At 42.7% G+C, this 144,179-nt stretch overlaps 1 protein-coding gene across 1 annotated transcript; it reads left to right on the top strand.

Annotated features, from left to right (window-relative positions):
* The first annotated feature begins 28,330 nt into the window (after positions 1-28,330).
* BARX2 (BARX homeobox 2) lies at positions 28,331-92,433 on the top strand. The gene is made up of 4 exons (XM_012751534.3): positions 28,331-28,830; positions 81,246-81,552; positions 85,678-85,762; positions 91,433-92,433. The coding sequence occupies exons 1-4, from the start codon at positions 28,644-28,646 to the stop codon at positions 91,703-91,705; spliced, it is 852 nt and encodes a 283-aa protein (XP_012606988.2). The 5' UTR covers positions 28,331-28,643; the 3' UTR covers positions 91,706-92,433.
* The last annotated feature ends 51,746 nt before the right edge of the window (positions 92,434-144,179 follow it).

The following is a 144,179-nucleotide window of genomic DNA, read 5'->3' as shown; positions in this document are numbered from 1 at the left end:
TGTCCAGGTTTGTGGCCTAGGAGGGACAGGCTACACCGTAAAGCCTCGGTGTGTGGTGGGACACACCTGAGGTTTGTGTGAGTGCACCCTGTGATGTCCACACAACCATGACATATCCTGAGGAGGCCTCCCTCAGAATGCTAAGCAACACGTAACTGTGTGTGTTGTGTGTGTGTGGTTGTGTGTATAGAGAAAGGTGAGGGAAGGGAGGCAGGGAGGGAGCTGAAGGAATGAGTTTGTGTGCCTCTGGGCTGACAAGTCAGCAGGCTGTGGGCCAGGCCAGCAGGGTGGCAGGCTGGGAACTCAGGCAGGAGCTGAAGCTGCAGTCTCGAGGCAGAATTTCTATTTCTGGAAACCTCAATTTTTGTGCTTAAAGTCTTCAGATATTTGGATGGGCCTACCTTCAATTACCAAGGGCAATCTACTTTACTTAAAGTCAACTGATTGTAGATATTGGCCACATCTACAAGATACCCCCCAGAAAGACACAGATTACTGTGATTAATACCTGTGTTTGTAGCCCAGCCAAACTGACTCGTAGCACTAGCCATCACAACTCACCCCTGTCAACCGGGCACCCATGCACACCTACTCAAACCAATAAAATAAAGACAATCGCAAAGCCACACTTGCAACCTGACATGATACAACTAGCCGGTGCACAACCAACACCGCTGTAGTCTTTCCCCAAAAGAAGAGGCAGATCTTTGGGTGATGCTTACCCTTCTTCTTGATATCCTGTAACTTAAATGCTGTCATATAAAGTTAACTATTATTAGGCCTTATTAACTAAGGCATTCTGTAAGCTCATGATGGTCATTTGTACAGAAGCAATGTGTGCGGGGACGGCAAATTTGAATCCAGAGTGAGTGTCTGTTCAGTAAGAACAAAGCGCTAACCCTTCTACCATAGAAGTGGTCTGGCGTAATCAGCCTTCCTGGTCAGCCAGATGATCGCCCTGGAGGATGGTGCCACACTAGGGACACAGTGTTGCTCTCTGCTTCTGGCAGATGCGGCACTCAGTCGTGGCTGTAGCCAGATCGGCACTGGCGAGTAAAAGTCGATCTTGCTGAGCCCGTGCATGACCTCCACCCCTGCCACCGTGCCACTTTGTTCATGATCCCATTGGGCAATGACAGAGGTGTCTGGGAAACAGGCTGACTGGTATCCACAGAACAGGTTGTTATTAATAAAATGCTTCTCATCTTAGGTCATCCTTTGCTGACATACGGGACACATGTTCACATGGGACACAAATATCTTCTTTTTTTTTTGCCCATTAAGAGAGAGCTATACACATACCTCTTTCCTAGACCTCCTTGTCACCAATTTTCCAATCATGTCCCTTCTAACCATCAGCCAAACCACTGGCCAAGGCCCATGAATCAGGGTACACTCATACCTCTGGCCATTTCTCCTTCCAAGCAAGATAAACAACCATGTTCAGTGCTCAAAGTTCTGCCCTCTAGAATTTCCCTTCCCACTGTCATTCAGGGATGTCCCAGAAAGGGACCATAATGCTGCAGCTGTCCACCTTTGGTGGGACTTGCATATTGTGCAGAATTATCCAGTCAAGCTTGATTTCATACACACCATTTTCATCTGATGAGAGAGTGCTGCTGTGCATGCCCAACTTTATGGCTTGAAGACAACATCCAGGTCATGATGGGCAGCTCAGGTCACATGGTAACTTGGTATCTGTGGTTAAGCATTCAACCTGTCCTAGGCCCGGCAGAAGGCCCAAAGCTATTTCTCAAAGGGCGAGTGGTTATCCATAGAGGATGGCAGGGCTTTGCTCCAAAATCCTAAGGGTCTGTTCTGTGATTGATTTATAGGGTCTGCCAAAGGCTCCAGACAGCATGCCCATGAGCCGCTGACACTCCAAGCACCGTTGTGTCTGCTGGACCACACAGCCCATGTGGCAGGGCAGTCTGCATGGCAGCCTGGACCTGCTGCAGAGCTGCTCTTGTTCCGAACTCCACTCAAATCTAGCAGCTTCCAGGCCGGCCCATAAAGGGGCCAGAGTAGCAAACCTGAACAAGGAATATGTTGTCTTTAAACTCTAAAGAGGCTCACTGAGCATTGTGCCTCCTTTTTGGTTATGGGTGCGGGGGTTAGATACAATAATCCCTTCACCTTAGAGGGGTTTTTTGAGGTTCCCCCACAGCAAAGGACTCTTAAAAGTTTCACTGATGCCGGAGCCCCTGAGTTTTTGTCAGCTTTATCCCCACTCTGACATGCCAATGCCTTAACAGTAAGTGCAGAGAGGCTGCTATGTACTGCTCACTTGGGCCATCAGCATGAGGTGGTCACTGTAATGGATCAGTGTGACAGCTCATGGAAGGGAAAAATGATCAGGGTTCCTGCAAACTAAATTATGACTTAGGGCTGGGGGTTGCTGTGCCCAGGGGAGTGAAGGTGCATTGCCGGCCTTGCCACTGCTTCTCGTGGTCTTTACTAATAGGCATTGAAGAAAGAGCATTTGCCCAACTAACACTGCATACCACGCACCAGGAATGTGTTAATCTGCTCAAGCAATGAAACCACATCTGGAATAGCCACTGAATTGGAGTCACCAACTGGTTAATCCTAGATCCCTCCGTCTTCGCAGAGGCCAACTAGGCAGGTTAAATGAGGTTGTGGTGGGCACCACCACCTCTGTATCTTTCAAGTGCTTGATAGTGGCACTAATCTCTGCAATCCCCCCCGGAATGTGGCATTGCTTTTGGTTTACTATATTCCAAGCTAGAGGCAGTTCTAGTGGTTTGGCTTGCTTTTTACTACCATAACAGCCCTCACCGTAGGACAGGGAATCAGTATGGGGATTCTTCCAGCTGCTGAGTATGTCTGTTCTGATTATGCACTCTGGGTCAGGGACATAACCACAGGGTGGGTCCTTGGCCCACTGTGAGGCAGACCTGAAACTCCTTTACTCACCTGACCTCCATGAGATCCTACTCCTCCCAGTGGACAATAGGAATATTTTGGGTCTCTTGGAATTAATGTCAGTTAATGTCCTGTAATCCTTGAAAAATATGATTATTTCCTTTTCCCCAATGTATAGTCACCCTGGTTACAGGCCACAAGTCCCTTTATGGAATGACAGGAGAAAGATTAACAGTATGAATTTTTGGCAGTGTGACAGGTCCTTCCTCATTCAAGGGTCTGTAAACTGGCTCAAACCTGGAAATTGATTGAAGGGCTATGACTCTCTGTTTTGATGATTAAAGTTAGACTTGCTATCACTTGACCCAGAACCCTTCAGATTACACACACCAAGTAAGAACGTAAAAGATTGCCTATCAATTTCTCTTCTAGGGACACCAATGCCACAGGCCTCTGTGAGCCAGCACTTGGCCCCCGCCACGCTGGGAACCGATGTCCCCTTTGTATTTGAGGGTTCCAGTTCAGTGGCCGCAGCTCCCTCTGTGATCTCTGACCCACAGGGAAAAGCAACCACAGAGCTCCTCCCGGATGCTGGGGTTTCCCCACAAATTTATTTCTCACATTCGTGGTGGAAGGTGTGTCCTCTGGGCCCTGCCCACATTCCAGTTTTCAGGATCACACTTCTTCCTGGTCCATAGCTTCACTGTGGTGCAGATGCCCTGGAAGGCTGGGAATTCAGTTTGCGTTGTGATTTAGCCACTCACAGGGTGAGACGCAGTTTGCTTTCCAGCGAGCTCAGCTCTCAGCTGTGGGAAAAGCTGGTTTCTTTCAGGGAAGATACAGAAACTTCCGTGTCATTTTTATGAAGCTTGAGGGAGAAATTAGAATCCCTGAGCTCATCACGCTCATTCCTTACTTTCTCTAGAGCAGTTAGGCACATATACCCACCTGTATTATATTCACTTGTTTGACAAAAATGTTCTAAGGTGTCAAATATGTGGTAAACAAGGGTAAGGTTTATTACACAGATTTAATTCAGTGCCTTTCCAGTGATAAGGATTTCTAGTGATTAAGAGTTAGCCTCCTCTTCCTGGTGCAGAAAGAGGGACACCCTTACAAATGGAGATTTCCTTTGTGGATATGAATGACCCTTACAAAAAGATAACTTCTATTCAGTTTTCAGAGCTTCTCCTACGGCTGCTGGCTCTCAGAATCACTCTCCTGTTAAAGAGGCATATTTTGAGGCGGCGCATGCTGGCCTCTCAGCGCTGCACCTGGGGCCGCCAGTCCTCCTCCCGGCCCGGACCTGCCGCCTTTGGCTCCAGGCCGGTGAGGACTGGATCCCAGCACTGCTACCCGGGGTACAGCACATATGAGAAGGCAGGGCAAATTTTTTATTCCTTTCTTTTATTATATTTACCAGTTTTCAGGATAATGAATTTGTTCTTTAATATCCTCCAAAGTTAACCCATTGGTTTTTTTAAAATATCATATTGAATTTATTGACTTAAACATACTTGAGGAGTATGTGTAAGTAACACTTGTAATTATGTATTTTTCTTTTTGAAGCTCAGATTGTACCTTCTTTGGCCAATGAAAGCTTTTTCAGTTTGATCTCTGGTTCCTTTTTGGCAAGATCCTAGTAGTATTTTAAAGCTTCTTTGCTATGTAGAAAGACAAGATTTAGGCTTCTCTTGTACATTTCCTTCCCCAGACCTGACATTCAGCTCTTTGTCCAAGAATCTCTGATTTCTTTTAGTGGGGAATAATGTTTCAAATTGAAATTTGATACGAGGAATGCTCATTGCTGCAGGCTTGTTGATGGTTTCTTTAATAGATAGGGCTAACTAGACCTTAACTCACATTATACACTTGACAGTCTCAGAATTACAACACTGAAATTACTACCGCATGTATAGTTACTGAAAAAAATTTGAAAACTTTTCCATGTGCTTTCCTCATATAGCCGTACTGTATTTTCATTCAGACGTGATGGTGAATCTTACGTGTCAACTTGACTGGATTAGGGGATACCCAGGTAGCTGGTAAAGCATTATGTTCGGGTGTGACCATGAGGGTGTCTGTGGAAGAGATCAGCACTTGAATTAGAAGACTGAGGGAAGATCTGCCCTCACCGATGTGAGGGACCATTGCCCAGTTCATTTGAGGTCTGAGCCAGAACAAAAAGGTAGAGGAAGGGCAGATTTTCTGTCTCTTCTGGAGCTGGAACATGCACCTGCCAGCTTTCCTGCCTTTGGACATCAGAGCTTCAGGTTTCCAGGCTTTTCCACCTTGGTTGGAGAGTTACACCACCAGCGTCCCTGGTTCTCAGGCCTTCGGACTTGGACTGAATCACACCACTGCTTTCCTGGTTCTCCAAGGAAGCATAACATGGGACTTTTCAGCTTCCATGACCACACGAGCTGATTCTCATGATAAAATTGCCTCTTAAATATGTATCTACTTAGACTGTTAATTCTGTTTCTCTAGAGAACCTAATACAGCACATAACCATTCCTTAACTGTCCTCTTTCTTTTAGTCTTCATTTAGCCCTCATTCTACAAGTAAGCATGTGTTTGATGCTCACCATGAGTCCTTACATCAATGTTTCTCTAGTCATCATCATTGCCTGAAACGAATTTTCTTGCAGGGTCCTCAAGGAGTGCTCATGAGAACGACATTCCCTGTGTTCTTGAATGTTAATATCAGGAACATTGCAAACGTGATGCTGTGCTCCTCTGACTGCATTCCACCAGGTAGCACATGGTGTTGATTTGTTCTATCTCGGGTGATGTCACTTTGATCATTTTTTGAGACAAGGTCTTGCTCTGTCACCCAAGCTAAAGGTCAGTGATGTCATTACAGCTCACAGAAACCTCAAACTCCTGGGCTCAAGCGATCCTCCTGTCTTGGCCTCTTAGTGTGCTAGGATTACAGGCTCATTATTTATTTTGATTCGCAATTTGACCCAGATTTTTTCAGTGGAAGCCCCATTGTGCTAGTTTCTGTGTCCTTTTGATATGTTTAATCATTTTTTAATTCCCTTACTTTTGATCACAACAGGATGTTCTGGACTCATGTGTACTTTCCCTGCCCTAGCCCTAGAATTAGCCATGTCTCCTTTTAGTGGAGAATGATGTTTGGAAACCAAGGTCTGGGTGTGCTCATTGCAGTTGGACTGTTGCTGCTCTCAAGCTGTCCCAGTAAATAGGGATAGGAATTAAAGTTATAGCTGCACACACCCCTCTGTATTTACTTATTCTCTATGTATGGGGAACCAGCAATTCACACCAATTCTTCCAGTTCCAGTCCAGCTCCCAATTCCAGTGCAACAAGAGTGTTCCTTCTAGCTTTCCCTGGCTTCAAATTCACAACTCCCTTCTCTGATCATAAGAAACCTAATTCCCACTGTTCTTTGTATTTCTACTTATTTGCTCACCCAGTTACCAATCTTTTACCCCATTGGGTCTTACTTGGCCATCTTCCCCGAGCCCTGCCATGCAGTCTCTCTGCTCAATCTCCTTTGCTTGGGCCTAATGGCTCTTTGACTCAATTATTTAGGAAGGAAAGAAACTTGTATTATTTTTTAAATGTCTTTTAAATTATTCTGAAATAGAAGTTTACAGCTTTGCCCTAATCTGTGGATAAGATTTTCGCATGTTTTATTGTCTGTTGGGGTGTCATTCTGGTCCTTAGTCTTTTTTTTTTCTTGTAAGAATTTCCATGGGATTTGATCTCGATGTCTCTCTGTTGCTAATTTTTATGTGAAATTCATTTTTCTGAGTTTTTAGAAGGAGGCGTAGTTCAGAGTGGCTCTTCTAACGTCACAGCAGTGTTCCAGTACACAGTGGCTTGCTTTTTGAGATTTCTTTTCTCTATTCCTTTGCCTCTACTTTTTCTGAGCCTTTTCTTCCTTAGTCTTTATTGTCCCTGTCCTGTGGAATTCTGGTTTTGGTCTTTGAACTTTCTCCTCAGTATGGGTCCTCTTCCGGGAGGGAGACGTGGAGAGTCAGCTTCAAGAGTGGCAGACGCTAGGCTGCTCCCGTCCTTTTGGTCTTCGCCTTGGACTCCTCAAACTCACCTACCGCTGGGCCAGGCAAGACTGCTGCTTTAGCTGCTGTTCTCAAGTTAGCTCACCACACTTTCCAGGGAGTATCAGGTACTATTTTGGGGTCCACCGGTTCTCAACGTGTCAGATACCCTGTCGCTTCCATCTGCACTTTCTCACACCTGGGCCGACATCATGCCTGTCCTGTGCTGCTGCTGAGCTGCCTCACTGAGTGCATTTTGTAGTTCATGAGGATGCCTTGTCACTCAGCTTCCCTGTAAATGCTGTCCATGGGTTTTTGGTTTTTCTATTAGTTTCTCTTTCTGTTTGTACCAAAGGACTCAGAAAGAATAAAAAGGTACACTGTCACTACATGTAATCTTTCCAGGGTTTCTGTATCCTTTTCAAACTTTCCTGTTTGGTTCATGCGAAAGCCAGATAAGTGGTTGAGAATGATTACAGGGTAGGGCAAACTTAATCAGGCAGTGATACCAGTCACAACTGTTTCTGGATACGGCCTCTTTGCTCTAGTAAGTCAACATAGGCTTTGGCTCCTGGTACGCAACTACTGACTGGACACGTTTCCCCCTTCCACTCCTGTCAGAAAAGATAATCAGCAGCACTTTTCTTTTACATAGCAGCAACAATAGTGTTACTTTTACTGTCTTAGAGCCATGTCAAGTCTTCTGTTCTCTGGGATAATATTGTCTGGAGGAGTTTGATCATCCTACTATCACACAGAATATCATGCTAGCCCTGGAAATCGATGACATATTTTTTTAGTTGCACCTGGAATGTTGCAACTGGATGACCAAACTTTGAAGGGTGGCAGATGATGGTCAAGTTGCAGAAGGAATGAGCAACATGTGGGGTGGGGTGCCTTAGTAAGGAGCATGCATGCTGGAGGGCAGGAGCTCAAAGTGCTTGCTACGTGAATGAAATCACTAGGGGTCTAGTGGTCTGGGGCATACTGGGACATCCACTTTCAAGTGAGACTTAAGTTGCTGCACCTTGTGCTACTTACCACAAAGAAAGGGCACACAGTCTGTGGGCCTCTTTGGATTATGGAGTATCATATCTGGCATTTGGGTGTGCTGCCCTGACTTGTGCACTGGGTGACCTATATGGTTGCCAGTTTTAGACGGGACCCAGTGCAAGAAATATCTTGGCAGAGATCTAGGCTTTGTTTCAAACTGCCTTACCAATTTCACTATAAAATCCAACACACCTAGAATTATTTTAAGTATCTCTGGCAGAAAAAGATGCTATATGCATCTGACAAGTTCTGATAGGAGACCCCAAGGCAAGGCCATGCCTATTCTGTGGACAATTGTTTTCTCTATTTGAAAACAGCACTTGACTTGCTCTTGGACCCTGGCAGAAACTGAATGTCTGGCTATGGGACACCATGTGACTATGCAACCTGAACTACTCACCTTGAATGGAGTCTTACCTGTTTAGCTAAACTGTAACATTAGACTGTGATAGTAGGATGGAAATAGTATCTGGGAGGCCAAACCTAAACAGTCCAGAAGGGGCAAGTGTTTCAGTTATCTATTACTGTGTAACAAACAACCCCTGAACTTAATGGTTTAAACCATCAGTGACTTATTTTTCCGCATGATTCCATGGGTCTGGAATTCAGGCAGGACTTGGCTGGGCAGTTCTCCTGCTCCTTGTCCTGTCTCCATGCTGTGAGGTCACTAGTTGGCTAGCTGGATGGTCCTGGGGGGTTTCACTCATGTGCCTGGTGCTCCTCCATGCAGCGGTTCTCTTGCCACAAAGCTGGCGTGGGTCTCCTCCCAGCGCAGCAGTCTTGCAAGGTAGCTGGACTCCTACATGTCTGCCGCTGGCTTCCAAGAGAGAAAAACTGGACCTGCCAGTTCCCTCATGTGCTAGGCCCAGAGCTGCCAGTGTCACCTCTGCTGCATTCTGCTGGTCAAAGTGAGTCAAAAGGCTGACTCAGATTCATAGGAGGAAGAACACATCCACTTTGTGATGAAAGAAACAGCTCAGGATTTGTGGCCACAACAAGTAAATTATGTGAGTGGGTGGTTCAAATCTCCATGATTCTTTTATCATCAGCTGTTGCCACAACTTGCTTCCCAAAACGGAGTGGCTTAAAACAGTAATCGTTTGCACATATGGATTTGCAGGTTGGCTGAGAGGTGACTGATTGTGGTTGAGCTTTGCTGAGTAAGTTGGTTCTTCCCTGTGGGTCCCTCTCCTCCTTCTGGGGGCAGTGACTTAGCCAGCCATGTTCTTCTCGTGGTGACAGCAGAAGTAAAAGGTCTGATCAGAAACAGGAAAGGTCTCTTGGGTCTAGACAGACATAGAACAGTTACACCATCACTTCTGCTTTATTCTATTGGCCAAACAAGTGATGTTGCTGAGTGGAAAGGCAGCAAATCACCATAAACTTAACTGCCTGAACAACAGCCATGTGTTAATTAGCGTACAGAATTCCAGCATGCTAGGCTGGACACTCTATCACAATGCTGAAATCAAGGTGGCAACTGAGTTGTTGTCTGGAAACTCTGGTGAAGAATCTGCTTCCAAGTTCAACCGAGTTGTTGCTAGAACTCAGTTCCTTGCAGTTGTAGGACTGATGTCTCAGGTTCCTTGATGGTGGTCAGGCAGGGGTACTCTCAGCCTGTGCAGGCTGCCTGCATCCTTGCCCCTTGGGCCTCTCAATCTTCAAGCCAGCAACATGCATTGAACTCTTCTTGTGCTTCACAACTCTGTCTCTGACTCCTAGGTTCCAATTTAAAGGCTCAGGTGATTAAGCCAGGCCCACTCAGATTATCTCTTTATTTTAAGGTCAACTGATTGGGAACTTAATTAGTCTTGCAAAATCCCTTTTGCCATATAATAACAGCCCATCGTGAACACAATGCCAGGCATGCTTCAGGGGCTATATACCAGAGGGCAGGAATCTTGGGGACATCTTAGAATTCTGTCTACCACACTTGCCAAGAATTATCTTACTTTTTTGTGTCACCCTGTGAATATTCACATGTTTATACAATATGGGTCATTGGTTCTTTCATTTTTGCCATGCTGTTTTTAGACTTCTCTCAGTTGAGAACCTAACACTATTTATGGTGAACATCAGTAAGGCCAACAGTAGACAAAACTGAAGCTGGCTCTCCTTTCTAGGATATTTTGCAATTTGCTTAAATAAGCCAGTCATCAACTTTTAAGGGCATTTAAAATGATTTTTTTAAAAAAGTATAACACACACGAAGTACACAAATCTTAGGTGCATAGCTCCTTGAATTTTTATAACAGTATAAACTCATTTAACTCCCATCCAAGTCAGGGCGTTGGGCATTTCCAGTGTCTCGGAAGGCTGCCACATGCACTGCCGAGGCAACACCGCTGCCAAAGGTGAACAGTATTGTGATTTAGTTCAGCATAGATAATTCAGCTTGTTCTTAAAATTAATAGAAATGAAATCATACTTTATCAATCTATTGTGTTCAGCTTCTATCCTCAAAATTTTGTTCATGGAATTCATGAATGTTGCTGTGTCTAATGGTTGTTAATTATTTCTAATTGTTGTCTAGTGTTCATTGTATGAATGTAATACAATTTAAATATTCATTGTTTGAAAAATATTTGAGTTATTTCTACTTTTTTCCAATTATGAATGATGCTGCTATAAATAAGATTTTGTATCATCATATACTTTCAATTCTCTTGGGTATATACATCAAAGTGGAATTGCTGGATCATTTGGTGACTCTTACGTTTAACATTTTGAGGAACTGCTAAACTTTTCCACAGTGGCTGTGTCATTCATTTTACATTCCCACCAGCAATGTATCGTCTCAAATTCTTCACGTGCTCTGCAACACTTGTTATATTCTGCTTTTTTCTTTTACTATTATAGCCAACATAGTGACTGTGAAGTGGTAGATCATTGTTTCAATTTGCATTTCCCTCATGATTAACAACGTTGAACATTTCTCTATACCTTTTTTGGCCATTTGCATATTTTCTTTGAAGAAATGTCTGCTCAAATCTGTTGGTCATTTAAAAAATAGGGTTACCTGTCTTTCTCTTGTTGAAATTTATGATTAGATTAAAATATTTTTAATGCATTTCTCTCAGTGGTAGACTAAGAAGACAGAAAAAGTCGTAAGGAGACAGAAGATTTGAACAATACAACTAAAAGTGAAGTGTCTTGCTCTAGTTGACTAGATAGAATAGAGTTTGGCAAAGTTTTTCTGTAAAGGACCAGATAGTAAATATTTTATGCTTGGCAGATAACATATGGTTTCTGCCACATATTTTCCCCAATAAATACAAGAATCTTACAACTTGTAAGCCCACTTTTCTTTTTCTTTCTTATGTGTTACTGCTGTCCTACATTATTTTTACTTCTGCATATATTCCCAACCCAGAACACATTATTATTGTTTTAAGAACTTTATATTTATTTATATTTACCCTTTCCAGTGCTGTTCCATCTTTCTTGAACCTTTGTGTTTCTTCTTTCATCATTTACTTTCTCCTTGAAGAACTGACTTTAATATTTATTTTAATATAAATATATTAACAATGAAGCCTATTGGTTTTGTTTTTCAGAAAATGTCTTCATATTGCTCTCATTTCCAAAAACATTTTTAAAATTAATTTTTAAATTTTTATTTTACTTTTAATTAACAAATAATTGTATCTGCTTATGGGGTATAATGTAATATTTTGATGTACATATGCACTATGAAATGACTAAACCAAGCTAATTAGCATATACATCACCTCGCATATATTTTTTATGGGGCAAACATTTAAAATCTGCTCTCTTAACAATTTTGAAATATACATTATTATTAGCTATAGTCACCATGCTGTGCAATAGCTCTCAAAAATTTATTTCTCCTATCTAATGAAACTTTGTCCCCTTTGACCAACATCTCTACCACCCACCCTCCACCAATTAACCACTCCTCACCCCAACCTCTGGTAACCACCATTCTACTTCCTCCTTCTATGAGTTTGACTTTTTAAGATTGCACATATAAGTGAGATCGTTTGTCTTTCAGTATCTGGCTCATTTTACTTAGTATAATGCACTCCAGGTTCATCCATGTTGTTGCAAAGGGCCCATAGCAGGTCCTGAAATGTCTGAAGAATATTTTTCTAGGATAGATCTTAGGTTGATGTTTATTTTCTTCCAGCACTTTAAATATGTCATTCCATTGTCTTTTGCCTTCCATTGTTTCCAGTGAAAAGTCAGCCTTATTACATATTATTTGGAAATTAGCCTTCTCTTTTATTATTGTTTCTTTGAAAGAAATGTGTCTGTTTTAGACAAAAACATACACTGGGGAAAAGAATCCTTATTCAATAAATGGTGCTGGGAAAACTGGATAGCCATATGTAGAAGACTGAAACAGGACCCACACCTGTCACTTTTCACAAAAATCAACTCACGCTGGATAACAGACTTGAACCTTAGGTGTGAAACTGTTAGAATTCTAGAGGAAAACATTGGAAATACCCTTCTAGACATTGGCCTAGGGAAAGAATTTATGAAGAAGACCCCAAAGGCAATCACAGCAGAAACAAAAATAAATAAATGGGACCTGATCAAATTAAAAAGCTTCTGCACAGCCAAAGAAACTGTCAAGAGAGCAAACAGACAACCCATAGAATGGGAGAAAATTTTCGCAAGCTACACCTCTGATAAAGGGCTGATAACTAGACTCTATTTAGAACTCAGGAAAACCAGCAAGAAAAAAATCAAACAACCCTATCAAAAAGTGGGCAAAGGACATGAACAGATATTTTTCAAAAGAAGACAGAATAATGGCCAACAAACATATGAAAAAATGTTCAACATCTCTAATCATCAGGGAAATGCAAATCAAAACTGCAATGAGATATCACTCATCTTCAGTAAGAATGTCCTTTATCAAAAAGTCCCCAAACAATAAATGTTGGTGTGGATGCAGAGAGAGAGGAACACTCCTACACTGCTGGTGGGACTGTGGAGATACCTTAAAGCGATACAAGTAGGTCTACCATTTGATCCAGCAATTCCACTACTGGGCATTACCCAAAAGATCAAATGACACTCTATAAAAAAGACACCTGCAATTGAATGTTTATAGCAGCACCATTCACAATTGTAAAGTTGTGGAACAACTCAAATGCCCATCAATATGAGTGGAATAATAAAAATGTGGTATATGTATACCATGGAGTACTATTCAGCTTTAAGAAACAATGGTGATATAGCACCTCTTGTCTTTTCCTGGATAGAGCTGGCACCCCTTCTACTAAGTGAAGTATCTCAAGAATGGAAAAACAAGCACCACATGTACTCACCAGCAAATTGGTATTAACGGATCAACACCTCAGTGGACATATAGGAATAACATTTATTGGGTGTCAGGCAAGTGGGAGGGGGGTATATACAAACATAATGAGTGAGATGTGTAACATCTGGGGGATGGTCACACTTGAAGCTCTGAGTCGAGGTGGGGGCATGAGCAATATACATAAGTAACCCTAACATTTGTACTCCCATAATATGCTGAAATAATAATAAAAAAAAGAAATGTGTCTGTTTTATATGACTGCCTAAATGTTAAAACATTTTTCTTTACTTTTAGTATTTAGGATTTTACTGTGATGTACCTAGTTGTGGTTCTTTGTATTTATCTTTCTTTGAATTCACTGAGCTTCCTGAATCTGTGGTGTCATGCCTTTCATTAGTTTTGAAAAATTATTGTCCAGTATTTCTTCACATAATATGTCTCTTGATTTGAGTATTTGGTTTTAAAACCTTATTTTTAACTTTAAAAGTTATTTTATTTTCTGTTCTAGGGGTTTCAGCATCAAGGAGTAGAAAAGGAAAAGATTTTTAGATTAAAGAGCATTTTTTCCTTTTCCTTTAAGTTGCAACTAATAGTGACCTGCCTGCTTTTCTTCCCCACTGACTGTATGTTTCTTTCTCTCTCTCTCAATAAGCAAACTGGTTAGATTTGTTTGATATATATGGCAGAGTTTTTCTGAAGGTTTAAAAGTCAAGGTTTCTAATTTGAAACAACTCGGATTTTAGGTGTCAAGACAAAAAGAGGCATTAATGATTTTTCTTCTTATAAAACTTCTCTGCAATTTCTGCAACCTTTTCTTTTTTTTAAATAGAAAGGAAATAATTGTAAATACAATACAGTGGCAAGAGATGTGAAAAATGTCACACTTTCCCCACAGTGTGTTCTTTCTTAAAATGCTTTGCTTCCTATATTGGCCCTCAGACTTTTTGTGAATGTCTCTGCTTGGCTACCCCTTAAATATCAATAAACCTTGGGATTCTCTCCTTGGTTCTTTTATCTGTCCATTTGCATATTCCTTAACTAATTCCATTTACTCTCAGGGTTTGAATTCAAGTGTACATGCTGATGGCCTATGAATTTTACTGTTTTATTTTTAGAGACTATTCTTGCTATGTTGCCCAAGTTCATCTTGAACACCTGGCCTCAAGTGATCCTACTGCCTCAGCCTTCTAAGTTCCTGGGATTAAGGTGTGGGTTACCATTCCCAGCTTGAATTTTACCTCAAATTAAGATTTCTTTTCCAAATTTCAGACACATATAGTCAACTGTATACTGTACATCTCCATTTGTATGTCTGACGGACATCTCAAATTCAGCATACCCAAGTTGAACTTACTCCTCAAACTATATACTTTCCCCTTATCTTAGTGAGTAAGAGCCCTGTCAACTTATTTGCCAAGTCAGAAATCTGAGTGCCATTCTTTTCATTGTTGCTGTTTGTTGTCTTTATGGCTTAATATTGAGGTATAATTTGCATACCATACCATTCACCCATTGAAGGTGTACAATTTAATGTGAGATTTGTTTGGTCTGATACATTATTAATTTTTAAAAATTGTGCTAAAATATATGTAATATTTTACATATATTTGCCATTTAAGTTTGCCTTTAAACCATTTTTAAGTGTAATAGTTTAGCGCCATTAACTATACTCACAATGTTGTGCAATCATGACTGTTTATTTTCAAAACTTTTAACCACCCCAAATAGAAATTCTATAATAATTAAACAATAATTCCCCATTTCTCTCTCCTCCTGGCTCTTGGTAACCACTATTTTATTTTCTGTCTCTATGAATTTACCTATTCCAAGTATTTTATATAAGTTTAATCATACTTGTCCTTTTGTGTCTGTCTCATTTCACTTAGCACAATATTTACAACAGTCATCCATGTTGTAGCATCTAGCATAACTTTATTTCTTTTTATGGCTAAATAATATTCCATTGTATGTATACTCCACATCTTGTTTATCCAATTTGCGGTTGATAAACACTTAGGTTGTTTCTACTTTTTGGGTGTTGTAAATAATGCTGCAATGAGCATTTGCATACAAATATCTATTTAATTTCTTATTTTGAATTATTTTGTCTATATACCTAGGAGCATAATTGCTTGGTAATATGCTAAATCCGTGCTTAGCTTTTTGAGGAATTGCCAAACTGTTTTGCGCAGTGGCCGTATCATTTTACTTTCCTACTAGCAATGTACAAGGGTTCCAGTTTCTCCACATCCACGCCAACACTCATTTTCTGTCTCCTTTGATTGTAGCTATCCTAGTAGGTATGAAGTGCATCTCATTGTGGTTTTGATTTGCATTTCCCTAATGACTAATAACAGTGAGAGTCTTTCCACGTGCTTATCAGCCACTTGAATATCTTCTTTGGAGAAATGTCTGCTCAAGTTCTTTGCCTACTTTTTTATTTTTGTATTCCTTTTTCTTTTTGTTGTTAAGTTATAGGAGTTTTTATATTCAGGATATTAAATGAGATCATTCTTGACTTTGACTTCTTTATTTTCTGACCTCAAGATAATCCTTGAGTCTCATGGATTCTCTTTTCTTAAAACCACTTCAATCTTTCCTTTTTTCTTCATCCTTACTACTTTAGAAGACTACTACCTCTCACTTGGATTAACATAGTATTGTGGTAACTTATTAACTGCGTTCCCTGTCCCCAGTTTGCTCTCCTATCCATACTCTATAACCATTGCGGCCAGGGTGTTCAGACTTCACATCTGGTTATGTCACCCTCCTGCTATACACTCCTCAGTGCTTCTCACTGTTTTCAGAATAAAGTATAAATCAATACCATCGCATAGAAGATGATTTATGATCTGGCCTTTCTTTCTTTTCTCATTCTTTCCAGACACTATCCTCTCTAAACCTGTGCTCCAGACACACTCAACCTGCAGTAGCAGTCCCAGGACACGAGACACTTTCACTTGCCCGTAAGCCTTGGTTGTTTTCCTTATCTGCCTTGAATAGTCTTAACCTTTCTTTACCCCTTGCTAACTCATACTCTTCCTTTAGATTTGAGCTTAGATCACAGTTCTTTCTGTGCCTGATGCCTAAGACTGAGCCAGGTGTCCCTCCTTTGTCCTCTTGTAGTTCCCAGTACATGATCTTGGGGATTGCTGCCTGTTGATTTGTCTGTTTCCACTACATGTGTATTACTACGAGGAGAAACAAGTCTGCACTGTTCACCACCATATTTCTTTGGACCAGCACAATTCCTGGGACAAAGTAGATGCTCAATAAATATTTGTCATATTCAATTTGTCTACATTTATCTCTACCATATTTTTACAACATACTGCCACAGTTAAGAAAATACAATGCAATACAAAGAAGAAAATGCTACGATTCAAGAAGATGGTATTTAAATATCTTGAAACATAACAACATCCTCTTTCCAAACTGAGTTATCTGATTGGCTAAATACTCATTAGGAGTGCATCACCTCAGCCAACTTCTTAATCATTGCTCATAGTTTTGTGGTAGCTTTATCCCGTCACATGTATTGGAGTTTTGTTTTGAAATATTTTTAGGGGGGAGAATGTTTGTTGTAGTTATGCACAAACTTGTTTTCTTATACCTGGCAAGTGTGATTGGCTCTGATGTTCTATTGCAGGAAGGGGGAAATAAGGAAATAGGATTTTAATGGGAAAATAGCAAAGTCCCTGACAACGACTTTGTATTTGTAATTTATGGGGTCATGGCTTTCTCTCAATGGTAGGAAAAATTGAGTTCTTTGTATTTCTCTTATGTTCACCCTGTTTTTAACATTTTACCTCTCACATTCTTCTTTTTTTTAGCCAGACTGGCTACTCCTTTCTTTTCCCCAAGAGAGTTTACAACCTAAATTAAAAGAGACGAGGTGCCGTCTGTAAATTCAGGGTACAGTAAGTGCACCCAATCCAGAAAAACTGTATATATTAAAATATGGTCTGGAGTAAACAACATATACTGGAGTTAAAAAATGTAATGTACACACATATGGTTGATCATATGAGAGATCTACACCACAAACGAAGCTGATCTCTGAGGCAGACTGACTTGGGGAGGTGGGCTGTTACTTACCCCAGACTCGGTGGGACCTGAGCGGCCTTCCCCGTCAGCTGCGGTGTCGGAGCACAGTCTTGGGTCTTGGAGTTGCGTGCTGCAGACGTCCCGCTTGTATTATGCGCTGCTTCCAAATCCTCCCTTGTCAAATGCCCTTATTAAGTAGAAGTAGAGCTGACTTACATAAAATTATTTTAGATGGAGAATTCAAATCCTTGATGGTGAGAATTATCAGGACTCAAGTAAGTGTTTGGGACCAGCAAAGAGCCTTCTCCGTCAAACCTAGGGAGTGTCCCTTGATCTGCTGCGCAGCCGCAGCCAGAGAGCTTCTGGTAGCGCTGACTCAGCACCTCCGGGCGCGTCTTCCAGGACGCATTTCTTCCTGCCACTAGAGGGCGACGCGGCCCCACGGCGCAGACGCCGCGCTCCCCCTTCCTCGGTCGAGGCGGTGACGGCCACGCTGCGACGCCGGGACGGTGCGGCCATGCGGAGCCTTCCCGATTCCGGGCGTGGTCCAAAGCCAAGGCTGCTTGGCGGGAACTCCTTCAGACCCTGGCCCAGGTGGCTGGGAGGCGAAAACCTCAGGGCAACTCGGGCCGCCAGGTGACAGTCCACATTCTACACAATTATCAGCTCATTTTCCTTGCTTGTGAAATGTCTGTTAACTTTCAGCAGTCCTATATTTAGAGGATTACCTAGTAACCAAAGCTCACAACACATGAGATGGTTAAGGTTTCTAGCAGACCTAATTTTATTTCCCGACTTACGTATGTTTTCATCTCAACCTTTTAAATGTTTGATTTATCTCAGTTTTATCAAGTGCTTAGCTTTTTTTTAGTAAGTTGGGTGGATACATGAAAAATAGAAATTTGTAAAACTGGAATCCCATTTCTTTTGAAAAAATATGACCAGGATCAGTGAGGAAGCATCGTACAGTAGTAGAAGGTATGCCAATATTGGACTCAGAAAACTTGGGTTTGAGATTCGAATCTGCAAGTGTGGATTTAGCTGTATGTGGGTAACCTCAAGTATACCACTTTTCCTCAGTTGCCTCAGCTGTAAAATAAGAATAATAGGACATGTCCTTTCTCATATATAGGGCTGTATGAAGGTCACATGATAATACATGCGAACATTTTCTGTAAATGGAAGTTTTATGCAAATGTAATGTGAACTATATATTTTTGAACTTAGATATTAAATTTTGTAGGAAAAAGGATAACTGTTAATTGTAAAACAAGGAAAACAATATTCAAAATTGCAGAGAGGAGAATCTATCAAAATTCCACTATGAAGAAATTATCACTGTTAATATTTGAACATGCTTTCAGACATTTCTGCATGTACTTATATACATGTGCATATAAATAATATTTCAAAAATTGCATCATATTATACATCCTATTATTAAAATGACTTTTTCACTCAGTATTGCATTAACAATAGTGAGCATTTATTGGTCTTTAACTATGTGTCACTTGTCTAAGCCATTTATGTGTATCTTTTTATTTAATCTCACAATAGCATCATTGGGTATGTACTTTTTTTTTTTTTGAGATAGAGTCTCACTTCGTTGCCCAGGCTAGAGTGAGTGCCATGGTGTCAGCCTAGCTCACAGCAACCTCAATCTCCTGGGTGCAAGCAATCCTGTTGCCTCAGCCTCCCAAATAGCTGGGATTACAGGCATGCACCACCATGCCCGGCTAATTTTTTCTGTATATATTAGTTGGCCAATTAATTTCTTTCTATTTATAGTAGAGACGGGGTCTCGCTCTTGCTCAGGCTGGTTTCAAACTCCTGACCTTGAGCAATCCACCCGCCTCAGCCTCCCAGAGTGCTAGGATTACAGGCGTGAGCCACTGCGCCTGGCCTGTACTTTTATTGCAAACACAAGGAAACTGAGGTTCAAATAGGTGGAATGACAGATTTTCTAATTTCCTTCAATTTTAAGGACTCTTACAACTAAAACATTTTTTCTATTTATAGCCTTTACCTCTTTTATTATTATTATTATTATCTCTTTGACAACCTGTTTGTTAAACACTGTGAAAATCAAGAGGACTGCTTGTTTTAAAATGTCAATTGTTACATATTTCTGGGGGAAGAAACCTTGGAATCGGCAGATTTTAAAAAGCACTCCTAGGAGATTATGTGTGCAATCACATTTGTGAACCACAGCTTTGGTTTCAATTCCTGGATTGGGACTGCTGGATCGATTTAAGAGTTTGAGACATAATGCCAAACTGCCCTCCAGAAATGTCATACCGGTTTATATTCCCACAAACAGTGTGTGACTAATTTAGGCTTTTTTATGTGGGTCTTTGTGCTCCAAAATATTACCTTGTAAATGACTTCTTAGTTTGTCATCAGGACCGTAACCTACTTGTCGGCTCTTTAGCCTGTGCGTATGTGGGGTGTGGGTGCTCTGAACTTTGAATTCAATGTTGAGCACTTTTCTTTATGCATGTTAATAATTTTAAGGTTCTGAGAAGCCTGAGAATCTGCATATTCTGTTCAGTGACACGATCTCTTTTCTGCACCCTCCTTCATGGCCTGCTCCCTTTCTGTTCTCCGGGCCATTGTCTTCAGGGCTGTAAAACCTACTTTTCTAAAATTATACTGAATAATTAGTCTTACAGAAGGAAAGCAAATTCTAGTCCTGTCCACAGAAGTTAACTACCCTCCATCCTCCTGTTGATCACTCTAGTTTATCCTATTCTTAGGCCAGGTCGATATGCCTACTTCTCCAAAAAGTCGTGATCCTACCAACTTCCAATCTGCCCAGGTCCGAACTAAACTCCTCCCTCTAAACTATCTGAACATCATTCCTTCACTGGACTCCAGATTTTACCCTTTAGTTTAGTTGAGTAAAATTTCTTTTTTTTCATAAAAGAAGATTCTACTCATACTGAGATTCTAAATAAGCCTTTTTCTTTTTAAAAATATCATCTTCCTTCTGACTATGAAACTGAGTTTCTTTTAATGTCTTTGTTCTTGAAACAGAGATATTTTCTCTCTTAAAGGAGACAGAAAGACTTTTTTGCTAATTCATTAACAATTAACCCTTAACAATTAAGCTATAGCCATTTAACAAGTTATACATAGATATCAGCCTAAGAGAGCATGTTCTCTGGAATATTCAGTAGGAGGATGAGTCACCTCAGACCTTAATATAAAGTTTATATCATTTAGTTATGATAATAATTGTTCCTAATTATCTCCAGTCTTTTTTTGCCTTTAGTTATGATAATAATTGTTCCTAATTATCTCCAGTCTTTTTTTGCCTAAACTTCAAATCTGTGCAGAGAATACAGTCATATACAATTAGATATGGATAAGTTATCCGTACTTATTGTTGCAACAAATTAATATGAAAATGTTTTCTTCTTCTAGTACATTTATTCAAGTGAGAGCTTGTATTCTAATACAGATTTCTAAACCAATTTTTTTTAGAAAAAAAAAATTTCGGATCAGAGGATTTTTAATCCATGAACGGTATATCAATGTGAAAGGAAAATGGGGTGATAGGAGCAGAATGCTGGGCTCTTGAATCTCCCCCTCCTTCTCTGAGCATTTTTTTCTCTTTGGGGTTGTCACTGTGCAGTGCATAAAGATGATGATTTGAAACTCCAAATACCTATTGAAGATACTATACAATAGACTAAAGAAATAAAAGGACTATATTATTTTGATTTTGTAGACCAGCATTTTGTGCAAGGAGCTTCCAGTGAAAAGCTGTATCTTCATCTATATTTGGTGACTCAAATCATGTGTCAGATTTGAGTCAGATTTGAGGACAAATGCACACAGGAAACAAGTGGATTCCAGAGGAAAAAGCATTGTTCTGTGATTTCTAGTACTGCCACTTTTATTTTTCAACAGTTAGCAAACACCAATGTGGCTTAGTTCTGGCTTGGTCCCAGCCTTGAGAACATGGAACTCAAATGAACACGGAATTCTCTCAGGGATGTGGCCAAGTCATCTTCATACTCATTACATTTTGGACGGAAGATCTGTCAGAACACCTCCCAAACATTAACTGATAAAAATCATAACCCCTCAGGAACCATGAACTGTATTCTGGTTCAGAGGAGAAAACCAGAACCTTTTGAGCTATATCCACATTCTGTCTACCCAGAGAAAACAATCCACTGTTCTGCCTACACAAATGAGTAATTTGACTAATTTTTCTCCTGATTTGGCAAAATCTTTTATCGAACTGATTGAAATGACCAGATGTTTTGGCAGTTCTGTAGACATAATCTAAGAGTCTCAGGATGTGTGGGCTGGCAATGGAACCGGGGATTCTGTTCTGTGATGACTTCAATGCCATAGAAAAAGGCAGGCTGCTTGTACAATTGAAATGTGGAGAGATGAGCACCTCTCATTCATTTACTTTAGTAATTTATAACCTATTTAGATCTGAGTGTCCTTGTAACTTTTGAGAGTAATGAAGGAAAAGCCACAGAATTAGAGATCTATAAAAATTGTCTTTATGGCCATCTGCTTAAAGTGAAGTAAAATATTTCTCTGCATAAGAATCCCCAGATGAAAAAAACCTAAGCAAAAATTCATTTGACTCACATTATCCAGAAAACAGTACTTTTGCATTTTCTTAAGTTTTTGAGTGTTTTATATAAGAATGTTCAATGCTAGGATTTTCTGTATTTTTTTGTTTTTCTATTTTGTTTTGAGCACATTTGCTATGTTATAATCTCTGTTTATGATATTATTTCTTATAAATAGCTCATGGAAGTCAACTTTCTCTTAAAAGGTTATGATTGTAAGAAATATTTCAAATTGTGGAAGATTTCTTAGAAAAAGAAATAGTTTAAATTTCTTTGCATGCATAAAAGCCTTGTAATCTGGGCTGAGCATAGGACAGAAAGACACTACAAATGTGAAACCTTGGGTTGGACGGCTTGCTCAGCTTTTTCTTTTTCTCCCCTTATAAGATTGAGGATTCCTCTTGAATGTATTTAATAAACAAGATTTTCAAATGTATCTCCTTTCCCTTATTTTTATTCCCTTTCCCCTGTCCTCATTCAGGAAGGAAGGAAGGAAGGAAGGAAGGAAGGAAGGAAGGAAGGAAGGAAGGAAGGAAGGAAGGAAGGAAGGAAAGTTTCCAAAGTGTGGGTACAGACATGCGTGTTCGTACACACAGACACACAGACACACACTCCCTCTACACTTACGCCTAATAGGTGATTAGCACCTGTGTGCAGGAGTTTGTGCAAACTTCCTCTTTCTTAAGGACCTGGAGTGCAGAGGCCATTATGTTCTCTGATTGGCATATTGCGCCCAGTGTTCTAGTAAATATTGTTCTGTATTAGCATAGTAACAATCATGCCAGCAGATTTCCTTAATCATCCAAAGCTCTCTGTGAGTGTTGTGTGAGTGTTGTTTTCCCTTCACTGTTCAGAAGGCAGACTGGCTGCATAAGTTTTCCCCTGCATGAGCTGACACAGGAGCATGCTTGTCCTTGATTACAGGTGATGCTAATAATCGCTGACCATTGTTCTCTCTGAACTCCTGCCTCCTTGTGTTGGGGAAGATTGCAGAGAATTCACACGAAACCTAACCAGGGACTGCTTGAGGCCAAGGAGAAAATAAAAATGTTTTATGAGATGATTTGCGTGAGATGTCACCAGTGGGTACGGGATCATGGCATTTTTTGGCAGACAAAAAAAATTCAGAATTATCAATGACCCAGTGCCCTGTGATGTGCTGGTTAGCCTAATTGACGCCTGCAGTTGTGCTGAGTCTGTGGTTGAAGGGCCAGATGTTAAGTAGCACTTAGGGACTCTAGGTGGCCAGGGCCATTTCCTTTAGTTAATGACAGTCCTACCCTCCTACTCCTGCCCCTCCTGCTCTTTATTTTTTGGTTGATCCTGGGTTTTGAACATTGAGCAAAACCCAATCTCAAACACATAAGAAACAGCAGAGGTAGGCTCTGGTGTTTTTAAGTCACGGTTTTATTTTGTCAATTTTGATAGCAAATTGCCTATTTTATTGAAAAAGTAAAGGTGGTGTGGAGACTGGCACTTCATCCGTTAGTGCTGTGTACAGCATCTCCTGCCGGATTTGTGTATGCAATCCGCCTGCAAACTCTGAGTTGCTGCCACTACGCACATGTTATGGTTGAGGACCAGAAGGGTCAGGCAAGTTAATAAATGACTGGCTGGGACTGGAACCTGGGTTTGCCTGACTCCAAAGTTCTTTCCTCTTAACCCCAGAGAGCCAGGACACTGTTCTGTCACATTTTTAAAGCTACTGCTTCTTTCTGGTTGTTGCAGCCTTTTCATCAGTGAAGGATAGCCGGTGGGGAAAAAGCTGAAACCAGTGATGCCCCAAACTTCCCTGTTTTCACAATATTAGGGCAAAGTTAGGAGAGATTAAATTTTATTTTCCTGGCTACATCAGTTGAGATAACTGAGGCACATAGTGTATTTGCAGTAGTAATATGGCTCTTTGATGTCATGATATCACAATTTAAAAAGAAAAATAATTGGCAAATTTTAATCTGTATACTCAAGCTTCTAAAAATTACCCTGGGATAATAGTGCATTTTCACTCTTCATGTGAATGTTCAATACTCTGTAGATATTGCCATGGTCTTATTTTTTCGGAATTTAAACTTTTCCTCCAGAAAGATTCTTGAGGAAGGGTAGAAGAATCTATTCAGTTCTTTCCAAGCCCCTTTGTCAAATGAATTGCATTTGTGGCCTCTCTTAAAAAGATGCTTTATAGTGTATGAAAGTTTTTGTAAATTCATGTCATCATTAAAAATAAGCTACCTTCTACATGCAGCTCCTTTAACTTGTTATCTGAGGCTGCTGTGCGGTCTCCAAAGACAGCAGTTTGGGCACGGCCCTGGGCCCAAGGGAATATTAACTTACACAGCTCTCCCCATGTTGCTTCTACATGTCTGAAACTATTTCAAAACTTAGCGACTGAAATACAAGTTATTAAATACACTTTACAAGAACGCAAGAAGTGTTTTTGACCCCCTCTCTGTGCTTTGAAGAAAAGATGGCTGGGAAGTGGATTAGTGTATTTATATGACTTATATCGTGGCTGCTTCTGAATAGCCTCATCAACATATAGCCCAAGACTGTAAAAGGACAGTTAAACTAAACATCAAGCAGAGTCCATCTAGGGTTAGAGTCTAGATGCAATTTAAGTGTCACCTAGGATTTTTAAAAACCATTTTGCTTTATTAAATGTCAAGAGTTCTAGTTGAGTGGGGATACTAGGTGTGAGAGGAAATGGTACAGAGGAATTCTTTGGTTTCTAGCTGACAGAACCTCCAACTCTAACTTTGCAAAATGTCCTCGCTCTCTTCTCTCTGGTTGGGCTCTGCCCCCAGGATTAGGTGCCCGATGGGGGTGGGGAGCTGAACCCCTGCAGCCCTGGAGGGTGCGGATTTTCGTTCCCTTCTAGGCCTGCCTAAGTGCTGTGGCTCAGCGCACAACGCGCACCGCCTGCTCCTCTGTGTGTGTCCCCCCAGGGTGCAAGAGCAGACACTGCCTGGATACAGTCACAGGAGGCTGGGAAGTGTCTGTGGGTCTCTAGCAGCTGGAAAAGGTTTGAGTCCCATAGCAGATGTTTGCTGTTCTAGCCAGTTCATTAATGTTGGAAACAAAACCCCAGACTATTCTGACCAAAGCTCCAGTTTGTGATTGACAGCTGGGGTGTGCTTCCTCCGACAGAAGCACTGTATAGTCTGGGAGCAGGAGAGAGGGAGTGAAATAGGGGGAGATGGGAGCACAAAGGAATTTGGCTAGATGCCGTTGCTAAAAAACCCCAAATTATCAAGGAGAAGGGGAGAAACTCATTTAAAGAGAAAGACAAATTTAGCACAACTAATTAAGATTTGATATCCTATCTAACATATTATATAATCTGATTTCCCCAGCTTTCATGCATTCATTTACTCATGAATGAGTAAACAACCTACTCATGTCTGACAGCCTACAACGTGTCAGGTGCCATGTGGGTATTGGTGACAGAAGAGGAATAATACCGCATAGGGCGTTGGCCCACCAGCAGTTCATCGTCCAGTATATGAAATAAACATGCAAAAGACTATACAGGAAAGGAAATGCCACCACATGGAGGCAGGAAGAGCAGTAGCCTTGGGGAGTGGGGAAATGCTTCACTGAAGAGGTGACATTTGAGACGAGTCTAGAACTAGTTTTTCCAGCAGAGGAGGGAGGGATGGGGTGTGGAGGGCATTGCCATTGAAGGGAACAAACTTGTATAAAGGCGTGGATTATGAAAGCCCAACCTTATGCAGATTTTATGATTATTGTTTACAAATGGGAAAACTAGGCTCAGTTTAGGTTGTAAGCAACAGAGAATGCGAATCTCCAGACTGCAAGATCGGGAATCTCTCTCCCAGTACACGTGGTGTAGATCCCCTTTGAGGTTTCTGGATTCTGTAGCGGAAAATGGAAAATTCAAGGAACTGAATTGGAATGTGTCACTTCTTCAGCTGTTAAAACACACACATTTCAAATCAAAGGACTAGGCTTCCGGGAGGGTCTGGGCAAACGTGTGCCTGTGGCCGAGTGCAAGGGCGGAGAGCGCGGTGGGGTCTCGGCAGCCAAAGCCAGACGGGTCGCAGGGCGACTCCCGCAGGCCGGGCGGCTGGTCGCAGGGCGACTCCCGCAGGCTGGTCTCGCGCGCCGGCCGCCCGCAGCCCCCTGCGCCCGCACACAAGGAGGGAAGACAGAGAGGAGTAGGGAAGGCAAAAAGAGAAACAGGAAGAACAGTGGGAAGAAGAAAAGAGGGCAGAAGAGAGAAGAGGAGAGGAGAGGAGGCCAAAGTGCGGGGCACAAAGGGGAAGGGGGTGGGAGGGAAAGGGGAAGGGAGCTAGTGGCGGTGGAAGGAATGGGAAGAGCCAGGGAGCACAGAGGCTGAGGAAACGGAGGGCAGTGCACGGACGGGGCCCACGAGAGACCGGAGTGCGCGCGGCAGCACCGCCAGGCCCCTCGCGGCGCGGCGGAGGCCGTGCTGTCGCTCGGGCGCCGGGGCCCTGCCTCGCAGTCGCGCTGTCGGTGGTCACCCACGCCCTGCGCTCTCGGGTCCCGCCAAGCGCTGGGTTAGCCGGCGGCCGCCTTCAGCTGTGAGCTTTCCGGGGGCACACAGAGCTCCCGCCTAGGACTGCCCGGGAGGCGCCGCGGCCCCGGCCCCGGCCCGCTCCTGGCGCGGCTGGCCCTGCTCCGCCCGCGCCGGGTCAGCCGCGGGGGAGCCGCCGGGCGGCGCGTGCGGCGGGATGGCGGCAGCCCGGGTCCGGCGCCTCGACAGCCGGCGAGCGCGGAGGCCGCCGCGGAAGCAGGGGCGCGCCTGGTCACAGCCAGCGGCCTCAGGGCCCTGCGGCGGGACGCGCGCCGCCGGACACCGGGGCGCGGGTGTCGCGGGCCTAACGGAAACAGTTCTCAGCGGAGGGGGTCAGCTCACAGGCGCGCCGGGGTTCAAGTTCCTCCAAGACGCGTGGCGGGCCACGTCTAACGCTAGGCTGACTCGGCTGCTAACACCGATTTTCTCGAAGTCTAATCACCCGCCGTCCAGGTGTGGCCCTCCCTCCGGGTTTGACCGTCCGCTCGGGCGCGCGGCCGGGCCGGGCGAGCAGCCGGCGGAGGCGGCGGAGCCCGGGCCGCTGCCCGTCGCGAGCGGCCAGCACGTCACCGGCCGGAGCTGCGCCGGCGAAGGCCGCCCGCGGCCCAGTCCCCAGCGTGCCTGTGGCGCGTTCGCCTCTGAGCCCCGTGCCCGCCGAGTCTGCGAGAAGGCGGCGGGGCGGGCGCCCGGCTGTGCCCGCCGACCGGCAGGCAGCGGAGCGGCCGGGCGCGGAGGCGCGGAGGGGTCCCTGCCACCACGAAGACAGTATAAGCAGAGGTCCGTACAGATGTTGATGAGAGCAGACCGGGACTGCGCGCCCGGAGGAGCGAACCAGCCAACAGGGCTCCAGCCCTCCCGCGCCGCGAGGGGCCCGACGACGGAAGCCGCGTTCGCCGAGCGTCGGAGCGAAGAGCGGCCGGAGCGCCGGGAGCCCGAGGGCCCGCCCGGCCAGCACGGCACCCGCGCCCGCCCCGCGCCCGCCCGCGCCAGCACCGCATCCGCACCGCACCCGCCCCGCACTCGCCCGCCCCGCACCGCCCCTGCGCCCGCCCCGCACCCACCCCGCCCCGCACCCGCCCGCACCGCACCGCACCCGCGCCAGCACCGCACCCGCACCGCGCGGCGCCAGCCGTCCCGCCAGGAAGAACGTTTTATAAACAGTTTGAAATAAAGAAGGACGCGCGCTTTTGTTAGATTCTATTTTGTAGTTCTTATTGGGCTAACGGACGGGACCAGGGTCACGTATAGTCTGGGATCTTGGCGGGACAACCAAGTTTGCAACTTCGGCGCAAACCTCCCACGCTCGGAGCCGCGGGCGCGGCGCGGGCCACGCGGGAAGGAAACAGGCGCAGTGGTCCCGCGGGCGCCGGCCTGGGCCACGCGGGAAGGAGACAGGCGCAGTGGTCCCGCGGGCGCGGCGCGGGCCACGCGGGAAGGAGACAGGCGCAGTGGTCCCGCGGGCGCCGGCCTGGGCCACGCGGGAAGGAAACAGGCGCAGTGGTCCCGCGGGCGCCGGCCTGGGCCACGCGGGAAGGAGACAGGCGCAGTGGTCCCGCGGGCGCCGGCGCTGGGCCCGCAGCCCCAGGAGCCTCGGGAGGGCTGGACGTTTAGTGAGGGAGTTGGAGGTGCTCTCCCGCGGGGCCGCGGGCGCGGGGAGCGGAGCCGGAGGGTGGCAGGACGGGCGCCAGGGTGCGCGCGGGGACCCCGCGCCGACGAGCGGCAGCCCTGGCCCGGGCGGCGGGCGGCGGGCGGGGGCGGCGCGCTCCTGCACGCACACCTGGAGCTCGTCCCAGGAGAGGGGCGGGGAGGAGAGCAGAAGTGAGTGTCTTAAAATAGAGTCAGGCAGCGGGGCGCGGGACACCGACCGCGGGAGGCGGCAGGGCGAGCGGCGGGCGCGAGACGCGCAAGTCGGCGTCCGGGTGGCAGGGCGGGGCGGGGTGGGCGCCGACGCCCCTCCGCGCGCACTCCGCACCCTACCCTGCAGGAAGCGCGCGCTGATTGACAGCTGCCCTGTCCCAAAAAGGCCTGGCGAAGATGCTGGTGTGCGGGTGGGTCTAGTCGCGCGGCAGGCGCGCCCGCTGCCGCTGCCCTCCGCGCCGCCCCGAGCCCGCCGCCTCCCCGCCGGCGCCGGCCCCAGCCCCGCGCCCCGGCCGGCGGGCGCTCGCCGCTCGCCATGCACTGCCACGCCGAGCTGAGGCTGAGCTCGCCCGGCCAGCTCAAAGCAGCCAGGCGGCGCTACAAGACTTTCATGATCGACGAGATCCTCTCCAAGGAGACCTGCGACTACTTCGAGAAGCTCTCCCTGTACTCCGTGTGCCCGTCGCTGGTCGTGCGCCCCAAGCCGCTGCACTCCTGTACGGGTAAGGCGCCCTGCTGGGCAAGCGAGGCGCGCGGCTGTCGCTCCCGTCGGTCGGCCCTCTCTCGCACCCGAGGGCGAGAGGAAGGCGTTAGGGCGTTCTTACCCGCGCCCTGCGAGCGGCGGGCACTGCCAGGGCGCCTGCGGCCCGGCGGGGGCCGCTCGTGCGAGCCCGGTGGCCCTGCTCGGGGGAGAGCGCTTCCTCCTTTCCGCCGCCGCTGCGGTTTTCGGTCAGAAAGTCGGAACACTCGACCTGGCTCGGCGCCTACATCGTTGTTTCAGGAAGTGGTGGTGTGGGTCCCAGCTTGAGCGTGGCGGCCTCGAATCTCACATTGAATTAACTTGCCCAGCTCCCACTGTCTCCACTGGGAATTTTACAGGTAAATCAGTGTCCTGAGGTTCTCAACAAAATCCTGAGTTCACTGCACTTTATTTAAGATGATTTGATCCCCCTTTGGGAAAGTATTTCTGGAGTATGTTGTGTTTGTGGCACAAGCAGAAGAGGTCACTCCCGTTTGTCTTAAGTGACTAAAAACAGTTACTAAAAACATCGCTCAAGTCTGGTACCCTCTCTCCACAAGAGCTGACCGATAGGAAGATAAAGAGAAATTAATAAATATATTGAAAAAGTCATGTTTACATAGGAAATAAATCCAAAGGTATTTAAAATACTTTGCTTTAGAGAAGCTCCAAGTTTCAAAGTGCCTTGGCATTAATAGGATTTAGGTTATGGAAACGTGGGTATAGAAAAAGAAAAAGAAGTTGAGGCAATTTTTATCAAAAAGTTATTGACTATGCTTTCAACTAAAGGTAAAAATTTGGTTTGGAATGTTTTCCAAACAAAAAAAAAAACCTTCGAGGTTGTGTTTGTTGTATGGGCTGCATGAAATAAATTAAATTATACTTACATTTAAAAAAATGAAGTGAAGAGCCAGCAGTGGTTTTAAAAGACATTTTTGGAATATTCAGGCCGAAAGCTGTTAGTGCACAATGCTTGGAATCCTGGATTTTTCCTTGGTTTCATTGATAGGCCCTATAGGACAATCAGTAAATATATAATAAACACATGTGGTGAAGTCCTTTTAAAATCTAATTGTTCCTACAACTATTTGGTTATAAAGTGAACTATATTCAGTTACTCCTTTTTAAAGTTAATTTATCTGTAAGGTAGAATTAGGCCTGATATCCCGTAACAAGGGATATTGTAATACTGAATTTTAAAAGCTGAGAAATACATGAAATAAGAAACAAATGAGAAATTTTAGAAACAAGATAGATAGCCAGGATGTTGATATGTTTACATTTGTGTGTGGACTCTTGAATGAATAGTCTGCATACGTGTTGAATAGGAGAAGTGGTCTGAATTTTGTTTTGAGTACAAATTGTCATTTGCTATAGTAACTCCAATCCCTTTGAGGAAAAAAGAGAGGATCTGTCTGAGTCATGAGCGTTGCACATGGGAAGTTCCTAGGACAAACAGAACAACTTCTCCTAAGCACGTAGGTATAGTCTAGTGCTGGCAGAATTTTCTGTGACTTTGTGCTCTGCATTAACTTGAAGGCAGCTTTTCCTGGCTTATAGGAGTCACAGAATTGGAACATAGAAGAAAACATGCCAGAAAAGGAGTAATAAATAGCCTCAGAAAATAGTCATCCATTCAGTCAAGGCTGAGTAAGTTCTGTGTTTATTGAACTTTGTGTGAGAAATAAATGAGATGAAAATAAAATGATTCATATGTGGTTTTGTGAGTGTTAAAGTGAATTGCAACATATATCATGGACTAAAGTTGTGTTTGGTGTTGTGCTTTTAGAATGATGGTTTGTGGCAGAGGATAGTTGTTGGCAATGGTTTTCTTGCCTTTTTATTCCAGTGCTTTCTTCCTTCAGATTGTTCTTTTGAAAATGTGTCGTGATTTTGCTCTAGTTGAGAATTAAAATATAGAAACTGGGATTTTCTGGTGGAATTAAACCCATAAAAACTGGCTACAATAGTCCATACTTTCAGATCATAAGCCGTCAGTGGGTTTACAATTACAGTTAAAGCCTTACAAGTATTAGATCATGGGAATCCCATTAGTGACTTCTCAGGGGTTTTGCAAATACCATACTTGCAAAGCATTTTTGTTGCTTTTAACAGTTAAGTTCAGGATCAAAAATCTTAGATTGGATGAATATAATATTTTTTATTGATTAAAAAACATAATAAATTACTGACATCTATAATGAAATTATATATTTTTTTCTGGATAGAGCTAAATGCTTAGCAGTTTTGGTGGAGCCAATGCATAAAAAGTTCAAATCAAGTGAAAGGCGTAAATTGGAAGTAAAGTTACTGAACTTTCTCAGCTTTTTGTTTGATTATTTATGGTTTGAGTAACTGTAACAGAAGTGAACTGTGTCAGGTAAAATAATGAAAAGTAAGGTAAAATAATGAAAAGTAAGATAAAAAATGGGCTCAAAAATAAAAAAGTTACTGGCATGTACAATAAGTAGATAAAATTGAATTGGAAAGAAAGCAATAGTGGCTTTTTTTATTTATTTCTTTTTCTCTATTTTCAGTTGGCCAATTAATTTTTTTATTTTTATTTTTAGTAGAGACGAGGTCTTGCTTTTGCTCAGGCTGGTCTCGAACTCCTGAGCTCAAATGATCCACCCGCCTCGGCCTCTCAGAGAGAGCAATAGTGTTTTATTTTTTTTTATTTTTTTTTTTTTTAGCAATAGTGTTTTAAAAACTTCTACATATTGGAGTAGTCCATGTTGTTTATATTTATTAATCCAATGTCTATTTATAATACTAAATTTCCTCAGGCAGAAGAGTATATATTCAAGCAAACTGAGAAATGGAAGTATTTTTTATCAGGCAGATAATTACCTGACAGTAATTTATTATTAGACACTTTAACATTGATGGAATTCTCTCCATCAAAACATTATTATTTATTAACAGCCCCTTTCTTATTAAAAATGCAGTAATTTTAGTCCTAGAAAGCTGTTTCTAAATTTGTTTCCCAGTAGATCTTGTAAATCACCTTAATAGACATTGAGAAAGGATTCTAAATCCAACTATAGGAAAGTTTATCATTAAATTTAAAATAAAATTTAAGAAACTAAGCCCAAAGAAAGCCTCCATTTGAAAAAAATTTTGTTACTAAGGCCATTGGTAAGGGGTGGAGTATTTTTTAGAGTTAATTTAGTATATAACAAGTTGGTTTTATTTTTAAATTTGTTAACAGTAACCTTCATTCAGAGAAATGTATTGCCATTTAGAAATCAGTAACGATCTCTCATAAACATTGGAATGTTGACTGTGAGAAAAGGGCCACAAATGATGTTCACTTTAAGATTTCTTAAGTATCATCTAGCGTTAGGGTGCGTTGTTTTCCTTTTTCTCAGTTGTGAATAATGTTTCTAGGTGAAAAAGTCGCTTGAAGAAAGCTGACTTCTCAGGACCCAGTGGACCGCAGAGGCGGCCACTCGGTCGTGTTTGAAGGCGCTGCCTTTCAGTCAGCTCTTTAGAAACAGGCGCAGTTTCTAAATTTGAGGGGCGTTTGGAAAAAATGATAACTTGCTTCACAAAAACAAGGATGTAGCAATTTACCCTAAGGGATTTCAAATGAGGATACTGATAAGTGAACCTATAGTTCTAATTACTTATAATTTATTATACTTATTTATACTTAGAACTTAGAATTACCCTACATTTAATGCACATGCACACTTGGGAAGAGGCGAGTATAGATAGTTGGACATGTTACAACCTGTGACCAGTACTGGACTTTTATTTATTCCACTAAAACTCACAGTGTGTTTCTTTCCAGTTCTCTGGCAGAATGGTTGGGTCTCTCACCTCTGTCTGGCCTTCGGTGGTCAGCCTACAGAGCTGGCGGGCGAGTTAGAGCTGGAAGGGGTTGTAGAGATCGTGGATCAATCTCCCCAGTAGGAGATCCGTTTTGCAACGTGCCAGGGGCACATCAGTGTTCCACGTAGTTTCAGTCCATTCTCTCCGCCACCAACCCCCTTGTCAGGGTACTTAGAAATCAGGAAGACTTTTCCGCTTGGTTACACACCCGTGATAAACCGCAGTCACACCCAGGGACAATCAACCAACCAATTAAAAGGGGCATTTGGGGAAGGGTGTTTATCCTAGGAGACAGCATTGAGAACATTTTATCCTTCGGTGGGTCCAAGAGAAGCAAGTACTCTGGAGTGGTGTCCTTGAGTGCATTTTTATCACAAAGATTGGTTGTCATCTCAGTGAAAAATTAAATGCGGTGCAGACATGTGTACTGACTTGTTTGGGGTATGGGGGTGGCTACTGCTTCTTGGAGCTGGCACTTGCGATTCCTCAAATCTCAGCTCTGTCTTTGGTCTTTTAGTCAGAGACCCAAATCCGTAGGATCTTGGGAACCTGAGAGTTGGACACTGGAATGTTAATGGAGAAACATAAACCAGGGTCTGGGAAAATGATTATTATCAACAAGCATTTTTGTTTCTGCCAGGGGCACACAGGCTTTTATTAGCAATTACTCATGACTGCTGCTTCTGTTCCCATTCTAAGGGTAAGTGAATCAAGGCATGCATAGGATCTAGGACTCATCCAGGGTCAGAATATAGTTGGAACGGAGCTCTTCAGGGATCCTTAGCTGTTGTATCATTACACCTAAGTTTTTTAACTCGTTTGTTAAGTAGAGATGCCAAGAGGTTTCTTAGGAGTCAGCTTTTCTTTTTTTCTTTTCTTTCTTTCTTTTTTTTTTTTTTTTTTTGAGACAAAGTCTCACTTTGTTGCCCAGGCTAGAGTGAGTGCCATGGCGTCAGCCTAGCTCACAGCAACCTCAAACTCCTGGGCACAAACAATCCTTCTGCCTCAGCCTCCTGAGTAGCTGGGACTACAGGCATGCACCACCATGCCCAGCTAATTTTTTCTATATATATTAGTTGGCCAATTAATTTCTTTCTATTTATAGTAGAGACGGGGTCTTGCTCTTGCTCAGGCTGGTTTCGAACTCCTGACCTCAAGCAATCCACCTGCCTCAACCTCCCAGAGTGCTAGGATTACAGGTGTGAGCCACTGCACCCGGCCAGGAGTTCATTAGCAGCGTCTTCTGTGGCTCTGATTTTTTCTAATAACAAACAAGAAAATGATTGGAAATTTTGTTTATGTGTTGAATTGCCTCTCCAAATGTCTGTAAATTTCAATATCATTTAATTCAGTAATTTAACTCAACAAATATTAATATTGCTTTATGATGGCATTGTCATTGAGTTCATTATTTTTAAACTTATTCTAAATCTTGACTAGCAGTTAGGGTGTTTTTACAAATCCCTCTAAACTGCTTGCAGAACCACTGCCAAGCCTTTCTTTATTGTTCTCTACAGTATATGAAAGGCAGTCTGGAATTGGGATGGGGCACATTTTGACAATTTAATACTTTTGCTTAACCATGTGGAGTTTTCTCTTTGAACTCCACCTAAAGGGTGTTTTCACCAGCAAAGGTGTCAAATTAACTTTGTTAAAAACAACTCAAATGAAACAGTGTATGTATATATTAATATATGTAAACTCTTTTATGAACCTGATTTCCTACAGATATGCTGGTATTCTTGATGGTGTATTTCTGGATCGAAGACTGAATTTGTGATAGGAACATGGACAGTATAAAATTGTTAGTTTTAGCATACCCTAAGAATCAAAGTGAAAAGATAAAGTTTAACGTATCCCACGAATCTATAAAAACAGCAGCAAGGATTGTAAAACATTGTTTAAAATTATAAAGAGAAATTAAAAGGAAAAAAAAAAAGAGAATAGGGAATGAGAAAAAGAGTGGGCTTCTTTCAAATTCTTGAGGCCACTTAGATTCAGCCGTATAGCACAGTATCCCTCTGAATGGCTGTATAGGAAAAATAAAGGTGGCTTCTGAAATTCTTCCATCAGTCCATGGATAGTAAATGGCTAAAGGTGATTCTACTTAGACATATGCTAGGGCCTATTAAGGGGTAAGACTCACAGCCTGCTCTGCCCAGCATTTAGCATTCACAGTGGAGGACTGAGTGAATGTTAAACCAGAAGCATTTTTAGGTGTTACTTGCATTTTGTTTTAAGGTCTGGCAGGGGGAGCAGCAGAAATGAAAAGCTGGGTGGGTCACATGGTCTGAGGCTCTTTCATTTGTACTAAACGTGTGAACTTTTGTGGATGTCGTGGAGCTTAGTGCCACGCTTGCCACGTGTCCTGCCCCAGAGTGAAGTTAATGAATGTAAAGTTGGTGGGTCCCAAGGCTAAACCCCTTGGCCAACTCTTAACTAGAATATGGTTAGGCGGCTGCAAGGACTTGGATGGGATGCAGAGATTTAAGCCTCGTTTTGCATCCATTTTGGGGGAATGTGATACTCTTCAACACTCTAGTCTTGTGTAGCAGGCGATTCTAGTGCGGCGCTAAAGATAGACCACAGCCGGAGTGGCCGCCACCTTCTACCCGAGAACTGGCTCAGGCCTGCGGGCGCTCGCAGGACCTGCAGGAGCCGCTCCACTGCAGGCCACACACTTCTCTTGGAAGCAGCATGACAAAGAGAAAAAGAGAAGGACTGAGGGTATTCTCGCGAAGACTCCACACGTGGAGAGCCCGTCCCCTCGGACCTGCCTGGTGGGTGTCTGGCTCTGTTTTAGCTGCTTGACAGGTTGGAATGGTGGTTTCTTCCTCCACAACAAGGACGACAAAATTAGAATTAGCATTGGGATTTATTAATAATGGAGTTCAGACCATGACTTTGTTGGTGGCATTAACAAAATAAATATTCTCCAGGAAGAGAGGTGTTTTGTTTGTTTGTTTGTTTTTGAACCAGAAAACCTTTGCAAACCCTCGGGATTTAATTTATTTTTATTGCGGTTTAATAACAGAAATAGAAAAGTCTTGTAAAAATAAATGCTCTAAATAAAAACATAGTTAATTTTCCATTACAGTGTCTAATTACTCATCATCATCAGGGATTTTTATATGGCAATTTAACTTCTTGAAAGTGGAAACTTGGCTCATGTTTAAGGAAGAAGGCCGTGCAGCTAGATAGATATCAGACGATGGTCTAATTATATTTGGGCTCAAGTTGAATCTTCCATATGATCGCTCTGAAGAGAAGAGGAGAGAGGGCCTCTCTGTCCATGGTCAGTAAGGAGAGTCTCTGGTTTCTTTAGTGCCAGTTGAAATAGAATACGGAGGGACATAATTCTGAACGGCAAATGATGTTTGAGTACATGTGGAAAGGGCCCACCGGTAACCAGTTGAAGCTGATGTCAGGACTGCTTGACAGGGCCCGAGGGCGGCTGTGTGCTTCCCGACCCCGCTGGCAGGGTTCATAAAGACAAGCGCCACCGTCCTCCAGGCGAAGTCAAAAGGCCAATGAAAAGAAGCCAGTCTGGGAGGATATCAGCACCAAACTAAATGCGATAGCGTCCAAGCAGAGGTGCCTGTGGGACTGCCTCTCCAGTTTACAGCGTGTCCTTGGGAACATGTTCTTCTGGATATTGGGACTAGATAAGTAGTTTCACGGTGGGCATTGAATAGGATTGGCTGCCACTAGGTGATGTCAGTGTACTTTGGCCATTATTTTTTAAAAAACCCAACTTATGTGTTTGATAAATGATATAGTGATTGTTCTTTGGCATTTCTTATTCAAGGATCACTTATAATAACATGTGGGGAAATGGAGCAGTCTCTGGCCTGGCTTTATTTCCGTCTCAGGAGGTAGCTGGTAATGGCAGGTCCCTGATACTGATTAACCTGCCAGCCTCTACTGCCCATCTCTCTCTCTCCCAGAGTCCCTTTCACTGTGTGCCTTAACCATTGCTGAGACTCGGGATAATGGGCAGTTTATAAACGAGGTCACAGTCACATGTGGGTTGATGGAAGTGTAACTTTGATATTTAGTTTAAGCAATATCTCGGGGAGTTGACTGCACATTTCCCTAATGGTAATTTATAAACAGTGGAATACTGATATTATGTCTTCTTATCTTGGTGAAATATCTTGGGCAAGGAGAGTTGCTGAAACTCTCCTTTTTGGGTTCTACAGTATTTGTCTGAATGAGGCCAAAAACTTGGGAGAAATGCTAGAAATACTTTATACCCTGAATCTTATTCATATGCATAACGATAATAGTAATAGACTTCATTTTTGAATGCCTGACATGTAATAGGCACTGGGTTAAGTGCTTTTTGATCAGCTTTAAAACATCCCTAAGAGATAGATTTATAATCTCCACTTTGCCAGTGGGGAATCCCTGGAAGTTAAGTAACTTTCCTAAAGTCAAGGATGTAAAGAGGTCTCTTACAAAACAGTAATAAAAAAGGCAACTGGGAAAATGGGCCCAGGCTATAATGAGGAAGTTCATAGAAATGAAGGTCTAGGTGGCCAGTAAACATCTAAGAATGCTTGCTCGTTTTCACTGGTAGTCAGGAAAACCCAAATTACTGTGGGGTACTATTTAATAGTCATCAGATAGGCAAAAATGAAAGAATCTGACAATATCAGTTGATGATTGCAAGGATGTGGAGAAACAGACATTTTCAAATGCTGATGGTGGGAGTGTTATTTGGTACAATGACTTTGGAGCACAGTTTGGCACCACCTGGTAACGCTGCAGATGCACAAACCCTACAACTTGGCAGTTCCATTTTTGCGTATGTGCCGGGAGAAATCGTTTTATGTGTGGAAAATGACACACGTATAAGAATGTTCATTTCTGTGTGGTTTAGGTTAGTGAAAAATCAAAAACAATCTAACTGCTCTTTCAGAAGGAAAAAGTTTAAAATAATGTGTGCTATATTTATGTAGTCAAATTCTATGCAGTGATTGAAACAATTGAACCAGATATACTTGTAGTAATACAGATAAATTTTAGAAACACAATGCTCAGAGAAAAACAAGTTGTAGATTGATACATGCAGTCTGGAACCATTTATATAAATGACTGAAAACATGCAAACCAATACTACATATTGTTTAGGGAGGTAGGGGCATGGGATTAGGCAGTACTACCACAGGTTTTTATATTCCTATCTAACTATTTATTAAGAAAAAAAAGCCTAATGCAAATATGGTTAAGCATTATAATGTGACAAAACCTGGTTGTGGGTACACAGAGGTTCTTTGTACTTTTCTGTATATTTGAAATTTTTTATAACACAAACATTGAAAAATGATAGTGTATGAAACCACATGTATCCATGAAACTCTTAATCTTATGGAACTATTGATGGCTTCCTTAGTAGCTTTTCTATCCTGAAACAGCAGCCTTTAAATACAGAGCTTGTTGTACATAGACTCACAGTGGGGCGATGAGAACACTTTGTAATTAGACGCATGTACGACTCACTCTACCAGGACCACTGTGGCTGCTGAAATTGGGTTTTGGATCTTACAAAACTTCCCTGGCTGGTTGGGAGTGTTATTTGTCACCAAGATAACTACTGTTTCCTTAGTAATGCTTTTGGCATGTGAGTAAATAGTCTCTGAGCTAGGCACTTGTTCTTGAAGGAATTACTGGTAAAATGTTTGGTTTTCTCCCCAAATATCCATCAGTAATCATGTAAGAGAGAGTTGTTAAGGTTTTCTTTTGCTTTTTCTTAATGTTGTTTAAAGTCATAATAAATTGCTTTGATTGTGTCTTGCTGATATGGCAATATACTACCCTGAGCTTTTGGCCAGTGGTCCATTGGTATTGACAATTTCATTTACAAAAATTGTCTGGAAATGGCTGTACTTGAATACCAAAGAACTGAAAAATGTTAACATGTAGCTTCTTAGCGGGGAATCATAATGTTCACGTTGGCATATTATCTGTCTGAGTTGTCTTTGTATTCTGTGATCATGATTTGATTTAAAACCTTGTTCAATGTGTGGTGTCAGGGATTGTTGGAAGGGATGAATTGTTACCATAGTAATCCCACAGAGAGATGTCTGTTGACAGTAATAAATGGTTGTCCTGGTGTTTGGAAGACTTAACCTAGACCACATTACTCCCTAGTGGCCACTGTAGTGTCAGGTGCTTTATTTAGCCCACCTTAACAGCAGAGACATTTTTCTTTTCTCTGCAAGATAGTGCCAGTATAGAAGTGTTAGACATTTTGGCAGAAATGTGGCCTTTTGGTCTCTGTGTCCCTCCAGAGGGAAAGTACTCCCTTAGTGTGGAGGAAGCAGTTTGTACAGTCAGGAGTTTGCCAAAGCGTTTCCCCTCCAGTGACCACTCCTCTCTGCCTAGAAACACAGGCAGAGAGACAAGGCAGAGCACTGGGACGAGCTGGGCCAGTGGCCCTGCACCTGTGCTGAGCTGTGCAGCACAGCTGGCGGGGATGGATGGCCACATCTGGAGGATTGTAGCCAAATTGGTCATGACTGACGGGATGGTGGCTCTGTCAGATTCATTGCAGACTTTCATGGGTGGCTTATGGAAGGGCCTTGGCAGGGCCTTCTGTGTTTTATCTTACCCAGGTGGCCACACGTGATGCTTCGGGTCATTTGAACGACTGTGTCTTACTCTCTTGGCTGCCTGGATCTCTCCAGGGAAACTTTATTCCTCATGAAGTGGACTAACTAGGCTTGGGCCTGTGAATACAGGAAACATTATCAAGAAATCTATTCCAAAGAGCTGCCATGTGACTATGTAAGTCAGAAAAAAATGAGACCTTCCTCCTGCAACCCATGAAAGTCTGCTTATTGGTAACAGATCTGACAGATCCACTTCTTAATTTTTTAATTTATTTTAATTTTTTATTTCAGCACATTACAGGGGTGCAAATGTTTAGGTTACATATATTGCCTTTGCCCTACCCAAGTCAGAGCTTCAAGCGTGTCCATCCCCCAGACGATGCACGCCTCACCCATTAGGTGTGAATATACCCATCCCTTCCTTCCCCTCCCACCTGCCCGACACCTGATGGGTGTTATTACTATATGTGCATAGACAGATCCACTTTTGAATCCTCTCCCTAGAACTATGTGGGAAAAGACAAGCGAGGATTTAGGGTAGATTTCAAGTACATTTCAGAGAGAAAGGAAGGTATTTTAATACGGTTCCAATCCGAGTCCTTTCCTTTTCATGACTCAAAATTTTACTGAAATAATTGGTAAATCTCCCCAGAGGAGAGTTTTGGGGAGTGCGTTATTAATTTTGTTATCCCTGGATATCGTGGTGTGTTGTTAATGCTCTTGGCATGTTAGACGTCTGTGTGTATTGGAAACATGTTTTCGATCTTCAGTTTAGAAGGCAGCATAAAGGAACATGGAGTGCTAGCTTTTTGTTTTTCTACTGGGAGATTGGACCTTTGGCGGATAGAACAATGAGCTGCCTAAACAGAATGTGTTTCCGTTCTCAGAGAGCTGCAAAATAGAAATAACAACAATGATAAATGGTAACCATGTCCCAGGCACTGCACTGGGTGCTTGTGTATGTAAATGCATTTATAGTGAATGGAGACCCTATATGAAATAGTTACTATTGACATTATCACTGCTTTCAGGCAGGAAAGAGAAACTCAAGGAGGGTAAGAAATGGCAACAAGGTCACATGATTAAAACTCACATCTGTGTCTTTCAGTATAAAGTTCTGTACTTCGTATGATTATATGAAAGTGTGTGAATTAGAACTCAACTCTGTCCTTTTACATAGGGGCTCCACATTACATTGTGTGTGTGTATGTAAAACAAGGTCCAGTTAACGTGTCAGCTCCATAGGAATTTTATTTTGAACCTGTTAACTCTGTTACACGTATTTATAATCATTCACTGTGTGCCAGGCTGTGTTTCATTCTCTGTGATGCTTTGAGTCTCTGAGTGATCCCAGGGGATTCCCAGAGGCGGTGGGTTGTGGAGGCGGGCGGTTGGAGACTGCAGATCAGCTGCGTCCGGCCGGTGACTCTCAGCTCTCTGCAGGGCTGTGGGGTCACTGTCCTGTGCAGCACCGCTCTTCTGGTCGCTGCGCCTCCGTGAGCTGTGATTCTTTGAGTAAAGGCCTCCTAGGGAAGTCACATGTGGAATTCTCATTCATTCATTTGTTATAATGAATTAGAAAATGTTTAACTTCTAAAAGCCAACCAAGTGTGCGAGTTAACACTTGGCATAGTTTTCAGGGAATACTCAATATAAAATTCAATGAAAAAAAAGTCTGGCTATTTGTTTGGCATCACTTAAAAGAATAAGAGGTTAATTTTCCACATTATATCTGGCCAAGCTGCAGTGAGTTCTGGGAATCTCTGTTTTTAAAATGCTTTCTCTGTGATTACAATGAAAAGTCAAGTTTGGGCTTATGCCTGTAATCCTACCACTCTGGGAGGCCGAGACAGGAGGATTGCTTGAGCTCAGGCATTCAAGACCAGCCTAAGCAAGAGCAAGACTCTGTCTCTGCTAAAAACAGAAAAATTAGCCAGGTGTCATGAGCTGTGATGATGCTACTGCACTCTACCCAGAGCAACAGAGTGAGACTGTCTCAAAAACCAAAGTCGAGTTTGGGAACCTCTGGAAGTGTAGATAACAGCTTAAAGATGAGATTGATGTAATTTACACTTTATGACTCAAACATATGAAACTATTTAGTGGAGTGATCCTACCTTATGTGTTCTGAGTCAGATGGTCCTGGATTTGTCTGTATTTTATTGCCTGTGTGACCCTAGGCAAGTCACTTAACCTCTCTGATACTCAATTTCCTCATCTATAAAATGAAGACAATAATAACTGCATAATAGGTTTAGTTGTGTAAGTTAAATGAGATAATGTATATAGAAAGCTCTTAACATATTTCCTGGCAACAAAGTGCCATCAATAATTGATAGCATCAATTAAAAATAATTATCTTATAATAATAACCTCATCTTGGTTGACTGAGGCACAGCCCTTTAGGGAAAGATTATCATTATTGATGAATTAAACTCAAGAAAAATTAAACATCTTTAAAAAAATCACTTTGCTCCAGGGCATTCTCCCAGTTATGTGGCACACTTGCTGCTGGCTGGTCTGTGAGTTGTTTGAGTTTGAGTATTGATGAATAGGTATGTTTCATTCCTCCCACCTTTCTGTGTTATAATATGAATTCAGAATTTTGTAAATTCACAAATGAGTGGTGCAAACAGGTCAACACTGCAACATCACAAGATGTGCTTTGTTACTTTATTTTTTACAAGAGCTGCTCAGGATTAATTGCCTTAGGCAGTGTCTCATCGTGCAGCTGTAAGATTCTCAAGAACTGTCCCAGGAAAGTGGCAGAATTTTCCAACAAATTTGATTTTTTTTCTTCTTTGAAGAGTGGTTAGGGATAGTCTTTTATTTTAGAAGAGAATAAGAATTCTCTTATTTTTATTCTCTTCTAAATTCTCCTATTAAGAATCTTAAGTACTTTTATTTCAGATCACTGCAAAAGAAAAATAACCTCATTGAGACTTTCTTTTTTAATTAGTGGTGTGGGAAAAGGTGGCCGTCTGAGAGCCGGCCACTGTCCCGGCACTGGGTCTGTGTCAGTGTGAGCTGCAGAAGCCCCTGTGTCACGGCCTGGCGGCGCTGCAAGTGGCCGTGACGGGTGCGGTTGTGTGGACGGGCTGCCTGAGTGCGAGTTCTGCGCGGGTTTTCTGGAATTGTGTCTCCGTTGATCACTGGTGTCGTGTGGAATCTAGTGCCCACTGGTGGAACACTTTAGTCGGGGAATCCCCTCCATAGCTTGAGAAGAATTCTCTTGAGGAGGAGTTCTCGCCGCCTGTGAGTGAGGGAAGTCCCGGGGCCCACGGCCGTGCCTCTGCCCAGCCATTTATGCTGTTTGCTCCAAACCGGCTCCGGTGGCCTCATCCAGGTTTAGTGGGGCTGGAGGCAGGTGGAAGGAAGCAGGTGGGCGTCTCGTCATGGCCCTGGGGAGTGGGATGTGTTTGTGAAGAGTGAGAAGATGACTTAGGCCCTAAGGTCCTCAGAACCAGAGTCTGAATTTTCTGAACTGTTAACTTAGGATTCAGTTGGAGATACAGATCTTTGGCAGGTGGAGGAGATCTGCTAAACCTATGGATTCAGAAAAACAGTGTGGATGCTTGCGTTTTGGCAGGAGAGGTGTGGGCAGGAATGGGGTGGGGTGGACGAGGAATGTTGGCGAATGGGGAAGGAAGGGTCAGGGTAGGAAATGAGTCAGCTGAAACGTGGATCCTTAAATGCTTGGTCAGCATTTGTTATCCCCACGCGAAAAACAAATTGTCAAACGAGGATGGAAGATTTCATTTGGAAATGGCCTGTGAGTACGTGCTTACTTTCACAGGCGTTCCTCGTAACTGACAGCAGCTAATGACTTCTGATTGGGCAACGGCACCCCGATGCACGTGCAGCCCAGACATCATGTGTATAGTGATGCACTGAATTGCATCGTCCTGGGTCACAAAAGATTGTATGGTTGCATTATTGTACAGTACAGTAATGGTATTCACGCAGTACCACACAGGACATTGTATGCACTTGACGTGAAGAGGCAGTTTGGAAGCAGAGTTCAAAGTGGAAATTGTGAGGGAGGCTGTGTAGTCTCCTGAGAATTACGTGTATTACTGTGCTTTTGGAGATAATTGGACCGGGGGTCGGCTAAATCTATCCCATCACCAACTTTTCTGCTGCCATGAGCTCAGAATAGTTTTTAGCTGGTTTTGGAATGGTCATTGAATCATTTGTAAATGATTGAAAAAAAATCAAAAGAAGAATAATATTTCATGACCTGTAAAAATTATGTGAAATTCAGTTATTGGTGTCGGTACATAAAAGTGTTATTGGAGCACAGCCATGCACACTGGTTTTCGTACTGTCTGTGGCAGCGTTCGTGCTGTGACAGCAGAGGGGAGAAGTGACTGGGACAGTATGGCCCATAAAGCCTAAAATATTTACTCTCTGGCCCTGGACAGGAAAAGCCTGCCAACACTTGGACTAGACCATTGGAAGCAGGGTTCCTCAGTTATGAAACAAGGTTATTACTGATCCACAACCTATGATGTCATTCCAGGCCACAAAAATACCTCCTTTGATCCGTCACAGACCAGGGTTCTCTTGTCACCCTGTGATGTGTGAAAGGCTTGAAAGTGGGAGTTTAGTGGGGAATTTTGCAAGGACACTCTTAAATTGAGATCAGACTGTTGGCTCTAAGGGTATATTTCCAAGCCTTTCTAGAAATAACACAAGGATTTTCTGTAATGAGAGAGGGGTCAAAAATGTTTATGATAAAGTGATTGGAATTCAATAAAATGGTTTTGGGACTTTCTCTGCTATTCCAGCCCTCACTGGTTTTCCCAGAGGGAATCTGAGGATGAGGCTGGGAGTATCAAGATTACTGACACTTTTCAGTTTGCAATCTGGGTGACAGTTTATATGCTTCTTAATTGACTTTAACTCGTTGCCCATCCCTAGAAATAATAGCAATAGTAATAACAGTTACACAATCACATTAGCACAGCCCCACCTAGAAAGGTTTGCGGGGCTGGATAAGGCACTGCCTGGATCGTGGGTTCTGCTGTGGACGTGCAGGAGACTGTGTGCTTTGGATTTTCAGCCACTCAGGGGCGGGGGCTGCCAGACCTTTCAGGAAGGACGAAGCATGACTCTCTTGGTGCCGCGGTTGCTCTTATTTAAATTTAGGCACTTGGGCCAAGGTAGGGTTTTGTCTCCAAGGCAGCCTTCGAGCTAATGCAGCCACTGATTTGGCTGATTTGGCCAGATCATTGTAGCCAAATGATCTGATTTGGCTACAACTTCCCTAGCGCTGTTGGGTTACACAGCCAGTAGGCTGAGAACCCTTTAAAGTTAGCCCTTAATACTAGAAGGGAGTTGGGGAGGAGCGTGTGCAAGGAGAAGGTCCATTACCTTCAGAGGAAGAGGTGATTGATGTTGGTAGTTAAAATTCTACCTCAAAAAGAAGTACATGCTACACCTGATTTTCTTACTCTGAATCAAAGATGATGTCGGCAAAAAGACAATAATAACAATAATAAATGCAATAACAGCAAACGCTCATGTGACACTGTGTGCCAGGCACTGTTCTGAATGCCTTACGGGAATTAACTTATTTAATTCTACCACAATCATATGAGGAGATACTTTTGTTCTTCACATTTGATAGGCGAGGAGACGGACATGGGGCGGTAGAGAGGTGGACCTCTTCTTGGGAGGGAGAGGACGGGAGGAGAGGAGATAAGGTTCGTAAGGTTCGGGCTGTCTGGAGATTAGCTACACCAAGGGGCAATCTCCGGTTTCTGCAATGCTGCTGAAGAGAAAAACCCTACTCACCAAACATGGGTGGAGGAACCTTGTCGAGCTTAGGGAACTCTGTTGCTTACTGTGGAGCTTGGGCTCAAGAATTTGTTATTTTAAAAAGCATGGCACGGGGCACAGAGTCGATTCTCAGCAGTATTTTTTGAACAGTTTTGAATTTTCTTTTGTCATTACTGATTTTCTTACTTGGTTCTTTATTTCTAAGCCGTATGAAACTATCCCTAGAATGATTATAACATCTTTTGTTTTTTTTAACGGAGCGATAAACTTCTGACATAGCCGAAGCTCTAGGGAATGTATTCTTGTCCGAATTTGTGAAGCGAGTTAATGGCAAGGACACAGCTCAATATTTTCTCGATTATGTTTTACTGCCCTAGGTATTGTTCCAGGATGGATATGATTTAAATACCTTTTCTCTTATTGTTAATATTTTTAAAAATTAAATATTGAGTAGGAAAACTAAAATATATATAAGATATAAAGAATAACAATATGTGACTAGTTGTGTGTGCTCACTACCCAGTTTAAGAAAAAGGACATTTCTTTGGAGGTTGCTAGGGTCCCTCCCTGACGCTGTTCCCCACCTTCCCCCATTAGAGGTCCCCAGCATCTCGGTTCTCGGTTCTTCCTCTGCTTTTCTCTGCAGTGTTGCCATACATTTGTATCTCCAAATCATATGTTGGTTAGCTTTGCTCGTTTTTGAACTTTATATAAATGTTATCATGCTGCATATATATTTTTTGTGACTTGTTTTTTCACATAACATTATAGTTCCAAGATCCATATTTGCTGTTGTGTGTAGCTGTAGCCCACTCACTGTCATTGATATATGTGTAAATATACCACACCCCACCCATTCTGTTGGTGCACTTGGGTTGTTTTTGTTGATTTGAACATTCTTGTTAAATTCCTTTTTTTAAGCCAGTGGATGGGAGCACTCATTTAAATGAACTAGTTTTTCTATGAGAAGAATAGTTCTACAGTTTAATGCAAATTATAATATCTGTTCCTTGAACAAACAGATGTAGTTTTTATTTTGGGACACATACTACTTATTAAACAGGTTTATTTTTAGTTGCTGTTTTGGTTAATTTTTTTCACCAGAGTTGAACAATGATTTATTTATTGTATTTTCTAAAGCAAATCAAGAAATTTATTGTAAAACTCACTGGAAAATAACTCTTCCCAATTTATCAGTAAAGGTTTTGTAAATATTTTAAGAAAACAAATTTTAAAACATGAAATAATTTCAGTTAGAATACGAAGTGCTTTCTTCTCTAAATTAAACATTATTCATCCAGAACAACAAAAACAAAAAATATTATATAGGTAAGATGTTGTTTTCCCTAATCATGTTTATTTGTAGATGGGAAAAGAAATGTTTATTTCTAACATTTTTCAGCTTTAAAGGACCTTAAAAACCTTTTGAAATAATCTACAGAATTGTACAAAGGCACAGCGGTTTAGAGCAGTCAAGAATCTGTGGTCCACTCAGTTTTTATTTTTTAACTGGAAAGAAAACCAAAGCCCAGAGTAATTAAATTACTTGACCAAGATCACACTGAGTCCTGCTATGCCTTTTAAATACAACTTCTCTGAATTAGCTCTGTGAATCTGTAGGGTCATTTCTAAATTAGAAGCCAAACACTTCTTTTCATAATAATATTTTTTCCTTCAGTGCATCTTAATTCAACTTATTTAATATGGTTTTAAAAACAAAATCACTAAGGCAGGGCGCGGTGGCTCATGCCTGTAATCCTAGCACTCCGGGAGGCTGAGGCGGGAGGATTGCTTGAAAGCTCAAGAGTTCCAGACAAGCCTGAACAAGAGCGAGACTCCATCTCTACTAAAAATAGAAAGAAATTAATTGGCCAACTAAAAATACATAAAAAAAATTAGCTAGGCATGGTGGCGCATGTCTGTAGTCCCAGCTACTCAGGAGGCTGAGGCAGGAGGATCGCTTGAGCCCAGGAGTTTGAGGTTGCCGTGAGCTAGGCTGACGCCACGGCACTCTAGCCCCGGCAGCAGAGTTGAGACTCTGTCTCAAAAACAAAACAAAACAAAACAACCCAAAATCACTAATAAAATTTATAGTGACAGTTTGAGGTTTGACTTTTAAAAGTGCTTTTCTCCACGCTGTTGACCGTGCTGAGCCTAGAGAGATTTTATTTAGTCCCATAGCCTGGTTTCTGGCACTGATGGTATTTCCATTGTCTTACAACTCGGCTGCCGCCAGTGGTGTTCGAAGACCAGCACTAGCTTGAAGGATCCTGCTGTTGTGTCAACAAATAATGGCACAGGCTCTCTCTGACAGCTTGTGCACAAACTGTCCCAGGGCTTTCCCTCTTAAGGGAGCGGCAGCTTTGCAAGAGAGATCTTAATGAGGTCATTTGGATTAGACTGGGTTAGTGGGCAGTCAGTTCCATGCATTTAGGGTTGGGTGTGAGGCTTTTCATGTTTCGGAATCTCCCCTGCCCCTCCTGGTCACACCCCTCCAGTGCCACGTCCAGCCGGCTCCCTCTGTCCCCACCCTGAAATAGCCATGGTTCAGCCGGGACGAAATCTGCTCCTTAATCCCTGTGCGCTGCTCAGCTCTTCTTTTGCCTGGGGGTGGGTTTTGACTTCTACTTAAGGAGAATCTCTGAACACTTAAAATCTGGTTTAAGAACACAGCAGGGCTTGGAGCCTGACGGTGTGATTCCACTTCCAGCTCTGCTGTTTACTTGGTGACTTGGGCAAGCTGCTGAGCTTTTCTGTGCTCGACTGTGAAACAGGTAGAATAATACCTGCTCGCCGGGGGTTGCTGTGGAGAGTGAATGAGCTCAATCTCCTGGATCTTCTACGGACGAAAGATTTCACCTCTGAAGAAAGTGGAATCTTAGATGGTTCTACATCAGAAAGCCAGGGCACACGATCTGCAAGAAGCCGGAGGCACTGGGATCGCTGGAGTCACACCGCAGCCTCCCTCTTTCTCTTGTGCTCCAGTGGCTCCGGCTTGTTCAGGGCTCCTTTCTGACTGTCTCTCCTTTGGGACTCTTCAGGCAAGGATTGTGCCTTCCTGTCTTTGTGCCCTGGCACCAGCGTGTGTTTTGGCACTTAGTAGGTGCTAAAAATAGTGTGATTTTGAACCTTACTAAATTGCCTGGTGTTCCTTTATGTAATAGTACTTTTCTTGCTGTAGGCGTGTGTTTTCTCTTATTCAACATCTCCCCGCTCTCTCCACACAATTGAACTTTCCCGTCTGGGGATCATCCTGGCCTTACACCTGCAGTTTTCGGATGTTGTTGCTCCCCTCCCCACCCGCTTTTTTGGTGTGTGTAAGTATGTGTAATATGCAGCTTGTCACACTTAGCTAATAGACTGAATTATCTGGAATAATCTGCTCCAGCTTGAGAAAATATATGGCCTCATTTTTAGATAATAAAGTGTCTGCTATTTTGCTTTTTTAAAAAAATATTCTCTAAGTTCATGTGGATTGTACTTCATCGTGAGGATATGGGTTCATTTCAAGTTAATCTACAGGACTAAAGTGTAACTCATTTGGATGGGGGAGAGGGTGAGATGGCAGCTGTTAAACAGTACATAGCAACTCTTCACAGCAGCTTAAACATGAAAAAGGAATTGGAGTAATAGAATATGCTGGAATTTGGTGAGGACACTGAGAGCGACAGGCATGGGATTTGAACTTGCAGTTGTAGACAATGACTGTGTCTCCAAAGACCAGAACCCCTGAACCCTTAGCCCCAGGATGCCCGGAAGAAAGGCTGGTGTAATTACCAGCAAGGGTCCATCCAGCTCGTGGAGTTCACACCCTGTTTCTACACATAAATAAATTTCCCATGAAGAAGAAAAAGAGTAGTTCTTGGCATCTTAGTGTCCCATAAAGTTGATGATACAATTATAATACCCTTAAAACATTTCAGAGAAACAATGCTAAGAAACTGGAAGAATTAAGTCACTTAAAGCACATAACTGGTATTAAGCATCTTTTCATGAAAGAATCTGGCCTGTGCTAGCAGACATTGGAAAATGCCCCCAAAATGTTTATAGCATTTGAGAGTGTTGACCCATTTGGAAATAAAATTATTAATGAGCTCACGTGCCTCTTTTTATGCATGTTTTTATAAAACGAGATTATACAGATAACTGACTTTTTTGGATTTTGTGCAAAATTGGATTCTAAACAAATGTTTCAAAAACTTATAGTATCACCATTAAAAATCTTAGTGAATTAAATGTAACCTTTAAATGATGTGCCAATCCACACTGAACCTTCTGATTAAAACAAAGAAAGTCCCACAGTTGTTTCAACTAGAGCTCATTAAAAAAAATTATGTTGCATTACCCCCCAACCACTATAGTAAGGACTGAAGAGATGATGGTGATGTGAGTGTCAAAGTCCCTACACTCCCTCATTCTTGTGGAAGATACAGAAGAATAAATACATAGTTACCCATACAAAATCATATGACAAATTGCATGAAGGAAGGTGGGTGTGCTGAGGGGCACCTACCCTAGACTGAGTCTTCGGGTAGCCGTTAGGCCCAGAAAGGATGAATATGCAGGCTGAAAGAAATGATCTAGCAGAGGTAGAACATTTCTAAAAGGAGTTCCTCTTCCTGAATGCTATAATGAATACAAGGGAATAATTTTTGATGGTTAAGGATCTCATGACCTTCAGGGTAATTATTTTTTGTCACCAGTCTTGATATAATGTCATAGATGTTGTTGTATACGATGTAGTAGAATATTAATGACAATGCAACCTCAAATGCACCTTTAGAAGTTGTGTTTTTAAGATAAACCTGCGTAAACTCAACACTTGTATTATAGAAGTGCAGTGCAGACTATTATGGTGAATTATATGTTTTTGTAGCTTTGTAGTTTCTGACTTACTGTTGCTTTATAAGTTCATACTTGTTGTTTTCCTTCTCATTATTGCTGCCTTGGTAGGTGAGGGTGTTATTTCATGTATCTTGATGAAATTAGGGCTTTGTGTTTTACCAGGAATAGAGGCTCATTTGATATACTGAGTTTACTTTTGATTTTGTAATGAACCCCAGAGTGACAGGGGTTAGTTGTTTCCCTTCTTTTGAACTGTTTTTCTCTTTTTGGACAGAGATATTATGCTCATTGGTGAAGTACTTAGAGATTCTTAAATATCAAATAGGAAACCCAGGAAAATGTAAAATATGATTATGTATGAATGTTTGCCTGTTCCATTATGGGGTTCTAGTTCAATTCTAGGGATATTTTCAGAAAGGGAAAAAGCATAACCCCTCTCTCAATAGCTGTTCTAAGGAGCATCATAACAGACTACCCTGTATGATAGTCCCTTTGGTCAGCTCAGCGATGCCCAGGAGATTAGCCATCATTGGAGTATTGCATTTGTGACATACAGTGCATTAGCTCTGTGGGCTCTCCTGGAGTGTGGATATCTAGACAGCTTATTATTTGGCTTACTGTTCTCATGGGGAAGACCTTCAGATTGACCGAGGGCAAAGTGGGATGACGAGTGGTCTGGAGAGCAGAGAGAGCAAGTTTGACTTTCAGCTACTGCTGCATCTCTTGCATCAGAGAGCTGTTCTTTGATCAGAACCATAGACCTTCAGAGACAAAGCGGACTTACAACAACTCTGTAGTCAGCACCTTCATTCAGTAGAGGAGAAGTAGAGACTGAAGGCAGCTTCAAAAACATTCAGCGCGTACCTACTGTCTGCCAGGTCGCGGGAGCAGCTGTAACGGTGAATTATCCCCTCAAAGAGTTTAGGGCACCTCAAAGGAATACAGGCTGCTAGAAGTTAATTTAAATACTCCAGACAGAGCTGGGAAAGAGGTAATAAGCATGAAGGCACTGTGGGAGTGCAAAGGAAGGGATTTAGCCCAGTCTGTGGAGGAGGCAGCAGGAAGAGGCCAGAGATAAAGTGGCTTGAAACAGGTATATGCATCTGGGAGCTAGGAGCCAGCCAGTATTAATAGAATGTAAAGTGTCACAAAGCAAGGCTGGAGAGGAGGGGGCTCGTGCTGTCGAGAATCACTGAGCGGGGCTCGTGCTGAGGGGCTCGCACTGAGGGGGCTCGTGCTGTCGAGAATCACTGGGGAATCACTGAGCGGGTTTCAGTAAGGGAATAACTTAATGGGATTTGGGTTTGGGGAGAATCATTGTAGAGGGTGAGTTTGGGAGCGAAATAATGAAGGCAGGAGAACTTGTTGGGAGGCTCTTGCCATCATCCAGGCAAGAAATGATGAACCAGGACACAGGTAGGAGTGGGCTGAGAATGGAGCCTGGTGGGACCCGAGCATTTAATGGGCAGGAGAGAATTAGGCATCCAAGCAAAATCCTACTCAGAGAGATAAAAGGAAAATCAGAAAAGAGTGTCAAGAAGAGAAAATCAAAAAGAATGAGTGATCAGTGGTGCCAATGCAGCCGAGGGATCCAATTGGATAAGACTGAGAAGTGTTCAGTTCTGCTCAGAGTGTGGTCTGTGGGCCAGCAGCACCAGCGGTATCTGGGAGCTCGTGAGGAGTGCACACTCAGTGCTGCACACTTAGAGACATAGGCTGGGTGTGGAAATGGCTGTTGATGACTCTGTCATACTATTTCTGTTGGAATGGCTGAGATGGAATCAACACTGCAGTAAATTTAGGAGCCAATGAGAGGGAAATGAGAAAGTGCAGATTATATATATAGTCTTGCAAGAAACTTGGTGCTATAATTTGATATTGCCCCCCCTCCATCTTCGGTTGAAATTTGATTCTCAGTGTTGGAGGTGGGGTAGGTGGGAAGTATTTGGGTTGTGGGGGCAGATCCCTCCTGAATGGCCTGGTGCTGTCCTCATGATGATGAGTAAGGTCTCACTCTGTTAGTTGCCCTAAGAGCTGGTTGCTAAAAGGGCCTGGCACCCCTGCTTGCACTTGCTTCCTCTGTCCCCACACAATCTCTGCACACACTGGCCGGCCCTTTGCTTTTTGCCGTGGGTAGAAGCAGCCTGAGGACCGCACCAGAAGCAGCTGCTGATGGCATGAGTCTTGTACATCCTGCAGAACTGTGAGCCAAATTAATGTCTTTTCTTTCTAAATTACCCAATCTTAGGAATTCCTTTATAGCAACACTAAACGGACTAAGACACTTGGCTCAAGCTAGGAAAGAGAGAAAGTGTTAGAGATGGATATGAGTCAAGAAAACACATTTTTAGTATGGCAGAGACCTGAGCATTTTTGGTGTAAAGGGCAGTACAGAGAGATTAAGGAGTATGAGGAAATTGGGTAGTGGATGATAGTGGGTGCTGGAGGAGACCAAGGGGCTGAAAAAGGTTACAGTAAAGTGGCTTTGTTTCTGTAATTAATTGTTTAAAATTTTTAGACTTCAATAATTTGATCATGCAGTGTTGTGGTTAGAAAGAGGTTGAATTGATTATAGATTGACATAAGTTGTGTAGAGACAAGATATCAAAGAACAACTAACCCTAGCCTGGAGTGTATACATAGTGCTTAATGCAAACTTGGTCTATTTGGCCAAAATTATCTAGGGCACAAAGGTAAAGGCTCGTGATGAGTGAATTGATTTAAAGAAATAAAGGCCAATTTCCAATGCACATGGTTGATGATATTCTTGAAAGAGAAAAAACGAATATGAGGAAGATATAAATATCCTTACATAGAAGTATATGGACAAATGCAAGTCATTGCAGTGTGGGTCATGTGACATGGCTGCTGCTCCGGAGCCGTGAAGCTTGGCTCTCAGGCATGGCTCAGGGTTTCTCCGAGAGGGATCACTGTTTGTTAGGAGTAGCCTGCAGCTTTGGAGGCGCAGACGTGGTTTGGCTTCTCAGTGTCACTTCTTAGCATGTTAGCTTGGGCAAATTACCTAGGCCCTCTGAGTGTTTGTTTCCTCATCTCTAAAAAGGCATACCAATACTCGCTACATGGGCTTGTCGTGACCATTAATTGAGAAGCTGTGCCTGTAAACTCTCGGGTGCACTGTGCTAGTGTTGGCAGATAAGCATTCAACAGCTGTTAAATGAATGAATGAGTGAATGTAAAAGTCAGTGCATGATTAGGCAGGCTATTTAATATTGAAAAGGGCTAATGATGGTGCCCTTTCATTTACAAGATTTAATAAAGAGAAAAATGAGCTATTTATGAAAGCTAATTTTATGAAATTTAATGTTTTAGAAGTTAAAGGAATCATTTCATTATGTCCGTAAGTGGTCACAGGGTTAACTGGCTGGCTAAGTCCTTTGGCCCAGGTTCCCTGTACATCCTCTAAAGGAGAAATCAATCAATTAATCACTCAGTCAACAACTGCTAACTGAATGCCTGAAGTATGTAGATACCACTGCTGACACTGAGGGAGATCCAAAACAAACTAACAACAATGGCAACAATAATGTGGAAGTCAGGTCCTTGTCCTCCAGGAGCTTGAAGTCTCAGAAGATAAGACATTCCAGGAAGGACGTATCAGGCCACATAAGGAGCCCAACAGTACACGGTAAAGAAGTTGCTCAGAGGAGAAGAGTCGTATTTGCAAATCACTTCTTTACGCAAATACATATTTGGAGAAATTGGCACGTAGTAAGACCTTGGTGGAATGCTAATTTTGTGTCCTTGGAATAAAGTCCTACGTCCTTGAGTTGAAATGGCCTGACCTGCAGCTCTGCTGCTTTCCAGAGCTCTGAGCTCAGATGGTTTTTTCCAGCCTCTTTAGGTTTCTTAGTCAGGAGTTAGCTGTTTGGAGTAGTGGTCACTGTCAGTTATTTACTTAGAAATCGTTTCTTCTTTCTGCTACTTCTTGCCTACAGCATAGGTGGTGGATATATCAGGACAGTGTTGCAAACAATTTTTATCATGGAGATTGGGTGATCACTGCATTAGGTCATATATATATATTTTGTTTTTGTTTTGTTTTGTTTTTTGAGACAGTGTTTCACTGTGTTGCCTGGGTAAGTGCTGTTGCATCAGCCTAGCTCACAGCAACCTCAAACTCCTGGGCTCAAGCGATCCTCCTGCCTCAGCTCCCGAGTAGCTGGGACTACAGGTGTGCATGCCACCTGGCTGGTGTGCCTGGCTGTTCTTTTTAATTTTTAGTAGAGATGAGGTCTCATTCTTGCTCAGGCTGGTCTCAAACTTCTGAGCTCAAGTGATCCTCCCGCCTTGGCCTCCCAGACTGCTAGGATTATAGGCGTGAGCCACTGCGCTCTGCCTAGGTCATATTTAAAGGCTTGTGTGAACTCTGGTCTGTCTGTGATGTTATTCCCAGTTCCTCCGTGAGGGTGCTGTGGCTCACAGCCTTCACTCGTGGACCACCACTTCCCAACATGCCCTACTGTCTTGGGCCACAGTCCCCTCTCTGCACTCTGGGAGCGTGTCCCTAGCCAGTGACTTAGCTCTCACTCTGTTTCTTGCTGAGATAATCTTTGGTTGCTTCCATTGCAGCTGGTGTTTGGATCAAATAGCAACTTGTACTTCTCTGAAGGTACAGTAAGGACAGCACCAGGAACCTACTCTAAATAATGATTAAAGTTTCCATGAGAAATAATCCAGTATCCATTTTGTCCTGACATTTCCAAAAGGGAGAATGGTTGAGACCCACAGCCACACATGCTGCCACCCAGCCATTTTGCTACAGTTCCGGTTGCTGCTGCCATGTCCTGTGGTGAGCCCAGTCAGCTTTGGGAGGGCAGCGAGGGAGGCTGCAGGCTGGCGTGGTGAACAATGCCCCATTCACAGGTTACAAGGGCAGGCCTGTCTCACGGGCCAACAAAAATGGTCCTGGGAATCAATGCCACTCTACAGTGACATTTAATCACCTTGCTATAGGTGATTAGAACCAATTAAGAGGGTGACACATAGCAGAGATGGGGAAAGAAAACACAGAGGGCGCCAGTCTTTTCCCTTGGCCCAAGAGACAGAGCGAGTGTTTGCCGTTTGCCTACTTGCACGTTTGTCCACTTACAAATTGCCGGATAACCTTTGGTTTGTCAGTTGACCTTTCCAGGCTTTTTTCCACTCCCAACATGGTTCATAAAACAACAGCGATGTTACCTGCTCCATGAGAGTCATGTTGTCTTAATAAACCTGGTGGGAAATGCTTTTCTCTCCTGAGGTCCTCACTGTTATTTCATGTTTCATTGCCAGGAAAACACAAAGCCTGTCCATTTGGTGTGAGCAGTGAAAGCAGGATTCCGACAGGTGCCTCTGCGAGCTTCCTGGTGCAGGAGCCGTTCCGCGGGCATCAGCCTCGTTTTGATCTTTGGTCAGATGGAAGGCTGGAAGGGCGCACTCCCTCAGGCTGGCTAGGGGACTCTTTGATCTCACTGTGCCTAATAGGCAGAACACTCTTCTCTGTTTCCTCTAAGGACAAAAATAAACAGAGAAGCTGAGTTTGTGAACAGCTGTATAAACAATGCAACTTGGAAGTATGCAAAAAATATGCGGGTTACATATACATTCATACATATAGCCTCTTGATCTGTCTTTTGCATCCTTGTGACCATCGCTTAATCTGGGAGAGATTTCCATCTGATGCAGTGGAAATCCGGTCGATTTTAATGCCTTGAGGGGTTTAAGGCCTCAGAGCATTTGGGCAGAAGCATTTCTTTCCCCTGGATATGGCTGAATTCTGAGACATCCCAACTACAATTACAGTATAATAGAATAAAATAACCCTGTTTAATAAGCTGAGAGTAAGCTACTCACACTCTGGAGGGTAGGTGACTTGGGTTGATTTTCTAGTACAGGCATTGAGTTTGCACTTGGATGATAAGAGTTTGCAAATCTGAAACCAAACTCACCTTCTTTCCTTTACTGCTCCCTCCCAAAGACCCCTTTCTTGTGAAGCCATCATTTATTTGGTGGGAGTGCCTCCCGCGTAATTGCACCAGCGTGAAGCTCAGTCCCCTTTGTCTCCCTTACACCTCCCCTCTGGTCAGTCTCCATAAACTGTGGAGTTGTCCTTTCTGTCTGTCTCTTCACTGACACTCTTAGTTCAGGCCATTATTCCCAGGACTAGTAGTGTGACAGTTCCCTACTGGATAAAAAATAACTTTACATTTGAAGATGAGAGAGGAAACTTGATTGTTTTGGGACTACGTGTGACAGAAGGGAAAGCTCAGACATATCCTTTAGGCTTTCAGGAGAACAAAGGAACAATGGCTTTCAAAAAGCAACAGAGGTTAAAAGTTTAGCAGTTCTGTTTTGCACCCTGATGTTGGTCTGTGCTTGTTTCCCACGACTTTTCCTCACTGACATGTCATGTGTGGTTTTGTGTTTATGCCTCTGTTCTGATGTCCCCTCTGCCTGGTATGCTTGCATTCCTTCCTTCTGCCGCTTGAAGTTCGCTCTGTTATTCAGAGTCTAGTTCCTTTGCCTTCTCCTTCCCTGAACACTCCAGGCAGAAATATTCACTCTCTCCACTGAATTTCTAAAACCCATTTATTCTTTACTCCCTGTTTAATGGAATGCCTTGCTTTATAGGTACCTCTGTGTATTATGTATCTATCTCCTTATTAGATTATGAATTCTTGGACAAAGAGGTTTTTTTCTTAGACATATTTGGTACCTACAGAGCATAGCTAGTGCCTTGCATATTGTAATTAAAACCAATACTTAAAAAGAAGTGGATGGTTCTAAACCATGATAACCACACATTCATCTAAAATCCCCTGTGCCCATTATTTTAAGCAAATGTTTAAGGAGCTCTTCATTAATAAAAATCATATAAATTTCATTTAAGTCTCATAGTAATCTTATGGCATAGTCATTATTTTTGTTTTAATTTCACAGTTTAGAAAAATGGGGCTTTGAGACTAATTCTTCAGGGCTACCCGACTTGGTAGTGGCAGAGTCTGAACTCAAATTCAGGTCCATCTGACCCTAAAATGCACGATCATGTCACCGGGCCTTGTTATCCCTTAGGTGACCTATCTGGAAATACAAGGTGAATGAAGCACAGTTCCAGCTTCCAAGGAGCCTCAGGCTAGTGTGGGAGACAGATGTGGGAGCAACAGTTGCATTGCAGTGACGTCGTCACTACTATCGGAGAGGCGACTGCCATACCAGTGCCTGGGGATCTGGGGGAGCAGGGACACTGCAGGGCGCCTCACAGGAATCAGTGAGCTAGATCTGACAGGGGCCTGGGAAGAGGGTGGACCTGTAGTTTTCCCTGTGCTGGGCTAACCAGCTCCACATTGACCACATCTGTGACCGTCCCTCCTTACCTCGCAGTTCAGGTGAGCCTGCGTTTCATGGCAAACAGTGACATTGGCCCTCAGTGTTTGGATTCACATAAAATAGATGTTGGTGATGACGAGAGACTGAGAGGCAGTAAAGGGCAGAAAGGCTACTAGAGAGGTTGATGACGTGGTGCTTATAAAAGTTTTAAGAAATGAGATAAAAAAATGTAGCTGTGAGTTTCTTTTGTTTTAAAATACCCAAACTGTGGAGAAGAACCAGGGAAGCACTGAGTGGACGTCTAATGTGCAAAGCTGACACAGGTCTACACAAAGGACATTCCAGGCTTTTCTCAGCACACACCTCTGTTCTTGCATATGTGCCAGTGCAGATTCTCCAAGTCCTACAGCTTGCTGGGTGGGACCTGAGAAGCTAATTGGTTTAAACTCCCACATGCTGTGGGGCCTTCATTCAGAGACTGCCTGGACGCGGCGGGTGGGGAGGAGGGCAGCTCTCTCTATCCCTGCTCAGCTACGTCACACCAGACTCCTACATCTTCATCTAACACATTCGAGAAACCTAAGTTGATCACCTGTTTACTAGGAACACAAGGATGAGTAAGATAGCCTTTTCCCCCTCTAGGAGCTCATAGGCAACTTCTGTTAGCACTTCCTAAGATGACATTGTTTCTAAACCTCTGGCTGTTTTCAGCACCCTCTTCTGGTGCTCATTGAAAGCCTGGCTCCAACAGGTGGACCCAGCACTGTGTGCACAGTCTGTGATTTGCACTTCTGTTAATGAAGGCTTAAATTGGGTCGGCTCTTCTTGAACTGTGATCAGCTCAGATCTCACCCTTAATCCATCCCCACTTCCAGAAACAGCCATAAGATAAAATGTTTTCCATTGTTAATGGATTTATTCATTCAGTAAACTTTGAGTATCTACTAAATATTCAGCACTCTACTAAATGCTGTTTCTAAAATACTGTTCTAGACTAAGATATACTTTTTGGATTCAAGTTCAGTCCAGTAGCAAAGATATACATAAACAGAAATCACCAAATACAGTGCCACGTGCTATGATAGAAATCCCTGCAAGATGCTCTATAGTCATGAAGGAGGTTGCAATTAGCCCTCACATGCAATGGAAGATGGTGGGAGGAGGATCAGAGAATCATTCTTGGAGGGTTAAAGCTCAGAGTACAGATAAAAGCTAACCAGGTAAAGAAGGAGAACCAGGCAAACAGAGCAACCTTTGCAAGAGATGGGGCACAGGCTGGATGTAGTGGCTCACGCCTATAATCCCAGAGGCTGAGATGGGAGTCTCGCTTGAGGCCAGGAGTTTGAGGCAAGAGTATGGGCATGAAAAGGTCTGGGATATCTGGAGAGCTGAAAGGATGACTAGCATAGGTTCAGTGATGAATGAAGAAGCTAAAGAGATTGGATTCCATCCTCAAAGCCATTGGAGGATGTATTTAGATCTGTTGATTTGAGCCCATTCCAGGCTTTAAAAATCATGATTATTTCATTCAATATATTGCTTTTTTTTGTGACATGAGAAAATTTGGTAAGAATACCTTTTATATTTCTAGACAAATTTTAGATAAAAATATTGGAAAGGTAATAGTAAAACAAGGACCAAAGCTCCTAACATGCCCTAGAAGATGGCCATTAATCAACCTGAATATGGATGGCCAGTGGGCCATGCAGGTCTGGACCCTGTGCAACCTGGCTGGCCCCTGCCCATCTTTGCAGACTCCTGTTCCATCCACATCCTCTTTGCTGTTCCCAGAACATACTAAGCTTTTCCCTGTTTCTGGCCCTCCCCATACACTGTTCTACTATCTGGGACAATCTTTCTGTGGCTGGTTCTTTTCAACCTGCGATTTCTTCTGAAATGTCTGCTCTTTGGAGATTCTGTGTACCTCAGCCTCTCCACCCCAGACTTCACCAAGATAGTCTCTGTCACGCAATCCTGTTTATTTCTCTCATGGCACAGTACTTATCCCAAGTGTAATTAAATATTTGCTTATATACTTATTTATTGGTTTATTTATTTTCTTTCTCTCTCTAGGCTGTGAGCTCCTTGAGAAGAGAAACCATGTTTGTTTTGTCTACTGCAGGTGCCCAGTACAAGTTTTGACTGTTACATGAAAAGGCTTCCACATGAATACCCATTGAATTTGGTTGAACATGAACCTGAGAGATGTGCATTGACCTTTTTGCCCTCAGGCTAATCAAAGGGGAGTCAGATTCATCATCCAGAATCTGGGGTGACTTGGAGATACCATGGGATAACATAGGAGCTCTCAAAGAAATTGGACAAGTTCTGAGCAACCTCTCCCTCCCTTTAACAATTTACTTTTTAAAATAGAAGTAAAGTAGAATAACTTTCTTACCTCTCTAAGGACAACATGCTCTGGAATTTAATGTTCTCCCTGGGGGAGGGGTTCATGTTTCTCATCCTGCCCACTGTTCCCTGGGTGTTTAAGGATGTGGGGGATAGTCCATGTATCCTGTCTAGTCTAGGGTGCTACCAGTAAGTATAGACCTGGGCACTTGCTTTTAGAGAGCTTAAGCACAACTTTTAAAATGGTCTGTTCCAGAATCTCTCCCTCCCCCACCATATACATATTCTAGGGGCTTGGTAGTCAAGCTGACTAAACCATAGACTTGTTTTTCTTTTGTGGAAACAGGAATGTCTTTCAGTTGCTGCAGCAACAAGTGAATATATTAGTAGATGGAGAAATTGCTGTCCTTTCACCATTTTTAGAATTGGTGACTTTAGAACAGCTGGTAAAATTAAGTTCTGCCTTAGAGCAACATTTACCAGTAATTGTGTTCTTTTATCATGATATCAAGAATGCATAGTTTATTTTTCCTTCCTCTTTGGAAACTTTTAAGACTTTATTTCTGTCCTCAGTTTTCTGAAATTTTTAGAATAATTATGCACTTTGGTGAGTCTTTTTACTTTCATTGGCAAGATGGTAGATCCACCTAATTCAGTTTAGAAATATTTTATTGTACTCTTTCTTATATAATTTCCTCCATTCTTTTTCATTTTTTCTCATTTTGGAAGGTCTACTAATTGAATATTACAAGTCCTGGGTTGATCCACTAATTTTCTTATTTGTCTCTTCACATTTCTGAACTTTGTATCCTGACTCTGTATCCTATCTTAGAACCTTGGACCAGGTGTTTAACTTGCATGGGCCTTAATAGCCTCATCTATAAAATTGAGATATTGATGCTACCTTCTTATAAGGATCAAATGTAAATGTACAAATAAACATAAAATGTTTAGAACAGTATGTGGCACTGTAGTTAATATTTTCTATATATTTGTCTTTTGCTCTACTATTATGTTACTATTATGTTCTATATCCTTGTATTTTTAATATACTTTTTATGTTTTTTTCTTAATTTGATCTTCCAACTCTTGTCTTCTATTGTGAAAATTCAACTATCATATTTTTATTTTCTAAAAGTTCTTTACTTCTCTAATTGTTCCTTTTGTAAAATATTATAGCATCCTGTTTCATGAATAAAATATTTTTTCTCATCTTTCTGAGGATGTTAATGATAGCTTTCTTTCTAAGTTTTTCTTCTGCTCCCTGAATTGTTTCTAATGATGCCAGTTTCCCTTTCTTTCACCTGGTTGTTTGATTTCTGCCTTTTATATTCGAGGCTTTCCCCATGTGTACAGTGACTTGGGCTGTCCCTTCCTTTACAGGAATGAGACTCTGAGGCTGCGTGGGGGGGAGTGGGGGAGGGTGTGCACACGAAGGAATGTGTGTGGGTATCCGGGTGGGGAGCAGCTGTTTCGTTGGGGACCCATAAACAACCACGGCCAGTAGGTCTTTTGCTACAGCCCTTGGTTTCTCTGGAGAGGAATCCCTGGTGCTGTGCTGGCAGGTGGGGTGAAGATATGTGTCCTCCAGGACTGAGAGAGCTGCAGGATCGACCGCTCGGTTCTGCGCACAGACGCCGTTGAACGCCTCTGTCCTCCGCTGTGCCTTGTTTGCCTAGTCCAGAGCTCTTAGATCCCGGGCCATTGAAACCGTGTTCTCTTCGCAGTATACACTGTGCAGCCACGTTATAGACAAGCCTGAATTATAACGAGATTCTTTCCAAGTACATTCTTAGACCGGCTTGAAATAGGTCTGTGAGGCACAGATGTCACAGTCTCTCTGTTGGTGTTGTGACGCTCCAGGCTTAGAGTGTCTGAAGAATAGCAGAGAGTGGCTATCACTGAGAAGGACATGGGCCTGATGAAGTGTTGCTCAGCGGATAGCACTTCCAGCCCTTGAGGAGCTGTGCTTGCGTGGCGACGCAGCCACTGCAGAGCGTGTGGGATCCGGCATCTCGGGTCATTTAAGTCTGATGTCAATTGGAACATTCTTACATTGTCACAAGGAAGGGAGGCTTTGGAGTTGAGAAAGCATGTTCTTCAGAGACTTAAAAAGGCAAATCGTGATTTTTCTGAAATGGTTTAAGTTCTGTCTACATTAGTTCTAGGCTTGTAAGGATTGTATGACCTTCGATTCAGTTCATTGCTGAATGTAATTTAATTTAGGCCCTGTGACTAAGCTATTTTAAATGGCTTATCTGAGAACCTTGAAGATAAAGGACTTATATAAGTACTGCCTTTGATTCTAATGTCAGACTCTGGTAATATGCTCAGCGTGCCAATAAACTTATTTCTCATTCCCCTGCCTTTTCTTTAGTATTCATTGTAGCTGCTAGGTTGGGTGCAAATCTTTCTTTAACAGCTTGAGGCCTTTCTCTCCTGAACGAGATGTTCTCCAAGTCTTGGATGAGAAACTTCCATAAATCTTTTCCCTAGGCTTCCATAATACTGTATTTATACCTAACTCATGTCTTTAAATCATACGTTAGCATGACATGAAAATGACAGCAGTGGGAGAAGCAGAGAGTGAATCAGAGCCTGTTTATAGCTCTGTTGATTGTAGTCATGTGTTCACTTAAGAAAGACCTTGTGCCTTGATTGTGACTAGTGGCAAAGGTATGTGAAACTACTACCTGAGCTAGGTGTGAGAAATCCAAATACATTATTACTAATGATTTTCATAAGAGCTAAAGAGTTTAGGCCAAAAATAATTAAAGTGAACAATAGTGCTGTCAACAAAGCTCCCAAATAATGAGATAGCAATTAATGGATGAATGGGCTCATTGTTCTTTTTGGCTTGAGGCATTAAGCATCTCATTTTTTAAAGTCATGGTAAGAAGTGCAGTATTGCTCATTTATACATTAATTTAATACTGTTAAATTTTAATTTATCTTATTTTTTTTATTTAATCTTAAATCTCTTATTTTAATTTAAAAATTACAGGATCCCTTCCTCCCCCCCTCCCCCCATTATATGAACTTTATGAGCAAGAGTGGTTTTGGTGCTTTGTAACTTTCTCAGTTCACTCCCTATGATAGGCTCTATAATTATGCTCTCAATACATGCTTCCATAGTGTCATTAATGATAATGACAAGTTTTAAGTGTGCTTGTATTGCCTAATAAGACAGACTATCTGGTGTTTTCTGTGACTTCATCATGTGGGCTCAGCCTGGCCAGTTGTTCTCCTCATGGCCCTTTTCCCCCTTTGGCCTCAGAATCATCAGGAAAATCCTTTTCTGATTTTTTCAGCGAAGCCTGCACGGTGACGTCCCAGGACATGCTCCTACAGGACTGTTCCAGGCAGCGAGCTTTCTTTCCTACAGCCGTTCGGAGATTTCAGATCAGCAGTAAGGTTGCTCTGCTGAGCCCCTTGGTTGTAAGTTGTCTATTAAATATGTCTCCCGTTTTCTTCAACATCTTTCCCCAGGAAGGACCAGGCGATGCAAACCGTTTCCCAGGTCACAGAGCATTGGGTCCTAGAAACTTTTGGCTCCTTCCTAGGACTCAATTGTTTGAAGAGTTGTAAGCTGGGGAATCGATGTATCCTTCATTGTACAAAATATATTTAGACAAAACATTTATCCAGACTTGATTTAATAAACTCCTCTCCCCTTCCCCCAACTTTCCTTTGTTCCCTTCCTCCTGAAGAAAACATGGCCACCTCCCATTTTAAGTCTTATCTGAAGCAGTAGATAACCCTAGTCATTTCTGGAGTAAATTGGTGGCTTGAGTCCCACTAATTTCCCTGTATCTTCCAGATGGTACTGTTTCCTGTGCCTCCTCATGCTTGGGTCTGCTGTGACCAGGCTTTTAGCTCCCTTCTTGGTTTCTCAGAGTCCATTACCAGAAAGACTCACCGAATTTCAGAGATGTGGCTTTCTTCAGACATCTCCTGTCTCCAGTTTTGTCTTTGTCTTTTATAGGAAGGGTTGGATTGATGGGCTAGCCATTCTCCGTGTGAGCACTTGAAACGCAAAGCCTTCGCATTTGGTCTGTAGATGTGTTCGGGGCTGGGGTTGGTACATAGATTAAATCTGCATTTGCTTTTTAAATCTTCACACACTGTGGCTGTGGAGTTTTGCCATTTTATTTCTCGGTGTTTGGGAGCTGTGCGGTGTCTGGGCCCTAGGTTGCTCACCCAGCCCTGGCTGTGGAGGGAGCAGAGCCTGGTGGGGGTGGAGGCGGGAGCTGAGGTTAAGAAAGACTTGCAAATGGTCAGTGTGTGGAGAAGGAGGAGGAACCGTGCTTGGGCAAGGAAAAGTTTGGCAAGAAAACCTCTTCCTACAGAAACGTTCTCAATCTCTCAGGAGAAATGAGGTGGCTCAGTGTTTCTGACTGATTTTCTTTGCCTGTGATGCCCAAAGAATGCTCAAACTGAGGCTTGTGTAGCTGTTGCTAGTTTAGAATGTTAGTCCATCAAAAATACCTGGAGTCAATATGTTGGGGCTGATCATTTCCCCTTTGAACTCTGACCACCCAGAACCCTAATCAGAAAGTGAGTGGGCTAAGAAGTTGTCACCATTAGTTTATATTTAATTACTATCTTAGAAAAGGGATGACTTGAATGTGACTCTAATAACTTCATTATAGGCCTAAAAATGTAAATGATGGGAATGGATGGTTTCCACTGAGATTCTGGCATGATTTGGCTGTTTGAAACTATTTCTGGGGGCTTTTGCAGTATTCTAAGAACACATCTGTCTAATCTCTTTACTTTTACCTTAAAGAACATTACAGCACTCCTGCCTCTGCCAGCCCTTTGCTGAGTTGTGGAATAATGAAATAGACGCAGCCTGGTGGGAGAGGGACACTGCTCTGCCCTGATCCTCAGCTCCGTTCCCTGGGACAGGGAGACACTCCCCTGCATGATTCTCATCCTGCTCTCAGATGTGTGAGTGTGTGAGGGGAGAGGGAAGGCAGGACCTGTCCTGAAAGGATCAAGTAGCAGCTGGATGGGGCACCTGGGGTCTTGGGCCACTAGAAGGGAGCCCTAGCCGAATTAAAGGAACGTGTGCTTGCAGGGCAAACTGCATGTTTAAACTCTTTTCTTTTGGCACCTAAAAGTTGCTTTTGTCCAAAAATCCTCCTTTCTGTGCTGAACCAGAATAGCAGAGTTGAATATATACACTGCGCTTGTTGGAAGGTTGTGGGTCTGTTCAGAATCAGAGTCTGTGCTGTAGAGTTATTCTCGGGTGGGAATTGGGCTCTCTAATGTTGACAGCAAGAAGGGGACATGTCTGGGGAAGGATTGTGCTAGACCAGAGGTCCTATGTCAGGTAATGATAATAGTCTACATTTGTATGGCCCTTTGCAGTTTATAATAGTGCCTATGAAGTAAAATATGTCAAATATTACATTGTCATTTTCATAATTTTCAATTTTCTGATACAATTTCAAAATGTTCTGATACTTATCTTATTAAGCAGAGAGAAGAGATCCTACATTTTAAAGATGTATGCTTATTTTAAAACTCTGTGCTTTGAAATAATCTTGCTAAAATTCTACACTGCAGTTTACTGACCTTATTTTTTCTGTTGAGAGAATGACAGTTTTTGAGTCTGTGGTCCTGAGCTTGGAATCTTGTGAGGAGAGGAAGTGCCTGTTTTGCACTTAACTTTTCTACAGCATTTTGTGGCTTGTTACCAGCTGAGGAAGTAAATTTGCCCAAAGCAATATTGATATATATCTCTAGGAATAATGGTTGCAAGTTCTGTAAAAATGCCTCTCTACTTCTCATGTGGTCAATAGGGAAACAGCTCATGGAAAATGAGAGAATACCTGAGCAGCTGGCTGCAGACCTGAGTTCCTTGCCCATGTGTGTGGCTTGGCTTAGTCTTTGGACTTGGTAATGGGGTTGTTATTTCTGTGTTAGATGGATTTCAGAATGTCATGTTATTTTAGCCTAAGCTGTTCCCCAGGAAACACACTGTTTGCCCTTTTCTTCTTACCTGGACTGAAAAGGGAGTGCTGTCTTCTCCCAGGCAGCGCAGAGCCTCTCCAAATAGGGCATCCTGTATTTTTTAGAAATCTGTGAACTTCACTGGTTTTGCCTCTATGTGGGGATAGGTATAACTTTTTTTTTTTTTTTTGATGTATATATTTCTGTAGTTTTAGATTTTCTACATTGAAACATATTGTTTCATATTGGGAAAAATTAATGTATCTAAGAAGAAAGGAAAATATATCCTTTAAACTGTTTCTATCTTTTGGGAACTGGGCACCACGTCATGAAAATTATGGGGACCTCGAGATGAGCATTAACTATTCTTATGTAATGTAGCCGACACTTGGCGTGGCTCAGTAACACACTTTGGAAGAAGCAGAAGCTTTTAACTGTGTCTGAACACACACCGACAGCCTGGAGAACTAGACTACCAGAAAAGAAAGTCCCTGGTAAGGTGTACAGCAGGTCCTCAAATACTGCCGTTTCATTATTACATGGATGAGAAAATTGATTCCTGGCCAGGGCCACTGCGTGGAGTTGGCAGGTTCTCTCCATGTCTGCGAGGGTTTTCTCCAGGTTCTCTGGTTTCCTCCCACATCTTAAACTGTGCATGCTAGGTGACTTGGCGTGCCCACGCGGTCCCAGTGTGTGTGAGTGTGCGCTGTGTCGGGCGGGAGTATCCCGGTGGGCACTTGCAAGCGGCCCTGAGATGCCTGGGCAGGCTCTGGCCACCCTCAACCCTGCACTGGAATAGGCGGGTAAATACTTATATTACTTGATTTTATTAATCTTCCTTAAATATATATGTTTCACATTTATTGCAGTGTTTAATAGCAGAAGTGTTCTGATCTTTATTGAGAAGTTTGGTGATGATTTATGACCAGAAATATGCTGTAAGAACTCTTATTTATATCAATTCGCCTGTGGCAAAATTGGTTTTTGTTACACGTCCTTTTGCTTAAAGTTGCAGTTTCCAAGAACTCATCAACGACGTTAAGTGAGGACTTACTGTATTTTAGGTAATTTTGGAAGGTAGCATGATAAAATTAAAGCAGGGTGGCCAAGAATTAAATAGCCTTCTGTTCAAATCCCAGATGTGTGACCTAGTGCCCGGACAGCTTTTGTGAGGAGCGGAAGAGTCGTGTGTGGGGTCAGGCCGTGGCGTGTGCAGTAGGCTTCCTTCCTTCACCCGCTCCCCGTCCGTTGCCCTGAGATGATGGCGGGTTGAGACAGGAGACCCAGTTAGTGGCTTGCTGAGCCGTTCCTTTGAAGAGGCTGACCTTCCTGAGGCCCTTACCACATGTTACTATTGTCATTATTATTTTTAGTGAACAAATGAGTGCCCATGTCGTGGGCCTTTGGGTTGAAATGCAATCAAAGGTGTGCCCTTACTTCTTTTCTCTTCCTAAACACATACCAGCCCGATTTAGGATACATTTCCAAGCAGAAGATTTTTGATTGGCTGGTAGCACATCAGATTAGTAGCTGTGAGTCTCTGACACACTCAGGCTTTCCCCAAAATAGACCACATGAAGAGAGAAATAAGTGTCTGAGGCCATGAAGTGCTCAGCCATTCGGTGGCTCTTGCCTGGCCAGGCAACACAGTGACGGAACAGAATGCCTGTTCTCTCCTCTGGAGATCTAAGCTCTGGTCCCAGTTCAGACCTTGGTGTGACTTTAATGCCCTCTGCCTCACCCATCCAAGGCTGGATTAGAAAAAATAATCTCTGTACTCTGTTATTCAGTGTGTTAGCTGTAAATCACATGGCCTCAGAGTCTTAATTGTGCATGATGAGAATTATGCAAATATGTCTTTTGCCTTTGGTAGTTCCAGTCTGGATCCCCTGCGGGATATCAGTTAAGTAAATAGTTTATCGTTCCCCTTCCTTGTGAACTGAGAAGATTTAGTAGAACTGGAGTTTATATGCATGTACTAGTATTCTTTTTCTTTGCACACATGTTTAAGTCAGCTAATATTTGTCAGTTAATATCCCATACAAAGTATGGGAAGAATACTGTGGGAAATAAAAGTATAAGGCAATGATTTTAAATGGAGCTGAAAATATAAGAGAGGCATATTATTTCTCAGTGTGATATTACTCATAAAATCATTGTGTCTCGATACCAGAAAGGGACCTTAAAAATCATCTAACTCCCTCGTTTACAGATGAGGAATATTCAGAGAAAGGGAGATCTCACTGTGGACTGAGGCTGAGCAAGCTTGATGGAGTTGAGGCTGGAGTTGGATCTTGGTGGTGGGGTGTGGCTCTGTGCAGGGCAAGGGGAGGCTTTCTTGCTGTAGGGAGCAGCTGTCTTTGGTCCTGGTTGGCCAGTTGGATAGCATGGGCTGCGGAATTGATGCACACTGTGTTGCAAAATCTTACTGCTGTTATTCCTACTGTTTCCCCTTATTACGCGGGTACCTTCAAGAGCGAGACTCAAACATGAGTAAGTATTGATGTCTGATGTAAAAGGTTCCCATGATTATTTGGGGACACACTGGCTGCCATTTGACCTTAACAGCTTGAGTAAGAGAAGGGGAGGAGAACTCTATCATTCCATCTAACGAGGTTCCTCCATCAGCCACAGAGCTTCTCTTCCCCCTCACTTCAATGGGGTAGGTTCCTTCAAAGTTTGAGTCCTTATTACAACATAGTTTTTTGTCCCCTGAGCACATTAGCTGTATATTATTTAAGGGTACATTTTTATATGAAAATAATGGGATGCTAGGAAGAGAAAATAAATGGGGTTCCATAGAACCATGTGACTGACTGCGAGATGTTGAGACAAGCTGATGGACATGCTGGTCGTCGTTGCAGTGGGAAATGTAATCATCGGCTGTGTTTTGGGGGCCTTCCCAGACACTAGTTTGTTTGATGGCGCTCCAGGTTGATGAGTCGCCTTCCTGTTCCAGCCCAGAGTTCTCTCCGCTTTTCCTCACTCAGTGGAACCAATTTCAACATCGGGAGTTCTTTAAGTATTCTTCAGTAAGGCGCACATCGCAGAGGCCTTTTTCCTACTTCTGGGTTTTTTGGTTTTGCACCTTTTTGGGGACAGAATTTGACAAATTTGCATACTTTTTTATGCTGACAGATCTCACACTTTTACCTCTTTCCTTTTAGTGTTCATTGTTTGTCTCAGATTGGAATCCTAGCTAACCTCATCCTTGGAATCTCAGTCAAATGACACTCTTTCAGGGGAATGCTGACAGCATATATTTGGTTAGAGTAGATCCCCCTGCTTTATAGCATGCTGCCCTACTACTTTTTAAATTGTCTGCCTTCCTGGCTAAACCATAAGCTGGGCAAGGATCTGATCTGTCTTGTGTATTGTTTTATCCTCAGTTCTTGGCACAGTAGCTACACTAGGTATTCTATCATTCATTGAAAATAATTGAATTTTATTCTCTTTTATCTCACTTTGTTTCTAATTCTTTGCAACTAAGGCAAGTCATAGAGATATTTGAACCAGGATTAGAATGTGTAGGGAGAAGAATGAACTCACATTGGATTTTTAAAATTATATTTTGACATAAGATGTTCTGAGTTTGACAGATATATTCTCTTTCTGGGTAATCAGAAGCTTGCCTGTGGACCCATGGGGCCACTTGCAGAAAGGTAAGTGGCTTTTGAATTTTTTCTTTATTTTACTTTTTATTTCCAAATATTAAGGTGGTATAAATGTTTTTGTTACATGATTACCTTTTATTTTAATATGATGCTTAAGTCAGGGCTATTAGTGTGCTCATCACCCAGATTTTGTTCATTGTACCTGATAGGTAGGTTTTTACCCCTCCCCCTGGTAACTGGCTTTTTCTAGAAACTTTTCCCAGTGCCCTGACATTATGCACATCTTCTGAGCCTGCCTGGTGGAGATTCCAAAACCATGAATTGAGGTCTGGAAGTGTTAGAGAAGGGGAGAAAGTTTGAAAACTTATGTCAAAAGATTCATTTATGAGTAACCTTGTCGGAAGTTTATCTTTCTTAGGATCCTCCAGCCATTTCCATTGCCCCTGTGCTCCTGTGCTTGTGCTGCGGCCTCTTAGGCTACAGCATCGGCTTCTCTGTTGGTTCTGTTGTATTTCCTTTTCCAGCCCTGTTGCTGAAGATGTACCCCAAGGCCCAGTTCTTCCTCCTCTGTAGTTCTTAAGTCTTTCTTCTCAGGAGATAAATTCTACTTTCAACCCTTCCACTCTGGTTCTGTGTAAAATCCACACATCCATCTCAGAGCCCTACTGGGGAGCCCCAGTTTGTGACTATGCCTAATATTCAGGTGTCTGATCGTCACCTCAAACTGTAAGCTTCATCTTTTCTCCCAAACATTCCCACCCTGCAGACTTCAGTTTTTTCTCGATGGTGGTCCACATCTGGCAGTCACCTCGAGGGTCCTCAGTCTTCCTGCTCCTCTGTGTGTCTGTCCCTTCTCCCAGCCCAGGCAGGTGTGTCCCAGGTTCTGTTGAGTCCTTGACAGCCTCTGGAGTGCACTCCTTCCTTCCGCCTGACCACCCAGGGCCCCTTCCTCTCACAGCTCACCCCACCGCCACGTGTGGCACGTTCTAGAACCCAGCAGTCTGCCCTGTATTCCTGCAGTTCCCAGGCTACTCAGCATTGGCCGTATGCTTCCTTGTTCTCCTGTTTAACTTTTAGTTTAGATAGTTAGCTTCTTGAGGGCAGAGGTCAGGAGCGGCTTCTCTTCCTGTCTCCTGTCTGTTAGCACAGAGCTGAGTAGCTGTTTAGTAGAGTTCTCCGATGATGATGAAAGTGAGCCAGAGGATTCCCCCTGGTAAAATTTGAGCAGACTCTGCCTCTGGGAATGCCAGGACCTTGGCTAAAAATTATTGAGGACAAGGTATGAGGCAAAGGGATGGCTTAGGTCAGCACAGGAAAGCAGTGTTGGGACTTCTTGGTGAATACAGGCATCTCTAAAGCATGGAACATTAGTCGGCTCTGCTAAATTGGGTGTTTGAAAAAAATAGTGCCTTTTTGTGGAATAGTTCTTCATTGTCTTTCATACTCATTGTCCAGTGTTACTGTCCAAGAAGCCTGTGGAGAAGTACTATTATTGCCATTTTATAGAAGAGAAAACAGAAGCTTCAAAATATGCCTGACCAAGGCCATACAGACCAAAGGGGTCAGAACCACATCTCCAGCTCTGATCTATTCATTACAGGTAAAAATCAGTTCAAAAAGTATTGTGTTAAATGCTAGGAAGATGCATTTTTAAATTTTGTCCCAAAGAAGTTTGCAGTCTTATGAAAAACAGATGAGTAAACAGCTTAACTCTTAATTGAAGATTTGAATTAGAATAAGGACACAAAATGTGTGAATGACGAAGGTAGGAGTAATCAATTCTGTCTTTGTACTGAACAGCAGCTGCTCCGGCAGCTTTCCGCCAGTGAGCGCTTATGATGTATGGATGAAAGCAGGTGTGGGTGCACATGCAAACAGCTCGGCGAGGAGGAGAAAGACCATGCCCCTGCCGTGTGTTCCTTGGCTGAGAGGGTTGAGGAGTGGTGGGGCTGCAGGGTGGTGATGACCATGTTAGGCAGCAGGGGAAAGTCCAGACACCCACCTGCTGGGCCGGCTTAATTGATCTCACTTAGCTCCCAGGCAGCCCAGTGACTGTGGGCATCTGCAGTGCTGATGACGCTGCAGGTTGAATGTGATAAGACTGAGCGTCTCTCTTTGCAAAATAAAAAATCTGAAAAGATGGCAGGGTGCAGTCAGCCTACCAGTGCTGCTCTGATATCTTCTGCTCATGTTCCAGGCTTTCTTTGTTCTTTGAAATCCCCTCAGTGTTTTCTCCCCAATCTACCTCTCTACCTTTTATTTTTAAATGTTTGTAACTTTCTTAAGTTTTTATTTTACTAGACTCTATTCCAGAGTCTTCATTATGGTAATCTCACATGGATTTTAGAATAAATTTATTCCATGTTTCGAATTCATTGACACTGAACTGATCAAAATGGTCCCCCTCCTTTTAAAAATGAGGTTGTTAGCGGCTAAGACATTGTCAGCCTTTGAGTTGGCCTCCTAAAACATTTCTCTTTTCTTTAGTCACATAAAGCCAGAAGCTGTAGGGAGTGGGTCCATTTCATTCACTCTTGCTGGGCTAGAAACTTGGTGTATCACAAAGTTAAAAGGCAGCTCAGAGTCTCTTTGTATTTCCTTCCTCCCACTGTCCCCCTCTCTCTCATGCTTACAGTTGTGCACGTGGACACACAGTCACTGAACTTTCATGTCCCTTACCACCGACTCTCTGCAACTCGCTCTCAGCATAAGACAGGGCCAAGTAATTTTAACCACCCCATATCTGTTTTCCCTGCAGTTTTTAGAAATTGACTTTAGTTCTATCTCCTGTTTCCCCAACCCCATCCTTCCTTGCTTTTTACTAACCTTGAGAAGGGCTGTGCTTTGGAACTCTAGAGCTGTTCTGTGAATTTTTTTTACAGGTCTTCAAAACTAAAGTAACTATTTCTGGAATCTTGGTAGTTTTATGAAGATGTCTGGCCAGGTTAGCCCTTCCACTGATTTCTCGTAGTTCGCTTGCTGCTGTCAGTCTTAGTCCAAGGCTGCAGGGGCATTGGAAGGCCTCCACTGCGCAAAGAGAAACTCTGGTGTTGCCAAATCTTGCTTTGCATGTGAATACACAGAGGATAAGATACATATGCATACTTCACAAGTAGGTCTGTTTCCTTAGTAAGAAAATTAGTCCACTTTAATTTGGCTCAATCACAGAGCATTTAGAAACTAAGTGAAGGGAGGGAAAGAAAAGGAACTAATAATCTAGGAAGGAGAACTGTTACGGAGCTGACTTTATAGATGAGGACATTGAAGCGAAGAAAGTTTTGGTAACCTGCTCAAGGTCACTTGGGTAGAGATCCTAGTCTTTCCACTACCCCAAATTTCCGGCCAGTTGGTAGGAATGGGAGCTGAGGGGAATAATTTGGCATGGTGATTTGATGATTTTTTCCCCTAGGAAACTCAGCTATAGCTACCCAGTTGTTCTGTGGAGTCCCCCTTTTGGGTTACCTGAACACATCTGTTCCAAGTCTTTGTGTGTGTTGCTTGCGTGCCTCCAGAGCTTTCTGTGCATATATAGGCCACACATTCCTGGACCGTAAATCATTCAAGCAGGCAGCTTAGAGATTCTTATCCACTCAGACCTTTGGCCCTTGCTTATGTCAACCGGAATTTTGGGTGTGGAGAGTCAATTTGGGGACTGATATGTTGGAAGAATGGATGAGAAGCCCTTCAGGAGGTGTGTGCGAACAGAAGCAACTCTTCGGGCTTCTGCTCTGAGAGTCAAGTACGGCCATAGCTGGAGAGGTCTGGCTTTTGCAGTGGAGGGGAGCTTATATTGAGAAGACTTGCCAGGAGTCAGCAACCCTGGCCTGGGTGCGTGCCTGGCCCACGCATGTTCACACACATGAGTTAGCAGACAGCTTCCAGCATAAGCACGTCTGGAAGGACTCTGTGCAGCCTACCAAGTGTTCCACATCTCCCCAGACCCCCTGGGTGCCCCTCAGCACACCCAACCATGAGTGTATTCAGGTTTTTAATCCAAAAACAAAGCCTGAAAAAGGCCAGACATTTGCAGGGAAGTATTTCTAGGTATATGACACACACGGTTATGTGATATCCATCCTGTAGGGAAACATTGGTTAAGGGGATTGGTTGAAGAAAAACAACTATTAGAAAATGCATTCAATGTGGTCATGTTTACACTCCTTTGACAACTAAAAATGTGTTTGCTTTAAACAGTGTCTTTGGTTTATTGCAGTCATCACTCCCTTTCAGTAGCAGATAACGTGTTTGAATGTCACAAGTATATGTAAATGATCCAGAGCAGCAGGGCAGCCTTCTTCAGTCCCCATTTTCACACAGTGATAGTTCTCAGGAAAAGAGAAAGACATAGTTAGGGCTATATATTATCTGCCTTCTTAGTAACCAAAGTGTCCCTTATGTATGCATTACTTTATCATGTTGCCCTATTCTTAAAATCTAAATTTTATTTTTAGCCAAAATATAGATTTATGGCTGGATTATCTCACAGTACTTTTGCAAGAGTACAAAATGGTAGTACACGAACACTTTGTGAGATTAAAGCTCCAGGCCGATGCTGTTTGGTGGGAAGTCAGGCCATATATTACAACAAGAAAGACAGCAGGCAGCTGGCTAAAGTGTATTTCGTCTCACTTTCCTGCTCCCCCCGGGCCTGCCTTCCAGGAGACTCAGTGCTTTGTGACACACGTCACCCCTTACTCCCGTTCCAGCATGTTCCTTCTGTGCCTCAGAGATGTATCGGGTACCAGGGACTCACGACAGTGCCTTGCTGCAGTTCCAGTTATTTGCAGTGGCGGTCCTCATAAGACCCTGAAACGCTTCTCAGCATCACAGTGGCTTTGCTTGTGCACCTCCAACTTCAGGAGGCTGCCATCAGCTGGTGAGGGGAGAGTCCAATTTTGTCACTGAATTTGCATCTGAACATTGGGACAAGATTCTTGAATCTGTAGACTTTGGTGATCAGGATGTTGTCTTAAATCACTATCATTCATCAGAAGTTATTTATTTTTTTCTAATGAAGGTTTTCATTAGATTTAAGCTTTATGGAACCAAATTACATAAATCTCCAAAAGCCATTTTTAAATAACCAGCGTTTGCTTTTCAACCTACCAGAACACAGGAATCATCAGTAGAATCATCTTTCCATAAATTAATCTTTCAGGTTAGTAGCTAATCAAGTATCTAATCAAGTTTTTAGTGAGACTTGCTTTTCTTAGAGCCTACGAAGTTGATTCTAAAGTTCAACTAGAAAAATAAGTCAATGACAGTAGTTGAGAAAATTCTGTAAAAAGAATAAAGAGAGAGACTTATTCTATCAGATAACAAAACTCCCTAAAAACCCACAATAATTAAAGTGGAATGGTCCTATTCATACATTAGTTCAGTAGAACAGAACAGAGTCCAGAAACAGAACCATGTATACATAATGTAACCCAACTTTTTCTAGGGCCCCATGTGGTCCAGTACATGCACAATACAAATATGACTGTGGAAGCCTTATACAGGAAGATCTTTATTTTAGTTTTTCTCAAGGAGTATATTAATGGATTTTACACGGTATACCCCTAAAATGTTTTCCAGAAATCCTCTCTAAATAGCCTTCACACTCCCAAAGGGACAGACTCACAGCAGCCTCTAAAAATGTGCCTCCCTTTCTCTGGTCCATGTGGTTCCCTAACTCTTTCCTCCTCCCTCACACAGTGTGTTCCCAATTTGCGACCACTCTGCAGAGGGCAGCCCGGGGGAGGGGTAGCTCTTTTCCGGGTTTGGCTGCTTTTCTAGAAAGCAGGAGATGCTCAGAATCCTGGTGATAAAAATTCCTCAACAGACTCCCAGAATTCTGACAAGCAAAAATTTGTTTATAGTAAATTCCCAACTTTGTTCTTTGGGAATTTATTATATCTTAAACCTGGCATTTTAAGTCACCAGACTAGTCAATATATGGTGTTAGGGTTGTTGGCTATCAATTTAGAAAAAATAATGTTACATATTTATATTTTACAAAATAAACATCTTGTAACTATATATTTTCAATAGATTAACACACATTTTACTAGACTTGGGTTGTCTTCTACTTTATGTAATTTATGTAATTCTGAATCTTTTTGAATTTCTTTTGTAAGAAATGCTTGTAACTTTTTATTTCTTTTAAAATTTATTTGAAATTTGTATTCAGGAAAAATTTTCTATTTTAGTGTAAGGATGAGTTTTGCTAAATGCAAAAAGTGTATAACTGCTGCCACAATCAGATAGAAAACAGTCTCGGCGCCTCCTCTTCTGTCACTCCACCCCCCCAGCCAGTTCCCTTGTGCCACCCCTTTAGTGCCCTTAACCTCTGGCACTCTGTCCTCCATGCCTAGTGATGCCTCTCCTTTTATGTCATATAAATGGAACCCTACAGGCCGGGCGCGGTGGCTCACGCCTGCAATCCTAGCACTCTGGGAGGCCGAGGCGGGCGGATTGCTCGAGGTCAGGAGTTCGAAACCAGCCTGAGCAAGAGCGAGATCCTGTCTCTACTATAAATAGAAAGAAATTAATTGGCCAACTGATATATACAGAAAAATTAGCCAGGCATGGTGGTGCATGCCTGTAGTCCCAGCTACTCGGGAGGCTGAGGCAGGAGGGTTGCTTGAGCCCAGGAGTTGGAGGTTGCTGTGAGCTAGGCTGACGCCATGGCACTCACTCTAGCCTGGGCAACAAAGCAAGACTCTGTCTCAAAAAAAAATAAAAATAAAAAATAAATGGAATCGTATAGCCTTTTGGGTCTGGCTTCTTTTATCGAGTGTATTCATTTGAGGTCCATCCATGATGTATTTAGCAATAGTTTTTTCCCTTTTATTGTTGAGTGGTATTTCATTGTATGTTTGTACCACGGTTTGTTTATCCATCCCCAGTTGGATTGTTTGCAGCTTTTGGTAATTACTATAAATATTTGCTTATAGGTTTTTGTGTTTTCTTTTCACTCGGGTTAACCTAGGAGGGCATTTTGCTGGGTCATGTGGTGACCATTTGTTTAACTTTATAAGAAATTGCTAATAACTCTCTTTCCAAAGAGGCTGTACCATTTTGCATTCCCACCAGCAATGTAGGAGAGTTCCAGTTGCTCTCCATACTTGCTGACACTTAATGTTGTCAATTTATAAAAACATTTAGACTACTCTGACAGACGTGTAGTGGTATATTATCGTGGCTTTAATTTGCATTTCCCTTATAATCATCTTAAGCTTCTTTTCTGTGCTTATATGCCATGTATGTATCCTCTTTGGAGAAGTGTCTTTTCAAATTTTCTACTGATTTTTTATGAGGTTATTTTTTAATTTTTGAACTTTGTGAGTTCTTTATATATACAAGTCATTTGTCAGGTGTGAGATTTGCAAATATTTTCTCCCAGTGTGCTGCTTGTCTTTTCATTTTCTTAATATTATCTTTTGCAAAGAAAAATAATTGTTAATTTTGATGAAGGCCAGTGTTTTTGTTTGTTTTTTTTTTGTTGTTGTTGTTGTTGTTTTACTTTCACGCATCATGCTTTTGGTGTCATAGCTAAGAGTTCTCTGCCTAACCCAAAGTCACAAAGATTTTCTCCTGTGTTTCCTTCTAAAAGTTTTACAGGTATGTGTTTCCATTGGGGTCTATGATTCATTTTGAGTGATTTAGAAAAATAATGTATAAGGTCAAGTTTCAATTTTTTTGTATATGGATGCCCAGTTGGTCTAGCACCACTTGTTCAAAAAGCTATTATTTCTCCATGTTAAATGATGTTTATTTTAAAAGAATGAATAGGATTCTACTAACAAGAGAACTCAAACATCTTCTAACATAAGGGAGAAAATTCCTTAGACCCTTTGATTCTGAGTGGGCAGAGAGATTCCCCTTTGCCCAAGAGACCACCCACAATCTTTGTTTTACAAGAAGTGCATTAAACTACACATATTTCGTACTCCATTTTTGGGATTTCTAGATTTATTTTCTTTGCCTAGCTTTCTAGGAGAAATTTTAACTATTCATAGGTACAGGAGTCAATAAATGATCATACTTTTTTGACAAATTGAACATATATTAAAACTTTACAATGAGAATGAAACTTAAAGCTCATTTAGTCTAATTTTACTTTTTAAAATTACAAATATAATACATGCATGTGCAAAATATAAATGATACAGAAGTATCACTAGTTACTGGGATGCCACGGCATGCTGGTTTTCCCACTTCCTCTTTGTCCCTCCTTCTCAGTCTTTTTGGCTGGCTCCTTTTCCTCTTTGTGACCTCAGAGGCTGGTGTGCCCCGGGGCTCAATCCTTGGATTTCCGTATTTCTTTATTCCACTCACTCCCTTGGGGATCTCATGCAGTCTCATGGCTCAAAATACCACATACACTCCCATTAGTCAAAGTCATGTTTCCAGCCCAGCCTCCCTGCACTCCAGACGGGTTTATCCAGCTGCCTCTTAACACATGCAACTTGTCTGACACGAAAATCTTGGCTTTCTCACCCAATGCTGCTCTTGCCCCAGCCCCAGTTTTTTCCCATCTTAGTGAAGGGTACCATCCTTCCATCCATCCTTCAGTTGCTAAGATTAAAAATCCAGGCATTACCTGGCACGCACTCTCAGTCCCTCTCTCTCTCTCTGACCTGACATTCAGTCCTTGCACAAAGTCCTTTCAACCCTAACCGTAAAATATACTGAGTCTGACACCCTCATTGCTGTAGCTGCTGTGTGTCTGGTCTAGAACACGGCCTTGCCTGCTCACTGGTTTCTTTGCTCCCACAACCACCCCCACAGCCAGATCTCTACCCTGAACTACAGGGTCCCTTGAAGACCTCCATCAGATCGTGTCCTTCCCCAGCCCACTTCTCGCTCATGGCTTTTGATCATATTCCGAATAAAACCCAAATGGCTCGCCCTGGCCTACAAGACCCTGCATACTGTGGCTCCAGCAGATCTCTCTAAATGTTGCTGTCCTGTGTCCTGTCCCCTTGCTCACTCTGCCCTTTTGCTGTTTGTTGAACCCACACTGCTTCTCCCTTTAGGGCTCTGCACCTGCTGGTTCTCCCCCGTGCCGCGCTGGTCCCTGTGCCTTCTCAAGGCTCTCCTCCGTGGGGAGGTGCTCTCCTGCTGAAGGCTGGCCTTCCCTGACTCCTGCTCCGAGACCCTGCCCCTCCCTGCCTGCGCCACGCCCCACTGTGTGTGAATATTGCATTCATTGTTACCTGGCATTGTATTATATATTTGTTTGTTTGCTGCCTGCCTCCCCTACTGAATTGTAAGCTCCGCCGAGGTGGACTTCGTAGTACTCGTTGTATTCCCAGCCTCCAAAGCAGAGTGTACCCCGTAGTAGATGTTCAATGAATATTTATGGCAGGATTAGATGAATACATATGTTTTCTATCCCTATTCCTATTTTCTATTCCTGTTCTACTCCCACCGTTTCCCCAGACGCTATAACTGTTAATAATTTGGTAAGTAGCTTTCTGGGCTTTGAAAAAATACATTCATAAATTCAGACAACACACAGAGATTTTTTTATGATAATGCAAACTATTTTACACCATACTTTTCTCTCTTTATATTTTAGTTATTTTCTCATATTAACAATATGAATTTGTATATATATAATATATATATCACTATTCATCTGTCCATATCAGTTTATAGAAATAGTTCCTTTTTTACATTTTGTCTTGAAACAAAGTCTCATTCTATCACTCCGGGTAGAGTGCAGTGGGGTCATCATCACAGCTCACAGCAACCTCAAACTCCTCAAGTGCTCAAGTGATCCTCCTGGCACAGCCTCCCGAGTAGCTGAGACTACAGATGCATGCCACCGCACCAGCCTAATTTTTCTATTTTTTTTGTAGATGTGTCTTACTTTTGTGGAGGCTGGTCCTGAATGCCTGACCTCAAGTGACCCTCCCACCTCGGACTCCTGGAGTGTTAGGCTAATAGGCGTGAGCCACCTTGCCCAGCCTGAGATAGTTCTTTTTAATGGTTACGTTGTAGTCCATACGATAGATAGACTGGCCTATGGGTAGATATGTGGGTTCTTTCTCTCTTTTCACTATTATAAACAAGACTATAGTGAATACGCTTGTACATAAATCTCTGTACACATAGACCGCAGCTTGCAGAATTCCCTGTTAGTAACTTGGTAGATATGGCTTAGTTTGTTGTTCTAAAAGATTATACTGTTTTATGAACCCCCCCCAACAAGATATGAGTGCCTGTTTTCCCATATCCTTGCCAATCCTAGATACATTACCATGCTTTCAAATATTATTCAATGTTAGGGGAAAAAATATTTAACCATCTTACAAAAGAGAAAGGTGATAAAAAGGCTTACTTACAGTTAGATAACTAGTCATTTACTACACCGATAAGCTCCTGCGTATCTAGCTTATAAATTAGCCTGCTAAAGAAAGATAGTCTCTTTTGAAAGAAATGGCAGAATTAAAGGAGTCAAATGATTTGAGATGAGAAACATCTTAGGCCTATTTAAGAAGTTTTCAGATTCTTTTCCAAGAAGTATCATTTCATCACTTGTACTGGGAGATGCAATCCATGAGCCCAGGCATTCCTCATTTTCTTGCTATAAAATATCATTCACAGATGATTTTTTTCCTTAAAAAGAATCCGTAACACAAAACCTCAAGTGTTAGAGTTGGCAGGAGAGTAATGGAAGTCATAGCACTTGGTGATTTATTGTTATTTAACAACTCTGTGGTTTCCCTTGGGCCTTGCTGGAAATACACTCAAAGAACAAGAGAAGTTGTTGGTTTCAATAACTGTGACTGGGGTCCAAAGCAGAGGCATGGGAAGGAATAAGAAGAGAAATGCCAACCCAGAAAAAAGAGCGAGAGCACGAGTCGTACCTGGTGCTTCCGTGATGTCTGTGGGTTCGGCTCAGATGTCTGCCTTGCCCTGTAGCCACTTGTCAGGCAGGACAGAGTCCACGGGGCAGCCTTGAGGCTTCTCCGTTGCCATCAGCTATCAAATGGTGGGTGAGAGGGACTTTGTGGCATCGGTATATTAGAGTTTGAATCAGCTGTTCTTATTCACTGTACAGGTGACAACTGAAAGATGAAATGATTTACATAGGTAATGATTGAGACATTTTAAAACTGATGCTTATTGAATAATGAAAGGAGAGATCTTTACTGGAACTTTGAAGGCTTAACAGATTGTTGGACGGGGAAGTACTCTTGCCTTGAATTCTTAAAGCACGAGTGCCATGTAGCTAGTACAGATGCCGCCGTAGCCTGCCCTGTGCATGTCCATGGCAGACACTGTTAGCCACCCTCAGCACCAGGGCCCTTTGGTGAGCCAGGCTCTCACCCAGCCTGAGAATCCTCCCTACCACAGTGCTGTGGGCACCAGTCGTAGCTGACCTGAGTTTTCATGGAAATAGAATCTATTGGTCCCTTCTTCTAAGTGATGAGTCTGTGCGATTCGAGATGTGGTGATAAGAGCCCTGGTGTTCGAGCCGGAAGAACTTGGTTGGACTCCCGAATCTGCCTTTTCCTTGCTATGTGATCTCAGGCAAGTCACTGAACCTTTCTGGGACTATTTAGTCATCTCTGAAGTAAGGGAATTGAATTAAATGATCCTAAAACATCCTTCCAGCTCTGAAAAATTCAGTGATTCAAGGAACCTAAAACAGGCATGTCTTTTGATAAAGACGATGGGTGGGTCTCAGGAAATCTTGTTGGATTTCTGAAATAAGTGTTTCTAGCTTTTTCTGACCACTTCTTTTCGTCTGCTTGGTCCCACTGACCAAGCATTTAGGGATTCAGGAGGGAGAGAGAGGGGAAAGATTCACTTAAAACTGGAGGACTTGCAGGTACCTCTTGGCCGCTTGAGTGTCTCACAGACAGGTCTCCACGTTGTCTGCCCGCCCTGAAGTTGTAGGCCTCGAGTGGCCGCTTTCTCTTCCCCCTCCTCCACCTGTAGCTCCTTAGGAGCAGGAGGCCCTGCCAGCCAGAAAGGTCTCAGCAGGTGGCCCTCCGGGGGCTCCTGGCCTCCTACCCCCGCTGCTCCTTGCGTGACGGTGACCTCCCTCCCTGTTTGTTTTCCAGGCTCCCCTTCCCTTCGGGCATATCCTCTGCTCTCAGTGATCACCCGGCAGCCGGCGGTTATCTCCCACCTTGTCCCGGCCGCGCCGGGGATCGCCCAGGCGTTGTCCTGCCAGGCGGTCCCGGTGGGCGAGGCGGTCCCGGGCGAGGCCCTGGGCGGCGAGGCCTTAGCCAGCAGCGAGTCGGAGGCGGAGCAGCCCGCGCCGCGGCAGAAGAAGCCCCGCCGGAGCCGCACCATCTTCACTGAGCTGCAGCTCATGGGCCTGGAGAAGAAATTCCAGAAGCAGAAGTACTTGTCCACCCCGGACAGGTGAGCGCGCGGGGAGGGGCTCTGCAGTGAGGGCCCCTGGAAAGGGAGACTCCTTTTCCCTCAGCCTGGGCTGTGGCGCCGCCCGCCGCAGGGGACTGCGTTTGCGCGGCGTGGCAGGGCTCTGCTGGGCTCCGGTCGCCTCACCTGGCTTTAACGGGCGCGGCCCTGGGGAGTCCAGCACGCGGCACGGCAGCCGGCCTGTGGCGTGCTGACAGCCGTCACGCCTTGCGCCCATCGCCCTGTCCACATCAGGGTTGACCCCGTCCTGTCAAGAGAAAGGGAAGGAAACACAAATGAATTCCTTAAGCCTTTAGCAGCTCTTTGCTGAACATTTAAGTGAGAGAGGAGTCTGCAAATCACTGGCCGAAAGGGAATTTGGCTACAGAGTCAATGAACCGGACAGCGTCGCTGTTATCTGAGGGTCCTCTGGGTGCCGGGCACTGGGGCAGGGATGTACGTCCCAAAGTGGCTGTGAAGGAGGTCACGGGCAGGCATAACAACCACCTGCGGCCCGGGGAGCCCGGTCCTGGTGCTCACGTGGTGCTGAGCGCTGTGGGAACACAGGATCTGCTGGAGTGTGTCAGACGGGGTAGGGAGGGCTTCCCAGAGTAGGTGACACTGGAGAAGAGGTTTGATTCCAGGAAGGACAGGGCACCCTGCACCGAGGGGATGGCATATCAGGCTCAGTAAGAAGCCTGTCTCGCTGGGCATGTTGAGGGAACCGCGAATGGCTTGGGATATCTGCAGCTTAAGGTGCGAATGGGTTGGGGCGGGGATGAGGCCGAAAGGCGGGAAGGGTTGTGTGCCTGGCCGAGAACGCCGGCCTGGTGGCCCATGCAGTCAGCGGCCTTTACCAGCTGGGAGCGACGTGACCAGACTTCCCCGTTAGAATCATCTTTGCAGAGATGCTGTAAATGATGGATCCGAGAGACAAAACTTGGAGCAGGGAAACCAGTTAACGGACAGAATCCAGGGATAGTCACTGAAGACTTGGATTAGGGGTGATGGTGGGAATAGACAGGCGAGAGCAGAAGGGAGGACAATTCTGAGGAGAGAGTGGACAGAGTCAGCATTGGGGGAGGAGGCAGGAAGGGAGCTGAGAGTCCTGTGGTTCCTGACTGGGCCCCAAGTAAGCAGGGACCCATTAACTGAAGCCAGAGGCAGAGGACAGCGTGGGTCTGGGGGTGGGAAGGGTGAGTCCTGTTTTTGACCTGTGCATTTTGGGTGCCTTGCGGCAGACAGTGGAGACAGGTCTGTGAATCAGGTATTATTAGACAGGATCTCTGGGTATTAAATGGGTATTTTGATGCCCCCAGCACGTAACTGAGAGCCTCGTGGACTTGTGCAGCCTGGGGAGTGGGCACCATTATTTACAAGTTGGGGGCATAGTAGCTTGTGAAAGGGCTTTTGCACACATGGGTAAAATTTTAGGCTTACTTTCTAGAAGTCAGAGGATGATTTTACAGAAATGTTAGTTCTTGATGAACCTCCTGGGGCTTCCTGATACCTGCCCAGGCGTCTCTCAGGTGACCTGCACAGGATTGATTCATTTGCCTGGAGAGGACACCATCTGGCTGGCATTGAAGCTGCCGCCTTAACCCGCCCGTTCAGATGCTCCTCGCCTCCCTACGTGACCAGGGCCATGAGCACGGCCTCCTCCCACAGCTCTCGCCCTCCTGCTCTGTGTTTGTTTCTCCAGTTTCCTAGGTGAGCCCACTTAAGCATATATGCAGGGAAGTGAGAATTTGTAACGGTGGCAGGTAATGAGAGAAAGCTGATGACAGTGAAGCATGTTTCTGTAGCCAGAGTGAGTCAGGGCTGCATTTTTCCCAAGTGAGCTAACACCACTTGCTAACGCAGCAGCAGAGCCATGAACTGAACCTTCCACTGACTAATGCACCTGATGGCCTCAGGTGAACTGGGCTGGGGAAGGCACTGCAGAGCCCACAGAGGACCGGTCTCCAGGGAGGCCTGTGAGACCAGGAGTCTGTGGGGTGGCCCCCTGCGTGCTTGGTCCTTGGCGAATGACTGCTCAGGAAGCAGTGCCTCCTTACTGGGAAGAGCTAAGTGCTGTTGGTGCTGGGAATTTGTTGGCTTTAGTCTGTTAATAACTTTCAATAAAACTGCCAGCTTCCAGTAGCCATCTGCAAGGACAACCAGATATATGTAAATGCAGATTTAAGACAAGTTCCAAAGTCCCTTGAAGGAAGATTCTGCTTATTAATGGGAATTTAAATTGTGCAATCTGGTCTGAGCAGGGGGACTGGGCAGCGCACCAGGGAGTGCCAAGACTTAGTGCCTGGATCCTTCAGGGCTGCTGCCCGTTGGTCTCCCTAATGGTTAGATCTCCTCGGGTAGAGAGAGGTGCAGCTGAGAACATGCACCTGAGACTCTCCACGGCTCGGGCTGTGGCTGCACAGGCTTGTGTGAGCTTGTGGGCCTTAGATCCACAAACGACAAACTTCAGAAACTTGGGCACCTTCAAAAAGGGGGGTCACTGCCCAAGTTGTATCAAAGGTGATCGTCCCAAATTGCTGCATTAAAACTTCACACTACTTCATTGAGTAAGGTTGGAGCTTCAGGTAGGCAGCTAGTGTTGGCTTAAGGAGATGGTCCTTCCAGTTGCTTAGGTAGCCTGGGGTTCTTGCGCATGTGGGTCAACATCATAGGCTTGAGGACTGAGATTGGAAGCCTGGCTACAGACTTCTCTTTCTCATTCCACTTGCTCCACTTAGGTTGTTTGCTGCTCTGTGGGCTGTAGCATCCCTGCATTTCCCTTTAGCAGATCCAACTTGTACAAATATATTGTGGGTGCGTGTGAGCCCCAACACAGCAGGTGGTGTACAAGTCAGAGAAGTGGATTTTGATCCTGCCTCTACCTCTGGCTCTAGGATCCTCTACCTGGGGTCAGCAAAGTTTTTTAGGACAGGGTCAGATATAAATATTTTAGGCTGCATGAGCAGTATGATCTGTCACAGCTACTCAATTCTGATGTTGTAGCACAGAGGCAGCCGTGGATAATATGTAAATGAACGAGCGTCTCTATGTTTCAAGTAAAACTATATTCACAAAACAGGGAGCAGGCAGGATTTGGCCATAGTGCTAATAGATTCTAAGCTCTCTAAACCTTGAATCATTTCCCTGTGAAATAGGAATAATTATACCTACTTCAGAGTGTTTTGAAAAGAATAGATGAGATAGCAAGCAGATGTTGGGGACTTAGCATGGAGCCTGGGACACTGTGGGGCTCAGGAAACAGTCGCTGTGTTGTTGGACTTTGCCCCAACTGCACACTTCCTAGGACTGGCTTTGACTTTTAGGACTTTTCAGATGGCTACTGAGAAGTGCAGAGCTATGATTAGTAGAATGGAAGGCAGGAGGGCTATGGATTTAATGTTTCCTTTGGAATATTTATAACATTTAATTATTTATAACATTTTAATCATTGCAACAGTTTAAGGGCAGCTACAGGGAATGGATCAATCCATCAAAAGGTATTTTGGAGCCCTGCTTCTGGACCTAAGAATGTGATTGTCACTTCCGTGGATATGAAAGAAGTGGAAGACATGCCCTGCTCTTGCTGTTGAGAGGCAGAAATAATACATGCGAAGTGGTTAGAGAACAGCAGAGACTGTGGGGCTGTCTAGGGGGAAGGTACAGAGTGGAGGTTGGAGGGGGGAGCTTACCTGCAGGGAGGGCCTGGAACTGGGTCTGCAGTGGTGAGTGGGGCTCCCTTGGGGAATGCACAGCTGTACCTTCCGTTTCCAGGTTTGGATTTTGGTTCAGAGTCCTCATTTGTAGAGGATCCGAGTGAAGACCTGCCAGCTCAGGACAAGGACTGTGTGATGAAGGCCCAGCCGTCCTTCTCAGGCCCATTGCAGACAGTGGGCGTTTCCAGGGTGGGGCCAGGCCCAGGCGCCCTTGGGTGTGGGCTTCTGTTTCTCAGCTTCCCAGAGTTTCCTCCCTACGATCCTTGGGCGGAAAGAAAAGCCCTTTGGGGAAGAATTGGTAAATGAAGCGGGAGGTCTGAGCTTTGGTGGCAAGTGCTTGAGCTCGACAGCAGGACCCCGTCCCCGCTGCCCTTCCCCATTTCCTCATCCTTCCTTTGCATCTTGTGCCTTCCAGGTTGGACTTGGCCCAGTCCCTGGGACTCACTCAGCTGCAGGTGAAGACTTGGTATCAGAATCGCAGGATGAAGTGGAAGAAAATGGTAAGAAAGGAGAGAGTCTAACCACGCACCCATCCTGATGGAAGGAGTCCTACTGGATTTCAGAATGTGATAGGCACTTTCGTGGGGTAGGCAGGACCATGTGGTGGTCTGGGTTGCAGATGGGAAGGACTTCTAAGCTCCTGGTGGGGAGGGAGGCTGTTTGACTGTTGGGTGAGCTATTCTTCTTGACCTGGATTTCCTAACCAGAGGGATAGTCCTCTTCACAATTTCCTTAGAAATCAAATAAAAAGAGAGCCCACAAGCCTCTTAGTTGCTAGTTTTAACCCTGCTGGCTAGCCTTCTCGAAGAACTTCCTTCCCCCTCCTACCACAAGCTAAGAATAGAAGTACTCTTTGTTTATAACGATGTAGAGGACACACCTGTTCTTTCTGCTCGGGGTCCTCCGATGCAGTGATCCTCAAACTCTGGTGCGTATCAGAGTCATTTGGGGAGCAGATTAGATGCAGGACTCTAGGTCACCTCCCAGGATTCTGATCCCAGAAATCTGAGACAGGGCTGGGAATGATGTGCACATTAATAAGCACCCAGGTTATTCTGAGACGCCTGACATAATGACCACAGTTTCTGTAATGCCACTCTAGTGCATGACTAATGAACACTTCCATCTTTGATTTTTAAGTGTACATATTGGAATAGACATCCCTATGTTTTGAAGAACTCAACTTCATTATCATTTATCCTTTTGCTTTTTTTATTAAAGTACCATTAAATCCAGACTTTCCAAAGTGAATATTTCATTTGTCAGTTTCTTAAACCACAGAGACAAGGTCAAAGCCCAGAGAAAAGCGAAGGGATGACAATGAGGGCAGAAGCCCTGCCTCTGCCCTGCAGACCTGGTGCCACCAGGTCATCCAACGTGGGTCTCTTACAACCTCACTGAATCTTACTGGCTCTTTCTCCTCCTGTGGGGACCAGGCATCTCATCCTCCCTAATGTCATTCTAACTTGCTAACCCATCTGGTCACAAGCCATATTTCCTGGTGTTTCAAGGGCTGGAATACGTTTTTCACAATAATCAAATAACTCAGTTGTCCTCTCACAGCATTTTTCAGGGAAAAAAAGTCAGTAGATATTTTCTCAGTTTTATGGTCTTATCCACTAATTTTGTTCTTAAACCTTTAGTTCTTGCTGTTCCTTTCTATCTGCTAACAATGAGGAGGAAAAACAAAATAAATAAATTGCCAATGAATATTAAGGGGAAAAATGAAGGAAAAAGGCAACAAACAGCTATGATTATGGTCCCAAAAAGGAATTCCTGGGCAAATCTCATAATTGCCACTGGGGGCACCTGACCTGAAATGGAAGGGTTTTCAGATGGAGGCAGCCTGGCTCCGCAGTGCTCATGCAGGAGGGTGGCCCTGCCAGTTGGAGGTAGGAACACACAGCTGTTGCACGAGTCAACAACTGTGTATTCAGCATCTCCTGTGAACCATACCTTGTCCTAGGCACTGTAGGAAGTGATGAAATAAAATATAACCCCCATTTTCAGGGATTTATGATCTGTAGAGAAACAAGGCCCAGGAAGCAGCTAGGGAGCACATTATAATGAGGTGCTGGTTGTTTATTATAGATTTATAAGTTTATCAGTGTTCAGAGGAGAGGTGGTAGAGAAGACTGCAGGGAGAAGCATTGGAGAATGAATGGATGTAGTTAAATAGACAGTCATTCCACAAAATGTGTAGTGCTAAGACACACAGGAGACTCCACAGTGGAGGCCTTTTGGGGGATTGGCCTTTAGAACCTGACCGCGGAGTGGGAAGCACTGGGCCGTGTTCCCATGCTTGCCTCTCCCTGGCTGATGCGGGCAAGTCCCTTCACTGCTTTCTGAGCAAGTTCCACCACGCACCTCCTTCCTCGTCAATCGTCAGCATGGAAATCAGTGTCTCTCAAGTAGCAGAAGCATTGTTTAAATTGGTTATCAGCAATCTTTTCATGAGTCAGATGATTAAGGAATTGACAGCCAGCCTTCCCTGCCAGCTCCGCCCGATACCCGTGGGACGGACGACGCATGTGCCTTCGGCTCTGACGTCACTTGTTTTTCACCAGCCACTGTGCTCCTGGCGCAGCTGTGGGCTGGTTATTGATGGCTGTCAATGCCTTATAAACCAAAATGGAAGAAACTCAGCAGTTTAACCTCAGAGAGCATTCTGTAGGCCAACCAAATTCAGGTCCTTTTAGGAGACAAGAGTGCTAGGCTTTCAGTTCACTTCTGCAATAATTTGTTCAGCACTTGCTTTTGTCAGGCTACAGAGATGCAAAGACATCCTGTTCATTAAAAAATAAACTTATAAGAAAGTACTTAGACAAGTGGGGGAAAAAGACCTACAAACTAGTATTATTATTATACAGAGTGATCAGGGCAACAGCAAAAGGATTTACAGGGTTTGGAATCAGTGTGGAGGAAGGATTCAGGGAAGAGGGGTCGTCTGTGTTGGTTTTAGCGGTTGGACGGAAATGCGCCAAGTGACGTTGGGAAGGGTGTTGCAGGCAGAAGGAAGGGACAGAGTCCTTGAGGGCACGTAGGTGCTTCAGCACGGCGGGAGCTGACATGTGGGGATGGCGCTCAGTTATGGAACAGCAGGGCATTGTTGGGATCCTGATTGCTTCATATATTTTCCCGGCAAAACTCTTTCAAGGCTATCTCTTCAGGTACTGGGCAGGAAAAGAAAAGGTAATTGGGTAATAAAGATGTCTCGAGGCTAGTAACCTAATTGGAACTGGTAAAAGATTAGCAGTTGATTCTCAGACGTATTCACACGCCTGCCAAGGGCAGCCTTGCCAGGACCAGGATAGCATCTCTGACTGGTTCTGACTGGTCAGCAGTGGTACCCTGTGGCGGGCTGGGTAGGTCTACTCTTGCACGTGAGACGGGTGCTCACCCTCTATTCCGTTTCAGTTGGCTTCAGTTCCAGGAGGGCCTTGGTGTTTCAGCAGGATGACAGTATCTCCTTACTAAGGGGTCTTTTTCAGCTCTGAAATAGACTTCTGTTCCATGAGAGAATCCACATGGACATCACCTTCCTCTCCAAGTCTCAGAACTGGGTGGGCCCACACCACGCACCGTCATTATCCTTCTCACTAAGTCCCCAGTCAGTGACTCCACGAGACTGTTACCCGTTGCTTTCTATGTAACCTTGGGCGGTTACTTAACCTCTGCACGCCTGTTTCCTCATCAGGAATGTGCCTACCATGTACCTTGCGGGTTGTAGTATTAACTGAGATAATCTCTAAAACTCTTAGAACAGGGCCTGCCATGTAAGATGCAACCAAGAGATGTTATTATTATTACTACTGTTATTTACCTGTCCTTAAAATCCATGTCTTCAGAGAATCCAAACTTTTGGAGGCCAGGATTGATAAGCCAAAAGTGAATTCTACAAGCGTATGGGACCCTAAAGTTTTCTTTTGGTTATTAGCAGTCCTAGGCTTCTGCCCTTTCTCAGTCCCCTTCCCCAGCTGTCTCCTAGTCAGTGCCTGAGCCTTCGGGCCCTGCTTGGGCTGTGATGGGACATCCCATCTGCAGGCCTCGAGAGCAGCTAACATGAGCAGCGATGTCTGGGAGGGAATTCACACCGGAGAATTCAAACTTGTCTGAGCCTCACAGGCACAGTCATCAGTTACATGGCCCCGTTGTTGTACAAAGCTGCTCAGAGAGAAAATAGAGCAAAAATCACCCCATTAATCTGTCTGCTGCCTGGAATCTGCTGGGAGTTTGGATAATTGCAAATAAATACCTGACCTAGAACAGTGGCACATTTTATATATCCTTTTCGCACTGTGCCGGATGCAATACTGCCGAGAGTGTTCGATTAGAATGGTCAGGGGTTTTGTATTCAAATCCAGCTCTGCTCTTGGCTAGCTCCGTTTTCTGAAAAATGAGGGAGAGAGAAGTTTTCCCCCTGCACTGATAATCCCTGTCCGCCATCTAAGCACCCCAGGAAGGATGCAAAAGGCCCCATCTTGAGGTCCTCAGCAACAGAACATTTGAGTACTTAGTTTTAGAGCTCAGCAGAGAGCTGTCCACAGTCATGGTTAATAAAAGTAGGTGGTGCACTAGATGTTCTTCCTAGAGGCAGAGAGAGGCATGTGACCTCTCATACTATAGGTTGTCTGGCTTCTCTAGACCAAGGGGACTAAATTGGCTCTAGGAATAATTGGGGACGAGGGCCACAGGGTGCATGTGAATGTGCACACCCTTGTGCAGGGTGGTTTTGAGATAATTGCATGTCTCAGATGTGCTGGAAGGCAGAGGGCCAGAGGTCAAGTGCAAAAAGCAGCCAAGAGGGTAGTTATCTGCTAATTATTGCTTGCGCTGGAATGTTTTATTCCGTTTAGAAAATGGTCTGATTGTTTTGATTCTTTTTTTCATGCTGTAGGAAAACAGCCAGGTGGGGTCTATCCAAACTGTGTGGGTGGTGTTCTCTAATTGCTGGGCTGGACTTTCTTTTGCCAATTAGGTGGCTTTGTTAGACCTGCCCTTTGCTAGCTTGATTACTCCATGGAGCAACTTACTTTTGTATAACCTCTTTCATGCCGAGTGGAGCTGCTTTCAGCATGTACATTCCATCTTGGCACTTTTGGGTGCTTTCAGAAGCCTGCACTCAGCTGAAATCAAGATCAGATAATGACCTACGTGAAAAGGAGCACAGGGATGTCTTCTCTCTGGAGCTGGTCTGTCAGCATCTCTGTCTCATTAAATGTCCCCTTCACATTCGTGTGTTAGCTGTTTGGGTGGGAAGTATGGTGGTTGAGCAGATTTTCAGCTAAAAGGAGGTGTTTATTGTTTTCCTCATACCATACACAAAAATTAACTCAAAAAAATCATAGACTTTAATGTAAGAACTAAAACTATTACACTTTTAGATGAAAACATAAGACTAAAGATTCATGACCTTGGATCAGGTAAAACCTGATATGACACCAAAAGTGTAAGCAACAAAAGAAAAAACAAATTGGACATCATCAAAATTAAAAACTTTTGTGCTATGAAGGACATCCTTAGGAAAGTGAAATGACAACCCACAGAATAGGTGTAAATATTTACAAATTTTATATCTGTAAATATTTGCAAATCTTATATCTGATAAGAAACTTATATCCAGAATACTTAAAGAACTCTTACAACTCAATAATATTACAACCAAATAATCTTACAACCAAATTTAAAAATGGGCAAAGGATTTTAATAACTATTCCTCTAATAGATGACTTTTTAGAATTTAGCTGAAGGAATTTCTGTGTCAGAAAAGGTATGCACATTTTCACGTTTGATTTGAATTCTCAGATCATCTTGAAAAGATACCAATCACACTTTCACACTAGAGTGTCAGTGTTTATTTTCCTGCTTGCTACAAATATTGTTGCCTTTTTGTCAACTTGATAGTTATTGTATTAACATTCTAATTTTCACTTCTTGCCTTGTTGTTGAAGTTGAATTTTCTATGTGTTTATGATCACTTTATTCAATGCCAAAATATATGCTATTGATCCAAAGTGCATTGAGCATTTGCAGAATGAAGGTGTGAATGAACCCTGTGATCTCCCTGCTGGGAAGAAGTGGTTTAGATGCTGTGTGGGGTTACACTGGGGAAGCAGGAAGGTGGAGGGAAGGAGTTATTTCTTGGATTCAATAACTTTTTTCTCATACAGGTTCTTAAAGGTGGACAGGAAGCACCCACAAAGCCCAAAGGTCGTCCCAAGAAGAACTCCATCCCCACATCAGAAGAGATTGAAGCTGAAGAGAAGATGAACAGCCAAGTCCAGAGCCAGGAGCCCCCGGAGCCCGCCCGGGGCCAGGAGCAGCTCTGTGAAGCACAGGAACCCAAAGCGGGCGACGTCCCCTTGGAGATGGCAGAGCCGCCAGGCCAGCCCCAGGAGTTGCCAGTAGCCTCTTCCGAACCCCCTCCCGTTGAGCTAAAGTAAAGCTCTTCTGCGGGGAAGAGGGAGATGGCGAGGAAGGGAAAAGAGAGAAGGCGGGGAGTAGAGGGAGAGAAAAACTTCTAGGGTAAACTGGAAGAGAACAACAGGCCCACCTGCCTCCCTCCCACCCGCAGTTCCAATGGCCTTGTCATCGCAGGCATTTGAGGAAGACGTGCTCATCCTAGGCCCTTCTCTTCTCAAAAGGCTGCTTTAGCCATGGATGCCCTTGACTAAGGGAGACAGCGCTTGGAGCTGCCTGCCCCAGCTGGGTGATGCCTGGGCGCCTGGTCTGTGTCGCAAGGCCCGTCCTGGTGTGCAGTGAGGGTGCTCAGCTCGCTCCCCGCCGGCTCTAGGCAGCCGGCCATCAACGCAGAGGCCCGTGGAGCCCTGTGGGGAGTGTGCGCTGGTTCCTCGCTGACTCAGCACTTATTTCTGTAGTTTTAAAAGAGAATGTAATGTTTTTGGTTGTTTTCTGGGGGGGAGGGGGAGGGCGGGCAACAACAACAAAAAGATGGGGGAAGGGAGTTCTGAGTTCTTAAGAAATGTTTCTGAATCAAGTTTGTTTGTTTGAAGACACGTGTGCCTTTGTACCCATTATAAGATGGTCATGTGAGCCAAGAACTGATAACCCTTGTTTTTCTTGCTTCATTGAATTGCCATCCCTGAAACTGCAATGCAGATATGTTAAGATAACTTTTATTTTTTAATTAAAAATAAATCTTTCAAAAGGATTGAGTGCTTTTGTGTCTTCTTGGGGGCATACCTAACCCTTCCTGAATGTGACCCACGGAGAGAGTGAGCCAGCCTCCCTGGGCCTTTGTTTCCTCGTCTATAAAACAAGGGACTGGGCCAGGCTGTTGGTGTCCAAGTGCAGAGAGCCGTGGAAGTGGCGCTGAGGCCCCAGGTGTGGAAGGACGAGCATGGGGGGGCTTTCCCCAGCACCCCCCCCCAAAAAAACTATAAAAATCCTGCCCTACCCCGAGCCCCTGTAGGTAATCATCTTTACTGGTTTCTTGTTTATCCTTCTGGGATTTCCTTATTAAGTATCCATTTAGATGATGGGGCTCTGCAACTTTTAACAGAAGAAGATGTGAGAACTGCCTGGTTCGATGTGCTTGTGATTTTTAAATTTAAAAATGATGTCCCATTTTTAATAAGATCAGGAAAGAGGTAGGCTTCAGGTTTTCTAAGGTGTATGTCAGGGGCCCTGCCTCTGTTTTTTGTCTGACTCTCACGCATGCTGGCCCAGCACCCTGATCTTGCAGGGTCCCCCTGATGACGGCTTCCCGGCATGCTCACCTGCGATGCCCCAGAGTTAATTCTGCCCAGTTGGGGGCTTGGAGAATACCAACCAACAGTTTAACAGTGCCTCAACTAGCAAGCAAAACCTGCGACTAGTTCTCCGAAACAACCATATATTTCATTTCCGAGTTAAACAGGGAAGATCTGTGTGTTTTCAGTCATCTGGCTGCTGCTCTCCATGCACACGGGCAGCCGGAAAGTGGCTGCAGTTTTGCCTTTGCCAGGGCAGTGCCTGTGTTCCTTTCGCTACTGAGATCAACAAAGAGAAAAGAGTCTTGTCTTAACTCTTGTGAATAGACAAAGCAGTTAAGGATTTGGCCTCTGAGAACCAGTTTGTGCAGACCACACCTGGCTGCCTGTGCGAGGTTCCTTGTACGGAGCGTGTAGAAAGCCGCCTCCTCCACCTCCAGCCCACCCCGCAGCAGTTTTGATCTGCATACCAGGTGGTGACACAATGCGCCACAGTGTGCACAGCGGCCGGAGTAAGCAGGGGTCTGTGCCAGTTCAGTGTCACCCCTGAGGAACTGTCCTGTCCTGTTCACCCTGCCCCAGGAGGCCTCTGGTCTGGATGCCGGCTTCCAAGGGTGCTTTTCCATCTCTTGCCCTGGGCTCTCATGATGTCCTTCTTTGAAGTCTTTGGTAGTGACTGTCACCGACAGTAAATGTGTGCATACGTGTGTGGACTGGCATTCCCCAGTGCTGGGTTCCGGGCACTGTTTCTGCCTTCCAGTTCTTACTCCTTGGCCTCTTATCTTTGGTTTTGTGTCTTGCCCCTAGGAGTTGAAGGTATTTCATTGGTGAATTCAAGACCTCAGATTATCTTTCCTTGTGCTTTGGAGGATCCAAGCCCAAGGTTACCTCCATTTACAAGCCTCAGTTCTGCATGATTTTGCCCAGTGTTTCAAAAAGAGGCCAGGCTGGGCCTTTTCTTTTCTTTTTTTTTTTTTAAATAAAATGTATTATTTTCTTAATTGGCAAATACTTTGGCTATTTATGATGTACAACATAATGTTTAAAAATATGTATACTTTGTGAAATGGCCAAATCAAGCTTAATAACATACGCATTTCCTCATATACTGTGCTTTATCTGTGATGAGAACATTTAAAATCTACTTTTTTAGCAATTTTCACATAGACATTATCAACTACGGTCAATATGTTGTATAATAGATCTCTTGAACTCATTTCTTCTGTCTAGCTGAAATTTTATAACCTTTGGCCAACATCTCCCCAACTCCCCTGCCCCCCAGCCCACGGTAACATTCTACTTTCTATTTCTATGAGAATTCAACTTTTTTAGATTCCACAGAAAAGTGACATCATGCGGTATTTGTTTTTCTGTGCCTGGCTTATTTCACTTAGCATGACGTCCTCCATGTCCACTCATGCCGTCACAGATGGCGGCATGTCCTTCTCCTTAAAGGCTGGGAAGTGCTCCACGCTGCGCAGACACGTTTCCTCATTCCTGCGTCGTCCGCGGACACAGGCTGGTCCCGTCTTGGCCGCGGGGAATGACGCTGCAGTGAGCGTGGGCGGGCACGTGCCGCGTCAACGCACGGATTTTATTTCCTGTGGACGTACAGCCAGTAGTGGGCTTGCTGGATCATATGGTAGTTCTGTTTTTCATTTTTGGAGGGAATGGCTGGCCTTTTGAACTTGAGTAGGGACCTGCTGCCTGTGCCTCGCCTCAGAGCCACGCCCTGTGCCTTCTGCAGCTCAGCTTGCCTTCTCCCCCAGCTCCCCAGACTGTGCTGGCGGCCAGAAACCAGCTTCACGAGCGCCCTCTCACACGTGTCATCGGCGTGGGTTCTGTGGGGGTCAGGAGAGACTTACCCGGCGACGTCCAACTCTCACTTGTCTTTCTTGGGCCCCACGGTCACCTGCCTTTCAGGCCTTACTAGGCGTTCTCTCCCTTCTCAGCATCCAGGATGCTGGGCCCTGTAGGTTCAGGGGCTTATTTAAGAGTGTGGCCACCTGCTGCTTTTTTGAGGTTTTCCAGAAAAAGGAGAGAACTGTGCCAAGTCCTCCTGAATCTCAACTTAAGAAGATGACCAGTAGAGGAATTTGGCCTGCCTGTCTTTAGCAATGCCCCCCTCTGGGAGCCCAGGGACTACAATTCAAGCACTTTGACAGGTTGTGAAATGGGCTGTTTCTTCCAGTTTTATAGGAGCCCGTTAATTATAGAGAGCTTAATATCTTTCCCAGGGTCCTTAGGGAGAGAGCCCAGAGGCCAGAGAGCCCAGAGCCCAGAGCCCAGGGGCCAGACTCCCTGCAGAGGGCCCGTCCCGTTAGCGTGCCTTCTCTCCACCTGGGCTGCGTGGAGAAGTTCCCTGCACTTAGCTTTTTTCCCACCGCAGGGGTCTGCAGGGGCTCTCCTGCCTCTCCTTCTACCATGTGCATCTTTTCTGCTTCTGCCCGAGGTCCTGTCCTGGGTCGGTGTGCTTGCACGTGGGCTCCGAAGCTTTGCTAAGACACAGTGGCAGCCCCAGCTTGACTCAACAGTAACCAGCGGGTCTCAAAAGCCCTCACGCTTGTCTGAACAGATCTGTCAGAAACCAGCCTTAAATGGGCTGGTTTTTAGTTTCTCTCAGAGAGTGGTCAGTTCTAGAACTGTTGAAAAGAGGGGTCTGAGGACACTGCGTCTCCCCTCCCCTCCACAGAGTGCTTACAGTTCATCCGCCCTTCTCGTGACCTCTGGACTTCACACCATCCTGGCCATGCCGGGCTGGGCCTTGGTTAGCCCTGGACTGGAGGCCATGAAGCTCTGTCCTCAACAGAAGCAGGGCTTTGTCAGCCTGGTCTGCTGTTGTCCACGCAGCAGAAAGTGGACTGGGACCTCGCAGTTTGTGTGGGAGCTTGTCCGAGGTCCTCCCCAGTGTCTCTCCTGGACCAGGATCAGTCGCTAATCACCTCATCCTCTCAAAGTTTCCCATAGATGCTACCTAAATCTTACGTACATAAGATTTATATATATATAAATCCCTCGTTATATTTGAAAGGAACCCTTGGGGGCAGGTAGTGTTGGGGTTAAAGAGATGAAATGGGCCTTGCACTAAACCTTGTTTCTCAGAATTTCTGTGCAGTTAATTGCCTGTGTTTGCCTAAAGCCCTGAGTGGCTGCTGCTCCTTGTGTCCGTATCTCCCTTCAGTCCCGCTGCTGTCCCCTGCCAGGCACAGAGGCACTGCGCTTCCTCCTTTGCCTCCTTGAATCTGGCTCCCATAGGTGGCACCCCGGCGTGCTCTGTGCCCAAGGGACAGGGCCCTTTCTCCCACTTGCTCTCCTCTTATGCTTCTCAGCGCGAGAACTTGAAGGCGCCTCTCCCTGCAAGTGTTCCTTAATTAACCTCACCTCTTCCCCAGTCTAACCTGTTGACTCCTCCCTCACCTCTTCCTCCTAATGCACCTTTTGTAATTATCACTGTGGTCCTGCCGTATTTCCAAAGAGGACACGGATTAGTTTTGCTCACCTATTCAAGCGCAAGTTCCTGGAGGCTGTCTTCAGTTGATATGTTCCAAGTTCCCTTTTCTGTGCTGAGGTCGCCAAAGGCCCCCAAACAGGCAACTAGAGGGTCTGGCTTCGCCCAGTCTCCCCGGCTCCTTCTGCTGGCATCTTTCCTGGGGGACCGGAGGGTTTGCGCTCTCAGCAGCACAGTGAGGACGGCTCGCTGTCGTGAGCTGTGAGACCCTAAGTCACAAAGTAACTCCCCTGGCTGTTGGCCATTATGAGAGCTGCACTTGCTATCGGCAGGCTTGGGCTGCCACGCTCTTCAGAGACAAGCGGGAAGGCAGAGCAAAGTATCTGTGCTGTGCCGGCTGCTGAAGTAGTCCCAGCACCCAGGGAACCCCTAGGAGCCAGATCCTGCCAAGAGGACCAAGGTGATCTGGGAGTCCATATTTGAGGGTGCTGATGGCCAAGGGTCAATTTGCCACCTGTTGTGCTAATTCATTTGGGAAAAGGTATTGACGGGGCTCTGGGGAAGATGCTTTGACAGGGTTCTCCCCCAAGGGGATCCTGGGCAGGGTTGCAGCAGGCAGACTGGGAGGAAGACAATGCCAATGGAGGCATTTCTAAAATAAGAATTCAAGTCTTACCTAGTCCAAAGTTCTATTTGGGAGCTGCTGGTGGGTTGTGAGGCTGGTTTGACCTGTGAACTTAGGGGTTACTGAGTGAAGAGGGGTTGCTCCAGCGTGTTGTGGAATGGCTGGGAAAGCAATGCGGGAAGGCTGCAGCTGCACCCGGGGACTCAGCCTAGAACTCGGGATGGGCAGGAGCTGGAGACATCCTTTCCATTTTGCAGAGGAGGAAACTGGGAGCGACTTGAGAGGACTCCGAGGCAGCCAGGGTCAGAAGCCAGGGCAGCATGCCCCAGAAAGCAGAGTGCCGGGGCTTCCTACACCATTAGCTGTGATTCAAGCCAACAGGTATTTCCTCAACATCTGTTTTGTGTCCAGCCCTGCGCCAGTACTATGGGAAAGCAAGGGGGTAGAAGAGGAAGGAGGGGACAAAGTAACATGTCCCTGCCCTTAAATAAGCTAAATCTTATTATAAAGAAATTTATAATGTAGTGAGTTTGAGGGTGGGGCCAGGGATTCCAGCCAGTTTTTGTGATTTTTTACACCTTGCTTTGGTGTTCTTTCTGGGCACAGAAGGTGATTCATGGAAGATACATCCCTAGGCATGTCCTCACCAGGCTAAACCCACGAGGAGAGGGCTAATGTCTTTGGTAGGCCCCTTGTGCCCCTGAGAGGGTGATTAACACTAGAACAGCAGGTGTTTGTTAAATTCACCTGAATGTGCCACTAATCCCAGATTGTCAACCGAATCCTGGGTGGAGGGTAGTTTGGGGCGGGCAGAAAGATCCTGGTAATACCGTCTGTAATCTGGGTGTGGGTCCTGAGGGAAAGTGGGGAGCACCAGCCCGCCGGCGCCTCCCTGCACTCTGCCCTCGCCTCCCCAGTGGGCGGCGGAGGGAGTGGTCTTGCTGCGACCTTGCTCGCCCACCGTGCGTGCCCCATCCAGGTACGCTGGCCTTGGCCTGTACCTGCTGCTCTGCGCCCTCAGCCTCCTGCATCTGTCGGGCGTAGCCGGGAGGGCCACCGCGGCGGAGGGGGGCTGTGTAAATCCCCATGACAGGCTCCTTTCATGCCTGCCGGCCTGACCTCCTTCCTTTCCCCAACCCGCCTCCCTTCTGTTTATTTTCATTGTGGATTTATTAGACACACAGTTAAGTGCCCATTTAGCTCTGCGAACTGTCATCACGACTGCTTCATGAATAAGATCATTCACTGACAAAAGTCTTTACACGGTTTTTAAAAAGAAGGAGGGGGAGGCAGGGGGGAGGGGGAGGAGGAGGAAATAGCGCCCCAGGCCAGCCGGGAGGCCAAGAACAACCGAAACCCTCTCCTGTAGCCTGAGAGTGCAACAAGGGCCCTCAGAGTGCCCTGCGTTCAGCCCGCTCGTCAAGGCGAGTGTCACCCCTCCTGCGGGGCGGCGGGGCCACAGTTCATCCTTTGTCTCCGGCCTTGCACGCCGCGTGGGGCAGGCTCCTGGCGGCTGTGCACCTGCTGGGAGTAGTTGCCAAGAGCCCCAGGGCATGTCAGTCCCAGCCCTGGCCCCTTTGGGGTCCTCAACTTCCCTGATCCGAACGCTCTGGTTCTGCCAGGACGTCCCTGCTCCAGGTGGCGTCTCTCCTTCCCAAGCAGCGCTCCTGCAGCGCACAGACCGCCCGGCCCAGGGGCAAGGCGGTGGCGCAGTGTCTTCTGCCTGCCCGCGCCTGGGCTCCCGCTGGATGGAGCGCGGCTCACGGGTCGCCCCAGCAGCGCGGGCATGCAGGTGCCACCACTCTCCATTTCCCAGGGCAGGACCTGAGCACCGACGTGGGTGGGTGACGTGCCCCCTACTTCCCACAGCTGGGAGGCCGAGCGCACCCCCGAACTGCGCCTGCGCTTATTTCTAGGGAGGCTGAGTTGGCCGAGCCTGCTCTCAGAGCAAAGCACTGAGGTGGGCCAACCTGCGCCCCTCGGCTTCCCGGCGGGCGCCCCTGCGCCTGCTCCCGCGCACCTGTAACGGGCATCTTTCAGAACCCGCCCTCACATTTGGGGAGCAGTCAGCCCCTTGAGTGTGAATGAACGGGCCCTCCACCCACCCACCAGTATAAGCAGCAAGTCCAGGCCCCCTCCCACCTCTTCTGAGGTGTATCCAGAGGCTCAGGGACGTTCGGCGGCGGGTTGGAGTATGCTGTCCTCCGCAGTTACCTTGGACGGGAGTGCGAGCAGCATGGGGAGGGTTCCATCAGAAGCAGGTAGCAGGACAGCTGTAGGACCTCGGTAGACCCTGCTGGAATGCTAAGGACTCTGTTTTAGCTAGAGATGCGGATTTTTTCTGAGCTGTTCCTGGAATGCGCTCTGAGGTCTCGGCAGCTTTAGCGCCTGGCCCTGGTTCTAGATCACCTTGCTTCTGCCCTGCAAAGGCCCCGAGCGAGTCTTCCTTTCCCTGCTCCACCCTGCTGCTTCTTTTTGATTTCTCTTTCTGCTATTTACTTATTTTTATTAACATTTGCAGTTTGTTTTCATTTTGTGTTCAATGCAAATAAAGTCCATAATATGAAAAGGTTACTATGAACAAAGCATAATTACACACATACAATGTATAGTCAAAACATGTTTTGGCCAGGTGTGGTGGCTCGAGCCTGTAATCCCAGCACTTTGGGAGGCCAAAGTGAGAGGATTACTTGACCCCAGAAGTTCGAGGCTGCAGTGAGCTATGATGACACCTACGGATAGCCACTGCACTTCAGCCTGGATGACAGAGTGAGGCCCCTGTCTCTAAAAAAGAAAGAAAGAAAGAAAGAAAGAAAGAAAGAGAGAGAGAGAGAGAGAGAGAGAGGAAGGAAGGAAGGAAGGAAGGAAGGAAGGAAGGAAGGAAGGAAGGAAGGAAGGAAGGAAGGAAGGAAGGAAGGAAGGAAGGAAGGAAGGAAGGAAGGAAGGGAAAAAAGAACTAAAAAGGAAAACAAAACCAAACAGATGTTCCACATACAAATATGAAACCAGAAGGGAGTGCTCATTCGCCCGTATGAAAGTGTGGGCGTGCCGGAGCTGGTTGTCTTGTATTGCTTTCTCAGGGTGACAAACATGTGCTTCTGTTACCAACGCTTCTGTGTCCACTGGGCCCTGGGACACCAGTGTGTGCTCATGCAAATCAGAGACTTAAACGAGTGCATGTTTCTAAAGGCTTCTGCACACAGTGGCAGCTGTACAAAACTTACTTTCAGAATCAAGCCAGTTTTAGACTTCCCATCAGGATCTAACTATTTAAAACACTAGCTTATATAGAGTGCTCCAAAAGCAGCTGATTCATAAGGGTGGAAAAAAGTATTTACAAACATAGCCTATCAGAATTATTGTGATCTATACAGGTGAATTTCCAATATTCCACTTACTTTATTTTTTACTTTTTCAAGATTAAATAATTCCTTTATAATTTTACCTATGCAAAGCATATTTTACATCTGCTGAAATAAACACTAATATAATGTTATTTTGGGTCGTATTTCCATAAAACTGAAAGAATCCAACTCTCTTTTGGTGAATGGGAATGTATGAAAAGAAATGTCCAACTTTTGACCTTTTTAGCACATAATCAAGATTTAATGATCATCTTTGGACTTTGAGCAATTAATTCCCAATCCATCATTGCCCTGGCACATGTCAATTACTTACAGCAAGTCAAGTGCAAAGCCCTGGAGAAGACAATTTAGGCACCAGGAGAACAGTGAGGGTTTAGCAATGGAAAATTGTAGAGCACATCAGCACTAAATTAATGTTGCTGAAATATGGAAACCTTTCATATTATCTAATAATTTTAGAGTGTTATAGATTTTATGAGCCAAGATTAAAATGGCGTCTCCATTCCACATCCTATTCTTTTACTCTAGATCAAGCAGAAACTTTTCCTTTCAATTCCTAGGCTAGAGTTTTTAGATGTTCATATTTTCTGGGCTATATTTAATAAATTTACATTTTCCTTCAGTCTCATATGAAAAATTCCATTTTCCAGATGTAGCATTGGCATCCACACATCCAGTTAAATCCCTCTTCAACAAGTCACATTTGGGATTCTCAATATTTTCTGAATCATATTTGTGTCAATAAAATTGATGAGTGTGATGTGTCCATCTTTGTTCTTTTTGCTCAGGATTGCTTTGGCTATTTCAGTTCTTTTTTGGTTCTGTATGAATTTTAGGATTAATTTTCTATTTCTTTGAAAAATGTCATTGGTATTTTTTTTTTTTTTTTTTTGAGACAGAGCCTCACTCTGTTGCCCAGGCTAGAGTGCCATGGTGTCAGCCTAGCTCAGAGCAACCTCAAACTCCTGGGCTCAAGTGATCCTCCTGCCTCAGCCTCCCGAGTAGCTGGGACTACAGGCATTCATCACCCTGCCTGGCTAATATTTTCTATATATTTTTGTCCAGCTAATTTCTTTCTATTTATAGTAGAGACGGGGTCTCGCTCTTTTCAGGATGGTCTTGAACTCCTGACCTCAAACGATCCTCCTGCCTCGGCCTCCCAGAGTGCTAGGATTACAGGCGTGAGCCACCTTGTCTGGCCTCATTGGTATTTTGATAGAGATTGCATTGCATCTGTAGATTGCTTTGGGCAGAATGATCATTTTAACAATATTAATTCTTCCTATCAATGAGCATGGGATGCCTTTCCATTGTTTGTGTCCTTTTCAATTTCTTTCATTAGGGTTTTGTAGTTTTTCTTGTAGAGGTCTTTCACATCTTTGGCCAAATTTATTCCTAGGCATTTTATTTTATTTTTTTAGCTATTATAGATGTGATTCTTGATTTCTTTTTCAACTAGTTCATTGCTGGTGTGTAAAAATGCTCCTTTTGGCTACTTAGGAGGCTGAGGCAGGGGGTCTGTTTGATCCCAGGAGTTGAAGGCTGTAGTGAGCTTTGATTGGCCACTGCACTCCAGTCTGGGCCACAAAGCTAGACCCTATCTCTTAAAAAAAAGGAGAGAGAAAAAGAAAAAAAGAAATGATACTGATTTTTGTATGTTGATTTTACATCCTGCAACTTTACTGAATTTTTAAAAATCAGTCTAACAGTTCCTTGGTGGAGTCTTCAGGTTTTTCTAAATATAAGATCATGTCATCTGCACAGATGGACAATTTGACTTCTTCTTTTTCAATCTGGACGCCTTTTGTTTCTTTCTCTTGCCTGATTGCTCTGGCTAGGACTTCTAGTACTATGTTGAATGGGAGTAATGAAAGTATTCCAGTTCTTAGAGAAAAGGTTTTCAGCTTTTCCTTATTCACTATGATGTTAGCTGTGGATTGTCATATATGGCCTTTATTATGTTGAAGTTTGTTCCTTCTATGCCTAGTTTGTTAAGAATTTTTATCATGAAGACATGTAGAATTTTATCAAATACTTTTTCTGTTTCTATGGAGATGATCATGTGGTTTTTTTCCTTTCATTCTGTTGTTGTGAAGTACCACATTTATTGATTTGTGTATATTGAACCATCCTTGCATCCCTGTAAATCCCACTTGAGCATAGTGAGTTATCTTTTTGATGTGCTGTTGAATTCAGTTTGCTATAATAGCATTTTGTTGAGGATTTTTGCATCTATGTTCATCAGGGATATTGGCCTGCAGTTTTCTTTTCTTTCGTTGTGTCCTTGTCTGATTTTTGTGTCAGGGTAATGCTGGCCTCATAGAATGAGTTAGGGAGAATTCGCTCCTCTTCAATTTTTTGGAATAGTTTAAGGAGAATTAGTGTTCATTCCCTTTTATATATTTGGTAGAATTCACCTAGGATTTTTTGTGGGGAGGGCAATTTTTATTATTGATTCAATCTTGTTCTTGTTATTGGTCTGTTCAGCTTTCTATTTCTTCCTGATTCAATCTTGCTAGGTTGTATATTTCCAGGAATTTATCCATTTCCTCAAGGTTTTCCAGTTTGTGAGCTGTTTATAATAATCTCTGACGATCTTTTGTATTTCTGAGGTATCAGTTATATCTCCTTTTTTGTGTCTAATTTTTTCAAATTTGGATTTTCTCTCTTTTTTCTTGGTTAGTCTAGCTAGAAGTTTATCAATTTTGTTTATCTTTTCAAAAAGCAATCCTGAGCAAAAATAACAACGCTGGAGGCATCACATTACCTGACTTTAAAATATATTACAAGTCTATAGTAAAAAAAACCCAGCATGATATTGGTATAAAAACAGACACATAGACCAATGGAACAGAATAGAGAACCCAGAAATAAATCCATATATTTATAGCCAATTGATTTTTGACAAAGGCACCAAAAACATACATTGGGAAAAGGATACCCTCTTTAATAAGTGGCGCTGGGAAAACTGGATATTAATATACAGAAACATGAAACTGGACCCTTATCTTTCACCATGTATAAAAATCCACTCAAAATGGAGTAAAGACTTAAGTATAAGACTTGAAAGTATAAAACCACTAGAAGAAAATGTAGGAGGAACATTCCAGGACATTGGTCTAGGCAAAGATTTTATGGCTAAGATTTCAAAATTACAAGCAACAAAATAAAAAATAGACAAATGGGACTATATTAAACTAAAAACCTTCCACACAGCAAAGGAACACTCAAAAGAGTGAAGAGGTAACATGTTGAATGGGAGAAAATATTCACAAACTATTCATACAACAACAACAAAAACCAAATAATCCCATTAAAAGTGGCAAAGGGCCTGAACAGATATTTCTCAAAAGAAGACATTCAAATGGCCAACATGACATGAAAAAATGCTCAACATCACTAATCACCAGGGAAATGCAAACCCCAAACCACAGGGAGATATTATTTTATGCCAGTTAGAATGGTTATTATCAAAAAACCAAAAAAAAATAACAGATGCTAGTAAGAATACAGAGAAAAGGGAACTCACACACTGTTGGTAGGAATGTAAATTAGTACAGCCACTATGGAAAACAATATGGAGATTTCCCAAAAAACTAAAAATAGAACTAATATGCAATCCAGAAATCCCACTACTGGGTATTTATCCAAAGGAAAAGAAATCAGCATATCAAAGGGATACCTGCATCCCCAAGTTAATTGCTGCACTATTCATAATAGCAAAGATATATGGAATCAATCTAAGTGTCCATCAGCACATGAAAATATGGTATATATGCACAATGGAATACTATTCAGCCACAAAAAGAATGAAAGCTTGTCATTTGCAGCAACATGGATGGAACTTGAGGTCATTATGTTAAGTGAAATAAACCAGGTACAGAAAGCAAACATCATACATTCGCACTCATGTATGGAAATTGAAAGAACTGATCTCATGGAGACCCAGAACAGAAGGATAGTTACCAGAGGGGAGGGCGTGGGTGGAGGCAGGGGATGAGAGATGTTGGTGATTGGTTGCAAACATACAGGTTAGATAAAAAGAATAAGTTCTAATGTGCAATAGCAGAGTAGGATGATTATAGTTAACAACAGCGTATTTTATATTTGAAAATAGCTAGAAAAGAGCCCTTAAAATGTTCCCCACATAGAGACATGATAAACATACGAGATGATAGATATCCTAAATACCCTAGCTCAATCTTTACACATCCTGTGCCTGTAAAAAATTTTACATATACCCCATACATATGTATCAGTAAAAAACAAATAAAAATTTTAAAAAGGTAAAAATAAAAAATTAAGGCGTGAAACTTAGTAGATTTGGTAAGATTTGATTTTTGATTTCTTCTACTGCCATTCTGGACTTTAAGACATCGCCATCTGAATTCTGAAAGGTGGGTTAGTGAAGTGTAACTGCTTTTGGCCTGGGCAAAGGATTTAGTCTGAATTTACAAGCTGCTATTTCCCTTAAGTCTCTTTGTATCCATGGGTTTCTCTTCCATCTCTTGTCCTCACCTTATACTTTATTTGTAAATAGAATATATTATTTCCAATAACGTTAAAGTCATTGACATCAGTGTAAATTCATGATGTATTTTATCTTTAAAAAAATGTTTTCTAGTTTTGCCTTTTTACAACCGAGAAACAATGGTTCACCCAGTGGCAATGAAAACTCCTGGCTCTTAGATGATGGTCTCTAAATTCTATTTCATGCTAAAAGGAACATGGACTCCTTAAAGAAATGGCTCATTCCACATCTGGGGTTAGGCTTGTATAAGTTTCTCTTGGCATGTCTCATGCCAGATTCAGTGAGGCTATCAAACACTACTAGGTCATGTCAAAAGGATGCAGGGCACACAGGAGCCAACTTCAAGAGGCATCCATCAACCAAAGGTGGAGCAGTATGAGTGTCAGTAAGAATAACAGTTGCAATGGGTTGAAGCACATCAAATATGCAAAAATCTGTGTGTTCAGAATTTAAAAAATAAAACCAATTCCTTACCTTTGGAAGGATGCTTGGAAACCAACTCATGATTTTTAAAACTAGTAAATAAAGGTGTGAAAGTTGTCAGAATCAAGATAGAGTCACTTATGTCAACCTCTAACAAAATGGAGCTGGGAGGCCACGAAGAGGGCAGAGGGTGGGTAGGTGGGTGCTCTAGCGAGATTGCCTGATAACAGGTACTATTGCAGTAGACTCCGCTGAACTACAACCTTGCTAGGACACCTTAATAAAATACCTGCCCAGCAACTGCCTGTTCAACCCTGGACTGATGCTGCCCATTTTATTAATCCTTGTAGCCAAGGATAATTGTCACTCCTGAATAAACGCTTTTTTTTGGAGAGCCTCTCTCTCTGTCATTAATTTAGGTTGACAAAGAGAGAACATCAAGCATTTATTCTATATGAACTGTGCCTCCAGGTAACTAAATAATTGATGAGGGGAAGTTTCTCTTTATAGAAGATAAAAAATGAATAAGAAATGATTGATTTAGAATGTTACCATATGAAACCTCATGGAATTAATGAGTCTGGGTGATGGCATTAGTGTCTGCTAGCATCACAGGAAGAGAGACAACCAGGCATTATGTATGTCCCAATCAAGGTACACACTACTACCTATGAATGGGTCTTGCAAAAGAAAAAATATCAAACCTGAAGCTGATCAAACTTCTAGATCAAAATAAAGGACATAAAGAGACAGAGAACATGTTAAATGATGCTCCAGGGATATAATCAGCAAAATCCAAACAACCTTTTCAAAAACACATCTATATGGTCTTTCTTAACTTCACCCCACAGGGAAGGTCACCCTCATGTCCTACTTCAACGGCCACACTGGGAATCTTGTCAACATCCAAAATTTATCCAGCTTGAAAATTATTATCTTATACATCTTATTACCTGATCACAACTTTCAATTCTTGCTATTCTTAATGCAACTATTTTCCCTACAGCTATTGTGAAATGTCATCAGAACCTCTATTCCATAGGTTTATTTTCTCACAAAATATTAGCTTTCCCCTTTCTTCATTTCACTCCTTATTGACCCTAGATTTCATGCTCTGTTGATGCCTTGAATTCCTTTCCATTTATCTTTTTGGCATTACTGTCTAGGAAAATCTCCAATCCTGTGTGAACTGAACTACCTGCTTCCTCAGAGTCTGCACCAGGGCATACGGCTGCTGCCGGAAAAGACTGCATGGGAGGGCAGAGGGCACTGCTACCTGTTCGTGCTGAGTAACCTTACTTGCTCTCGACACTTCCTGGAAACCGTTCTTCTTCTTTCTGAACACATCACATTCCATCAGCAGTGACTATTTTGAACCTTCTCTACTTCACCCTTGGCAGATGATTTTGCCTTCAACTTTCCATTAAAAAAAAAAGAAGCCACTAGATAAGAACTCTTTTAATTCTTGCTACCAAACCTACATGCCCCATCCATCTGGCCCCACTCTCTTTTTCTCTCCTGTTACTGAAGAGGGGGCCTTACCCCTATGCAAACTGCTTGTTTGCCCTGTGTTTTGCATGCCCCACTCCCAACTTTTGGAAATTAACCATATAGGTGATACCGTTTCATTCTCTCCTCTTCAATCTCTGTATGTATCTTATAAATATTAATATTATTTTTAAACAGCTTTATTGAGGTAAAATTAACATAAAATAAACCCATATATTTAAAGTTTGTATAGTCATGCAATGAATAACAATGTTTTAGTAAACATTGGAATGCATCTACGACAATGGTCTCATAAGATTATAATGCCATATTTTCACTGTATCTTTTCTATATTTAGTTATGTTTAGATACACAAATACCATTGCATTACAGTTGCCTGCAGTATTCAGTGCAGTAACATGCTATACAGGTTTGTAGCCTAGGAGCAATGGGCTACACCTGCATATAGCCTAGGTGTGTAGTAGGATATGCTGTCTAGGTTTGTGTAAGTACACTCCAGGATGTTCACACAGCCACTAAATCACCTGATGATACAGTTGTCAGAATGTGTCCTTATCATTAAACGACACGTGACTGTAATTTGAGAGTTTTGACACATGAACATACATACAAAACAATTACCACAATCAAGACTGTGAATTTGTCCATCACCCCAAAAGGTCTCCTCATCGCCTTTCAAATTCTTCCCTCCCTACTCCTCCTCCCAGGCAACCAACGAACTGTTCTGTCACTAAATGTTAGTTTGTGTTTTCTAAAGATTTACATTAATGACTCATACAGTATGCATTCTGTTTTTGTCTGGCTTCTTTCACTTAGTGTGATCAATTTGAAATTCATTCATGATGTGTATATAAATAATTCACTCTTTTAACTGCTGAGTAGTATTATAAAATCCAAAATTTGTTTATCCATTCACTGGTTGATGAACATTGGTGTAGTTTCCATTTTTATGCCATTACAAATGAAGCCGATAAGAACATTAATGTTTAAGTCTTTGTGTGGATGTCTTTCTTTTCTCATGGGTGAATACTAGGCATAGCTGGATCATGGGCTAGGCTTATGCTTGGCTTTTTAAGAAACTGCCAAGCTGTTTTCCAAAGTGGTTGTACCATGTTACATTCCCAACAGCACGGTGTGTGAGAGTTTCAGTTCTTCCACATCCTCACCAACACTTAGGATGGCCACTCTTTTTACTTGTAATTATTCCTATTGGTGTGTAGTGGTTTCTCACTGTGGTTTTTTTTTTTTTTAATTTCAGAGTATTATGTGGTACAAATGCTTTGGTTACGTAAATTGCTTTTGCACCACCTGAGTCAGAGCTACAAGCATATCCATCTCCCAGAGAGTGCACACCACATCTGTTAGGTGTGAATTTACCCATCCCCTCCTCCCACTCCCACTTGCCTGACACCCTGTGAATGTTACTACCATATGTGCATTTCGGTGTTGAAAGTTAGTACCAATTTAATGGCGAGTACATGTGGTGTTTGTTTTTCCATTCTCGTGGGACTTCACTTAGAAGAATAGGCTCCAGCTCCATCCAAGATAATACAATGGGTGGTTCGCTATCTTTTATGGCCGAGTAGAACTCCATGGTATACATACACCACATTTTATTAATCCATTTATGTATTGATGGGCACTTGGGTGGTTTCCTGTGGGTTTTTTTTGTTTTTGAGACAGAGTCTCGCTTTGTTGCCCAGGCTGGAGTGAGTGCCGTGGCATCAGCCTAGCTCACAGCAACCTCAAACTCCTGGGCTCAAGCGATCCTGCTGCCTCAGCCTCCTGAGTAGCTGGGACTACAGGCATGTGCCACCATGCCCGGCTAATTTTTTCTATATATATTATTAGTTGGCCAATTAATTTCTTTTTTTAATTTATAGTAGAGATGGGGTCTCGCTCTTGCTCAGGCTGGTTTCGAACTCCTGACCTCCAGCGATCCACCCGCCTCGGCCTCCCAGAGTGCTAGGATTACAGGTGTGAGCCACCGGGCCCGGCCATCCTGTGGTTTTAATATGCATTTCCTTAGTGACTAATTATGTTGAGCATCTTTTCATGTGCTTATTTGCTATTTGTATATCTTCTCTTTGAAATGTCTTTTCAAACCTTTTGACCATTTCAATTGGCTTATTTTCTTATTATTGAGTTTTTTGAGTTCTTTTTATATTCTGCATACAAGTCCATTATAGATATATGCTTTGCTGATATTTTCCCCCAGGTCTATGGCTTGTCCTTTCATTCCCAGTGTCTTTTGCTAAGCAAAAGCTTTATTTTTTATGGATTGTCTTTTTGTGTCATATCTAAGAAATTTTTGCCTCACCCAAGGTCACAGAGATTTTACTCTTATGTTTTCTTCTAGAAGTTTTATAGTTTTAGTTTTTACATTTAGGACTTTGATTGATTTTTGAGTTAATTTTTGGGCAAGGTACAAGAAATGAATCAAAGTTCTTTGTCTTTAGTCTCTTTCCCTCTCTTTTTGCACGTGGATCGCCACTTGTTTCATAGCCATTAGTAGAAAGATTATCCTTAATCCACTGACGAGACTTTACAATTTTGTAAAAAATAAGTTGTTTATATATGTTTAGATTTTCTATTTCTGGATTCACTATTCTGTTTCATTAACCTATTCTTTTTATCATTATCATTTAATTTTATCTTAAATTCATACTGCATTCACCCTCCAGCTTTGTTCTTCCTTTGTAAAATTTGTTTGACTATTTTAGGTCCTTTGTATTTCCATATTAGTTTTAGAATCACTTTGTTAATTTCTATGGACAGGGCTGCTAGGATTTAGATTGGAATTACATTTAACCTATAGATCAATTTGGGTAGAATTGGTGTCTTAATTTTAAGTCACCCCACCCATAAGCAAGGTATATTTTTCCATTTGTTTAATGTCCTGTAGTTTTCAGTGTATAAGTCTTTCATATCTTTTGTCAGATTTATCGCTAAGTATTTCATACTTCTGATGCTTTCATAAATAATTAGTATTCTGTTGAGTACTCATGGGGCATCCTGTAGCTTTCTGCGTTTGACATCTGGACAACTTTTGTCCTTCTTGGTGCTCTGTTCTGCATAATTCACCTGCCCCCATCTCCCTGGACTCTTGGCTTTGTCTCTTCAACTTAGGGAGGCCACCAGGTGTTGCCTGGATTCTCCTCCTGCACTACAACCTGGACACTCTCTCAAAGCCACGAACTGGAGCAGTTAGTGGCCACCTCATTTCTTTCCCATCTCGCAGTGTTAGGGACCGGCTTCCTGCACCCTGCCAGGCAGACGAACAAAGACACCAAGGATGCAATCACTCAAGAGGAGCTTTATTTTCTGGCTAGCCAGGGTCCAGGCCCTAGAGTGCCAGCGCAGTGGTCGCTCTTACAGGCAAGGACCCTGACCAAAGCTGGGGCTGCCCTTTTATCCCCCCTCCCTCTTGAACACCCACGCTGCACAAGCTGATTGCACGTGTTAGTCTTTAAAATGATTGGTGGACTGGTAGCCCGCCGGCGGCAAAGGGGCCTTTCTCCCTTATCTGGCACCGTACCTGTGCGTCTAGCTGCAAGCAAGCGATTCTCAGAAGCAGAAATATGCGTTTAGCCGATAGCTCTACCTTTGGGCCCCAAGCTAGCAGTTTCCAGAAGCCGATTACTCCTCCCCTGGGCCAATTTTCTGTTATCCGGGCTCGCACAAGTGAGCCAGCAGCTTTGGGCTGCAACCAGGCCCTTACAGCAGGGCTCTCTGACCTCTGTTCCCTGATGCCCATTGTCTGGAGAAATGTTTCATAGATTTTGTCTGATTGTTGGTGTAATTCAGGCAGGAAGGTAAAGCTGACCCATGTTATTCCATCTTGGGCAGAAGCAGAAATCTCTCTCGTGAATATTTTAGTATCGACTCTCCCATTTTAAGGAACAAGCTCTCTTGAGAATATATCTTCATCCCCATCTGTTGACCTTTTTCCTTTCCCAGCCTCGGTTCCTAGGAAGAGTTGTCTGTTCTCAAACCTCCCATTTGCTTCTTCCCACTCACTGCTTAGCTGACTCCAGTCTGGCTTCTACGCCATCACTCCACTGAAGCGATGTTCTGTCTCCACAGCCAGCGGGCGATCTCGGTCCTCATCTTACTTGACATCCCCACACATCTGCCCCACCTTCAGTTGCGAGTCCTCTCTCTTTGGGTTTGCCCATACCATACTCTTCCTCCTTCCCCCCTCGGCCTATCTTTCTTGAGTTCTTTTGCAGGCTCATCCTCATTGGCCAAGGCCATTAAATTCTTGCATTTCTCTAGGTTCTCCACAGGTCCTCTCTTCTCTGTGATCTGTGTTTGAGAGAGTTCTGGGCTGGCTCATACACTCCCATAGCCTCAAATGCAATCCAGCTGTCTCTTCCATGTGTATTCATAGTTGCTGAAAAATGCATCATAAACTCAGCATACACAAAATTAAACTCATGATATTTTCTCAATTCTGGCTTTCCTTCCTTCTTGAAAAAATATTGTAATGGTAAATTATTGCATGTCTGTGAATGGCATTATCATCTATCCAGTTATATAGGTCACAGACCCATTCTATTCCGTCATGCTCCTTCCCCAATATATTAACTCTATCCCACCGCTGTAGTTCAAGCTACTATTTTCTCTCACCTGCATTTCTATGTAGATGTATAACTGGGCCCTTAACACGTAGTTTATTTTTTCTTTTGCAATCTACTTTCTAAACTACAGTCCAGGTGATTATATTACTCTCTTGCTTAAAGCCCTGAGAGGGTTTCCAGTTGTTCTTAGGAGACCCAAATCCTCAACACGGCCAGCTTGGCCCTCTCTCCGGCTCCCAATTCCATTGCTCTCCCCCGTTCTGCTCTGCACTCCACCCACACTTGCCTTCTCTCAGGTCCTTGAGAGCATCTTGTCCACTTTCCGTTGCTGGGCCCTTGGTCTCCTGTGCCCTCTGCCTGACATGCTGCGTCCCTCCCTCCCTCCCCTGCTTTGCATGTCGGTTCACCCTCTCACTGTGGGAGACCGGCATAGACTCTCCAAACCAGGTCAAGTCCTTCTTTTATCTTCTGTTTATCTTGCCTTTACAGTACGTAACATGATTTGCAGTTATATATTCATTCATATATATTTGTTTAATCTCTGTCTCCCGTCAGTCTGTAAGGGCCTGTCTCTGCATACTATTGTGGCCTCACCACCCAGAACAATCCCTGACACACAATGGAATCTTAATCTTCTGTTGAAAAAATGAGTGAATGAATAAGAATTTAGGATCTGTCTTTTATAATGAGAGTCAAATGATAATTATAGTCTTTGTCCTAGTCTAGAAATTAATTTTACTATGGCCATGATGAAACCTGGATTGCACAAAGTTTCCCAAGTTATACAGAGTCCCCAAGAGTCTCCCCAAATGTAACCACAGTCCAGAGTGGAACTAAGTGCCACCATCTGTTCCCAGAGCGTTACGCTCAGGCCGCCCACCCGGCCAACTGTCCGTCATGCCAGGAAGGACAGAACCACCCACCTCTCCACAATGGGCTCCAGGGCTTCTGCAACATGAGTGCTATATTTAGTCAGTTTAAAGCTGGTAGTGTTTCTGAATTCCAATCTAGTCCCTGTAGCTAGTTTCTGAAATTGGTCATAATTGATGGGGAGATGAGCAGCAATTCGGTAGGTATCAGGGAGCTTACCAAAAGTAAACACAAAACCAAACGTGGCCACTGAGACCACGTAATGGCACTACCCACACTGCAAGTTACACCCAGGATCATTGAAATGAGAACACAAAACAAAAAATACAAAATTAAACATGTACTATTAATATTATAATTGTATATACACTACATCTCAATAAAGATGATGTGAAAATGGTACGTGAATTTACTAAAAATTGGATTAAAATTATTTGAGAGAGTCGGTTTCTCCAGATGTGTCTGAGAGGCTCTTCTGTAGGGCTTCCCAGGGTTCTCGGCCGTTCAGAGCAGGTTGTTTCCCGTCAGCAGCAGAAGCTAACCAGGACCAGTCACGCTGTGGCACCAGGTGGGCCATGCGTCAGACCTGCACGGAGAAGAGAGGTGTTGGCATGTTTCGTCCCACGAGTAGCCTGGCAGGCTGGCAAGGAGTACGCTGGTGGCCAGCTAGTGACATCGTGGGAGTCATGACTGGCAGCAAGTGAGCGGTCCGAGTTGCCTGCTCGGCCACTGTTCTGGGCTCTCATATCCTGACCCGGAGCATCAGGCCAAGCTCAGTCCAGGCACTCACTTCAGAGACTCAACTTGTGTCTTTCATTTCCCCAGTCCTCCATCTGGCAAAGACTTTTTTTTCTTTAAGCCTTTGAAATAAAAAGGTGTCCTTTTCTCAAATGATGACACTGGTTTTCCTTCACCCACCCAACAAAATGAGGCCCTTTAGTGACTCTATGTTTTTTTTCACTTTTTTAAAGGGGGCAGGAACATCCTACCACATCTTTGCCCAGGAACAATGGGCCAGTCTGCAGTAGCCTTCTGCGGGTTATTTCAGGGTGATCCCCTCCAATGAAAGCTAACACTGGAGGGTCCTAGGGGTTTTATGTGAGCTTTTCTGGACCAAGGAGGGGAAACAAACGGAACTATGTGATCCGGCATGCCACACTAGCACTGCTCTACCCCAAACCAAATCCGATCTCCCGTGCCTGCTCAGCTCAGCTCATTCGCGCTGATACTTAAGAACTGAAGAGGCTTATTTTGCTCTCTCACCCACAGGGTGTTTGCTTTCATATGGTTTAAAAATAGCCGGGCATGGTGGCTCACGCCTGTAATCCTAGCACTTTGGGAGGCTGAGGCGGGCGGATTGCTCAAGGTCAGGAGTTCGAAACCAGCCTGAGCGAGACCCCGTCTCTACCAAAAATAGAAATAAATTAATTGACCAACTAAAAATATATATACAAAAAATTAGCCGGGCATGGTGGCGCATGCCTGTAGTCCCAGCTACTCGGGAGGCTGAGGCAGTAGGATCGCTGAGCCCCGGAGATTGAGGTTGCTGTGAGCCAGGCTGACGCCACGGCACTCACTCTAGCCTGGGCAACAAAGTGAGACTCTGTCTCAAAAAAAAAAAAAAATTAATATAATATTTAGGAAAGTAGAGAACTTAGAGAACCAGCATTGACTTGACAACGTAGGACAAAATTACCACTCCCATTTTATCTACTCCCTTGGTAATTGCTTTATTTATTTATGAATTTTTCTTTAAAAAATAGACTTTATTTTTTAGATGAGTTTTAGTTTCACTGAAAAGTTGTGTGGAAACCACAGAGAGTTCTCGTACCCACCTTCCTCCCCCTAATGTCTCCCACTATCAACACCCCCCGCGAGAGTGGCACGTTAGGTACAATGGATGACCCTACACTGACACATCATCATCACCTGAAGTTCACAGGTTATATTAGGGGTCAGTGTTGGCGTTGTGCATTCTATGGGTTTTGCTAAAATGTACAGTGCCATGCATCCACTATTGTAGTATCAGATAGAATAGCATCATGGCCCTAAATACCCTCTGTGCTCTGCCTCTTCTTCCTTCCTTCCCCCTTAACCCAGGGAAATGACTGGCATTTTTCTGTCTCCATAGTTTTGCCTTTTGCAGAATTTCATATAATTGGAATCATACAAAATATAGCCCATTCAGATTAGCCTTTTTCACTTAGTAACATGCATTTAAAGTTCTACCATGTTTTTTTGTAGCTTGATATATTCTTTCTTTCTTTCCCTTCCTTTCCTTTCTATTCCCTTTCTTCCCTTCCCCTTCCCCTTCCGTTATTCTGAGATGAGGTCTTGCTGTGTCACCCAGGCTGGAGTGTAGTGGTCTCCTGAGCTCAAGTGATCCTCCTGGCTTAGCCTCCTGTCCCTAGGATTATAGGTGTGAGCCACTGCACCTGGCTCTGATATCTCATTTCTTTTTAGCACTGAATAATATTTTTTGCCCATTTTTAGTCAGGTTGTTTGTTTTCTCTGGATGTATCACAGTTTATTCATCCATTCACCTACTGAAGGACATCTTGATTGCTTTCAAGTTTGGGCAATTGGGAATAAAGTTGCTCTAAGCAACTGGCTAAGCTATAAGGGTTTTGTATGAACATAAATTTTCAACTTCTTTGAGTAAATACCAAGGAATGTGATTGCTGAATCATATGGTGAGAATATGTTTAATTTTTAATTTTTTTTATTTCAGTACTGCACAGCCAAGGAAACTATCATTACAGCAAACAAACAGCCTACAGAATGAGAGAAAATATTTGCTCTCTACACGTCTGATAAATGACTAATAACAAGAATCTATCTAGAACTCAAAAAATCAACAAGAAAAAAAATCAAATAATCCCATCAGTAAATGGGCAAAGGACATGAACAGAATATGTTTAGTTTTGTAAAACACTGCCAAACTTTCTTCCACAGTGGGTATACCATTTTGTGTTCCCACCAGTAATGGATGAGAGTTCCTGCTGCTCCGTGTCCTCACCTGCTTTTGGTGTTGTCCGTGCTCTGTATTCTGGCCATTCTAATAAGTGTGTAGTGAAATCTCATTGTTGCAACACCCCAAAGATGTATGATGTTGGAGCATCTTCTCCTATGCCTATTTGTAATCTGTATACCTTCTTTGATGAGGTGTCTATTCAGCTCTTTTGCCCATTTTTAGTCAGATTGTTTGTTTTCTCATTGTTGAGTTTTAGGAGTTCTTTGTAATATATTTTGGATAACAGTCTTTTATCGGATATGTCTTTTGAAAATATTTTCTTCCTTTCTGTGACTGTTTCTTGTCATTCTCTTTCACAGGACAGAAGTTCTTAATTTTAATCAAGTCCTGTATATTAATTCTTTCTTTCATGGACTTTGCTGTTGGTGCTGTATTTAGAAAGTTACCATTATCAAACTCAAGGTCATCTAGATGTTTTCCTATGTTATCTTCTAGAAGTTTTATACTATGTATTTTATTTTGGGGTCTGTGATCCATTTTGAGTTAATTTTTTTGAAGGGTCTAAGGCCTGTGTCTAGACGTTTTTGCAGGCAGATGCCCAATTTTTCCAGCATCATTTGTTGAAAAGACATTTTCCATTTTATTGCCTTTGCTCCTTTGCAAAAGATCAATTGATATATTTGTGTGGGTCTATTTCTTGGCTCTCTATTCTGTTTCATTGCTCTGTCTATTCTTTCACCAATAGAAAGAACACTGTCTTGATTACAGTAACTTCCTAATAAGTCTTAAAATATGAGTGTTGGGAGAGGTACGGTAGCTCATGCCTGTAATCCTAGCACTCTGGGAGGCTGAGGTAGGAGGATCACTTGAGCTCAGGAGTTGGAGACCTGCCTGAGCAAGAGCGAGACTCTGTCTCTACTAAAAATAGAAAAACATTAGCTGGGCATGGTGGCGCGTGCCTGTAGTCTCAGCTACCCAGGAGGCTGAGGTAGGAGGATCTCTTGAGCTTAGGAGTTTAAGGTTGTGGTAAGCTAGGATGATGTCACTGTACTCTACCTGGGGTGGCAGTATGAGACTCTATCCATCTTCCAACTTTGTTCTTCCTCTTTAATGTTGTGTTGGCTACTCTGGATATTTTGTCTCTCCACATGTACTTTGGAATCACTTTGTCAATATCCGTAAAATAACTTGCTGGGAGTTTTATTAGGATTGCTTTTAATCTATAGGTCAACTTGGAATAATTGCTTTTTAAAAAATGTCAAAGATCAAATATGCACCTCTTGTATTTTCATGGATAGAGCTGGAACCCATTCTACTAAGTGAAGTATCCCAAGAATGGAAAAATAAGCACCACATGTACTCACCAGCAAATTGTGTCACTGATCAACACCTAAGTGGACATATAGGAATAACATTTATCAGGCGTCTGGCAGGTGGGAGGGGGAGGAGGGGATGGGCATATATATAATAATGAGTGCGATGCGCACCATCTGGGGGATGAACACGCTTGAAGCTCTGACTCGGGGGAGGGGGAAAGGACAACATAAGTAACCTAAACACTTGTTCCCCCATAATATGCTGAAATAAAAAAAAAATGAGTCTCAAGCATAGTCTTTTGGGAAGTTCATTAGGGAGTCCTAGTGGCTTCTTAGAGACCTGTGATGTTCCATTCCATCTGGTGACGTAAGTCCACGGTCGTCTTTGTTACTAGCTGTAAGTGTCTGGGACGTGAGGGCATGCAGGCTTTAGGGCAGTTGCTCCCGCAGCGTGGGCCTGCTTCAAGAAGTTCTTGTTGATCCAGCCTGTATACTCCTCCAGCTATTGTTCTCATTTTTCCCTTTCATAGCTGAGTTTCTAGAGTTGTCTAGACTCACTGTCTCCACGTTTTAATTTCTTTTCCACTAAAATCTACTACTAGATTTGGTCTTCTGCTGCCAACCCCTTAAAGTCAGAGTTCTCACTGAGGTTTCTAATGCTTGAGCCTATTCTTATTTGGTTTCTCTGCAGTGCACAGCATCGCTGGCCACACCCTCCCCCTGAACCCTCCGTCTGCACCTCCCTGGCTCACACTCTCCTGGTTGTCCCCTTCGTGCCCTAGCAACAGCTTCTCAGCCCCCTCCTGGAGTCCTTCTCTGTCAGCACCTTTGCTATTGGCCTTCTCCAGCATTCAGCCTCGGTCCTCTGCCTGCTCGGCAGTTCCATTCTCCTCTAAGGCTTCCGTGAGGATCTCTGCTACCGATACTCTCAGATCGGATTCCTCAGTTCAGTCTCTCAGGAGAGTGATGTGCCAGTGAGATGTCTTCACTTTCTCAAGATTGAGATCAATTTGTTTTCCTTCATGCCCCCATCTTTTTTTTTTATTTTGGCATATGATGGGGGTACAGATTTTAAGGTTTCAATAAATGCCCTTATCCCCTCCCCCCCACAAGTCTGAGTCTCCAGCATGACCCTCCCCCAGACGGTGCACATCTCACTCATTATGTATGTATATATCCACCCCCCGCCCCCCTGCCCAATACCCTATTACTGTAGTACCTATGTGTCCATTTAGGTGCTGCTTATTTAATACCAGTTTGCTGGTGAGTATATGTGGTTCTTGTTTTTCCATTCTTGGGATACTTCACTTAGTAGTATGGGTTCTAGCTCTAACCAGGAAAATATAAGATGTGCTATATCACCATTGTTTCTTAGAGCTGAATAGTACTCCATGGTATACATATACCACATTTTATTAATCCATTCTTGGATTGATGGGCACTTGGGCTGCTTCCACAGCCTTGCAATTATGAATTGTACTGCTATAAACATTTGAGTGCAGGTGTCTTTTTTGTAGAGTGTCACTGGATCTTTTGGGTAGATGCCCAGTAATGGGATTACTGGATCAAATGGTAGATTCACTTGTATCGCTTTAAGGTATCTCCAAATTGCTTTCCACAGAGGTTGAACTAGTTTGCAGTCCCACCAGCAGTGTAGGAGTGTTCCTCTCTCTCCGCATCCATGCCAGCATTTGTTGTTCAGGGTCTTTTTGATAAAGGCCATTCTCACTGGAGTTAAGTGATATCTCATTGTGGTTTTGATTTGCATTTCTCTGATGATTAGAGATGTTGAGCATTTTTTCACATGTTTGTTGGCCGTTCTTCTGTCTTCTTTAGAAAAATTTCTGTTCAAGTCCTTTGCCCATTTTTTAATAGGGTTATTTGATTTTTTCTTGCTGATCATCGTGAGTTCTAAGTATATTCTAGTTATCAACCCCTTATCGGATGCGTAGGATGCAAAAATTTTCTCCCACTCTGTAGATTGTCTGTTTACTCTCATGACTGTTTCTTTGCTCCCCAAAGAGGAGCACCAGCCCCTTAGAAACAGACAGCAACCAAAACCTGGCAACCAAAATGACAGAAGAGGAATTTCTTATGTGGATCATAAGAACACTCACCGAGCTACAACAACAACTCAATAACCAACACAAAGAAACCACAAAAAGCCTCGAGGATATGGAACAAAAGTTCACTAAAGAGATCGACACAGTGAAGAAAACTTTAACCAAATTCCTGGAGATGAAGAATGAACTCAGGAAACTACAAAATACAGTGGAAAGTCTCAAGAACAGGGTAGATCAAACAGAAGAAAGAATCTCAGAGATTGAAGATAACACCTTCCAATTAAATAAATCAGTCACAGAGATAGAGCAGAGAAACAAGAGAAAAGAGCAAAGCCTACAAGAGATGTGGGATTATGTGAAGAAACCTAATGTGAGGGTCATAGGGTTACCAGAAGGGGAAGAGGACAACACCCAAGGGTTGGACAAGCTATTTGAAGATATAATAGAGAAAAATTTCCCAGGCCTTGCTCAAAATCTCGATGTACAAGTTCAAGAAGCTCAGAGGACCCCTGGGAGATTCAATGCAAACAGGAAGACGTCACATCATGCAGTCATCAGATTGACCAAAATATCAACTAAAGAGGCCCTTCTAAGAGCTGTAAGACAAAAGAAGCAAGTGACATACAAGGGAAAGCCAATTCGAATAACACCAGACTTCTCCAATGAGACTTTACAAGTAAGGAGAGACTAGGGCCCCATTCTCACTCTTCTGAAACAAAACAATGTCCACCCTAGAATCTTATTCCCTGTAAAACTAAGCTTCATATATGAAGGAGAAATAAAGACTTTCCCAGACAAGCAAAGCCTCAGAGAATTCACCAAGACAAGACCAGCCCTACAAGAAGTACTCAAAACAGTGTTACACCTGCCCCCATCTTTAAACTTGTTCTCCTTCTGCGCTTTCTGGTGACTAGAACAATGATCCACTCAACCACCTGCTCAACACCCCGAGAAGCATCTCAACTCTTCTCTCCTCAGTGTGCTTCCATGCCCAGATTGCTACCAAGTACTGTCTGCTGTTCCTAAATATACCTTCAACTGCTGGTCATCACATCCAACCTGATCCTGGCCCTCAGTATTGTTTGCTGTTATGATAGCCTGCCGATCTGTCTTTTGGTCTCTTGGCCCTCTCGCTTATTATTTACTCTGCCCCTAAAGTGATATTTTAAATGTCTGTCTGGTCAATCAACTCCAGAGCTTAAATACCTTTAAAGGTTACTGCTATGATGCAAGATTATGTTAAGATTCCTATGCACGGTCCAGAAGGCCTTCATGATTCATCCCCTTCCTGATCCTTGGCTTACCTACTTCTACCTTTCCTGCTTCTCAAGAACCCACCCATGCTCCAGCCACACCAAACTTCTTACAGCTCCCTGAACCCCACATAGTTTCAGGCCTATATTGCTTCTCAATTTCCTCTCCTTAAGATACCTGGCCTGCCTTGCATACCTGCTAGGCTCTACTATGTCTCATAATCATTTGTTTACATGTCTATGTCATCCCTCCAGCCCCTACCAACACTGGAAATTATTTAAGATTAGGAGGTATTTTTAACATTCATCTTTGTTTCCCAAGATCCTATCCTGGTGCCTGGGAATGTTTGTTGAATGAATAATGAATGAATGAGACTTTGATTCTAACTCTGGTAGGGCAGAAAGAAGCCTGAGGCACAACCACTCTCAGGACACACACCAGAATTTTGGTCCTGCTTCCACCAATTCCCTGCCTAAAATTGTGCCTATTATGTTATGAACTACTTGGGGGCCTCAGATTCCTCATTGGTAAACCAGAGAGGTTGGGCTAATCTCTTAGCTCCCTTCTGGCTGTGACGGTTCATCTGTGTTTCTGTCACTAGGGATCGGAAAGACGTGGAAGGAATAAATGAGGCTCAGATGTGAGCTGTCTAGAAAGGTGAAGACATAGGTAGGGAGAGGGAGAAGAGGAGGCACACGTGCATGGATACAAGTTAGATTTGTTTTTTTCTACAGAATACAGGGGAATCCTGAAGCAAGAGAATCACATGGTTTGAGCTGAGAAAGGTTGGCTTTAAAAGTAGATTTGTAAGGGAATTTGAGATTTCAAAAAAGGAGGTGAGAGTAGTCATGGTAAAAGATGGAGAAAAGGTTAAAATGAGGAGATTATATGGAAGGAAAGCCTTGTTCTTCACCTCTAATTGGTGAGTGAGCTGGCAGCAAAGACAGACAGAATTCTCTGATGTTGTTTTTTGTGGAAACAGCAAGGCTTGAGGCGGGAATAGAAAGCAGTTTCCTCCCTTGCCCCCAGACAGACTGTGTCTATGCTAGTGCATCGCAAGCAATGAGCATAGTGTGTCCTGCATTTGCGTTGGCCACACCCCTCAAGGTTGTCATTTCCCATTAGTGGCCAGAAGAACACTACACATGTTGCAGAGATAGGCAGATAGAGGCAGGTTACCTTGGTCCACTGGGCCACTGTTAGTGTCATTACTGCTTATGGATTTTACACTCATGTAAAAGAGTAAGATAACCCCAACACCTTAAGTTAAAGTCAAGGGGAAAAGAGTACTTAGTTGAGAAAAAGCTGATTTGCACACAGCTCTTCAGGAATCATTGCATGTAAAGTAAAGTTACACTTCATCTCTCAGGCCTCACTTTACACATCTGATAAAATGAAGGAGTCAAATTAAATGATTTTCTGCGGTTCCTTTCTGTCTTAGAGATCACTGTAATTAACTTACACATTATAAGGGGCAGCTGGTCACTGTCAAAGATGTCTTTAGAGACTCAAGCCTCAGGTTAGATTGGGTAAGTCAAGGACATTAGGAACTTATAACCAGGTACTTAGAAGGCAAAACTCATTTAGTCTGCTTAGGGATCACCTTCATGACACCCTTGTACTGTTTTGTAGTGTGTCTTTTTACCTGGTTTGTTCAGAATCAAAAGAAAAGACAAGAGAATATAGAATAACTGACAGAATAACTGTCAAGGAGGTATAGAAGGGAAGACAGTTGCAGGAGGAGAAATTAGGTATTTCTGATTTTAAATTCTACATTTCTTATGAATTTACTGAGAGCCATTTCATGATCTCCTCCCCACTACAACCAGCAATTACCCTAGTGGAATTATTTTCAAATTCTACCATGATGACCATTGAGCTGATGAGAAAAAAATGTATATTCAGTGGGCTTCATCCCAGAGATGCAGGAATGGTTCAACATATGCAAATCTATAAATGTAATTCACCACATAAATAGAAGCAAAAACCAAAACCATATGATCCTCTCAGTAGACACAGAAAACAGTGTTTGACAAAATTCAACACCCTTTTATGATAGGAATGCTTAACAAAATAGGCATAGATGGGACTTACCTCAAAATGATAAAAGCCATATATGACAAACCCACAGTCAACATCATACTGAATGGGGAAAAACTGAAAGCATTCCCATTTAGAACTGGAACCAAAGTTGCCTTCTATCACCACTTTTATTCAACATAGTGCTGGAAGCCCTAACCAGAGCAATCAGACAAGAGAAGGAAATCAAGGACATCCAAATGAGGGCAGAAGAGGTCAAACTTTGCTCTTTGCTGATGATATGATCTTATATCTAGAAAACCCCAAAGATTCTGCCATGAGACTACTGGAATTGATAAACAAATTCAGCAAAATCTCAAGGTACAAAATCAATGTACAGAAATCAGTAGCATTCTTATATGCCAACAACAGTCAAACTGAGAACCAAATCAAAGACTCAATACCCTTCACAATAGCAATAAAGAAAATAAAATACCTAGGAATATATTTAAGGAGGTAAAAGATCTCTACGGGGAGAACTAGGAAACACTGAGGAAGGAAATAGCAGGGATGTAAACAGGTGGAAAACCATAACATGCTCATGGGTTGGCAGAATCACCATTATTAAAATGCCTGCACTACCCAAAGTGATCTGAAGATTCAATGGAATCCCTATTAAAATACCAACATGATTTTTCACAGATCTAGAAAAAATAATTCTACCCTTTGTCTGGAGCCAGAGAAGACCCCGTATAGCAAAAGCAATCTTAAGCAAAAAGAACAATTTGGGAGGCATCAATTTACCAAACTTTAAGATATACTATAAGGCTCTAGTAACTAAAACAGCATGTAACTGGCACAAGAAGAGAGACATAGACCAATGGAACAGAACTGAGAACCCAGATATAAAACCATCTCATATAGCCATGTAATCTTTGACAAGACAGACAAAAATATAAACTGGTGAAAAAAATCCTTATTCAACAAATGGTGCTGGGGAAACTGGATAGCCACATGTAGAAGACTGAAACAGGATCTGTACCTTTCACCTCTCACAAAAATCAACTCACGGTGGATAACTGACTTAAACCTAAGGCTTGAAACTATAAGAATTCTAGAAGAAAATGTCATAAAAACTCTTATAGACATTGGTCTAGGGAAAGAATTTATGAAGAAGACCCCATAAGCAACCACAGCAACAACAAAAATAAATAAATGGGACCTGATCAAGTTAAAAAGCTTCTGCACAGCCAAGGAGATGATCATGATAGTGAACAGACAATTCAGATTGGGAGAAAATATTCACATGTTACACGTCTGATAAAGGGCTGATAACTAGAATCTATATAGAACTCAGGAAAATCAGCAAGAAAAAAATCAAACAACCCTATCAAAAAGTGGGCAAAAAACATGAACAGAAACTTTTCTAAAGAAGATAGACTAACGGCCAACAAACATATGTGAAAAAGTCAGCATCTCTAATTATCCAGGGAAATGCAAATCACAACCACAATAAGATATCACTTATCTCCAGTGAGAATGGCCTGTATCAAAAAGTCCCCAAACAACAAATGTTGGCGTGGATGTGGAGACATAGGAACACTCATCCACTGCTAGTGGGACTGCAAACTAGTATAACTGTTGTGGAAAGTAATATGGGGATACCTCAAAGAGCTAAAAGTAGGACTACCATTTGATCCAGCAATCCCATTACTGGGCATGTACCCAAAAGAGCAAAAGACATTCTATAAAAAAGACATCTGCACTAGAATGTTTATAGCAGCACAGTTCACAATTGCAAAGATGTGGAAACAACACAAGTGCCCAAGCACCTCCATCCCCCAGACAGTGCACAATGCACCCATCCTCTCCTCCCCACTCTCATCTGCCTGACACTCGATGAATGTTAATACTATATGCGAAGTTAAGTGTTGATCCGTTAAAACCAATTTGATGGTGAGTACATGTGGTGCTTGTTTCCATTTCTGGGATACTTCACTTAGTAGAATGGACTCCAGCTGTATCCAGGATAATGTAAGAAGTGCTTTATCACCATTGTTTTTTGTGGCTGAGTAGAAATCCTTGGTATACATATACCACATTTTATTAATCCACTCATGTATTGATGGGCACTTGGGTTGTTTCCACATCTTTGCATTTGTGAACTATGCTGCTATAAACATTCTAGTGTAGATGTCTTTTTTATAGAATGTCTTCTGTTCCTTTGGGTAGATACCCAGTAATGGGATTGCTGGATCAAATGGTAGATCTACTTGTAGCTCTTTGAGATATCTCCATATTACTTTCCACAGAGGTTGTACTTGTTTGCAGTCCCACCAGCAGTGTAGGAGTGTTCCTATCTCTCTGCATCCACACCAACATTATTGTTTTGCAACTTTGTGATAAAAGCCATTCTCACTGGAGATAAGTGATATCTTATTGTGGTTTTGATTTGCATTTCCCTGATGATTAGAGATGTGGAGCATTTTTTCATGTTTGTTGGCCATTAGTCTACCTTCTTTAGAAAAGTTTCTGTTCATGTCCTTTGCCCACTTTTTTATAGGGATAGGGTTGTTTGATTTTTTTCTTGCTGATTTTCCTGATCTCTATATAGATTCTAATTATCAGTCCTTTATTGGATGTGTAACATGTGAATATTTTTTCCCATTCTGTAGGTTGTCTGTCTGCTCTCATGATAGTTTCCTTGGCTGTGCAGGAGCTTTTTAACTTGATCAGGTCCCATTTATTTATTTTTGTTGTTGTTGTGATTGCTTTTGGCATCTTCTTTATAAATTCTTTCCCTAGACTAATGTCTATAAGCATTTTTCTAACATATTCTAGAATTCTTATAGTTTCATGCCTTAGGTTTAAGTCTGTTATCCACCGTGAGTTGATTATTGTGATAGGTGAAAGGTACAGATCCTGTTTCAGTCTTCTACATGTGGCTATTCAATTTTCCCAGTACTATTTATTAAATAAAGATTCTTTTCTTCAGTGTATGTTTTTGTCTGCTTTGTCAAAGATTAGATGGCCATATGAGATGGTTTTACAACTGGGTTCTCAGTTCTGTTCCATTGGTGTATGTCTCTGTTCTTGTCCCAGTAACATGCTGTTTTAGTTACTATAGCCTTGTAGTATAGCTTGAAGTCTAGTAAAATGTTGCCTTCCAAATTGTTCATTTTGCTTAAGATTGCTTTTGCTACATGGGGTCTTCTCTGCTTCCATACAAAGTGTAGAATTATTTTTTCTGGATCTGTGAAAAATCATGTTGGTATTTTAATAGGGATTGCATTGAATCTGCAGATCACTTTGGATAGTATAGACATTTTAACAATGTTGATTCGTCTGTCCCATGAGCATGGTATAGTTTTCCACCTGTTTACATCCTCTGCTATTTCCTTCCTCAGTGTTGTATAGTTCTTTTTGTAGGGGGCTTTTACCTCCTTAGTTAAATATATTCCTAGGTATTTTATTTTCTTTATTGCTATTGTGAAAGATGTTGAGTCTTTTATTTGGTTCTCAGTTTGACTATTGTTGGCATATAGGAGTGCTACTGATTTGTGTACATTGATTTTTGTAACTTGAGACTTTGCTGAATTTGTTTATCAATTCCAGTAGTTTCATAGCAAAATCTTTGGGGTTTTCTAGATGCCTACATGCAAAAACAGAAATCACAAATGAACAATCTAATGAATTGTCTCAAAGAATTGTTAAAGAATGAGTAAGCTCACCCCAAAACCAGTAGAAGAAAAGAAATAAGAAAGATCAGAGCAGAGCTAAATGAAATTGATAATAAAAAACTATACAGAAGATTAATAAAACAAAAAGTTGGTTCTTTGAAAAAATTTACAAAATTGTCATGCCTCTTGCTAGATTAATGAGAAGCAGAAAAGAAAGCACTCTAAAAAGCTCCATCAGGAATGAAAAAGGATACATTACAACTGATGCCATGGAAATAAAAAATATCATCTATGAATACTATAAAAACCTCTATGCACATAAACTTGAAAATGTAGAGGAAATGGACAGATTCTTAGAAACACACAGCCTCCCTAGGCTCAATCAGGAAGAAATAGAATTCCTGAACAAACCAATATCAAATACTGAAATTGAAGCAGCAATAAAAAATCTTCCTAAAAAGAAAAGTCTCAGACCAAATGGTTTAACACCCAAATTTTACCAGACTTACAAAGAAGAATTGGTGTTTATCCTGCAGAAATTATTCCATAATATCAAGAAGGAAGGAATCTCCCCAACATGTTTTATAAAGTCAACATCACCCTGATACTGAAAACTATAGACCAATATCCCTTATGAATACTGATGGAAAAATGCTAGCAAACTGAATTCAGGTGCTTCTCAAAAAAATAATCCATCATGACCAAGTGGGCTTCATCCCAGAGATGCAGGGATGGTTCAACATATGCAAACCTATAAATGTAATTCACCACATAAATAGAAGCAAAAACAGAGACTATATGATCCTCTCAAGAGATGCATAAAAAGCATTTGACAAAATTCAACACCCTTTTATGATAAGAACGCTTAACGAAATAGGTATAGACAGGACCTACCTAAAAATGATTAGCCATATATGACAAACCCAGAACCAACATCATACTGAACAGGGAAAAATTGAAAGCATCCCTGCTTAGACCTGGAATCAGACAAGATTGCCCTCTATCACTACTTCTATTCAACTTAGTGCTGGAAGTCTTAGCCATAGCAATCAGACAAGAGAAAGAAATCAAGGGCATCCAAATGAGAGCAGAAGAGGTCAAACTATCACTCTTTGATGATGACATGATCTTAGATATAACGCAGGTTGGTCTTGAACTTCTGAGCCCAACTGGTCCTCCTGCCATGGCCTCCCAGAGTGCTAGAATTACAGGCATGAGGCACCATGCCAAGCCTAATGTTCTTAAACCATTTTGTTTTTTGCTTAAATAGCCAGAATCAATTCTGCTCTTTTCATCTAAAGACCCTCACAAATGTACTGATTGGTATTTGTAATGGTTACCAGCAACAGATCCTCAAGGACATGGAGACTTGATGGTTGGTTATCTGATGTGATTGAGTTTGAAGGAAAGACAATGATCATTTCAGTAGTATTAGAGGATGGGATTCAGAAGCTTATTACAGAGAGTGACGAAACGATTACTTAGATTGTCACCTGATATAGCTCCTGAAGGTTTCAGTGGCCTCCATGATGAGGGAGGAGCTGAGGAATGCAAGTACTATGGACTGAACTTGCTGCTTCTAACTCTGTTGGTGGTTTTAAAGAAAGGAAATAATAAATCAAATGTTAAAAACTTTAGCTCATGAGAATATCATATACTCAGGTAGCTTCTACACTATCTCTTACAGCCATAAGGCTGATGTAATTGAAAATAAAATTCACAATGGGATGCTGAATTGTAAAATAGATTGAATTCATAGCCTTAAGAAGATTCTTATGTGGAAAGTAGGGCCCAGACTGGAAAAGAGTGAGGCATGGATAATTAATGTGGAAGCATATAAGGACAAGTCAATTTCTATAGTCTCAGCAGAAGAAATCCTTTCTTCTTTCCTTATTAGGCTGTTCCTGCCTTGATTAAATATATATAATTACCTTGTTAAAGGATTTCCCCTTAGTTGTGGAAGTCAATTTTGTTCTCATGTACTATGTTAGCCACCTCCCATTGCCTTTAGACCTATAGCTAAAGTAAGAACCCAGGATATGCCAAAGGGGAAATTACAAAGTAATTCTTGGGGGATGAAGCAAAATATTAATAAGATTTGGCAAATGTATAAAAAACCTGGGAAATATGCATAGTAATGAATGATAAGAAGGTAGATGAGAGTGGAGGGTAGAAGTAGAATTTGGACTGGGCCAAATTCATTAATGTGGGTTCACTTAGTGGAGATTTTGGATTTAGTTTGCTGGGTCAAATAGTTGGAAGTAATTAGAATCACTTCTTGTTGGTTGGCTAGAACTTAGTATCAACAGGAATCTATGCCAAATAGAAGGTAAGATACTGGACAATGTTGGGGAAATGTAGAGAGGAAGAAATCCCAAGACTTCAGGGAGGAAAGGAAAGTTGCAGTGCATTTAATATGTGACTCATTCACACAACCATTAAATGTCCTTCAGAGAGACCAGAAGATACTCTATTTTCCAAAGCTCTAAGATATAACGTTAGTGAAGGGAGCACCAATGGGTTGGTGCTGTATTGTAGCAGTTGTTTTCTATAGGCTAGGGATGCATGTGGAAGATGTTACCATTGAAATCATCTGTCTGATTGAACGAAGATGATGAGATATTATGGTGGCAGAGGTCAAGCAGCAGAATTTAACTAAGAGAGGCAAGATTGGCATATATATCAGTCAAGATTCAATGGCAGATAACAAGGATTTTGACTTATGGTAAAAATAGAATAGCAGGGACCAGATTTACCCTCCAACTTGAAATATATAACAAAACAAAATACAATATAATAAACAATGGTTTAAAAAATTGAAAATCTGGTAATGAGGGAATGTAATCCCTAAGAGATGGGAAACAAATGGGGGTCCCCTATGATTGTACCAACTTACAGTCTAAAGAGAGTTTCTGGGGAACTCTCCCTTGGTATGGAGGGAAGAACCGAGGCAGAATTTGATGACATCCCTAAATTGAGGAGACAAGGCTGGGAGTGTGGGGAAAACAAGATGGTTAAAGTTTGTAGAGGAAAGGACCAAGAAGAAGGAGCTGGAAGGAGTGAAAGAGCACTGCAGATCTGCAGAGGGTCCCTCTTGAATCTCATCAGAGTGAAGATTAGTGAGTGCATGTGAGGAAACTACCCAAGGACAGGGAAAAACACACATTAAAAGATTAAAGTGAACAATGTGTTTGGAGCTCACACAGGGCTGAGAGTAGTTCCTTATTCTCATCTGCCAGAGTGTAAAACTTCATCATTCATGGTGCATCAGATAGAGAAGTGAGAAGGGTTTTGCTTCAGTGGTCAAGAAAATTCAGTCTTAGATTAAATGCTGCTCCAATGCCACTAAACTAAAGCAGGGCTTGAAAGGATCAGAATGTTTACAAGTAGTTTATTTGAATTCCAGATCAAAGCTACAGAATATTTATAGGAATATAAAAATATTCAGCACCAGATGAAGTAACATATACAAACATCTGGCATCCAATCAAAACTTAACCAGGAGGAGGATCAAGATGGCTGACGAGAAACAACGCCAGAAAGAGTGTCTCTGCAGAAAAGACAGATTCTAGCAGAAATTAGAAAAAAGAAGCAAGAAGGCGAGCATACAGCAGACAAGGGCCAGAAGGAGGGGTACCTGAGACCCCGGGAGACTCCATGGGAGGAGGCTGTGGAGGAGAACTGGAAGCTGAGACCGCCAGAGCAGCCCGGAGACCAGCGGGAAGGGTAGGTGGATAAATCACCTTTCCCCTCCCCTGCATTTGGGACTGCTGGTGGGCTCCCCAGTGGGTGGAGAGACCTGCAGACACCAGCCCAGAGATGGCCGCCGCCAGCTAGCGGTGAGCCTGTAGCGGACACGGCACCAGACTCCCAAATCCCTCGGGGCACCTCCGTGTGCACAGACCCGAGCCACATGGCAGACGCCATATTGCCTCCTTCTCCCCTCCGCCGACCCTACCTGTGGCTGCCCAGGGAGGCAATACAGCCACCAGCTGGAGGCACCTCCAGGGAACGGGACCTTCCCTTTTGGGACCCTACAGCTGACTAAGGGGAACTCAGACTGTGAGCTCCCTACCCGCCAGCCCTCCCAGGTGCTGCTGGCCTGGTGTTCCCAGAATGGTGCAGACTCAGAGGCTGAGAGACACAGACACAGCTTGGGCTCCCTGTGGGTGAATTGGGACCGGAACTCCTCTCCCTGGTGGGGATACAGTTTGAACTCTGGGACCCAGAGGTCGGACCTGCAGACCAGATCCCGTGCACCGAGGTCTGGCATTGCCCGGGGCACAGAAGGGATATTTGTGAACAGCCTGCTGAGGTGTGTGTGCCTCCAAGGGCAGATCAGCGTCCTAGAGGGCAACCCTCCCACCAAAGGGAGGCTGTGCGCCCAGCCCAGGCAGCGTTTCTGCACAGGGAACCTCCCCGCCGGCATCACAATCCGGGGAGGCCTGGTGACGTGTGGTCTGGTCTGCTGGCAGAGGCCCAGGAGTAGCTGCAGAGTTGAGGAGGGTGGAAAGAAGCGAGGCCCACTCCAGACTGCGGGTCTCAGACAGCCCCACCCCCACAAGCAGACTTTCTGGCTGAGCGGGACCATTCCAGCCCTGCCCTGACAGCTTTTCCTGGAAGCAGAGAATAGAACTTTGACCCCTGCTAAGGGCATTGGTGGTGCCTGAGGGCAGGCTTACCCAACCCAGCTCCACCCAGAACAAGAGCTGATAACAGGACACAAAAACAACAGCATAGCCTGTTCCTCCAAGCAAGCGCCACCTACTGACAGGGACGGCATCCTGCACAGCCTTTTCACAGCACCCACTGACTCATACAGGGAGTGGTCGAATCTCACCCACAGACACCACCTAACGGCTCAGAAACTAAACAAGGCGTGTGAATACCCAAACAAAAACCTAAAGGCAAGAAACAACAACTGATCGACATGGGAAGAAATCAGCGAAGGAACTCAGGAAATATGAAGAACCAAACAGAAAACATACCCCCAAAGAGGAGCACCAGCCCCCTAGAAACGGACACCAACCCAAATCAGGCAACCAAAATGACAGAAGAGGAATTTCTTATGTGGATCATAAGAACACTCACGGAGCTACAACAACAACTCAATAACCAACACAAAGAAACCACAAAAAGCCTCCAGGACCTAGAACAAAAGTTCACTAAAGAAATAGACACAATGAAGAAAAGTTTAACCGAATTCCTGGAAATGAAGAATCAATTCAGGGAACTACAAAATATAGTGGAAAGTCTCAAGAACAGGGTAGATCAAACAGAAGAAAGAATCTCAGAGATTGAAGATAACACCCTCCAACTAAATAAAACCATCACAGACATATAGCAGAGAAACAAGAGAAAAGAGCAAAGCCTACAAGAGATGTGGGATTATGTGAAGAAACCTAATGTGAGGGTCATAGGGTTACCAGAAGGGGAAGAGGACAACACCCAAGGGTTGGACAAACTATTTGAAGATATAATAGAGAAAAATTTCCCAGACCTTGCTCAAAATCTCGATGTACAAGTTCAAGAAGCTCAGAGGACCCCTGGGAGATTCAATGCAAACAGGAAGACGTCACGTCATGCAGTCATCAGACTGACCAAAATATCAACTAACGAGGCTCTTCTAAGAGCTGTAAGACAAAAGAAGCAAGTGACATACAAGGGAAAGCCAATTCGAATAACATCAGATTTCTCTAATGAGACTTTACAAGCAAGGAGAGACTGGGGCCCCATTCTCACTCTTCTGAAACAAAACAATGTCCACCCTAGAATCTTTTTCCCTGCAAAACTAACCTTCATATATGAAGGAGAAATAAAGACATTCTCAGACAAGCAAAGTCTCAGAGAATTCACCAAGACAAGACCAGCCCTACAAGAAGTACTCAAAACAGTGTTATACACGGAACACCATAATAAAAACTCATGAATATAAAAACAACCAAAATCCAAAGATTAAAGGCCAGATAATATAATGAATGGCTCAAGAGAGAAATCAAAGCAACAACATCCAACCCAACAGAATGAACAGTAATCTACCTTACCTATCAGTTCTCTCAATAAATGTGAATTGCTTAAAGTCTCCACTCAAGAGACATAGGCTGGCTGAATGGATAAGAAAATACAGGCCAAGTATATGCTGTCTTCAGCAAACACATCTAACCTGCAAGGATGCACATAGACTAAAAATAAAAGGGTGGAGATCAGTATTCTAGGCAAGTGGAAGCCAAAAGAAGGCTGGCGTGGCAGTTCTAATTTCAGACGATTTAGTTTTTAAACCAACAAAAGTAGTGAAAGACAAAGAGGGTCATTATATAATGGTGAAGGGCACACTTCAACAAGAAGAGATAACAATTTTAAATATATATGCACCCAACTTAGGTGCACGCAGTTTCATAAAGCAAACCTTACTGGATCTAAGCAAATGGATTAATAGCAACTCCATAATCACCGGAGATTTCAACACCCCACTGACGGCAAAAGACAGATCCTCCAAACAGAAAATTAATAAAGAAATAATGGACTTAAACAAAACCTTGGAACAACTGGGTCTGACTGACATCTACAGGACATTCTACCCAAAATCCACTGAATATACGTTCTTCTCATCAGCTCAAGGGACATTCTCTAAGATTGACCATATCCTAGGACACAAAGTAAATCTCAAGAAATTTAAAAAAATAGAAATCATACCATGTACCTTCTCAGATCACAGTGGAATAAAAGTAGAAATCAACCCTAACAGAAACTCACATTTCTACACAAAAACGTGGAAATTAAACAACCTCCTACCAAATGATTACTTCATAAATGAAGAAATCAAGATGGAAATAAAAAAATTATATACTCCTACTTCTGGTGGGACTGCAAATTAGTTCAACCTCTGTGGAAAGCAATATGGAGATACCTTAAAGCAATACAAGTGAATCTACCATTTGATCCAGCAATCTCATTGCTGGGCATCTATCCAAAAGATCCAATGACACTCTACAAAAAAGACACCTGCACCCGAATGTTTATAGCAGCACAATTCATAATTGCAAGGCTGTGGAAACAGCCCAAGTGCCCATCAATCCAAGAATGGATTAATAAAATGTGGTATATGTATACCATGGAGTACTATTCAGCTCTAAGAAACAATGGTGATATAGCACATCTTATATTTTCCTGGTTAGAGCTGGAACCCATACTATTAAGTGAAGTTTCCCAAGAATGGAAAAACAAGCACCACATATACTCACCAGCAAATTGGTATTAACTGAACAGCACCTAAGTGGTCACATAGGTACTGCAGTAATAGGGTATTGGGCGGGGGTGGGGGTGGGTATATACATATATAATGAGTGAGATGTGCACCATTTGGGAGATGGTCATGCTGGAGACTCAGACTTGTGGGGGGAGGGGGTGAAATGGGCATTTATTGAAACCTTAAAATCTGTACCCCCATAATATGCTGAAATAAAAAAAAAAAACATAAACTTAACCAGACATACACAGGAGCAGAAAATATGACTTGTAATGAGAAAGAAAATCAATTAAATAAAACTGACTCACAGATGACACAGGTGATGGAGACAGATTATTAAAACAGTAACAGTCATAACATCTGAGATGAAAAATTCACTGGATCAGATTAACAGCAAATTAAAATTTGCAGAAGAAAAGATTTAGACATGGCAATAGAAACTATCTAAGATGGAACATAAGAGAAGACTGAAAAAAACAAAAACAAAATGGCATCAGTGATCTGTGGGAAAACTTCAAGCAGTACAATATACAAGTAATTAGAACCCCTGAAGGAAAGAATGGGTAGGTGGCAGAAAATGTTTGAAGTGGCTGGAAATTTTCTAAATTTGATGAAAATGTTAAGTCTACAGACCCAACAAGTCTAACAAACCCCAATCATAAGAAACACAAAGAAAACTACACCAAGGCACAAGATATTATAGCTAAATTAATTAAAACATGTGAAAGAGGAAATCTTAAAAGCAACCAGAAAAAAGATACATCATTATGTTTAGAAGAACAAAAATAATGGTTGCAAATTTCGTGTTGGAAACATTGTAAATCAGAAGAGTATGTTTGAAATGCTGAAAGATAAAACAAACCCCTTCAACTTAGAATTCTACACCAACAAAACAACCTTTCAACATGAGGATAAAATAGACTTTTTAAAGATTCAAAAGCTAAAACATGTATCATCAGAAGACCTGTCTGGCAGAAGGAAAGTGAGACCTGAGGGAAACCAGAATCTATACAAGGAATGAAGAGCACTGGAAATGGTAACTGCATGGTCAATAAATCTTTTCTTATTGTTCTGAGCGTCTCTAAAAGACAGTTGACAATGTATACAAAAACAACAATATATTTGGGGGTTTATAAAAGGTGTGCAAAAGTATGAAATACCAGATGAAAACTTGAATCTATACAAATGATTAAAGAGTACTAAAGATGATAACTATGTGGGTATATATAAAAGACTTTTCTTATTTTTAAAAGCCTTAAAAAATAACTTACTATTTAAGCAAAAAAATAATAATACATTGTGGAATTTTCAATATATGTAGAGGAAAAATGTATGACAATATTAGCTTAAATACCAAGAGGAGAGAAATGGAAATATAGTAAGCGTCTTGTACTTTATGTGAAGCAGTATAATATTGTTTGAAGGTAGACATGATAAATTAAAGACATATACTATAAGCCTTAAAGTACCCTCTAAAATAGCTAATAAATCAATATATGTATATGTATATAAACATTATATGTATGTATATATATATGTATATATTAGAAAGTATAGGTTGATCATCCCTAACCTGAAAATCCAAAGTCTGTAAATTCTCCAATGAGCATTTCCTTGAGCATTATGCTGGCACTCAAAAAGTTTCATATTTTGGAGTATTTCAGATTTCAGATTTTTTAATTAGGGATACTCAACCTGTATCTATAAAAGTTATATATATATGTATACACATTTAATACATTATATATTTGCCATGTTATCAGGCTCATAAATGTATAATATTGTCATGTCCTCTGTTGAACTGACCCTTTTACCATGCTGAGATGAAATTTATATGTATGAAATTATAGAAATAATCTAATAGGGTCATCAGAAGGGGAAAAATTAAACAAAAACAGAACAAATAGAAAACAATAGCAAGATGAAAGATTCAAGTCAAACCAACAATTAAATGTAAATGTAAATAGTCCCAGTATTCCAATTAAAGGGAAGACATTGTAAGATTGGATTAAAAAAACAAGATCTAACGATGTGCTGACTACAAGAGACCCACATTAAACACAAAGACACAACTAGGTTCAAGATAAAAGGATAGAAAAAGATAGATCAATCTAACACTGGTTAAAAAATTGAAGTGATATTTATTATCAGACAAAGTATATTTTGGAGTAAGAACATTACCAGAAATAGAAAGGTTTTGCTCAAAGTGATAGAAGGGTCAGTTCATGAGAGGACATGACAATCCACAAAGTTCATGCATTTAATATAACATAGCTTTAAAATATATGAAGCAAAAACTGATAGAACTGTAAGGAAAAATAGACAAATCCACAATTATAGTTGGAGATTTTAACATGCCTATCTCAATAACTGATAGAGCAAATAGACAGAAAATCATTAAGGATATAGAACAATTGAACAAGGCTAGCATCCTGACATATTGGCATTTATAGAACATGCCACCTGACAACAGCAGGTTATACATTATTTTCAAGGGTGTACAGAACGTTTACCAAGATGAGGCGTATTCTAGGCCATAAAACAAGTTTTAGTAAACTTAAAAGAATCCAAATCAAAGTATTTCATCTCTTCACCATGAAATTAAATTAGATACTAGGAAAATTTCCAAATATTTGTAAACTAAATAACACACAACTAATTTACCAGTTAAAAAAGGAATTACAAGGGAAATCAGGAAGTATTTTGAACTAAATGAAAATATAACATATCAAAATTTGTGGGATGCATCTAAAGCAGTACTTAAAGGAAAATTTATAGCACTAATGCTTATATTAGAATAAAGATTCAATAGTAAACAACATAAACCACTTTAGCTATTTTATGCAGAAAGAGATTAAATATAGGAATTGAGTGCTTAGGAAAATCCTTGGAAGTGATGAAAGCATGACTTATAGAACAAAACTACAAAGCTTGCCAGTCCGGTGAAGGAAGCTTCCTGCTTACCTTTTAAAGACGCAGGTAGATAAGGAATCAGGAATCTGCCACTATAAATGATGGCTCTAGAAAGATACCATCTTACCCGCCATGCACAGAATAGTAAGCCACCATTATGCAGCAATTAATTCCATAATCCAATGATGCCTCCTAGACTCACATTAGCAAAACATGCATGCCCTCCAGTTCTGCCTTTTCACAACTATGACGTTAACAATTGGACACTCAGAATCCTGTCAACCATGAACAAAACCAGGACAAAACAAAACAAAAACCAACCAAAGTAAAAAAAAAAAAAAAAAAAAAAAAAAAAAAAAAGCCCTCCCAACCCTATATCCAATACAACCAAGATTATGCTTTTTAGCAGATTCAACAGAGGTTGCTCAGCTTCCGCCTCAGTTCTGCCTTCCCAATCTTATGCAAGAGCATCAGATTGGTGAATCCTAAATAACATTTTGAGGCATAGTTGTAAAGGTGTCTGAGATACAGTTTTAGTTTTCTAGACACTGTTATACAAGAAGGAGGGTGAAATAGCCATTTCTTATCTTGGCAGCCAGCATTTTTGAACATTCTTTTTACATTTTTCAGATTTCCTATATTTTAAGATAATTATTCCAAGGGGGAAGCAAACTAAGTTTGCAAGCATATGATCTAGGTTCTACCAATCAGATCCCCCCTGCTGGGACTTGAATTAAGATGTATACTAACCAGTCTCTGGCAGGTGCATTGATGAAGATAGCTGAATCTTTAGAGGTGGCACTAGTATTTCTGGCATCTAGTTCCAGGCATTACAGGTGCCAAGTGGCATTTGTAGAGATGTTTAGAAACTCTCGAGTGTGGTTGCTGGACAGCTTTAGAATCTGTTTCTCTGGCTCTCCTATAAACTCTGTGAGCTACCTAATATTTTTTAAACAAATTCCTCACATTCCTTTTTTTGTATAAATTAGCCAAGGTGGATCCTATTTGCAAACACAAACCCTGGCTGATACTGCAAACACTCAGGTATGCATTTTAAGCAGGCTCCTTAGTGGAACTAGAGTTTCATGGATTTCACAATAAAGAGAAAAAATAAGAGAAAAATCTTCCAAACAAATGTACAGTAGGAGTTAGGTAATAAGTATGTTTCATAGTATGTTTTGTGTTCAGTGGATACTTGGAGCAATTTTTCAGGCCATCTGCATAAATTGGGCCTACAGTGAACACAGAGGTTCAGTGTAATGCCGCTGAAACTCTGCAAAGTCCTCCACTACCAAAGAGATTTGGGACATAATTCTTTTGTCAGATATATGCATCTTACAAACATTTTCTCCTTGTCTGTGGCTTGCTTATTAATTTTCCAAATGGTGTCTTTGTTGAGAAAATTTAATTTTGACAAAGTCTCATTTATCAAATATTTCTGACTCTTGAAGAAATCTTTTCCCACCTTTTGGTCACAAAGATATTCTCTTTGTTTCCTGTTAAAGAAATTTCATGTTGGAAGAAAATAGTAATAGATACCATTTAATAACCACCAACTGTATGCCAGGTGTTTTATATACATCATCATACTAAATGGCTGCCACAACCCTATGAGGAATATTAATGGTCCCATTTTACAGATGAGGAAACTAAGCCTCAGTTAAATTAAATAGTTTGCTAAGATCACATTAGCCACATTGGTCAGAGTCAAGATTTGAACTCAGGTATGGCTACCTTAGAAGTCCATGGTCTTTCCATTATATTACATTTTCTCTGTCCCTTTTCCTCACAAAGATGAAGGCAAAGAGATGCAAAAGATTCTGGAGTCAGGAAAATTCCTAAAGAACTCTCCAAGCCTGGCATTAAATATAACCCTGATTTAAGTTGTTTTGTTTTTGTTTTTAGGCTTGACTGGCATATTTTTGAGCGAAGTGTTGAAAGGAAAATGCCACAGATGCCACCCCTCCCCTACAACCTCCACCTCCAAGAAGGGCCTTTTGTGAAATTCATCAGGTAGACTTGAGATCAGGGGACAGAATGGCTTTCAGGGAGCTCCCTCGACCCGGCGTTGGATGCAGCTCTCTTTGTGTTCCCTCGGGAATGAGCACAGATGTGGGGATCACGTTGGTCACGCTATCTGGCATGCCAGCTCCTCGAGGGCGGGCGATGCATCTCTCTGCATCTTCGGGTGTCCAGTACCCAACACGATAGCTGGCGCTGAGTTGGGAGACTGAAGGAACAAATGATGCTGTCGCTTTTCAGGCCTATTCCTGAAGCTGCACGTGCAGAAGGGGCACGTGGCCTCTTTTAGATTCAGTAGGTTGTACTCCTGAACCCAGATCTTTCCAACAGATTCCCGTGCTCCAGCAAGAGAGAGGTTGTATAATACAGAGGTTAAGAATACATGCTTTCTAGTCAAATAGATCCTGGTTCAAGTTCCTGGTTATACCACTTATGAGTGACCTTGTATGAGGTTACTTAAGCTCCTTAAATCTATTAGGGCCGTTAAAAGGATTAAATTAGAGAATGTATATACAGAGCCTGAACAACGCCATGCAGAGTAAGTGTTCATAAAGAGGTGCCATCAGGACCGAAGCTATCCCATAGTTCCTTTTTGCCTAAGCACAGCTTAAGTCCCTTTCACCCTCCCCTGAATATGTAGCATGCACTTATTTTCAAAAAGCCTTTTAAATAAACAACCTCTTTTTATTTTGAGAAAGTTATAGATTTATATTCACTTGTGAGAAATAATGATAGAGAAATCCCGTGTACTCTTTACCCAATTTGCCTTAATGGTAACGTTTTGCAAAATCATAATATCACAACCAGGATGCTGACACGGATGCAGTCAAGATACAGAACATTTCCATCACTGCAAGCATTCCTCATATCACCCTTTTATAGTCACACCCACTTCCCTCCAGCCCCACCCCCATCCTTAACCCCTGGCAGCCACTCATATGTCCTCTCCATTTCTGGTTTTGTCATTTGAAGAATGCTGTGTTCATGGACACATACAGTATGGAAACTTGGGGGATTGATGTTTTCATTCAGCATATTTTTCTGGAGATTCATCAGGCTGTTGCGTGGATCATTCGTCGGCGGGTTCTCTTTTATCGCATGAGAGATATGTGATGTGAGCCTACTGCAGTTTCTTATCCTTTCACCTGTTGAAGGACGTCTAGATTTTGCAGTTTGGGGCTATTACAAATAAAGCTGCTATAAACACTTGTTTGCAGTTTTTGTGTGAACATAAGTTAACATTTCTTTGGAATAAATGCCCAGGACTGCAATTACTGAGTCATGTGGTAGATGCATGCTTAGTCTTTTAAGAAACTGACAAACTGCTTCTCAGAGTGACTATACCGTTTTACATTCTTAACATCAGTGTATGAATGATCCAGTTTTTCCACATCCTTGCCAATATTTGGTATTGTCACTTTTTGGCCATTCTGATAGATACGTGGTAGTATCTCATTGTGAATTTAATTTGCATTTCCCTAAAGGTTAACTATGTTGAACATCTTTTCTAGCACTTATTTGCCGTCTGCATACCTTCTGTGAAATGTCTCTTCCCTATGTTCTAATTGGATTGTTTGGTGTTTTACTTCTTTTACTATTGAGTGTTTAGATACTAGTTCTTTATTGGATTACATGGTTTGCAAATATTTTTTCACATGGTGGAGCTTGTCTTTTTATCTTCTTGACAGGATCTTTTGCAGAGCAAAAATTTTTAAATTTGAGGAAGCCCAATTGATTTTTTGCCTTTTATGGAACATGCTTTTCGTCTCAAGTCTAACTCTGCCTAGTTCTTGGTCCCTGATTTTCTCCTATATATTTTTTAGCAGCTTTATACTTTATATTTTACATTTAAATCTGTGGTCCATCTTGCGTTATTCGGATAAGGCATGAGACTTAGATCAAGGTTCATGCCTAGGAATTTCCAATTGCTCCAGCACCATTTGTTACTTGTTTTAAATTGCGTTTGCCCCTTTGAAAAAATTAGTTGAGCATATTTGTGTGAGTTTATTTCTGGTTTCTCTATATTGTTTCATTGGTCTATGTGTCTTTCCCTCTGCCAGTACCACACAGTCTATGAAGAGGAAAAAGAAAGATAATGTATTTACTCATCTCTTTGTTTATAATGTTTTTTTCTTCTTACCTGATGGTTGAAGATCCCTTCTTTTATTGTTCCCTTTCTTTTTAGAAAACTTCCTTTAGTCATTTTTTCAGGGTATGTATTCTGACAAAAAATTATCTTAGTTTTCCATCATCTGAGGAGGTATTGATTTACTCTTTATTCCTGAAAGATATTTTCACTGGGTATAGATTCTGAGTTGACAGTTCTTTTTCTTCAGCACTTGAAAAATATTGTGCTACTTCCTTATGGTCTCTATAGTTGATGAGAAATTTTCTGTAATTTAAATTGTTTCTCCCTATAGGTAAAGTATCTTTTCTTTCTTACTGCAGATCAGCTTTTTTCTTTAGTATTTAGAAGTAATTATATATGTCTTGGAATGGATTTATTTGGGTTTATCCCGTTTGGAATTTGCTCTGCTTCTTGAACCTGCAGGTTTATATTTCTCCAAATTTGGAAATTTTTCAATCATTATTTTCTCTTTTCCAGGCTCACAGTTTTTCTTCTCTCCTTCCCAAACCCAGATAACATGGGTGTTAGACCTTTGGTTATCATCCCACCGGTCCCTGAGGCTCTGTTCTTTTTTTATTTTTTTATCTTGTCCATCAATTTTCTCTGTGTTGTTCAAACTGGGTAATTTCTATTGTTGTATCTTTCCAGTTCATGTCTGCTCCATTCTGCTGCCGAGCTCATCTACTGAACTTCTTATTTCAGTTGCTGTATATTTCAGCTCTGAAATCTTTTTTTGGTTCTTCTTTACATTTTTTATTTCTTTCCTGAGAATTTCTATTTCTTTGTAGCAGCTTTATATTTTTACATTTGTTTCAAGCGTATTTGTAATTTCTTGTCAAAACATTTAAAAGATCCTTTGACATATTACACTTTCTTCACAAACTTTGATGATACTTTTGTACATTGGCTTTTAATGTTAATACAGTAAATTTAATGTCAGGCTTCCATTCTAATATATTAGTTACACAAATGATATGGATTTTGAATATGCTTAATAAATTTTTAGACAATAAAATTAATGTTTTTCATGATAACTTGCAGAAGTTGGTCCTTGGCTTGTTAATGGGCTGGATCACTTTATATGTGAAGTTTGTTGTTTTTTAAAATGATACTTATATATCAGTTGTAAATTTGGAGCATTTTTGAGTCAGATAATTACTTTTGAAGAAATTATTAACAATGATTCATTCTTCCTGGTTGAAAATCAGTAGTTGAAACATTTTTATCATGGTTGCTTCATAATCTTTGTCAGATAATTCTAACATCTCTTATCATCTTGATGTTGGCATCTATTGTCTTTTTTTTTTTTTCCATTCAACTGGAGATCTTGTTTTTGAGTATAGTAAATGATTTTCCATTGAAATCTGGGCATTTCACATTACATTCTGAGACTCTGGCTTTCATTTAAACCTTCCACTTTAGCTGGCTTGTTCCGATGCCACCCTGGCAGGGGCAGGGGTGGTGCTCGCTGCTACCAGGTGGAGACGGAAGTCCAGGTTTCCACTTTGTCTCCATTGACATCTGGGAGAAGGAATGCTGCTCATTGCTTCTAGACAGGAATGGGAGTTCCAGCTTCCAACGTGGACTTCACTGACACCATGGTGGTGGTGGCCTCATTTCCACTAGTGATAGTGAAAGTCCTGACTTGTCACTATGTCTCCTCTGACAACATCCCAGTGGAGAGAAAGAGGGGACACCTCGTCATTGCCAGCTGGCCGTGGAAATCTGGCTCCCTGCGTGGTCTCAACGATCCCATAGTGAGAGGCAGGGTTTGTTTTCAGCTGGGAGGGATGGAAGTCCCAGCCCTCTACTTGGTTTTCTCTGATACCGCCCTGGCAGGGGTTTGGGGGCACCTCATCTGCAGAGTTGCAAGCGCAGACATCTGTGACCCCCACTGTCATTTTGCTGGTGTGAGTGTGAGATGATGCCAGTGTTTGTGAGTGTGTGTTTTGGCTGGAGCGCAGCAGCCATTGTCTACATGTGTTTTTTCTTGCTAGGCTTCCCCTTCCCTGTTCTTTGGCTAGATATCACTTTTGTTGGGGTTCCTTTTGGTCTGTACCACTGACACTTCTAGGGTGCTGGTTTCTTCAGCTCAAAGTCTGGGGTAGATGAGGCAAAATAAAACAATGAGAAACTCACTCCTCTGGTCTCCAAATCCCTACTGGTCTGTCTTCTTCTCCCTACTTTTTAGAGTCTTCTTATGATTGTTTTATGTATAATATCCAGTCCAGGGATTTTAGTTGTACTTAGTGGAAGGAATGGGGGAGGTGTTAATACATCTACTCCATCTTCCCAGAAGCAAAAGTCTTTACTTACTTTTTAAAATTTTGATATTTGAATGGACAAATAATAGGTGTGTATATTTATGGGGTAAAATGTGATGTTTTAATGTTTATATACATCATGGAATAATTAAATCAAGCTAATTAACATAGCCACTTCATATACTTATTTTTTGTGGTAAAGATCTAGTCTCTTAGCAGCTCTGAAATATACAATATATTATTATTAACTATGGTCACCTTGTTGTGCAATAAATCTTGAAAACTTATTCCTCCTAAAAAGTTCCTACTGGAACTTTGTACCCTTTGGTAAATTTCTCTCTATTCCTCAGCTCCACCCTACCCTAGTCTTTGTTAAGCACCATTCTACTCTCGACTTCCACAAGTTTGACGTTTTTAGATTCCATGTGTAAGTGAAATCATGTAGTATTTATCTTTTTGTGTCTTACTTATTTCCCTTAGCATAATGTCCTCCAGGTTCATTTATGTTGTCACAAATGACATTTCTTTTTTATTAAGGCTGAGTAGTATTCCACACACTTACTTTTTGTACTTGGTTTTTTTGTCACATGGTATAAGGAAAAGCCTGATTCTTGTAGATGGGTGTAATAGTTGAAAGAGGCAAAAGTTTTAACAATATAACTTTCAATCTGAGGATATTTGTCTTATGCTTTATTAATTTTCCCACTCTTAAATATAATTCCTCACCTCTCTCCCAAGACAACCAGATAAGTATTTAACTTGTTTTAAAACAGAAACCACTTTTTTTTTCTTCTTTGAGACAGAGCTCTGTTGCCCCAAATAGAGTAAAGTGGTGCCATCATAGCTCACTGCAACCTCAAACTCCTGGGCTCAGGTGATCCTCCTGCCTCAGCCTCCCCAGTAGCTAGGACTACAGGAGCACACTTGGCTAATTTTTCTATTTTGAGTAGAGAAAGAGTCTCCCTCTTGCTCAGGCTTGTCTTTAACTCCTGAGCTCAAGCAATCCTCCTGCTTTGGCCTCCCAGAGTGCCAGGATTATAGGCATGAGCCACCACACCTGGCCCAGAAGCCACTGCTACAGTAAGTAGAGATGACGTGTTTCTGTCCTTCTACCTTCTCTGACACCTGGGCTCTTCCTGCATCTTTCCCCCAACATATCCAATTCCAGAGTGTATCTTCTTGAACAAGGTGGTTCTGTATATTCAAGAATAATGTCAACAGAAAGGTTGAAACATTTGCTTTGATTTATCTTTAGCAGAAACCCATATAATCAAGTCACAAATTTTTATGCATGCCAGTAATTTGATTACTATATGTTATTTTGTCTAATCCCTTAATATCTGAGGCTTACAAAGATTTTTCATATATATTATGTTCAATATACATTTATATGATAAACAATTGCTTTGTCTTGCATTTATAAATATGATACCTGTGATGGTGAATATGATTTAGCAAGCATCTATTTTTTTTTTTTTTTTTAGCAAGCATCTATTAAGCACTTGTTATAAGCCAGGAATTGAAGACACAAATGCATATTAAAAGGACATGAATTCAAGAGAGACAGAGGATTGGGGGAGGTGGCTGTGGTGGCACCATAGTTTGAATACCTACCAATCACCAATTTAGACCTAATTTGAAAAAATTAGAAATGAAGTGATTGAAGAAAGGGAAATATGAAAAGAAGTTGAAAAAGTAGAGCTAGATAAAAGAAAATTGTTTCAGAAATACAGAATAAATTATAAAGAACAAGAACAAATAAAGTCAACAGATAATTCATAAAATGAGATAAAAAGGCTTCAAGAGGAAGTGATAAACACTGAAGTTAATAGAAGTCTCTAAATAAGAAAACTAAAACAATGCAACAGAACAAATACTAAAAATTATGAGAAAACTTTCCTGAAATTAAAAGATTTGAAATGATATATTGAAAGATCACATTATGTACCTATGAATATTGACACAGAACAAT

This window comes from Microcebus murinus, chromosome 4 (genome assembly GCF_040939455.1).
Source record: "Microcebus murinus isolate Inina chromosome 4, M.murinus_Inina_mat1.0, whole genome shotgun sequence".
Classification (NCBI taxonomy): Eukaryota; Metazoa; Chordata; class Mammalia; order Primates; family Cheirogaleidae; genus Microcebus; species Microcebus murinus.
This window is presented reverse-complemented; position numbering and strand designations above follow the sequence as displayed.

What these genes read in the sequence shown, in the direction of transcription:
- BARX2 (XM_012751534.3), top strand. Translation starts at nt 28,644, where the DNA reads ATGCACTGCCACGCCGAGCTGAGGCTGAGCTCGCCCGGCCAGCTCAAA. An exon ending in TACTTGTCCACCCCGGACAG is followed by an intron (nt 81,553 to 85,677) that starts GTGAGCGCGCGG and finishes TGTGCCTTCCAG; the next exon opens with GTTGGACTTGGCCCAGTCCC. An exon ending in GGATGAAGTGGAAGAAAATG is followed by an intron (nt 85,763 to 91,432) that starts GTAAGAAAGGAG and finishes TTTCTCATACAG; the next exon opens with GTTCTTAAAGGTGGACAGGA.